The sequence below is a fragment of the Schistocerca serialis genome, chromosome 1 (genome assembly GCF_023864345.2).
Source record: "Schistocerca serialis cubense isolate TAMUIC-IGC-003099 chromosome 1, iqSchSeri2.2, whole genome shotgun sequence".
NCBI classification, from domain to species: domain Eukaryota; kingdom Metazoa; phylum Arthropoda; class Insecta; order Orthoptera; family Acrididae; genus Schistocerca; species Schistocerca serialis.
In genome coordinates, this window is record NC_064638.1 from 442737054 (window position 1) to 442881232 (window position 144179).

Below are 144179 nucleotides of genomic sequence, written 5' to 3' on the forward strand. Positions count from 1 at the left end.
TTGGTGATCCCTTGATGCCTCAGAACATGTCCTACCAACCGATCCCTTCTTCTGGTCAAGTTGTGCCACAAACTTCTCTTCTCCCCAATCCTATTCAATACTTCCTCATTAGTTATGTGATCTACCCATCTAATCTTCAGCATTCTTCTGTAGCACCACATTTCGAAAGCTTCTATTCTCTTCTTGTCCAAACTAATTATCGTCCATGTTTCACTTCCATACATGGCTACACTCCATACGAATACTTTCAGAAACGACTTACTCACACTTAAATCAATACTGGATGTTAACAAATTTCTCTTCTTCAGAAACGCTTTCCTTGCCATTGCCAGCCTACATTTTATATCCTCTCTACTTCGACCATCATCAGTTATTTTGCTCCCCAAATAGCAAAACTCCTTTACTACTTTAAGTGCCTCATTTCCTAATCTAATTCCCTCAGCATCACCCGACTTAATTAGACTACATTCCATTATCCTTGTTTTGCTTTTGTTGATGGTCATCTTATATCCTCCTTTCAAGACACTGTCCATTCCATTAAACTGCTCTTCCAAGTCCTTTGCTGTATCTGACAGAATTACAATGTCATTGGCGAACCTCAAAGTTTTTATTTCTTCTCCATGAATTTTAATACCTACTCCGAATTTTTCTTTTGTTTCCTTTACTGCTTGCTCAATATACAGATTGAACAACATCGGGGAGAGGCTACAACCCTGTCTTACTGCCTTCCCAACCACTACTTCCCTTTCATGCCCCTCGACTCTAATAACTGCCATCTGGTTTCTGTACAAATTGTAAATAGCCTTTCGCTCCCTGTATTTTACCCCTGCCACCTTCAGAATTTGAAAGAGAGTATTCCAGTCAACATTGTCAAAAGCTTTCTCTAAGTCTACAAATGCTAGAAACGTAGGTGTGCCTTTCCTTAATCTTTCTTCTAAGGTAAGTCGTAAGGTCAGTATTGCCTCACGTGTTCCAGTGTTTCTACGGAATCCAAACTGATCTTCCCCGAGGTTGGCTTAGAATGATACATATGCAAAATGCGAAGTTGACAGAAGATGGTGATTTAGAGTGTCACATCAAGCATTCCTGAGTGTGGGTACTATCGTCATCTTAGGGATAACTTGTGTGCTGTGGAGTGCCTCGGGTTCAGTTACCAGAGGAGGAACTAATTGATGGCATTCTGCTAGCGCCCTGAGGTCAGCTAAGGAGGTACCTGACCCACTAATTGCGTAGTCTAGATGCTGGGGTCCCGATTACAAGGCGAGAGTACGGGCATGCCAATCACGTGTTAGTGGACACCGTTGTTACAGCCTAAACCTCACAACACTAAGCTTAGATTGTACAAGTGGGGGGGAAGCGTGGCGTCACGCTCCCGAATAATCACGCACTGCTACATTGCCGAAAGTGTCGTTCGAGACGTTAAACAATGTCAAAAATATTTTTACGCGGGAGAGGGCTGATGCCAAAATCAACTTTTCGTTTTAATGTTATTCGCCAGTTCACCAAGGTCACCACAAGATTTTGCTCAGTAGTCAAGAAGTGTGACTTTCATTACACGTTCTTCTGAAGTTCATCTACAGTACGGATATTAAACGTGTGCACTTCAACGTGTAAACGCTGGATTTTCAAATGAGCCATGGTGTACTGATATTCTTTTAGTGAAGACAGACGTGAAATTTTCTCCCATCTGCAGAATGAGAATGTATAAGGATATTGTTAAAGAAATACATCCCATTTTCTCAAGCGGCTGTCGAATCGTACGCGTTATCTGTTTTCTTAATTAGGCAAATTGCATTTTTTAACGAAATATAAAATTACAAAAATTTTAAAAACTCCCTATATCTTTTTTTAATTTCAAAAATTTTCTACATAACTTCTCAGTCGCACTTACCAGAAACATAAGAGGAAAAGAGGGAAAATGCCCTTAACCTGATAAGTCACCAAATAGCCACCTGCTCTCATTGGCTGACGTTGGTTCTTGCCGGACATTTTCCGTAGGATATCAGAATTTAGAGGGCGCATAGTTCTTAGTGGCATTTGGCGTTATATGCTGGATAGGTACAGATTCGGGGCCAGATGATAGGGTGGTGTAAATTCGAAGTTCAGTTGTGCGGTAGTATAGATTAACGGTCCGATGCTAGTGCAATGATAATTTAAGCGTACTCGCTTTGGCGTCAAGCCGATCTGCCACAATGTGAATTTTAAAAAGACCAAGACAACGTCATATTTTACTTAAAGCCGTAGTCATGATACTTAGTTAATCTCTTTTCAGTTCTTCCGCGATTAAGGAGTAGATGCTTGTTACAGAGGATCTCATGTTACTACGTCTTACCTTACCATATTCACGTATTAATACCTGTACATGTCTGAAAAGCACCTCTCCCTATACCATGGATTAAGTTATTATTTCTACCACTTCGATTAAACCAATTCAGCCACTATACCTGGGACGTAACACCTCTTTTATGCTATGTTTTCCAGTACCTTGAAGGCCGATCAAGTGTTTATTACATGTAACTAAGAAAATTTAATGCCCTATGTGGCTTTGTTACACTACTGGCCAGTAAAATTGCTACACCAAGAAGAAATGCAGATGATAAACGGGTATTCATTGGACAAATATATTTTACTAGAACTGACATGTGATTACATTTTCATGCAATTTGGGTGCATAGATCCTGAGAAATCAGTACCCAGAACAACGACCTCTGGCCGTAATAACGGCCTTGATACGCCTGGGCATTGAGTCAAACAGAGCTTGGATGGCGTGTACAGGTACAGCTGCCCATGCAGCTTCAACACGATACTACAGTTCATCGGAGGGATGAATGAAGGGTAGAGCCACGGGTCGTAACACATCTGAAATGTCACAAAACACGGATGCGACCATTAATGCGAAAAAATGACGTTTCGCCATTCGTGCACCCACGTTCGTCGTTGATTACACCATCGCAGGCGCTCCTGTCTGTGATGCAGCGTCAAGGGTAACCGCAGCAATGGTCTCCGAGCTGATAGTCCATGCTGCTACAAACGTCGTCGAACTGTTCGTTCAGATGGTTGTTGTCTTACAAACGTCCCTATCTCTTGACTCACGGATCGAGACGTGGCTGCACGATCCGTTACAGTCATGCGGATAAGATGACTGTCATCTCGACTGTTAGTGATACGAGGCCGTTGGGATCCAGCACGGCGTTCCGTATTACCCTCCTGAACTCACCGATTCCATATTCTGCTAACAGTCATTGGATCTCGACCAACGCGAGCAGCAATGTCGCGATACGATAAACCGCAATCGCGATAGGTTACAATCCGACCTTTATCAAAGTCGGAAACATGATGGTACTCATTTCTCCTCCTTACACGAGGCATCACAACAACGTTTCACTAGGCAGCGCCGGTCAACTGCTGTTTGTGTATGAGAAATCGGTTGGAAACTTTCCTCATGTCAGCACATTGTAGGTGTCGCCACCGGCGTCAGCTCGTGTGAATGCTCTGAAAAGCTAATCAGTTGCATATCACAGTATCTTCTTCCTTTCGGTTAAAATTCGCGTCTGTAGCACGTCATCTTCGTGGCGTACCAATTTCAATGGCCAGTAGTGTACTTTCTCCTAATGAAATTACGCCACGATAGCTGAGTGGTCAGCGTTACTGATTGCAATCCTAAGGGCCCGGGTTGGATCCCCGGCTGGGTCGGAGATTTTCTCAACGCAGGGACAAGATGAGCTGTCTTCATCATCATTTCATCTCCATCCGGCGCGCAGGTCGCCCAATGTGGCGTCGAATGTAATAAGACCTGTACCAAAGTTTTTGTAGGACACATTTCACCGGCTCTCGCCCACATCAGAGTGTCCTTGACTGACTTCAGCTACTTACGGTCAGACCTTCCGACGACACGGATGCCCAGTAGGATAGACTATTATCGCCTCTACCAACAGCAGCATCGTATAAACACGGTCGCCCACAGACATTCTGAAGTTGCCTGGAACACCGTGTGGGGAGCGGTACACACGCCTTTTCTACCTACGACGGTGCTTTCATTGTGGTACGTGGTTGTGAATAGGAAGTTCGCTACTCGTCAGAGGCTACATTCCATTCATCTGTCGGACGACCCCTTGTGCCCGACGTGCTCAGTCGTTCACTCGGATGCACACCTTCCGACTTGTGCCGCGACCAGTTAAGCGCTGGCTACTGACGCAGCGCGTGCTGGCATTATTCTTGCGGTGATTGGCGGAGTGTATCTCCCCTTATATTGCGCCCCGGCGGCGTATACTTTCCATCAACTAGGACGAACGCCGTTAACTGGCTTTGATACATATTTTTCGATGCTCACACCCTACTGATGATGACACATGCAGCTTTCAGCCGCCACCCGAAGTACAGAACCCGTTTCGCAAATTATTTATGTTCATTACTTGCGGATCCTCCTGCTCACTGGGGCGTTCCGGGTATGAGACGCTGAAAGTAAAGAAGAATTCTAAAGCTTATAGATTCTCTAAGGACGGAATAGAGGGGAACCCCTCCCAAGAGACGAGAAGACGACTCGGACTCTCGGCTACGGCAGTTTTTATAATGAAACAAAAATAAATCCTTAACTACAATACAAAATAAAAATAAAAACAAAAAAATGAAAAATGTTCTAAAAATTAAATAAATGAAACAACATAGACTAACCCGCTACATCCTCTCCCTGAAAAGAAAAAAGAAAAGAAAAAAAAAATACCTGCCCCGCAAGGGACCTCCCGGCCAATGACGCCAAATGCTCATTACAATTTTTTTTTTCCCGTAATGAAAGATAGGCATTCAATTGGCTTTCCCAATCGTTATAGTTCTATTATACATAGTCCCCTCGTTAACATGTACATTTCAAACTGGGCATGAATAGATTTAGGCTGTAATAATTGCTTCGAGACGGAGAGACTTCTAGGATAGACCAGCATGCGGAGTTGCATCAGACCATTCTCTGAATTGGAGACCACGAGTACCGCTACATGACATATACAGCGTGCTGTGTACATCATATAAATTAAAACAGACGCAGGACATAACATTTAAAAGAAACAATTATGAATAAAACGTAAAATTACTAGTGTGAAGCATGATCTTAAATTCTAATGAAATTGACCAGTTGTGGAAAGCAAAATGTTTTAAGAGTCATAGGGAAATGTACACCTCCAACAAATATAAAATAATTTCAGAAGTTCCAGAGGAAAGGTGTGTCAAGATAATTGTGAAAGATACCCAGCAGAAGAGCAGGATATCTGGCGGGTAGAGGGACCCACTTCCGATGGTGTGAACCACGCTAGCAACCAGCTTTTCTGGACCTGACTCTGCGAGTAACGGCTAGGACACCAGATCCGCATCAGACGGCTCGGTTCATTACAGCGAGCTCCACGGTCGACGTAACGCAGAGCTAGTGAGCTGCAGCCAAAACAACAACGGTGCTGTGACGACTCCGCAAACCGAGAAATCTGTGAAAGCAGCAGGGACGGTTTCGGCTGTAACCGATGCTTTCGCTCCTCCGAACTCGCCGACGACAAAACGGGACAAATCGCGGCCGGCAACACGTGTCTGCGTATGTGTGTGGGCAGGCATGGGTGGGAGGATGGTCAGAGTGGCAAGGGGTGAGAGGTGGCATGCAGGGATGGCGGTGGTAGGAGGGGGGGGGGGGGGGTTAGCGTGGGGCACAGAGTTACGAGCGGCCCGGGGGCCTTCCGGCGATAAAGCACGGCCAGCGGCCGTGCCGTGCGTCAGACGCTCGTCCGACCACAGCCGTTACGGGCGAGCCGGGCCACTGCGACTGCAATACCACCCGAGCAACAACAACAACAAAAACAACAACGATGACAAGCACTTTGCCGGCTGCAGCAGATTAGTGGCGCCGCCGATTGACCGCCCAGTCCGATCGTCCGGTCTGCGGAACAAATGGGCGGGAAGGAATAAAACAGCGCATTTCGGAAAATCCCGTGTCTGCGGTGATCACGCGGAAGCAGACCACTATAGCCGCTTTTGCCGATACGCTTGATGATGGAAGCGGGGCTTCAGAAAAACTGAAAGATTTTCGTAGGATTTTTCAAATGGAGGACTTTTTCAGCAGACAGCCACGCACCGCTGCAGAGAGGTCCCAATGTCCATTTCGTTCAGGCTTACAAAGAAAGGTGTATGAAATGGGTAAGTAATTTTAAATTCAAATATATATTCGGACTGTAAGAGATGAACTGATAAATTTGATAATCAATCTCAGCCTCAAAAGTCATTTTCCAGCAAATTACGAAGCGACGAACGTCTTGCCAAGGTAAAGGACCATAGTATGAAAATTTTCAGTTTTCTAGAAGCCGATTCAGCAAAACATTCAGAAGAAAGTGGGCCTGTTGAAAGGGCAACTTGAGTCGTTGCGTCCGAACTTGGTACGCAGACATGGTTCCACGTAGGGATACGTTGTTTTTTCACGCGAGTGCCAGTTTGGCGTCTTCTCAGAATTATCGGTGTGGTTGCCCCCGTCTCCTCTCCCGACCCGTCGCGGGTGTAGCCCCGAATCTTCCCGCAGTCAGAAAAATGGTACCGAATCCTACCAAGCCTACAAGGGTCTGAAAAACGATGGGACCGAAACCTCCTGTTTGAAGCAGGTAGCAGTTCTAAACGGTATGAGTACTCCAAGCAGGCAAAGGGAAGCATATGAAGTTAAAGTAGAAGATGTAAAAACGTTTCGCGTGTATAGTGAGTATGTTTAAAAGTTTTATCTTTTATCTTATTGAGATAAAGTCCAGCCGGTACAGCACCAGCGACTAAATCCTGCTCAAGGTCACGCGCTAAGTGTGCATAAGTGAATCAATATTTTTTGTATAAAACATGGGAAAGGTAGGGGAAGGAGATAACGAACATGGCAGAGATAATTATATTATTGCCTACAATACAACATACAATGTGTCAGTTTGGGAGGATTCGGTCCTGTTACCTGCTCACCTACACGGTTTTGGGAGGGTTCTGGGCTGCGCCCCCCATCGCTGAAGGGACAGCGCTGCCTTTCAGTCTTGGAGTATAGAACTAGTTTTTTTTCCGTAGAAGCCACACTAACGTGAGGCCTCTGACACACGTTACACAGCCCCAGTGTGAAGCAGCTTCTGGACGCGATGCGCTACTAGTATACGGTTATATTTGAAGAAGACGTTCGCTAGGCTCGTGGTTACGGTGACGACACGCGCTCTTTTCGGATCAGCACAGTGGGCAGTCGACCGACTACCCTTCAGTGCATTTGTGGTAAGCAACACTCTACTGACTGAATTTATTTTTTGTAGTAGTATCTCGAGTATTTCGGCAGGAAGTTTAGAAGAACCCTCACTATTATTTCCTTACATAATTCATGTGTCCTTTTTCCGTGGAGAGCTTTCTTCTGCCTCCAGTATTCCAGAATTGCAGGTTCATGCCTGTTCCCATATTGTGAAGGCTGTATGGACTTTTCCCTCATTCTCAAGAGCAATATAGACAGTTTAATCCAATTGTAGCATCTCAGTTACTGCCGCAGCCGTTCCTCCACCCCTAAATAATTTAATCATCCCCAGCTGAATCATCTATTTTCGTTTTTGATCTCCGATGTTCATAGTTAAGCAACAATTTATCTGTAAACTGGCAGAAAGGACTGACGGAACAGGAGGTAACTATCTGACCAAGAGTACCCCATCTTTTTATTTGATCGATTTCGTTACGGAAAGTTATAGCCAACGACATAATTCCCTCAGAGGCTTCACAGGCCTGGATCTGCTTAGTCATATATCCCCTCAAGGAGAGTTGGACACTGTGAAGTCGTGCAACACTTTAGAAAGCTTACGGAAAACTAACAAGCGCTGTAGAGAAACAGTTGTAATATAGAGTACGCACAGTGACAAAGGCGTAGCAATAAGAAAAAGGTGACGTACTGTCTTTTTCTGTTGAAAATCCTCTACCAGTGGCGGCAGAATAAATTTTAGTACCCATCTCGTAAATTACATTCTTAATATGGTGATCAGTTTCGGTTTGGACAGGACGTTTAACACTAATCTCCTTCCTCCAGTTTCGGTTCCACTGAACCATCTTCATGTAAGTACAGGTAAGAAAAAAAGTAACCAAGGCTTTTCTAACTTACTATATACAGCCCTAAAATAAAGCCACTACCTTAGTGTGTCGACTACAAGAGTATTATAATCCTTGAATTTCTCTAAGGAAAATGCATGGTACGCCGTAGAAAGGAAATACCACCACACACGTGTATTTTTCTAGAAACAAATAAGAAAGTACGTCTGGCGTATAACACGACAAGGAAATGAATCAAGGCGTGTTGGACATACGACATTCTTTCTAACTTCTTGCTCAAATTAAGTGCAATGTTTGATAGTAGTACACATATATTACGAAGGAATGCCGGCTTTGCTTGTCGCTGATCTGCTTCTTATATTCTCCTTGCTCGGCCGCCATGCGTTATTATCCTACTAAGATAGCAGGATTCCTCCACTTCGCTTACTACGTAATTATTAGTTTCGCTGTTAATTCGTCGGTAATCTATTTTCTGTTACTCCTCATTTCCTTAATCTTCTTCAGTTTACCGTCAGTCCACTTTATGTACTCATGAGACTGCTCATTCCATTCAGTAGCTCTTGAAATTTTTCAGTGAGGATATCACTAACATCAGACAAAATTCCTCTAATCCTGAATTTCAGTTCCACTCCTAAATCTTCCCTTTATTTTCGTCATTGCTTTTTAGATTTGCCATTTGAGCACCTGAGGAGAGGGACTACATACCCGTATAACGCCCTTTTTAATCCGAACTCTTCTCTGTTGGATTTCTAGTCTTACTATTCTCTCTTAGTTCTTGCAAACACTCTATGTTGATTGTCTTTCTTTACAGCTTGTAACTTTTTTCTGCGGAATTCGAAGCTATTACACCATTTAAATAGTCGAACCCTCTTCCCCACGTCGATAAATTCCATTTCAGTGTCTCAATGTTTCTGAATGCTTGCCTCCATAATCAAACACAACGTCACAACAGCACCTCTGGTGCCTTTACATTCCCTAAAGCCAAACTGATCACTCCTAGCAGGATTTTTTCTGTCTAAAATATCTAGTACTGATGACCCAAAATCTAATTCATTTCATTCTTATTCAGCTGAATCTCTGTAGCAATGACAAAGCTTTGTAGGAGATGCCACAATATCACAAATCAGTTGTAGTTTGTTTCGTTCTGTAGGTATATCAGCAAGGGTTAAGACTGTGATGAAATATCATAACCAGCGTCTTAATGAAGTATTGTTACACTGAAACCACAATCAAGTCTTAGAAGTAAAAGCACATTTATTACGAACACGAACGTTCTGCTAGAACGGAACTGAACTCCTGGACGGAAGGTGCAGCTTTTTATACAAACATCGAATATTCCAGAATGCCGATATTTGTACAAATATTGAATATTCCAGAGTATGTAAACATTACAAACGAAAGATATTTCAAGAGCATCCAAAACCTATAAATACTATTTTACTAACGATCGCTGCTGCTCATGTTTGAACTGACGATGTGCAGCAAGCTTCCCAGAGGAGTTGACCACTACGCCACACTGCTTGCGCCATATGGCGCGGAAATTTCAGAGGATCCTCGAAAAGCCATACACCAGTTTCTCCTGCGCCTGGAAGGTCGGTTTACCATGTAACGACACAGTTACTTTACAACACGACGTGACCAAACTCGCAGGCAACTTATATTAACCACACGTGATGTTTTATTGCATTAACAGTCATCCAATAGCTGTGAAGCAAGAGCTGATACTCTCCATAGCGTACGGGATGGTTAGAATTAAAGTGCAGCTACTCACAGTGGTGTACTGTCGGCTGGAATTATTGGATAGCAGCGAAGCTTGGGCGATGTTCTAATACATTAGAGCCCAACCGATTTATGCCAGACAAAAATTTCTTCCAATTTTGGCTATCAGGTGCAAGCAAGATGTGTAGAAATAAATGAGTCGTGGGCAGAAAAGGTCAGACAAGGGAGAAAGGCTTAACGTTGATTTAATTAATTGTCGCTTAAACAATTTGTTCAACGTGACGAAACGTCGACGAGATGCTGTAAAGCGCCAGATTTGCTCCTGGCGGCCAAATTAGGAACTAATATTTTTCTGTCGTAAATTTGTTCTGTATAAGCGTATCTGCCAAGTTTCGCTGCGACACGCTGATTACACCCACAGTGGACCTGCGTGAGTAGCTGCGCGTTAATTGTAGCCCCCTGGTAATTCGTAATATTACTTCGTTTCTGACAAGAATTTGTGACAATACTGCAAGAATACAGTAATTTATTTTTGTGGTTATGTAAGACACAGCATGTATTGCTATTATGACTTGGTGAGGTTAGCGCCCTCAACAATATGGACTTTCCGGTGTTGTTCTAATGTTAACCCACGTAGAGGAGCTGAGAGGCCTGAAGGTACACAGACGAAAGCGGTGGAAGTATGAGATATGAGCGGCATGTTAAGTGATTACAACTAAGCCAGCCAATATTACAGAACCACGTTTATTGTACATACGTTCAACATGTAACTCACGTTGTTACAGTACAAAAAATCTAAAGTCATACGCCTTACACGTAGCACAGATCTGCAACAGAGTATCAGAGTTGCACCATTTTTAACCATAAACATAAAAAAGTGGGAGACCGCGTAAGGACAAATGGTTCAAATATCTCTGAGCACTATGGGACTTAACTTCTGAGGTCATCAGTCCCCTAGAACTTAGAACTACTTAAACCTAACTAACCTAAGGACATCACACACATCCATGGCCGAGGCAGGATTCGAACCTGCGACCGTAGCGGTCGCGCGGTTCCAGACTGTAGCGCCTAGAACCGCACGGCCACCTAGGCCGGCGCTTAAGGACAGCTGGTAACGCTGACTTCAGGTCATGTGCTTATTTTTGCCAGAAGAAACGAGTACAGACAGAACACGAAACGGTATCCTATTGTACACCAAATTTCTGCGAAGTGTCAACGTTGGTTTTTATAAACTCAACAAACCCTAGAAAAATTTTTACCCCAGAATGGCTCGATGTCCAGGGATTTCACCATTACAACATGTGGCCCTGATTATCCTCCAGGTATGCTTCATTAAAACTCAACTCCGTCCGAACATGCCATGAAGGCCCAATGGTACCGACCGGCCGCCGTGTCGTCCTCAGCCCACAGGTGTCACAGGATGCGTATACGGAGGGGAATGTGGTCAGCACATCGCTCTCCCAGCCGTACGTCAGTTTTCGAGATTGAAGCCGCTACCTCTTAATCAAGTAGCACCTCAGTTTGCCTCATACGGGTTGAGTGCACCTCATTTGCCAACAGCGCTCGGCAGACCCGATGATCATCCATTCAAGTGCTAGCCCCGCCCGACAGCGCTTAACTTCGGTGATCTGACGAGAACTGGTGTCACCACTGCGGCAACGCCGTTGGCGGTACGCTTCATTATCTGTCTAAAATGGTATATGTAAAGACGTAATTGAATAACGATTTAATTGTTACATGTTTGCAGTGAAACAGCAAAACGAATAAACTAAACAGATTCGTTGGAGATATCTGCTAAACTGCGGTGTGTGCGATGCCCAACCGACGAGCTACGAGTGATCCAAGACATAGTGTGCCCCTTTATCCCATACAACCATGGTTGGAAATAGCTCACCAAAGATTACTGACCCACAGTGCCACTCGCACACTAAAGAGGTTACGACATTCGAGCGACCAACGATATACTGATAAGCCAAAACATTGTGACCACTGCCCGTCGCGACATTGGATGCCACCTGGTGGCGTTGTGGGCACGTGACACGGTAACAAAAGTATGTAAGCAAGCATGCACCGACGGGGATCGCCATAGCGAATATATGGGCTGCATTTGGGGATATCCATTGAGATAATTGACTTTGACAATGGGCAGCTTATTATTACGCAGAGACTGTGCACGACTATCTCAAAAACGGCGAAGCTGTGGAAGGAAAGAGGTAGAAGGACAGCGAAACTACCACCAGGCGCTAAATGATTGGACGTCCACGACTATTCACAGAACGCGGGGGTTCGGAGACTTGTCTGACATGTGAACTAGGATAGTTCGTGATCTGTGGCATCTTTGCCGAAAGAGCTCAGTGCTGCTACACGCACAATCGTTCCACAGCATACCGTTCATCGTGCATTGTTGAACATGGAGCTCTGCAGTGGACCACCCCCCCTCCCCTCCACCCCACGTGTTAGCGAGCGAGGTGGCGCAGTGGACTAGCATTCGGGAGGACATCGGTTCAAATCCGCTTCCGGCCATCCTGGCTTAGGTTTTCCGTAATTTCCCTTAATCGCTTCAGGTAAATGCTTTGACAGGGCACGGCCGACTTCCTTCCCCATCCTTCCTCATTTCGATGGGACCGATTACCTAACTGTTTCGTCCCCTCTCCCCAACCAACCAACCCTACGTGTTCATATATTGACCTAATGACATTGTCAGTTACGATTGCAGTGGGCAGGGGACCTTCGGGATTTGACCGATGATCAGTGGAAACGTGCCGATTCTTTGGGTGAATCACGTTTTCGCTACTCTAGGTCAATGGTCGTCTCCACAAACGGCGTCATCGAGGCGAACGGTGGCTCTAAACGTGCAGCACGCTACGGGCGCAGGCTGGTGGGAACAGTATTATGGTATGGGAGACTTTCTGCAGCGCTTGTTTGGGACCTGGGGTAGTAACCGAAGACACGCTGACAGCTGCAAACCACCTGCATCACTTCATGCTTGATGTCTTCCCCGATGGCGAAGTCATATTTCAGAGGTACAACTGTCCGTGACTCGGAGCCGGGACCGTGCTACAGTGGTTTGAGGAGCATTATAGTGAACTCACGTTGATGTCTCGGCGACCAAATTCGCCAGATGTAAATCCTATGGGACCCATCTGGGTCGCTATCGGGTGCCACCACCGCATACACGAGTCAGCTGCCCGTGATTTACAAGAATTACATGACTTGTGCGTAGACATCTAATGTCACATACCTCCAGAAACCTACTAATAAACTGTCCGATTCCTGATACGCAGAATCAGTGGTGTATTTCCTTCCAAAGACAGACAAACAAGCTATTAGGCAGGTGGTCATAACGTTTTGGCTCATGCAGCTCACGAACACCGTGGTGGCGGGGTAGCGTTAGTGACTATAATTGAACCGTCGTAAGTCCGGTGTTCGAGCACAGCCCCTGCTTAAATTCCGAATAAAATTCATCAATAATGTTGTCCGAAAGATTCCGGTACAATGAGTGAAACTCGTTCTGCTAACAGCATTGTCGAAAAAGGTGGAGGACCGGGAAGAGGTTCACGAAACTCTTTTCTCCTTGGGCTGGGCAGCTGTCTTTAAAAAGCGAAAGACTCACAATCACCAGCGGCATGAGAATGCTGCAAACAATGTAGACCACTGGAGATGCACAATGAGTTTCCACAGACATAACATCTGTAACTAAAACCTATCACGATGGTCTCTCCATTTGCCAAAAGATTCCGGATTAGTAGGTAACCGCGAGAGGGTAACGTGGAATGTCAGGAGTCTGAATGTGGTAGGGGAACTAGAAAATCTGAAAAAGGAAATGTTAAAAAGGAGATGGCAAGTGAAGCGAAAAGAAAAGATAAGGATTTCTGGTCAGAAAAATATAGGGTAATATCAACAGCATCAGAAAACTGTGTAACAGGAGTAGAATTAGTCATGAACGGAAGGGTACGATACAGAGTGAGTTACTTTGAACAGTTCAGTGACAGGAATATTGCCATCAGAATCGACAGGAAACCGGTTTCAACAACAAGACCGCCGTCATGAGTTGAAGATGAAAAGCTAAATAAGGTATACAGTATAAGGAGATTGAAGGGGTAATTTAGTATGCAAAGGGAGGTGAATTTCTAATAACAGTGAGTGACTGGAGCGCTGTAATAGGGGAAGGGATACAAAGGAACAATGGAACACTGCGATATGAAAGGATATAGGTTCGACTGTAGGAATGAGACACGAGAGAGACAAAATGTTGTCTGCGAATAATTTCAGTCAGTAATAGCGAATAAAATGTTCAAAAATCACAAGTAGAGGAGGAATACAAGATGATGGCCTGGCGATCTGGGAATATTCCAGCTGAATTCAAAAAATTCAAATGGCTCTGAGCACTATGGGACTTAACATCTGACGTCATCAGTCCCCTAGAACTTAGAACTACTTTAACCTAACTGACCTAAGGACATCACACACGTCCATGCCCGAGGCAGGATTCTAACCTGCGACCGTAGCGGTCGCGCGGTTCCAGACTAAAGCACCTAGAACCGCTCGGCCACCCCGGCCGGCTCCGGCTGAATTACATTATGGTTAGACAGAGATCCCGTAATCACTTATTAGACGGTAACGCATACCCAGTCGTAGATACAGACTCGATTCACAGTGTTTAGTAAGTATGAAGAGTAAACTGAAGCTTGACAGAATCGTCAGAAAGAACCAATATAAAAGAAAGTGGAATACTGAGGTAATCAGGAATGATGGGGTACGGTTGAAGTTCTCTATGGCTGTAGATAATTCGATGACAAATTCGACAGGAATCAGTTCAGTTGAAGAGGAATGGATATTTCTAAAAATGACAATCACAGAAATCGAACAGGAGAACGCAATACAACCAAAATAACTACGAAAAAACCTTGGGTAGCGTAAGAAATAATTCATCTGATTGAAAAAACAAGAAAGTAGAAAATGTACGGGGAAATAAAGGAATATAGTAACATAAATCCATCAGGAGTGAAATAAATAGGAAGCACAGTGAAACGAAGACCCAATGGCTGCAAGGGAAATGTGAAGAAATCTAAAAAGAAATGCGGATCGAACGGATTGATGCAGCATGTAGAAAAGTGAATGTGTAAACAGTAAGAGTGCTAAGTAATTGCACTGTTAAGCGCAGGGGAGAGAACGGACAGGCAGAAAGAGTTTATTGAAACCGTCTACGAGGGGGAGGAAGCGTCGGATGTTCTGATAGGAAAAGTAATGGGAATAATACGCAAGACTATATTGGAATGAGAGTTTAACAGAGCTTTGGAAAACTATGACCTGACAAGACGGAAGGCGCAGATAACATTCCTCCGGAATTTCTAAAATCATTGGGTGAAAGCCGGCCGGGGTGGCCGAGCGATTCTAGGCGTGACCGCTACGGTCGCAGGTACGAATCCTGCCTCGGGCATGGATGTGTGTGATGTCCTTAGGTTAGTTAGGTTTAAGTAGTTCTAAGTTCTAGGGGACTGATGACCTCAGAAGTTAAGTTCCATAGTGTTCAGAGCCATTTGAACCATTGGGGGAAATGGCGACCAAATGGCTATTCATAAACGTTAGTAGAAATTATATGTCTGGAGACATACCATCAGACCTTCCGTAATATATCATCCACACGATCTCTAAATAGCAAGGGCAGATAAGTGCGAGAACTATCGTACAATCAGCCTAATTAGTCATGCATCCAAGTTGCTAATCAGAATAATATACAGAAGATTAGAGAAGAAAAATTTCTGTAACTGTTATTTGACTGTCAGTTTCACTTTAGGGAAAACAAAGGGACCAGAGAGGCAGTTCTTACATTGCGCTTGATAATAGAAGCTAAACTTAAGAAAAGTGAATACACATTCATAGGATTTATCGACATATAAAAACAGTTCGACAATGTAAAATGGTGCAAGACGTACGAAATTCTCATGAAAATTGGCGTCAGGTGTAGAGAAAGTCGGGTAACATAAAATATGTGGAAGAACTGAAAGGGGACAATAAGACTGGAAGACCAGATCGAAGCCAAGGATTAGGAAGAGTAAGATAAGGGCTCAGTCGCTCACTTCTGCATTAAGTCTATAAATCGTAAAGGCAAAGGTGGAAATGAAAGGAAGCTTCAGGAGTGCTATTAATATACTGGGTGAAAGAATATGAATTATCAGATCCGCTGATGACAGTGCTTTTCTAATCGAAGCCAGAAAGTATTACAAGACCCGTTACATTGAATGAACAACCTTTATGGAGACCATTATGAACTGTATGTGAACTGAAGAAAGACGAAATTAATCAGGAATGGCAGAAACGTGATTAGCGATAAATTTAACATCAAATTTGTGGACCACAAGATAGAAGATGTGAAGGGATTCCGTTACGCTGAAAATAAAATACGTCGCACCAAGGAAGGAGGGCATAAAAAGAAGACTAGAACAGGTAAACAGTACACCTATTGTCAAAATAAGTCTACTAGCATCAAATGTACGGCTTAATTTGAGGAAAACTTTTCTGAAAATATACATCTGGAGCACAGAATTTTGTGGGAGTGAATAGTGGACTGTGGGAAACCCGAGAAAGAAGAGAATCGAAGCGTTTTTGATGTAGAGCTATAGAAGGACGCTAGAAATAAAGTGGACTGGTAAGAAGTGAGAAGGTTGTCTGCAATGTCGGTGATGAGAGGAAATGTGAGACACACTGACTAGAAGAAGGAGCAGTCTAATAAGACATGTGTCAAGAGATAGAGAAATAGCCTCCATAGTGGGGGAGATGTCGAGCTTAAATATCTGTAGGGGAATGTAGAGATATCAACATATCCAACAAATAATAGAGGACGTTCGGTGCTATTGAAGAGGGCGGTACAGGAGAGGGATTCGCAACATGTTGGATCATACCAGTCAGAAGACAGCTGATAAAAAACAAACAAACAAAAAATCTATAAAGTGTTCTGTTAGCTGCTGCGAAACATGTATGTGGTTCTGTAAGTGTTCTAATATTTTCATTAAAAAGATTTCCTAAAGATTTGAAACGGTCAGCTGTCTCGAAAGTGAAAAAAAGGTAAATAAAAAGTAGCTTGAGAAACAACTGCTGTAGTTAAATGAGAGTAGTTATTACGAGTCATGAATACAACTGGTCTCAGAATGAAACCGTGAGCAAGACACAAGGTTATTCTTCCCATACAAGATGCTGTCTCATTTTAACAAAACGTAGGTCGCATCCCGCAGATGCAGATGAAGAAAAGACTGTGATGACTTAAAGTTAAATCAATAAAAGAAAATATGGAGGAAGATGATACCCGGTGACCAGACATGTGTTTGGAAACTGAGTGTGTGAGCCGGACGGGTGGCGCCGGGCGGCAGCTGGCTCAGCGCAGGGCCGCGGCCTGTGTGTACCAGAACGAGATATGTATCCAGGTAATCTGGCAGCGTATGAGAGCGAGCTGTGCGTGTGTGTTTTCCATCAGGCGGCCGTGATCCCCGCGTGAGCCGCCTTATCCCCGGCGCTCCAGGCCACACGACGACACCCCAGCGCGGGGCAAAGTGGATCGCCCGCCCACCAGATGCCAGCGCCGATGAAGCCCCACCACGGCGTGCCGGGAAATGGGAACGCGGCTCGTGTCAGCAGCGTTGCACCCGTTTTGTATCCATCTCTCCACCGGCAGTGAGGTTGCCCCGTACTGCAAGGGAGACAGTCCTCTCCAAGTAGACGGAGTCGATCGCTTCTACAGGGTGACCCAAAAGTCTGTTTACATTCCAAAATTCAATCCTTCACGGAATAATGTAGGTAGAGAGGTTAAATTTGACATTCACGCTTGAAATGGCGTGGGGCTTTACTGAAACCAGAGAAGGTGGACAAAATGACCAACAGATGGCCAACCGTATGATACAAAAGCAATAATAAGCATAACAATCGATTTGTATGAAAGAGATTGTTCTTTATAGCAGATGTTCTGTATGTTGGCCGTCATTCACCAAAAATACCTGTAATCGACTGACAATGTGGTGAACAGCACTGCACAGCATATCAGCAGGTATGATGAGAAATTGCTGTCGCATGTTGCCTTTTAGCATCGCTAATGAGGTCGGGCGATCGAAGTAGACTTGCAGGTAACGACAGAATCAATAATCACACGGATTGAGGTCTTGGGGACCTGGGAAGCCGAATGTGATGTGTGTGGTGACTTGGCAGACGATCGTCACCATATGATATCCTCAATCGATCTTTCACATGTGGAGTGTCATCTGCATAAAAGTCAAACTTTCCAGCAAGTGATTACAGATAGGCTAGGGATGACACGACTTCTTATTCAACAGATCATTTTATATACACGATTCTCATACGACCTCACTGACGTGTTGCTATCCTACTCCATCTGTCTCCTAGTTATTGCACCTTTATTTTGTTTTAATAAAGCCCGTGTTGTAGAAATATGCGTCACTTTGTACCTCTCTTTCAACATAATTTCGTGAATTAGTGCATTTTCAAATCTTAATGGAACTTCGGGTGACCCCATATATTTCATGAAGCCCACTTTGTCATTATGCACCATAACCTTCATATTATGTGCGGGTTACGAATGGTGACGTAAGGTCGCGGATCTACGCCGTACGCCTGATATGACCTCACAAAAATGACGTCGTAAAATTCCGCGTTATGGCCCTAGACGGGTCAATCGGGCACGACCGACCGCCGTGTCATCCTCTGCCAGTGGCTTTATTGGATGCGTTGTGGAGAGGTATGTGATCAGCATACAGATGTCCCGGTCGCTGTCGGATTTCTTGACCTTGGAACCACTACTAATCGGTCGAGTGGCTCCTCAGCTCCCGTAACGAGGCTGGGTGCGCCCTGTTCCGCTCCTCCCACCAAGATAAACATCTGACAAGTATCGGGTGACGAACCAGAGTCCCCCGCACAGCAGCCAGCCGCGTTGGCCACTCAGATACGTAGGAGAAGACAATGACAAGGTACCTATTGAAATTAATTTGGCGTGGCGTGATTCGGAAAGAAAAGAATGAGCCACCTGGCGCTGATTCGCTATTAACTGGCACATTAACCTCACCTGCCAATCTACGGTATCCGCGACCGCTGCGGCGTCGGGTTTTGCGCATCTAGCTAAGCTTTCGATACCTAAATGAAAAACTGTTGATTTAGGAAAATAGGGGAATCCTACAGACCAGCATAAAGACAGATATGGTATACAAATCAGATTTATCCATCAAACGAAAACTCTTGAAGTGAGAGGTAGCCTGTTACCTGCTACGGAAGATCGCTGCACTCAACATTAATAAAATAATCGGCCACGAAAATATCATCCTGTAGGCCAAGAAAAATAAATATCGCTGAGTGTGCTAGCAGAAACTCACGAAGAAAAAAAAATGGGTTTGAAATCTTATGGGACTTAACTGCAAAGGTCATCAGTCCCCAAGCTTACACACTACTTAACCTAAATTATCCTAAGGACGAACACACACACCCATGCCCGAGGGAGGACTCGAACCTCCGCCGGGACCAGCCCGACAGTCCATGACTGCAGCGCCTCAGACCGCTCGGAAACTCACGAAGAAACTTGAGAATTTGAAAAGGGAAATAATGAATAGCGATGGATCTGCGCTTCAAAAAAAGCCGAGAGAGGGGCAGTACGGCTAGTTTACAACAACAACATGGGAAAAATCGCTATGCCTGTCGATTGGGATGCAAACAGTTACATCGTTGGTAAAATTGCGACCGAAATTACAGCTAGCGTATTATTCAGAAACTACTACAGTGAACCGAACCGCTCGGATCATGGCTGCTTGCTATCAAGTAACGAAAGTGAGCACATAGACAGTGAAAATGGCAGGAATAAGCGCTCTGCTGCTGTTAAGAAGTGACACCAAGTTTGAATTCTACGAAATTGGCTGAGGAAGGCTACTCTTCGCACTTTTGTAGGTTCTCACGCCCCTCCACAGTAGGCGCCAGCCGGAGGAGAGAATTTACCGCAGGAAGCCTAAAAAGGGGTGGCGGTTACAATCTGTTTCGGCTAGTGACGGGCCGGACTCCCAAGTCAGGAGTTCAGAGGTTGAGGTTGCGCCAGTTTTGCAAAAGCGGACAAACCTTGTATCCTTGCCCGTCAGAGTAGCGGTGGCTTGAAATTTTAAGTAATGACCCGGAACCTCTGCAGAATTTCACCATCTCGTCCATACTTAACAATAATTTAATGTGTAGTGCTGACATTTTCTCTACCCCTTTCCTCTCGATAGTTTCCTATGCGGGCGGATTAGCAGTGGTCTCAGATTTAAGGGAAAAATCGATTTAATACCATTCATTCAGTAATTATTTTTATTGATTTTTGAATTAATAATTGGGTTAACCTACGACTGATGCCATTTGATCCGTAATTTTACAAGCACTCTATACATGTGACCGAAAATGTAAATTTAATTTAACTAACAACCCTCTCTTACTCCTGAGCTGTAGTCGCAGGTTCTCCATGACTTGTGCGTCAGAGGAAAGTCCCTGAGTTACTACGTCACAAGTCGCATTTTGGAACAAAGTAGCACTGCCTAAAGTCAGGAAGTGGTTGGTCTGACAGTAACAGTATACTATATGTCACTTCATTCGTAACTGGCTGTATGGTAGCAATACTGATGGCAACCATAGTGGTATTCAAACCAATGGGTTATTCATACATATATTTTTATTTTCGCAGGAAATGTACAGAATAAACCACCAATTAGTACAGGTTTCCTAATTATTCAACTTATAATATAATCTCAGACATCAAATGAATTATTGTGTGTGTACGTGCGTGCGTGTGTGTGTGTGTGTGTGTGTGTGTGTGTGTATATGTGTGTGTATCTTATGGGCGCCCGACGTCGAAAGTGAACTAGAGAAACCATATACAAATTCCAGAAACCATTTACAAATTTGAGGAATCATATACAAAATTTACGAATTTCTTCGCGATCTTAAAGACAACCCTGTAAGAGACTCAATCTTATCGCCATTGCAGACTCCTACAACAAAGATGTATATTGTTTCACTTCGAAGAGCACGTAGAATCTTTGCGCGCCCATGGAAAATGGAACGCTGTGGCCAAGAAATGAAGCTTCAATTTCTGAGGGAAGATATTAGCTAAAAAAGAGTTATCACTGACTAAGAGGATTTCCTATAAGAAGCTGGTCATTCTACTGAATTTTTACAACAATGGCGAGTATCTGCAGTATCTCACAAGGCAAAGGACGGCAGATGTCTTACATGACAAGACCTTATTCGAAGAGGACCACCATTCGACAGGGACAATTCAAAGAAGCTCTACACTTCAATACGGTGTTCGCCCACGCGTAGCCGTGATGACAGTTTCCACTCTGGCAGGCATACGTACAATCTGGTGCTGGAAGTTTTAATGGGGAATGGCAGCACATTCTTCAAAAAAAATGTTCAAATGGCTCTGAGCACTATGGGACTTAACTTCTGAGGTCATCAGTCCCCTAGAACTTAGAACTACTTAAACCTAACTAACCTAAGGACATCACACACATCCATGCCCGAGGCAGGATTCGAACCTGCGACCGAAGCGGTCGCGTGGTTCCAGACTGTAGCGCCTAGAACCGCTCGGCCACTCCGGCCGGCGCACATTCTTCACGAAGAGCTGCACTGAGGAGAGGTATCGATGTCGGTCGGTGAGGACTGGCGCGAAGTCGGCGTTTCAAAACTTCCCAAGCGTGTTCTATAGGATTCAGGTAGGGCACTGTGCAGGCCAGTCCATTACAGGGATGTTATTGTCGTGTAACCACTCCTCCACAGGCCGTGCATTATGAAAAGGTTCTCGATCGTGTTGAAAGATGCAATCGCCATCCACGAATTGCTCTTCAACAGTTAGAGGCAACAAGGTGCTTAAAACATCAGTGTAGGCCTGTGCTGCGATAGTATCATGCAAAACAACAAAGCCCCATGAAAAGGCCGACCACACCATGACACCATCACCTTCGAATTTTAGTGTTGGCACTACACACGCTGTCACATGACTTTCACTGGGCACTGACCATACCCACACCCTGTCATCGGATCGCCACATTGTGTACCGTGATTCGTCACTCCACACAACGTTTCCCCACTGTTCAATTGTAGAATGTTTACGCTCCTCCTACTAAGAGAGGCGTCGTTTGGCATTTACCGGCGTGATGTGTGGCTTATGAGCAGCCACTCGATCATGAAATACGAGTTTTCTCACCTCCCGCCTAACTGTCATAGTACTTGCAGTGGATCCTGAGGCAGTTTGGAATTCCTGTGTGGTGATCTGGAGAGGTGTCTGCCTATTACACATTACGATCCTCTTCAAATGTCGGCGGTCTCTGTCAGTCAACAGGCGAGGTCAAACTGTACGCTTTTGTGCTGTACGTGTCCCTTCACGTTTCCACTTCACTCTCACATCGGAAACAGTGGATCTAGCGATGTTTAGGAGTGTGGGAATCTCGCTACAGACGTATGAGACAAGTGACACCCAATCACCTGACCACGTTCCGCGGAACGCCCCATTCTGCTCAATCACGATGTCTAATGACTACTGAGGTCGCTGATATGGAATACCTGGTATTAGGTGGCAGCACGATGCACCTAATATAAAAAAAGTATGTTTTTGGAGGTGTCCGGACACTTTTGATCACACAGTGTGTCTAATTAGAAGTATCCGTACATCAGTATTTAATGCGGAATTGACCGCTAGATGTTACAGTATAAAAGAAGGCGTGGAGTGAGTATACAAGCAGTAACAGCAAAATGGGTGGTCAAGAACGCTCAACGACTTCGAACGCAGACTAGTCGTTACACATCTCCTAAGCAACATATCCGTCAGAGACCTTTCAACCCTTCTAAAGCTGCCGAAGTCGATTGTTGGTGTTGTGGTGTTGTAAATGTCAGGTGGAAACGCAACGGAACGACTGCAGCTAAACCAAGACCAGCCAGACCTCACGTCCTGACGGACAGGGCCGTCGAGCATTTCCGAAGGTGGTTGCAAACATTCGATTGAGATCAACGGAAAGATTTACTAATGAGTTGTAAAGTTGTACCAATAGCCCAGTTAGCAGAACGGTACCTCCTACTATGTGTAGTGCCAACAGTGAAGTGCTAAGGAGGTATTATTATGGTATTGCGGCGTTTATCATGGATAGGGCTTGAAAAGAAAACGCTGAATTACGAAGGATATGAAAACATTTTACAGAATTGTGTGCTCCGTACAGCAGAGGACCTGTTTGGGGACATTGACTGGATTGTTCGTGTCGGGGGCAGTTCAATATTTTCCTATGTACTATCTGTGAGGCAATGGTTTGCGTACATATCCATCCACCTGCGCAGAGTCCAGACCCGGGCCCACTGGAACACATTTGGAATGTGTAAGAACTTCGCTCCAGACCCAGCGTCTGACAGCAGTACTTTGTCTGGTTTCGTCGCTTGAGGAAAAATGGTCTGCCATTCCTCTACAGACACATTACTGTAAATAACCCCAGCAGGGTCCAAGCCGTCATAAAGGCGAAGAGTGCACACACACACACACACACACACACACACACACACACACATATACACACACCATATTAATGTCCACTAATAGGTGTCCAGAAACTTTTCATCAGGTAATGCATCTGGGACTCAGTTACGAAAAACACAAAGATGGAACACGCGTTTGTTGGTGACATCCGATACAGAAGGGACTGGGACAACTTTCATCTACATCTACATCCATACTCCGCAATCCACCTGACGGTGTGTGGCGGAGGGGGGGGGGGGGGTGCGATGGGGAGGTTCCCTTGTAAGTGTCTCCGTCTAGCTGAATATAAACATTTACAGTCAATGATCGGCCCCGTTGGAGCAGTGGACCTAGTCCATTCCATGTAAACACAGCCCACACCAGTATGGAGCGACGACCAGCTCGTAAAGTGTCTTGTCGACAACTTGGGTCCATGTCTTCATACGGTCTGCACCACACTCGATCCTTACTATCAGCTCTTACTCAACTGAGCGGTCCTCGGTTTTACAGTCGTCTAGGGTCGAACCGATATTGTGACGAGTCCAGAAGAGACACTGCAGGCGATGTCGTGCTGTTAGTAAAGGCACTCGCGTCGGTAATCAGCTGCCACAGTCCATTAACACAAAATTTCCCCGCACTATTCTAACAGATACGTTCGTCGTAGATCCCATGTTGACTTCTGCAGTTATTTCTCGCAGTGTTGCTTGTCTGTTAGCATTGACAACTCTCACTCAAACGTCGCTGCTCTTGGTCGTTAAATGGAGGTCGTCGGCATTACATTGTCCGTGGTGAGAGGAAATGCCTGTAATTTGGTATTCTCGTCATACTTTTGATACTGTGAACTTCAGAATGTTGAATTGCCTAAAGGTATACGAAACAGAATGTGCCACGCGTCTAGCTTCAGTTACCATTCCACATCCAAAGTCTGCTGATTCCTGTCGTGCGGCCATAATTACGCCGAAACCTTTTCCCATGAATCACCTGAGAACAAATGACGGTTACGACAGTCGACTGCCGTTTTATACCTTGAGTACGCGATATTACCGCCGACTTTAAATGTGTTTATCGCTATCCTGTGACTTCTGTCACCTCAGTATATTTCACACCACTTCATAATGAAGTATTTTATTCAGAATTAATGCAGTTGGCAGAATATTACTTTGCTATTCCAGGGCGTAATGTCAAAGTCCGAAGGATGTCTCCTACAAAAACTTCCAGCGGTCAAAGGACCGCAGTTAAGTGAAAACCTACACAACCACAAAAATTATTATGCTGTCTAATTTACAGTTATCGTGTCCACTGTTCCACGAAATGATTTACAAGAAAAATGCAGTTCTTGATAAAGTCCTTTCAAACGACAAATATTAGCATTAACTACATATTGTTATTTCTTTATAAATTTAAGTGAAATGGCCAAAGTTATTCAATACCTCTGTAATTTTCTGTCTCAGAATAATAGACAATTGGTTCTTTTTCCCTATTAAAGAAGATTTAATTTAAATTTAATAGAAAATTACCTTAGAAAGAATACGGAGTAACAACGAAAATTGAGCATTCAGTTGCTATCATAATTGTTAAATTATATGGCTCTTCAGTGACTTTTAGTTGAAGAAGTTCAAGTATGATTTCCCTACAAACCAATTGTAATTTCATTATTAGTAAACGACCAAAAGTACCCAAATGATTATTTCTGCTTGAAATAGGTAGTCCGGCTTTTAGGGCCAAATATCGGTGCATTGAAGTGAAAATTTTACAGGCAGAAGTGGTCAGGAACTTCTTTTAAGCAATGTAATATGTTTTCGAAACGATATGTCAAGAAAATATTTGAAAATATTGCAGCAAAGAAGCAGATATAGTTCCATTATTCATATTATTGTACCTTTCCATAAAAATGTATCCTCTTTTGAATTGTATCGTATTTCATGGGAAACTGCATTATTGTTGCTCATCTCTTAAATTACAGAGTTATTTCAGTTTTGATTACATGAGTATTTAAGCATGCATTGGGTCTGTATGTTAGTTTTAATTTCATTACAGAGCAGCAAATCTGGTTTTTGGTCTTCACCAGTAACATTGGCCATCACGTCAGCACAGGCGGTGTGCGTCGAACGTTTGTTGTGCCTTGTGTTGATAAATTTTTGGGACGAGAAGGGAAAGGGTAAGAGGACAAGAGACGATACAGGGAGTTGGAACAGCGTTTACAAGTTTGGGGAAGAGAACTAACAAGACAAACATTTAGTGTTCTTTATTATTGTTTAATTGTCCTGTTCTAAACAACTACATACATCTGAAAACTACGCTTCGGAAAAATCATTTGAACCAATGGTAAGCTTTCAACGAAATTTAGACTGAGCGAGGTCTCAACGAGATAAATAACAGAAACAACACGGTGACGATGTTTCTCTTTCGCAATGCTGGTCTTTTTTTCACAAAGTACGCTCGTTCGCCCACTGCTTGAATATTGCTCACCAGTGTGGGATCCGTACCAGATAGGGTTGATAGAAGGGATGGAGAAGATCCATCGGAGAGCAGCGCGCTTCGTTACAGGATCATTTAGTAATCGCGAAAGCGTTACGGAGATGATGGATAAACTCCAGTGGAAGACTTTGCAGGAGAGACGCTCAGTAGCTCGGTCGGGCTTTTGTTGAAGTTTCGAGAGGAGTCAAGCAGTATATTGCTCCCTCCTACGTATACCTCGCGAAGAGACCATGAAGATAAACTCAGAGAGATTAGAGCCCAGACAGAGGCATACCGACAATCTTTCTTTCCACGAACAATACGAGACTGGAATGCAAGGGAGAACCGATAGAGGTACTGAAAGCAAGGTAGAAGAATCTTTTTACCCATTCGCCAAGTGTACGAGTTAGGTGAGTCGACAACATACTCCTGTCATGTGACGGACATAACGTCACCAGTGTCGTATAGAATATATCAGACGTGTTTTCCTGTGGAGGAACCGGTTGACCTAAGACATTGCGATCAAATGTTTTCGGTTCCCATTGGAGAGGGACGTCCTTTCGTCTACTAATCGTGCGGTTTTGGGGTGCGGTCGCAAAACACAGACAATAAACTTATTATAGTGAACAGAGACGTCAATGAACGAACGGACAGATCAGAACTTTGCGAAAATAAAGAAAGTAAACTTTTTCACTCGAGGGAAGACTTGAACCAAGGACCTCTCGTTCCGCAGCTGCTCACGCAAACCACGGGACCACGGCGCTCCTGAGCTCACACTATCCTTGATGTTGCCTGTCTTGGGCATGGACTACTCACTTTGTATATTTTGCTTATTTTTTTCATAGTTCCACACTACTTCTTCCTGTTTTCTCGATTGATCTGTGTTCCGTTTTTCAAGGCATGTCCACTGTGCCAACTTATAACTAAATCTGTGGGGGGTGCGATGTGGAGGTTCCCTTGTTAGTAACCATTCAAGGACTTAATGTTCCACTGAGTCTATGCCTTGTCGAATAAATACATTACGTCCGGCAAAAGGAGGTTCGTCGTGATATTAGGAGGTATCCCAATATTTTTGTCTCTTCAGTGCATGATAGAAATAGAAAATGTTTCTCAGCATTTGTTCGACGTGTCTCTTGAGAGCAATAGAAAGCCACTAACCTTAATGGAAAACTACTCTTTGGATGGGACTAATCGTTATTTTCCGTATTTTGTGTTCCTGGGAAATGACAATGCTCGTCACAACGAACACTCGTTCCTATATAGCAGACATTTTGGAACCGAGTAGTTCTTCAACAACGAATCAGACAGGCATCATTTCAGCTACCACGTGACATCCGAGCTTCGCTGAATGGGACGTTGCACTTGTGAGTGGAAGACGGCCGCAGCAAGCAGTGTCCTGCATATTGAGTCGCATCCAGTATGAGAATGGACTAAAGATACGAGTAAAGGACAGCTTGGGCTGTGGCACAGTGGCTGTGCAGCTCTTCCTCGGGAAATCCCCGGGCTGCTGCTGCTGCAGCAGCGACCTCTAGCCCCCCCTCCCTCCCCCCCCCCCCCCCCCGACACCCCACGCCCCCCACTCCACCGCCGCAGCCGCTGGCTGTGGCCGGACTCGTTATCAGCGCGGCGGCCGCAGGCGACCGCAGCCGCAGTGGCCGGCGATTTGCATACGAGCCGAACATACGCAGCTGATACGCGCCCTCGGCAAATACTCGTTAGCCGTATTAGGCACACCGGCCGGCCCCACATCCACGGTACACAGCGCGCCGCCCGGTAAGCGAGGCAAGGGCCGCCGCCTGAAAGCATCCGGTGGCGCCGTGCTCGGCTCCCGTTCTTCTTTATTAGCCAAGATAGCACAGGAAACAGAGGAAAACAAAAGAGGAATCCGACTGATCAACAAGTCTGTTATTCGGTTACGGTTTGCCTGTTGATTCAGGTAGTTGTTCATCTGCATCTGTAAGATAGATACATTTTCTATGTTCCTTGATTTTAATGTTCAACGGACGGCAGTCATCAATCAAATTCAATCTTAAAAACAAATGTGATCACGTTTCTGAAAAATGTGTAGGGTGTTTAGAAAATGTATCCCAAACTATCTCATGTTCTTACAGGGTTAACTACAAGTTAAAATACAAGGGCCGTTCGGAAAGTAAGGTCCGATCGGCCGTGAAACGAAAACCACAGTAAAAATAAAGAATGTTTTACTTCGAACGGTTTGCTACACCTTCCAGCTACTTCTCTACATAGTCGCCTCTTCGAGGAAAACGTCTTTCGTAGCGCTTCACCAACTTTCCAATACTGTCGTCATAGAAGGCAGGCTACTGGGCATTCTGACAATTTTCTACGCTGGACTGCAGCATAAAATGTTGTCTTCATATCCAGGGTTCAAAAATGGTTCAAATAGCTCTGAGCTCTATGGGACTTAACTTCTGAGATCATCAGTCCCCTAGAACTTAGAACTACTTAAACCTAACTAACCTAAGGACATCACATACATCCATGCCCGAGGCAGGATTCAAACCTGCGACCGTAGCGGTCACGCGTTTCCAGACTGTAGCGCCTAGAACCGCTCGGCCACTCCGGCCGGCCTCAGGGTTCATGCGACCAAAGATGAACATCAGAGGGAGCCAAGTCCGTGTTGTATGATAGGTGATTAAACACTTCTCATCGATAACACTGCAAGGCGTCCTCATTGCCCCTGCAGTGTGCGGCAGAGAACTATTATGAAAAAGGACAGGTTGGCCGAGCGCTTCTAGGCGCTTAGGTCTGGAACAGCGTGATCGATATGGTCACAGGTTCGAATCCTGCTTGGGCATGCATGTGTGTGATGTCCTTAGGTTAGGTAGGTTTAAGTAGTTCTAAGTTCCAGGGGAGTGATAACCTCAGCTATTAAGTCCCGGCGGTGGTTCGAGGCCTCCCTCGGGCATGGGTGTGTGTATGTCCTTAGGATAATTTAGGTTAAGTAGTGTATAAGCTTAGGGACTGATGACCTTACCAGTTAAGTCCCATAAGATTTCACACACATGAACTTTTTTTTTTGTTTTTTGTTAAGTCTCATAGTAATCAGAGCCATTTGAACCATTTGAAGGAAAGGCAAGACAGGTACGTTATGATGGACTGCATTAAATCAGGTGAAACTTGATAGCGAGCGCATATAAGCACCTATATTTGGAGGGAGACACTATTGTTCGAGACGTCTTTAGGTGCTCACTATTTAGTCAGAATTGAAAAGAGCGACGTGACGCAATCGACTGGCATACTAGACACGCTGAGCAACGTATCGGTGCAAAGCTTCATCGGATGTTCACTCTCATTACCAATTCTCGACCTATCAGACCTTGTATTGTTGTATGGAACCGGGGACCTAGGAACGACGAAGAGGCTTCGTCCCGCAGTAGCCCTCAGTGGTTCACAACCCCACAACAGGCCATAGCAGTCCACCAACCTCACAGCCACCCTACACTGAACCCAGGGTTATTGTGCGGTTCGGCCCCCAGTGGCACATTCTGGGTTGTGTATCTTATGTATAAGGTAAGTTAAATGTAATTTGTAATATCAACGATTATTGCAATGTCTGTGTTAATACAGTGTCCGTATCTTACATTCCAACGTCCTTCAAATATGCATGCATATCTGAAGGAAGACATGGTTTTGATGTTTAAAGATGTTGTAAATATTACGAAATTTAATGCGTTTCAGCGTAAAAGAGAAAAATCGGAAATTTATGGTATAAATAAAGTTTGTAGGGCATCTCTTTTTTCGGCGAAAATTATTGCTACGTTACATAAACCCATTTATGGTTCTATGGATTCATAAATTGTGTTTATTAAAGTGTTCCTAATTGATGTTCGTTATTAAATTGTATTAATTTTCGTAAATAACAATTTTATTTATGTATTTTTCACAAGTAACGATTTCAGATTGTTTTCGAGTTTTTATTTTATGAATGATAACAAAAACAAAATAATTTCTAGAAATTCAAGAAAAGTGACACAACTGAAAGAATTATCTAAGAATTACCTAATAACACCTCACGTTCGACGAGAACGGAACTACACGTCCATATTACTGTTGTACAGACTAAAATTGAATTTTCTGACAAAATTGTTTACCTGAAATTTAAAGAACGCTTTTACTATTTCAGTATAAGTCTTATAGAACGTTTTATGTCGATTTTTTTCAATTACTGCGTTTTTTACTTGTGTCACTGCTGTTGCAGGGCTGCGATATAGTAATATAATCTCTTACCAAGCGGCAACACAAATTACACTAGTTGCAAGTGACTCGTATTAGAGCTCCTCTCTCTCAGGCGAGTCAGATATCGAAACGTGAAGACCAAATTGAAGGCTGGCGACAACAAACCGCTTAATGGATACATCTCAGAAAAGCAATAGCTGTCGCGTAACCATTTTTAACGTCAACTCTTCTAATGCAGAATATCGCAAACCTGCCTGCAACACAACAAAATCTTTAAATATAAGAGCAATACATAACAAATACACTAGACAGAACTAAGTCTCACATCATTACCAGAATTTATGTTGTCATTCTAAGCTTTGAAAACTGCAGTCAGTTCGACCAATACTTGAAGTGGCCAACATAATCATACCAAGATAAATAAATTATGCCTCACGGCATAAACAAGTTAAACCGCAGTTGAATATACGTAAATGATTCATCTGGTAAACTTCAATAAATTTACAGTAATCACAACGTGAAAATAACTTACGGAGTTGTTAGCTTCCTTAGCTAAAAGTCCGTGAATAATGACTTGACAGAAGTTAAGCTGTTCTCAAATAAAGATGCTTGCATTATAACACGAAGCATGACTAAGCGAGAAGTCACTCCTTCACGTTATTTGAACCTATCACAGTCGGAATGCGTTCGCAAAGTGTAAAAGGTTCGAGCAACGGCCCAGTTTACTGAGAACCAAGATGCCGCAATGTGACGGTACGCTATAGAGGCCAAAACCGTCGCTATCACAGGATAGTGATAAGTCGGATGCTTACCAATTGAAGCTCACAGATCCCTGCAGAAACATCGCAAGACTAAGAGCTCACAATTCAGTGCTTATATATGGCAGAGTAGTTGGTGTCTCGACTACAGAACTGCAGACTCTCTGCAGTATAAGCAACGGCTCTTACAAAGTGGCAGCAACAACGCCGGGGGTAAATAGAGGGTGGCAACTATCGAACTAGATGAAAAAAAACACGTAAATTAGTTACAAACTACGGCGTGCACACACTTTATTCAACATGTAAACGTCACTAGAGATATTCGGATGTAAGTTATGATGTGTTCGATATGCCAGCCATCCTTCTCGATATTGTGAAGCAGACGAATAGCGAAATTCTACATGACCAGCTGAAGTGCCGGATGCTGTTGATGAACTCTTGAAAGGCTGTTTTCAGCTCGGTAATGGCTTTGAGTTACTGCTATACACCATGTCTTTAATACACCCGCACAAAAAGAAGTCGCATGTGTTCAAATGCGGAGGATATGGCGGCCAATCGAGGCCCATTCCAGTGGCCCCTACGTACCCCAGAGCCAAAATGCAGCCCCAAAGCGCTCCTCCAGGACTCTCCTACTTCAATGAACTCGAACTCCGTCTTGCTTGAATCATGTCTTCTCGAAATTAGGGGCACTTTGGATAGTGAGGATGAAATCATCTTCACGAATTTATACAACCGACTCACACGTCGCTGCTCCCTGGCGAGACTTCGACAGAGGATCAAAGAGTACAAAGCGACAGAGAAAGGAATCGATAGTACCTTCACCACGCCTCAAATTTATCTCAAGATCTTCCTTTCAAATATTTTAAGTTGCTTTTCATCAAGTTTCATGCGTCCAGGTTTCAACGCCGTGTGTTAGCACTAGTATCATAAAGTCCTTGTACATCATAGCTTAAGTTTTCCTGGATAGCAGCTTAGACTTCGCATGTTATCTGGAGTCATGGCAGAACTTATAGGCTGACAGTATTCGTTTTTGGATTACAGAGCTGACATGTTACTACAGTTTGCCTCTGATCCAAGATAGGTGAACGTTACACCAAACCGTTACGAGCCAATTCTTATGCCGTAGTAGAAATGTAGAGCTAACAAACAAGGAAAGAAATGCCCTTCACAATTCTTAGTTTGCTCTATATTGACGGCAATTCCTTTTCGACTACAAAACCGTTATTGTTTGTTGTTAATGACAAGTTTGGTGAAGGAGCAGCGATTTCGAAAATGAAAAGTTCTTTAGCTCTTATTAAAATGGCGATTCCTGCTCAGACGCACACCTGTGACAGGCTGGATGACATTCCTGCAACTTCCAAAGTCATAATAGTCGCTCTATACAGTTTGGAGGGTACGAGATTTTCCCGATATTTTGTAGCAACAATTTGGAAATAAATAATTTCGTTGAGCGGAAATGAAATCTCGTACTAACGTTGAATATAAAAGAAAAAGCTTTATTAGTAGAATGATATGCATATTTGGTATACAAGATAATCCTTCAGAATATAAAGTTTTAATTGTTATGTAAGAAGATCTATTAGGAAACAAGTCCTATTTTGTGAATTCTATTACATGCACGAGGTATTCCGCCATGTCTGTAAAGTAATACCAGGGACCAGAAATTTATATCAATAGTGTACATATGTATGTAATGAAAAAAAGTTTGTTATTCGTTATCCAGAAGGTCTCCTGTAACAAGATACTTAGCGTGTAACATGTGTTGTACCCGGAAGCGCAGTAAAAAACCTAAAAAGACCGACCCATCCAAGGCTTGGTTTTTAGTAAAAAAAAAGTTATTCTACAGATAAGAAGAATATTTAGCAAGTCGGGGGTTCGCAGACTACTCCGATCTGAAGATCACAACGAGGTTACTTAAAATATAAACGAACCCTCGCACGGCACTCGGTATCATTTTCCACCGTGACCTTCTTTTACAGACCAAAGACAAGTAACATGCCAGTTTGAAGCGACGAGGTGTGTCCACCAGACACCAAGGAACGATAGGGTCGATATTGAAGCCTACCTCTTGGCCTTTGGAGGTGACTCGTTGAGTGAAAAGGCCAAAGTGTTGATGTATCGATGCAATGTGAAAGCGTTTCCCCTCCTATGTGGTGCTTCAGTTGCACGAGATTTGGGCATACGTTTTTACACTGCAACGCTAGCACATTTTATAAGGATTGTGGACGTCAGCTGCACAAGAACTTTCGTTGTTTCGCTGTGTCAAACTCTCCATCTGTGTCAGCTGCAGGGAGCACCATTCCCCTGTTTACGGACTGTACTGTCTGTCAGAGAGAAAAGAAAATCCAAGACTACAACACTCTTGATCTACTTATGTGTCAAGAGGCCATGGATAAACATTGATTGATCTGAGGAAGGGGACCAAACAGCTAGTTCGTCGGTCCCTTCATGAATAAATATGATCATTTTCTTCCTGTGGAATGATGTTGATGTTCACCACAGCTACAATGACATTATCCTTTCGCCGGCAGTGTCCCTACTTTTTCAGCTAGATTACCCAGTTCCACTGGTGGTTGGGGCCCTCTTACGATTTTCTCCACACCGACTTTGGACGCCTTGTCTCCCCATCCATCAGGGACGTTGACCCCCATTCGCAGGCAGAGAAGCAACACCATCCTCTGGCATCTCTCACCAAGGGGGATCCATCAGGATGCCGCCCTTCTAGGGTTCAGCTGATCTGCAGCTGGATACCAGCCAGTGGCTGAAGCAGTATCAGTCTACTGCTCATACGGCTTTGTGTTCCTGCTATGTCACTGAAATTAGGCCAGACAAACCCTTATGAACATGGAAATCATTTAAGGATAATAGAGAGGAAAACCAGACCTCCAAGATGAAATAGGTTGCAGTGGTGCCCATGCCACCAGACCCCACATTTTCCAGTTCTGTACCTGAATATTTTCTACTTCTGTAGCTGATCTAGCGTTCTTGGTGTCCCCTGTGGCACCAGATTCCTCCCACCCTCCTTCACGGAAACAGCCTGCTTCAGAGCTGCTGTTTATTGGTGCCTTATGCTTGCAACTGGTGGCAGCAGGCTACTCTGGGTACTGATAGCAAGATCCTCTAGTGGAGCTGTGAAACTATAGCGGTTATTTCCACCAATTGCCTGAGATACAATGTCTCTTATATGAGCCCGCATCTCGTGGTCGTGCGGTAGCGTTCTCGCTTCCCACGCCCGGGTTCCCGGGTTCGATTCCCGGCGGGGTCAGGGATTTTCTCTGCCTCGTGATGGCTGGGTGTTGTGTGATGTCCTTAGGTTAGTTAGGTTTAAGTAGTTCTAAGTTCTAGGGGACTGATGACCATAGATGTTAAGTCCCATAGTGCTCAGAGCCATTTGAACCATTCTCTTATATGCTTCCTCTGATTTCCACCACCGCCCTTCAGGAAACTTGGTTCTCGGCATTGCAAGTCCCTACTCACCTTTCTCTCCCATGGCTAACAGAACTATGTTATGAATCAAGCTCAGCTCTATGACGGTGTGTTTGGTGGTGTTTGTACACACCCTCTGGACTCTGTCTATAGTGAACACGTCTCTTCTGACATGACTTTGAAGACTGTGGCCTTTTATGTGAGGACATTTTGAGAGAAGACTAGTTACTCTTTCACTTATTTTTCGCATACGGAAAATTATTAAAGATTTCATTACAACCAGACGGACCTTGAGCGAGACTCTAGAAAGTTTATGGTCTGAGCAGATGTTGATGGAGCCTGGTAGGGTGCTAAAAGCATGAGGTATTTTTATTACTCTCAGCTTGTAGAAACAGCATGTTGGGAGTTGAAAGCAGTTGGCAGCAAGCCCGTTCCTTAGTAAATCTTGCCGAACAGGCCCACAGCCATACAGGGCAGGCAGGGAGGCCCTTTGTCGAGACAGGTCTCAAGCAGAACAATGCTGTGATACCTACCGCAGCATGAGCAGAAGGCCTGGGATGGGGCAACGGTCTAAAGGAACATGTCTACACAGTGGAGTAGTAAAGCGGGCATTGTGTGCAGAGCCACACATAATGAAAATTCACCTGTTTTTGTTTTTGCGATTAGTGCAAATAGGCCAGTCAACCTCTTCCATCGGCCAGCTCTATTGTATAAGAAAAATCCAGCATCTGAAAATGTTTGGAGATAGAATCTTTATTACACCTCATAGCTAGGACTAACAAGCTCCAAGGCACAGGCGATTTAGATAAATATCTTTATGATTGGATCTGTTTGCTTGTTGCTGTGGGAAATGACACGATTTCGGAGAAAATCGTCTCTTCCCCCTTTGTGAAAACTTGAAAAAGCCAGTAATTGGCGGTTTCCTTTTTGTCCAGAGATGCAGGTTTCTTAACTCTTGCCCGGCTTCGACATGAGTTTATGCTGGAGGAGAGATATGGCGCCTCTAGAACTATGTGATAGGCTCAAGATGGGGTGAAGGTAGTGTCATTTGTGCACTTTGTGGGAAAATGGATTTCTTTTCTGGTGACGTGCGAAGCACTTGGGTGTGAGACTTTGGTCTGGGAAGCACTTCTGGTCGAAGCTCTGGCATGTTTGGTTGGTGCTAGGGACCTGTCCTGAGACTGACTTCATTTGCAAGGAGTGTAGACTGGGGAGCCTGTGGTGAAGTCCTTACTGTACCGACAGTGTGACTTAAATTGTATCCGACTACTCATTTACCGAGGGCACACATATTCATCTTTGTTTTACCAGTCTTGAAATTTGATATCCTTGTGTGCTCTGTTGCATAAGTGAGCCAAATTGGTCCTTGGTACGACCAGCGAACGGGTGTGTCAGACACTGAAAACTACCACGATTTCAGAGCTCTGGTAGAAAGTAAATTGAGATCAGTCTGCGTGATCGCTAGACCGTGAGATTTTTGCATTTCTTTTGTGGCCGCGATCGATTCACAGGTGCCGTCTCCATGCCTCTCCTCCGCCGCACACATCTCGCCATCTGCAAGTTACATCGCCGCACGAAGCAAACAGAGTAACGTACTGCCACTCCGGCATTGTCAGGGAGTACAGATCTCAATGGCCACTTGCTCTCAGCGGCACCTATGTAGAGAAACTTCGGTAAATTTGATCAATCAAAGTCTGTTCAGCGTCAGATCAATTAAGATTTTTAGTGCCAGACTACTTTTGAGTAACGCCACTAGTTAAACCGTCTCTGCCATCCAGGATCCTTGTTCAATGTAGTCTTCAATCACCTGTTAATTGTTTATGGTATTCAATTAATAAATTTTAGCGTAATTCATAGCTGTTTTGAGAAAATAAATGTTGTTCGAACACTAAATTTAGCCAAACTTCTCAGTCATGTAGACAGTCCGCTCTAAGGTTAACTTTCAGTCTCTCGATTTCACCATCTATAATATACACCAACTCCTTACAGTGAAGTTTCTCAGAACACATCTGCACTGATTTCTCAGGTGCCCCCACCCTTCCTCATTTTGGGTTACTTTAATACCCACAACACTTTGCGGGGTGGAATTACTCCTACAGGCCACAGCTATCGGAACTCTGCTCGCAGAGCTCTATCGTCATCTCCTGAATGCTATTCCCACCACACAAACCTGTGTGGCACATGAATCGTAATCAGCCACTGCTCTTCTCATTAGCGACCCTGGTCTTGTCCCATACATCCACTGTAGAGTCGCTGATGATAAGGTGACACTGATAATTTTCTGGTCATTCTGTCCCTCCCTCAGCATCAGTGGTGTGGGCATACACCGAGATGGAGTCTCAAAAGGGATGCCATCTTCTTCGACTTGCATAAGGTATCATTACATCCTCAATTCTCTGTGTAAGTGAGGTCTCCAGGACCCATCCCCAATTTTTGTGTAGAACTTCTTTTCACATTGTACTTGCTTGGTTGAAGCTGGTGGTTCACACACTACCGTCCATGTATAAGTCCACAGGACTCTGTATTGAGTGTTCCCCCTTTTTTATGCTGTCAATGATTTAGCTACAGCTGTGGGGTCCATAGTGTCACCCTCCCTGTATAATGACAGTTTTTCCATTTACTGTAGCGCCTCCACTATGGGCACTGATGAACGTCAACTGCAGGGTGCCGCATAAAAGGTGTAGACCTGGGCTCTCACCTATGAATTCCAGTTCTCAGCCACCAAGAAATGTGTCGTGCACTTCTATCGCCATTGTACTGTCCATCCACAACCAGATCTCTACCTCGATGGTCAATTTCTGACTGTTGTGGAATCTTACCTATTTTGAACTGGTCATCGATCCCTGGTTGACATGCTGGTCACACTTTAATATTTTTTGCAGTGTCAGTAATTCTACATTGGGAGCAGACCAATCAAAACATTTCTGACTTTGCAAAGGTTTGATCCTGTCATGTCCTGATTGTGTGAGTACGGCATATGGTTCAGCATTACCTTCAACATTATAAATGATGGCCTTGACATACAATCGTAAGACCTGACTTGTGACAGGTTCTTTCGGACCAGGCCTGTGAACAGCCTACTGCAGGAGGTTGAGTTCCCTCTACTACAGATCAGGCGTCATCAGCTGCTACTGACCTTTGTGATACGTACTCTCTGACCCCTGAGAATGTGAACTGCTATGTCCCCTTTCCTAGTCGGGAAATACACAACAGCAGCCCACGACATGAGTCATAATCACAGTTCACATACAGTGTCTCTGCTCTGAAATCCAACTTCCAGGTCCGCAGCTCGTGGTCGTGCGATAGCGTTCTCGCTTCCCGCACCCGGGTTCCCGGGTTCGATTCCCGGCGAGGTCAGGCGTTTTCTCTGCCTCGTGATGACTGGGTTTTGTGTGATGTCCTTAGGTTAGTTAGGTTTAAGTAGTTCTAAGTTCTAGGTTACTGATGACCATAGATGTTAAGTCCCATAGTGCTCAGAGCCATTTGAATCATTTTGAACCAACTTCCAGCACTGTCACCTCTTGTCACAGGGCAGCAACTTAAGCCCCCAAGATATGCACCATGTCTTAAAATCTGTCTCAACCTATCCATGGACCAAGACACAATGCAGTCCCATAGTGTTTCGCCACCTGTTCGTAGTTGTCCTTGATGCTATGCACTGACAGCTCTACCATTGACCGACGGTTGGTTTTGTGTACTCACATGCAAGATGTAGTGAACTAGGCTCCCTTGCAGCTGAATGCACAATATTCATCACAGAATTAGTGGACATCACTGGTGCCGTCAGCCACGATCATTCCTGCTTCATTGACAGTGCCTCCCTTGTGAGGCTATCGAGTGGTAGTGCCTTTGATACCCATTTGTTGCGATTATCCAGGATCTTCTTTCTGACCGCCATCAAGCTAGATGTCCAGTCGTCTCTGTCTGAAACCAGGGTCACGTTGGGACCACAGAACACCAACACGCTGACTGGATGGCCAAGTTGGCTACCAGGATGCCAACCTTGGAAATATAGGTACACACAGATCTTTGGGCGACCCTCCATCGCCAACTGTAGGAGGCTAGAAGCCGTCATCAACCAGGTCGGGGCACAGCGTCTAAAGAAAGAAAACTTACACCGACATATGCCTACACGTGGATAGCTGCCACCACCCTGCTCAGACGAACGGCGTGCTAAAAACTCTTGTACACAGAGCTCGCGCCCTCTCTGACGAGGACAGTCTTCACAACAATTGGCCTATCTGATGTCCGTGTTTCTGAGGAACGGTTATTAGGAAAGGCAAATCCGGGATGCTCTACGTCCAACATTCGCAACACAACTGGCGGAAACTAATGAGGAACCTGAGGAAAACACGGCCATGGCATTCCTTCCGTTTTTTAGGGCCTTATCGGGAAAGTTGGACGCATTTTACTCAAATACAAAGTAAAAACCATCTTCTGCCTCCAACTAAAACCAGAGGACTACTTGGCAGTGTTAAGGACGACCTTGGTTTACGTAACTCAGGGGTTTACAGAATACTGTGCCAATGCGATAAGGAATACACAGGTCAGACAATTCGCACCATTGAAGACTGACGGCGTGAACACCAACGGCACACGGGATTGCAACAGACTAATAGGTCTGCAATCGCCGAGCATTGCCTGTCAGAACTTCAAGGCATGGATTATCACAAGACCTAGGTCGTAATACAGACTTAGAAATATTGGGACTATATTATCAAAGATTCTATAGAGACCATAGTATGAAAATTTGGACTGAATCGTGAAAACGGATATTCCATTAACCAAGCTCGGGAACCAGCCGTTATCCGGATTAAGGAGAAGATAGATATATCCCAGAATGTACTGACTACGAGGGCAGGGGGAGGAACTCCCGGTACGCCGCCGTCAAACCTTCCTGAGCGCGGACCTACGAGGGAACACCCAGACGCTGGGCGACAAGCAGGGCGTCGAACCCCGGCGTGGACGGCCGAGAGAGCCCCTGCTGCGCGGTCGGTGCAGGCAGCACCCGAGGGAAGGGGAATCTGATACATACCTCACGCCTGCCGCTCCTTAGCAGTACATCAGCGAACCTGATGATGGTAACAAGGTCGACTGCCAAAATATAGTGTCCTTTGCACACGCACACCAGCCTGTTCACCCCAGATTTATTTCGTCATGAAATACTCCTGGAGAAATTGAAGAACCACGATTCATATCTTATTCCTCAATTTGTGACTAACTCGTTACTGGACTGATTATCGCCTGCCGAAAGAGTTGCATTATTTCACTGTTGCATGTTACGACCAAAAGTAGGCAGCAAATCTCATCAGAGGTTCTTAGATCTAGCTTAGTTTCAAGTTACCGTGTATCTATAATCTTGCTAGAGATTTTTAGTTTTGGTAGTTAGATATGGATGATTTTGAAAGACAATGTACGTATGTCGATGATGCCGTATTTGCTAGAGAAAAAAATCTTATAAAGCAATCTAATTCTGCAACATCTGCAACTGATGTATTAGTAAGTGTTTATAGTGACGCTGGTGCTTTCTACAGACTCAGTGGTAAGGCACACGCGAAATGTATATTTTTGACGTATCACATCACACGTTTCTATTAATTACTTCTTTTAACTGTTGTCCGGCTACTTCAACAGCGGATAGCATAGTGTGTTTTCACATTTGTTCGTTGGTAACATACTTAGTAATTAACAGAGTCTCAATAAGTTACAATCGCTGCACTCGCAGGGAAGCGCAGCACATTCCTAACCGAGTGTGTCTTTTAGAAAAGAAGCTGTACGCGTGCAGATACGGATTATCATCCACATTATTACTAATCATAGCCTTCTAAATGTTCGGGGAACACCGTGTATACGTTAACTACTGCTGTTAACCTTGTTTGCCCGCAATGCGTACGGTCGTCTGTATGTTCGATTTACCACGCGTTGTCGGGAACGTACAGTTAATTACGGGCGCATTGAAACGTAATGGAAAGCAGAATTGATTGAGTAGCTGCGAATGAACCATTTTTAATAAAAAAAATGTTTATTGATGAAGCTGATTTACCCCAGTTTGAAAACAAATTTCTTTGGCATAAATATTTGCAAAGAAAGCATGCCGCACATATCGCTTATTTAACATCTCGTCGTTTAGGTCCGTACTGAGACTGGGTAAATGAGGTGGCACTGTGGAAAGACTCTGGAATCCTTTTCAGGAGAATGGCGGTTCAAATCTCCGACCGGCCATCCACAATTAGGTTTTCTTTATTTATCCTAAATGGCTCAAGGTAAATTCCTTTGAAAAGCACGCGGACGATTCCATTTCACATCCTTCCACAATCGGAAACTGTGCCTAGTCTCTAATGTCGTCGTCGTCGACATTAAACCTCAAATTACCTTTTCGTATTGGACCTACATTTAGTGCTCTTTTAGCCGTTTAAAGATGGCGAAAGAGAAAAAGGAACTTTTTCTCAGCTTTTACTGGCACCGCAGCATTAAAATAAATCTTCTGTCTCTTCATGAGGATTCTGTAGTTGTTTAATGTCCCTTCGATGGGCATTAGTTGTAGCTTATACAAATAGCCATTGCTGCATTCACCTGACGCGGCTTAGGAAAAAAGGAAGTCTAGATTTGTGAACGCCTGAAACACGGTCCAGTAGGAAAAAACCAGTGACTACCGAATTACTAAATGTATTCTATTTCGGTCCAATATCTCAGTTATTTACCCCAGTTAACGGTTTCTTTCGGAAACTGTACATCTTCAGATTATAGTACCTGCAAAGCAACCAGTCAGTCGCAGGTGCTGTGTACAGCGTCCGTGAGTAACAGAGTTCCACTTCACGAATAAGTACCTAATTTCTTTCAGTGACTCATGAACGCTGTACACAGCAACTGCTAAAGACTGGCTGCTCTGCAGGTACTATGAAATAAAGATTTTATCTTTAGATTATTTATATTCCATAGATCCCAGCCGGCGGGTGTGGCCGTGCGGTTCTAGGTACTTCAGTTTGGAACCGCGTGACCGCTACGGTCGCAGGTTCGAATCCTGCCTCGGGCATGGATGTGTGTGATGTCCTTAGGTTAGTTAGGTTTAAGTAGTTCTAAGTTCTCGGGGACTGATGACCACAGATGTTAAGTCCCATAGTGCTCAGAGCCATTTGAACCATAGATCCCATGGAGAATGGTCTCTGGGATGTGTCAAGAAAGCAAAATGTACATTTAATGTAATTTAAGAGCAAAACAGTGAAATTTATATTACTGTGGTACAGTCCTAATTCTGATAATACATTACCCTCAAATATTAAATTTGAGAATCTTTTTTTAAAAATATACTCTTCAGTGGAGTACAAGGATTTTTGCACCCGGAACATCCTTATTCAGTCTTAAGGACCATCCTACTATTTGCATGACATTTAATGTCGTAAACCTCTTGACGTATTTGTACAGATTGTTTTTGTCTTAGTGTTATATTCATTCATTTCACTGTTTTATGTAAAAATAAATATTGGTAAATACAAGGGACATTAATGAATGAGGTCTCGGCAGTATATTCTCGAATTAACATAAGATACAATTCTTGTAGCACGTTTCTTCTTTATGAAAATAATAGTCCTGTAACTTAAATTTCCCCAGAAAATTGTTCCATTACTGATTACTGAATGGAACTATGAAAATCAAAGTAGTTCATTTAATAGTAATATTGCCTACATCATTAGTGGTTCAAATGGTTCAAATGGCTCTGAGCACATTGGGACTTAACATCTGTGGTCATCAGTCCCCTAGAACTTAGAACTACTTAAACCTAACTAACCTAAGGACAGTACACACATCCATGCCCGAGGCAGGATTCGAACCTGCGACCGTAGCGGTCACGCGGTTCCAGACTGAAAAGCCTAGAACCGCACGGCCACACCGGCCGGCACATCATTAATCAAGCTTACTGCAAACATAGCTGAAAGAAGGCGCTGCAATAATTCTACGTAGCGGGCTTTCCAATTGATGTTGTGTTCTGTCTAAGTTCCCAAACACTTAACATTTTCTTCTTCTTGTATTGCATTGTTCGAGAAGCTTATTTTTCAGATTTGTGGAGTTTATGAGAATAACTGAAAAGAATGTCCTGAGTATCGTTAAAATTAGACGGTAATCGATTTGTCATCAGCCACCTACAGATGTTCTCGAATATTTCATTGCTGCTAGCTGCTACTAATTTTTATCCCTATACTTGTATTATCTGAAAAAAGTACAAAATTCGCATATTGTTGAACTGCAAGTTGGAGATCTTTTTGTATATCAGAAATAAGAGAACTCCTAATTGAAACGTGTTGTACGATGTATCTGATTGCTGAAAACTCTTAAGATCCTGTCGATGTGTGATTGATATGAAACTGGTACACACTACTTTGAGGATCTGAATGAAACGGTTAGTCTTAGTAGAAAAGAAAATGCCCCGTAAAGACATAAGACTGTAAGACTGCAATAGATGACATATCCATATCTGGGTAGCTGATAGTGGGGCGAGGGGCGGGGGGCGATTTGAACCCCCTCCTCCTGAAAATGAGCTGAAGTTTTCATTACTCTGCCACCTCAATCGGAGTCAGAGTATACATCAACAAAAAGGATACAATATAATGTGGCGAAGAAGAAACTATGGGTGTATTTTGCTGCCGTGTAATAATTTAGTCTCCGTAATGTGCTGCATATTAATTGGGGAGGAAGGGGGGGGGGGGTGAAGTAAGAACAGATATGTCACGGATAAATTAATTTGACAGGAATATCGCACTATTTTCTATTGATGATTGTTTAGCATATACTTACAAAAATTTTGAGTCAAGAGGTCAGTAGATAACCGTTTTGAAATTACTAGAGGAAATTAAAATAGTACAAGAAAAGCGGAAGGTTTTTATCGCACAGTCAAAGAATTTTTTTAGAAAGATCAGTAGAAAGGTTTTTTAAAGATACTGTGGCAAATACAAAAATTATAACAGGAAATGAACGACGCGTTTTAACATAGAGTTACAAAAACGTTTTAGTCAAAAGGTCAATAGATAACTTTTGAAAATCACTGACGAAACTTCAAAATAGGATAACAGAATTCGCAGAAGGCTATCAAAAGAACCAGTAGGCAGTCCAGTTTATGCAGCAATCACTATTTGCCAAGACCGCGCACAAGACGGCTCACTGCAGTAGAGAATAACACACTTACAAAATTTTTGTCGAAGTGCATCCGTAATAACAATTTAATAATAATTAAACTAACATACAAGAAAATTAAAAGAAAGCTCAAGGACTGATCAGCTGAAGGCTCTTAATAAGAAAGATGGCGCTGTCATTGAATTACAATTGTGCGAGGAACACTATTTTAAAAGAAGTATGTAGGCAAGACAATTTGATGAAATGCATGATTACTCAAACTTCGCAGAAGCCAACTTGAAGCGTTAAGAAATTATGTTATGAGTATAAGGAAGAAAACAGAAATACCAAATGACGTTCAAAATCCGGTCACTATAGATGGCTTCCGCTTATTGGTAACGATGCAGAATTTACAGTGAACTACCTGACTCCCAGGCAATAGCCTTTCACGAGCTTTTCCACTGTAGTAACATCAGATTAACTGGGGCTGAATGGCTGGCAAGCAGAGTCTTCAAAAGAACCCTAATTACAGGCCAGACAACAGTACCATAACAGATAAAACACACAATGAAACACAGGCTTAAAATATACACTGTTAAACATTATAGAATTAAGACGGCAGATCCGTGTAGGCACCTTCGACAACACAGGGAGTATAAGGTTCACAAATTGCTCTCCATGCAGTTTTTTCTCGGCGACGAGTAGTCTGGATTCGTTACAGAAGCTACCAACATTAAAAAGGCCAGACTGTCTTCCTTTCTGAGAGACAATTGCATGTAAACAGTGCCGCTTCAATGTTAACAACCCGTGTAGATGCAGGTGCGCCGCGTTTCCTCACGCACAATCGCCTGCTAAGCCGACTCCCCGTGCTGTGACTACCCAGCAGCAACATTATGACTCCAATCGGCTATTTTCTTCTTCTCGCCGGCTGAGCCGTTTAAATCGCCTCTCTCGGCCGGGCAGGGAAGTCATGGAATTGTCTGAGTAAAGATATGCGGACGTAATAACTATCGATACGCGCACTCTCACGGCTCTATTTTGTTAAGAAACGTACAATTAAAATTGTAGAGCAGCTACAACTCTCGTACAATTTTCCTTTATCAACATATTTTATTCGACAGGCACGAGTATCTTCAGAAATTTAGGAGCGAAGGGATATACATTAAATTATATCTGGTTGAGCGTAGTGCCGCCATCATACGCAACAAAAGTATTTTATGCATGACGCTCAACTAGGTGTTGTATTCCGTTTGGCTACTAAATTTCTGAAGGTACTACTCTCTATCGAGGGAAACTTGTCAATAAAGGAATGTTATAGGCGGTTTGTGGCTACTCCAAAATTTTAATTAGTAGCAGTCGCTTTTCTCTCTGTGATGCATGCACACATTAAAAATGTTACAGTTATTAACAGTTCGTCGCTGGAGAAAATATGACGTCAACCGTTTAGACTTAATTCCACATAGACCTGAATATAAGAAACAGTCGTGTAGTTACAAAATGGTTCGAACGTTAATGGGTGGTAAGAAAGTGCTGAATTTCCGTTCTCATAGCTGCTACAGATAACTACAGTCTATATCTCCTCGTCTTATGCCTGCAACGTGCACTGTTCTGAAAGGCCTTTGCCACGAAAGACTCGTCTTCATAATGAATTGTCGTCTGGAAAAATACATGCTCTCAGCGGAAGACGTATTCACAGAAGAGCAGGACTCCGATATAGAATTGCTTAGCAATATAAGATTTCTTTTGAAGCTACATTTGTTCTGAAAATTATTAAATTGCGAGCGCCGCGCACCAGTCGTTCCTCAAATACAACAGAAAGCTAAATAAGCTCCACGATGTTCTCAGAATAAGAGCTTCCTTTGTAAAGGAGACTGACTTCAAAGGTGGAAGACGAATGCCGTTGCTATTGTACAGCGTACTGCCTTGTACGACGACGTCGATTTATTCACGAGACAAACGGCGATATTTCACTCAGTTTCGTGGCGTCGGTCGTCGTATACGCCAATTTTCGAGCTATAAATAAATTCTCTGCAGGTAAATTACGCAGCCCAAAAAAAGGGAAATAGCTGCTACGACTAAAACCTGCTTATAGGCTTGCCTGATACTCTTGCAGTCGGCATACTAGGTCTGTAATGCCAAATGTCATAGGCTCATAGCAAGTCGCTGTTGCCAGTATCTGCATAACGCTGTAGTAACAGTAGTGAACGCAAAACTGAGCAGACATTTTGGAACCGTACTTTGTCAGCTTGTCTGGAAGGTCTGATAATGAAGACGAAACACGAAAATGTATGCATAACAGGCTGTGGTCTGTTCTTAGTACTGAAATGCTTGCTGAAAAATACCGAATTTTATCGCGTAAGAGCGAAAGAAAGCGCAGGGAAAGAGGGCATTCCTGACCATAAAGTATCGAACATGGGCCTCAATTTGAGGAACAAATTCTTGGAAATGTACTTTTGAAGTACAATGATCTATGGAAGTACATCACTGAGTGTGGGAAATTCCGGAAACAAGAGAATCAAAATGTTCGAGATTTGCGTCTATAGAAGGATGTTGGAAATTGGGTGGACTGATAAGAAATGAGGAGATTCTCTGCAGATTCGGTGAGAAGATGCACATCTGGAAAACGTTAACAAGAATAAGAAACAGGATGATAGAATATGGGTTACGACATCTAGGATCAGCTTTCGTGGAACTCTATGGAGCTGTACAGGGGAAAAACTGTCGGGGAGACAGAGACAGGAATACATCCAGAAAATTATGGAAGATTGTGGATAGAAATAAAAGCAACAATCCTGCTGACCAAAGGAAAGTACACCATTAAAGTCATTCCAGTTTAGGAGACTAAACCAACCAACCACAGTATTATTAAGTGCCCCCTTTGATGTATCTACGATATCATTGCAAATCTGACATGGGCATTGACAGATACTGTACGTAGATTTTTGACAAAATCTAGCGCAGTAGATAAATATCTCCGTTAACCTCAGTGTAACAAGGAAATCTAAGGTTCCCCGAAAACACAAAATTTTTAAGTATTGTTATTTTCTATCAGGTGATCATCTCAATGAAATTGGTTATTGTACTTGGTAAGCTTTAGAACAGGGGTGTCCAACCTTTTAGCCTACCTGGGCCACATTGTAAGAATACGAGTATTTTATAGCCGCACATTACACACTTAACACTAACATTAATCGTCGAGTAAAAAGAGAAAAAAATAGAATTAATTGGACATTTGACATATGTAAGTAATTACAAATCACAGAACTAATGTGACGTTTGACTTTGAATAAGGAAATTAATGTATCAATATCAGGTTCGATCGAAGCGGTTGCAATTCTCAGGATGTTCATTCAAGATTTTGGTACTGTTTTTAATCTATGTATGCTTTACTCTTGAAAATAACTATTCGCAAACGTACTTACTTCAAAACAAAGGTGACATATGTAACGTTTGACTATGCAGCAGGTATCTGTACCTCTGGGCAGGTATCATTTGTAAAAGTCCAACAAAGATATTTTATAATTTTTTTCTTTTGGCTGGATATCAGAATGCAACTGTGTGCATCCATCAGAAGCTCTTTTGGCAATGTGCTATGTTGTTTGTAAAGGGTCTCGCATAAATATAGAAGTTTAGTTTTTTTTTGGTAACTTCTGGAATCAGTTTTCAAATGTTTGCATCAAATCGAAAAAAACGGAACGTATTTCGTACCATTTATAGGCTCAGTTTATAATTTATCATAATTTGACATAAGTTGGATTTTATGGAATTTTTACTTAATCCTAAATGCCAAATGGAGAAAAACATTTACGGTTGGTTGATGTAGCAAAATATTTTTTTGAACTAGATGAATGCAAAGTTCCAGTGTTACAGATAGTGAAAAATATGAACTACCGACCAATGGAAACTTGTGATACGGTCTGAAATCTTACTGAAGCTTCTCAGGGTTGGTAGTACTAGCGCGACTCACCTCATCCTACGCTTTACGTAACATTCCGTGTTTTACTATTAAATATTTAAAAAGGATATTCTCACATATATTTACTATTGTAATGAACATCAGTATTATTTTTAACGTAGGAGATTGCAAAGAAAAACTAGAGGAGAGAATGGGCGTACGATTCGAACGGATGTGTGATGTGTGTTTACGTGTTCTATTTTATGCCGTGAAGCGACTGGGAAGCTATACGATTTTCGTGAAGCAGCGCTACGGCAGTGCTCTCTGAAACTGAAAGGATTGAAAGAGTTAGGAGTTAGGAAGGCGAGTTTTTTGAGAAATGTGGGAGCGACAGTTAGAGGAAGATGGGCCGAAATGCAATGTGCCGTTAATAGTTACAATTTATGTATTTCTGGTTGCTTATAATGACTTTATTTCTTCGGTCATATTATGTAGTCATATTCGGAATGGGAGAAAATTTTATCTGAATATACCATTCTAACTAGAGGTACAACTCAAGTAGAAAACTGTGGAGAGAAAAATAGCAAAAAGCGTTGTGCATCACTAGAAGGGAAGTGGTATGTTTTCTTGCCTGCAAGGAAGAATGTTCTTCAGACAGTATCATTAAATACATTGTTTATTATTTTGTAAAAGAATAGGCGACAGTGAGTACTTTTTGGTACAACTTACCTTTGAGTTGCAATAAATGGGATTCTATGACTGCTATGCCAACCGTCGTGAGTCATACGTACTTTTTTCCATAGCACGTGGAGGCTTACCTGGAACAAACGAATTCAGCAGTCAGTCATGAATTTCCGCGTGCTTTCATAAAAAACAGTTCAGGCAAGACATTCAGTATTTATGTGTACAGCCCTTAAGATGAGTTTTCGGAAACTTCTCTTAAATACGATTGTTCACACAGTGATTTAATGATTTACAAGCGTATGTTGATCTCTTCCAGATCCATCACTTAAAGTTGGTTCTTGTAAGGGATAGTGTGCTTCTGTCTTTAAGAATGTACCAGTTCAATTTTTTCAATGTCCCTGTAATGCCCTTTCATGGGTCAAAAAAACTTGTGACCATTTGTGCTGTTCTTTTTGGTATGTTCAATGTTCCCTGTTAGTCTTATACTGGTACAAATCACACATGACCAGTAATCTCGGCTGGATTGCACTAGTGGGTTGTCTGTTTCCAGCTGTGACTCACTGATATTGTAATCAGAGGATTTTCCTGGGTCACACCCAAGGTTATTCTTACAACTTTCGATGACTCTCCGTCCAGGAATACATATTGTCCGTCGTGCCAAGAAATCCGCTACTATATAAAAATTTCGATTGGTACCCCATATGACCGTACTTTCTGTATTTAATATAGGTGTAATGCTCAATCAAATGATTAGCGAAAGCCAATACTCCAGCTGACTGCCTTGATCCTTGACTACCGGGACATCATGTGAGAAAAGTGCTAGTTGGGTTGCACATGACAGATTTTTTTCGGAATCCGTGATGGTTGGCATTGAGGAGGTGCATGCGCGTTAACACAGGATACTCCAGATTCATCATGTATCTTGTTTAGTGAAGAAGCCATATTTACCAATCATGGCCAGGTAAGCTGCCGAAATATGCAAAAACGGTCTGCTGAAAATAACCGTTTGCTTCGTCAGGTGGAACGTCAGCGTTCATTAAGTGTGAACGAATGAAACGTGACAGTGCCAGTTTTTCACAGGCGGAACACTGAATACGCACAAGTATCGCAACCTCATAATAGGCGATCTTCCACAGATGTTAGAAGACGTTCTTCTGCAGACTAGGAGGAATCTCTGGCTGTCCAGCCAATAGTACATGAAATACTATAGCATGCCTTCACGAATCATTTCCAAATCGTTGGATTGGGCACAGAATACCTGTACCTTGGCCGGCTCGCTGTTCGGATTTGACGCCTATAGCCTTTTTTTTTTTTTTTTCTTTGTATGGGTAAAGGTGAAAGACGCTGTCTACAAGGACATACCAAATACACCCGATGATATGCAACGACATATTTCTGCAGCCTGCTCGAACATCTCCTCTGAAATGCTATAACGTGTGCAGCAGTCGTTCTATACCAGGCTGGAAACGTGTATTCCGTTAGGTCATTTTGAACACAACCAATGCTGGACAGTTGCTCATTGTTTAGAATTCATATACAAGAGTTGGGATACCTCGTAAACGATTTACATAGAGTCCTGCAGCTAACACCAGTGACATTCTAATTTGCTCTACCTGCAGGTCGTTAATGTCAACAGGCATCGTTCCAATTTAAAAAAAAAAGAGTGTGTTTGCACAAAAATTATACGTTCTAAGTATTATAACATTTTGTTGAGTCGCTAACAGTACGAGCTCCTGACTACCAATACATTCTGTGAGAACAGCATCTAATTTCTCTTCCTATTCCCGCAATATTTGCGGTGTGAGTTTTGGGTGATTCACTCTGTACAACAGCGAAACATAGCTAGCAAAAATTTTGAAAAGCTCTTGACTGTGTTATATCAAATTTTTATACGGTACTCTGATAAACATTTAGACGGATAAAGGCTATGTATTTTAGTATGTAGGGGAAACGTTGTTAACAAAAATTTCCAATATCTCTTGACTGATTTATTTCTAATTTTAACATGTTACTATAATAAAATAATATATAATATGGATATGATGTTAGCAAAAATCTCAAAAGGTTTTTGACCTCTTTACTTTAAAGTTTTACACAGTACTCTAATAAATACCCGGGCAAACATCAGCAGTATACTTTTATAAGCAACAATGTACAGGCTTTTCGTTAAATACAACTACGAGAAAAAAATCTGTGCTGTTCACTGAAAATTTCGTTTTCTTCCACGATGCGTTTTATTTACAATAGTGGGACATTTAAATCTCTATCCCGCTGTAATCGAAGGAAACAGTGAGAAGAACCTTCACATGCGATCGAACTTGTCCAATTTTTTTCGGTCGTGGCTCTTGAGGGAAGAGGGCAACGGGAGATGGAGAGAGAGAGAGTCAGAGAGAGAGAGAGAGAGAGAGAGAGAGAGAGAGAGAGAGAGAGAGAGAGAGAGAGAGGAGGAGGAGGAGGAGGGGAAGGCTGAGTGGGAGAGAATGAGGAGGTGATGGACAGTGACAGTCGGTAGTAGGAGACGAACAGATAGAGGGAAAGGAGGAAGAGATGGACAGAGAGAAAGAGGAGGAGAAGATGGACAGAAAGACAAGCGAGAAGGAAATGATGGCATATTCAATTCTCAAAAATTACTTGTATCACACTCAGTATCACAAGAATGATTTTCGTTCAGAACAGATTCAGCAAAGATGGAATCTTTCTTTTTGTATCTCCGATTGATTTCATGTTCAGTCAGTCTACTAATTATAGCCCTACCTAACTGACCTGTATATAATACGCTACACAAATTGTGGGAAATCCTATAAATTCCGCTCTGTTCTTGAGGGTGTAATGTTGTTCCTAGTTTTGAACAGAGCAGGGGTAAAAGTATTTCTAGTATAGAGAGATGGTGCATATTTCTGGAATTTTAGTTTTTTGACAACTACCTGTAAAGTCCTACTTACATATAGCACTGAGACTCATTTGTCGTCAGTTTAATTTAGCGTCTTTTCAGGAGGACATAGAACTGCTATTATCTTCTGTCTCTTCTTTCTATGAAGTATCGTACCAGTTAGAGTGAAATTATAACTATTGTTGAGAGCAATTTCGTTAAATATTATTCCATTTTCAGACACTGATTTGGTTTGTGGTACACACACGAGGCAGGTGCATCATGTCGAGGAAGACTGAGTGTTTTTCAGTTAACATGCACCTGGGAATTCGAAGGTGTTACCGTGTCTGTGGAAAGTACTTTCATGCAATTTTTTTTTTTTGTTTGCCGGTATCAGTAGTTAGTGAAATAACTTAGAAAGCACAGAGCTAGAAATGATAAGGTGCCACGCCACAAAAACATAACACTTCATTTAGAAAATGCATTTTTTTTAAATAAAAATGTCTGCAAGCCGTTGTTAGGAATTTCTTTTAACAAGCAAAATTAACATGCTCAGATAAATGCAAGAGATAACCAACAAAAATTTAATATTTGAATTTTAAGTTGCAATTACAAATTGTGAGATAAAGTAAACCTTGACCTCACTAACGTGGTTCCCCCCAATATATAAATCCAACATAGCACAATACGATTTCAGTTGCTAGTAAAACACACAAAATGATTTAAATTAACACATGTCCAAAAAATATACATTAAACTTCAAAAACGTTTGGGTAATGGTGTAGTTAACACCTGTTAAGACAGGAGATGAGCACAGTGAGAACAGGCAAGAAAAGACTGTTAAATAATGTGAGATGTAGACCAGAGAAATATTATTTGAGAGCTCATAAATAACCAAGTAAACCGCAAATATTAGCCAAAGGATAGATGGCAACCTACTTAGATCGATTTTAAACGCAGATTACTCAGCCTGTATGTATATAGAAGTATGTATAAATAAACTTTGAACCAGAACGTCCTCGAGGCTTCGCTTAAGACAACAATCAATGAAAATGATCTTGAGTATCAAAATCAATTGCATAAAAGCTCGACAAATAATCTTCATTAGCTTCAAGCCAAGCTAAAAGATGATAGACTGAAATAATAGTGAAATGACGAATTTTACTAAGAAGTTAGCCCAATTGGTAAACTCTATAAATAAAAACTCAGACCTTAAGCACATAAAAGTAGTAAAAAGAATTTTGTGATACAGTGGATAGCTCAGAATAGCAGCTCATATATCATACTCGTAAAGGAACTCACGAAATAAGTTTATATACCCCATGGCTGCCTTCCACCAAATCAGAACGACGTGCTTCATGGCCATCTTCCAATATCAACACTGACGTGCTCGGAGTAATATTCATTGCGTCTGCGTCCCACGTGAGTGCCAGAAATAGTCTTTGATCCTCCAGTTATAGGTGGGCGAGCCAACAGGGACCGCCACTAAACCGGCGCGGTAGAGTGTGAGTGTGCCTCCAGGCGGGAAGCGAAGCAGGCCGTTGCTTAGCTACTGGCAAAGAAGTTGTAACGCGCTTTAGATTTTACATATACACGGCACACGTGTCAGTAAGGTCTAAAAAGTCAAATGAGTCCCCTCCCAACATCATCGTAGACTTAAATTTACTGTGGCGTGAATTTAGATGTCTGAAAAATTTCTTTGTCTGGTGGTACGTGTCATCAATCACGATATCTTGTTGCTCTTGTGGTTTCACAAAACTGCTTGGTTCTTTGCCTTCTCAAAATTTCCTTCCATCTACCTTCGCGTATACTTTCATTCTCCATCTCAGACTCCTAGGTTTCTCTCGTTGGTTCCACGTTGTCCAGCCATTGTTTTCTTGATCTTTCTTTTAATCTCCATTCTGTCGGTTTCCACTGGAAGATCTTCTTTATAATTCTTGGGTCCTCTATACTTAGTAAATGCCCCAGGTAGACTATTGTTTTACTTTTAATTAGCCTTACAAGATCACCTCCTTGTATGAGACGAATACAACTCATAATCGCTCCTTGCTCTCCAGGTACCGTCATTTTTTGTACACCCCAATAAATTTTCAGTAGTGTTCATCACTCAAATATTCTGAGCTGTTTTTCCATCAGTGCTGGTTAGCGTCCATGCAACACATCCATATGTAACCATTGGCCTAATCATAATCTTACAGATAATCATTTTGAACTGTCGGTATACCAACACAGAAGTCATTAGCTTTCTAAAGGTAGGATAACACACAAAAAAGTATTTTATTTTAATGGTTATGAAATGTACTTTATTAGTAGTAGTCCCTACGTGTTCTACGCACCGAAAGTTAAAATTTTCTGCTGACTAGTTGTCCAATCTATTGTCTCGCATTCTATGTTCTCCATACATTAGTTTTTGATTCATTAATTTCCAGTCCCTATGCTGCGTGACTTCTTTGAGTTTCACCACTACTTTCCCACTACTTTCTCGAAGGAAATCCTTCGTCAACTGACAACTGCAAAATCAACAGCATATGCAGGCACCTCAGTGGTCCTTTTACCTATGTGCACAGATACTTGCAGTATCCAGATAATTGCTGCTAACATCAAATTGAAAAGCATTGTCGAAAGAGCGCCTCCTTGTCTGACTCCTTTATTGTCACTGGAATAGTCGGTTAACTCTCCATCTTCTCTCACATTGTCTTGGAATCTGCCAAAGTTGCCTTAATAACCGAGATATATTTGGATGATATCCCAAGAAGTTTTGTATCCTCTAACATCTCTTCCCTATTTAGGGAAGTAGGGAAGCCTGCTTGAAGTCCACGTAAATATTGGGGAGTTCTATATTATATCCGTATTCGTTTGCGTGTATTTGTCTCAGTACGAATATTAGGCTCACATTCGATCAACTAGGCCTAAAGCCGCACCGAGCGAGGTGGCGCAGTGGTTAGACACTGGACTCGCATTCGGAAGGACGACGGTTCAATCCCGCGTCCGGCCATCCTGATTTAGGTTTTCCGTGATTTCCCTAAATCAATCCAGGCAAATGCCGGGATGGTTCCTCTGAAAGGGCACGGCCGACTTCCTTCCCCATCCTTCCCTAATCCGATGAGGCCGATGACCACGCTGTCTGGTCTCCTTCCCCAAACCAACCAACCAACCAACCTAAAGCCGCTCTGATAAGCAAGCAGTACATCTTCCACATTTGGGATTGGTATATAACATTCCAGATAAAACCTCATACGCCACATTCAACAGGGTGATCCCTCTGTCAGCAAGCGTACTACACTGAATCACCGAAGAACCTGGTATAGGCATGCTTATTCAAATACAGAGATATATAAACAGGCAGAATACGGCGCTGCGGTCGGCAACGCTCATATAAGACAATAAGCGTCTGGCGCAGTTGTTAGATCGGTTACTACCGCTACATTGGCAGGTTATCAAGATTTACCTGAGTTTCACCGTGGTGTTGTAGTCGGGACACGAGCGATGGGACACAGTATCTCCGAGGTAGCGATGAAGTGGGGATTTTCCCGTACGACCATGTCACGAGTGTACTGTGCATGTAAGGAATCCTGTAAAACATCAAATCTCCGACATCGCTGTAGTCGGAAAAGATCCTGCAAGAACGGGATCAACCGCGACTGAAGAGAATCGTTCAATGTGAATCACGTGCAACGCTTCCGCCAATTGCTGCAGATTTCAATTCTGGACCATCAACAAGTGTCAGTCTGCGAACCATTCAACGAAACATAATCGATATGGACGTTCGGAGCCGAAGGCCCACTCGTGTAACCTTGATGACTGCACGACACAAAGCCTTGTGCCTCGCCTGCGTCCGTCAACACCGACATTGGACTGTTGATGACTGGAAACATGTTGCCTGATCGGACGAGTCTCGCTTCAAATAGTACAATTCTCAAGGCTGTCAATTCAACTAAGTACCTGGGTGTTAAAATTACGAACAACTTCAGTTGGAAAGACCACATAGATAATATTGTGGGGAAGGCGAGCCAAAGGTTGCGTTTCATTGGCAGGACACTTAGAAGATGCAACAAGTCCACTAAAGAGACAGCTTACACTACACTCGTTCGTCCTCTGTTAGAATATTGCTGCGCGGTGTGGGATCCTTACCAGGTGGGATTGACGGAGGACATCGAAAGGGTGTAAAAAAGGCAGCTCGTTTTGTATTATCACGTAATAGGGGAGAGAGTGTGGCTGATGTGATACGCGAATTGGGATGGAAGTCATTAAAGCAAAGACGTTTTTCGTCGCGGCGAGATCTATTTACGAAATTTCAGTCACCAACTTTCTCTTCCGAATGCGAAAATATTTTGTTGAGCCCAACCTATATAGGTATGAATGATCATCAAAATAAAATAAGAGAAACCAGAGCTCGAACAGAAAGGTTTTGGTGTTCGTTTTTCCCGCGCGCTGCTCGGGAGTGGAATGGTAGAGAGATAGTATGATTGTGGTTCGATGAACACTCTGCCAAGCACTTAAATGTGAATTGCAGTGTAGTCATGTAGATGTAGATGTAGAAATTGTATCGAGCGGATGGACGTGGGCGGATATAGAGACAGACTCATGAATCCATGGACCCTGCATGTCAGCAGGGGACTGTTCAAGCTGGTGGAGGCTCTTTAATGGTGTGGGACGTGTGCAGTTGGAGTGATATGGGGACCCTGATACGTCTAATACTACTCTGATTGGTGACATGTACGTAAGCATCCTGTCTGATCACCTGCATTCATTCATGTCCGCCGGCCGCTGCTCTATGCGCTTCAGTCCGGACCCGCGCTGCTGCTACGGTAGCAGGTTCGAATCCTGCCCCGGGCTTGGATGTTTGTGATGTCCTTAGGTTAGTTAGGTTTAAGTAGTTCTAAGTATAGTGGACTGATGACCTCAGATGTTAAGTCCGATAGTGCTTAGAGCCATTTGAACCATTCATGTCCATTGTGCATTCCGACGTCCTTGAGTAATTCAAACAGGACAACGCGACATGCGACACGTCCAGAATTACTACAGAGTGGATCCAGGAACACTCTTCTGAGCTTAAACACTTCCGCTGGCCAACAGACTCCCCAGACATGAACATTACTGAGCATATCTGGGATGCCTTGCAACGTGTTGTTCAGAAAAGATCTCCAACCCAGTGTATTCTTACGGATTTATGGAAAGCCCAGCAGGATGCATGGTGTCAATTCCGTCCAGCACACCTTCAGACATTAGTCTAGTCCATGCCACGTCGTGTTGCGACACTTCCGCGAGATCGCGGGGCCCCACACGATATTACGCATGTGTACCAATTTCTTTTGCTCTTCAGTTGTAAGTAGGCTGTTTATGTTTTCTTTATGTAAGTAGGCTGTTTAGCTTTTTTATTGGTAACGCCACCTCTGTATGAAAATCACTGGCTGTGCTGTGTGCAGTCCGTGGCAGCTTTGCATTGTTGTAATACTCGCCATTGTAGTGTTAGGCAGCTGGCTGTGAACAGCGCGTAGCGTTGCGCAGTTGGAGGTGAGCCGCCAGCAGTGGTGGATGTGGGGAGAGAGATGGCGAAGTTTTGTAATTTGTCATGAACTGCTATATTTATATATGATGATATCAAGGTAAATACATTGTTTGTTCTCTATTAATACCTTTCATTTGCTAACTATCCCTATCAGTAGTTAGTGCCTTCCATAGTTTGAATCTTTTATTTAGCTGGCAGTAGTGGCGCTTGCTGTATTGCAGTAGTGGGAGAAACGAAGATTATTGTGAGGTAAGTGATTTAGTGATATGTGAAAGGTATAGTTTAATGTTAGTCAGGGCCATTCTTTTGTAGGGATTTTTGAAAGTCAGATTGCGTTGCGCTAAAAATATTGTGTGTCAGTTTAAGCACAGTCTCATGTATAAATTTTTCTAAAGGGGACGTTTCATATGTCGACCCTTAGCCTAGGATACCTCACTGGAATCTTCTGATTTTTTCTTGTAGTTTGTGTAATTAGTGTAGATTTTGTTTATTGCTAGCGCGTAATTGTAGAGAAAATCTCCTTTGTAGTTGCAGTCTTTCATTGTTGTACAGTAAAACAGTTGTGGCATGCATATAGATTTGCACCAAGTATTTCGCAGCTGTAATTAACTAGATATTATTTTCAGTGTTATGTTAATGTGTTCTCTTATTTTTGCTCTTCAAATTGTGTTTTTCTGTGTTGTCGTGTGAAATACTGTGACAATAATGGCGTGTGAAAAACGTAATACTAGGCTCCAAAGTAAACTGAGAAATGACAGTGAAAATGAAAGTAGTGTGTTAGCGCCACCGAGTAATGAATTTACTTCTGTTCAAAGTAGTAATTTGGTAACTGTGCACAGGGAAATGGAGCGGGCGTCAAACAATGGCGTGGACAGTGAAACAATTAGTGAAGAGGGAAGCATTATCGATCGATCGGTCGGCAATAGCTCGCCTCAGGAACCTGAAATGACACGACACGATCTCGCAAATACTGTAGATTCAGGTTTTGGATCCTCACCGTTTTCTCAAATAAGTCAAGACACATTTTCTGCTTGTCAAAATGTGAATGTTTCCGGTGTAAATTCACTGCCGAAAAGCACTGAGGAACATGTTTCAGACACCAGTGCATTATTATTACAATTAATGCAACAAATGGGACAAAAGCTTGAAAAGTTAGACACAATGGAACAAAATCTTAAAAAGTTAGACTCATTGGAGCAAACTCTTGAACGAACACGTGAGGATTTAACTGCTGAGTTACATCACATTGAATCGAAATGTCAAAAAGTCTGTAATGACGTAAAAACACAAATTTGTGAGCATTTCCAACCTATTTTTTCGCGTCATGAAAATGCACTACAGAATCACGAAGCAGCCATAAAAGAACTGCAAACTATTGTTCATGAAAATCATGAGACCTTGCAAGCAAAATTTGACTCAGTTGCATCTACCGATACGGTTATGCAACTTGCAAAAACTCAGGAAAACTTAAAGGTCACAGTAGACACGATTGCAACACAAATGGACACTCTGAAACTTGGTCCAGAAAAACATAGAGAGGAAATGATTTCACTATCGGATAAAGTAGCCGAACTTTCGGATCAATTCACTAACTTATCTACAAAAGTAGATGATGATCTGAATGACACAACACCTGTAGCCTTCATGGACACTGAAGAGTATGAACAAATTAGAAAATTCAAACAAAATCAAAATCAAATCAATACACAGTACAAAAGAGAAATCCGGGAAGTACAAGATCAGCTGACACAGGTAATACAAGAATTACGTATTTCAGAGGACACTCGCGCCCCAATACGGGAAGAGGGACATACAAATACGGAACAGACACAAAATAACAACACAGGGCACTTCGGAAATTGTGAAAGAAGTTGGCAAGGTACGCCGAATTTTGAGATGGAACCGCCGAAACGACGTAACAATGACCGACATGCGACTTGCCGACATGATGATTTTGACTATAAGCTGTTCATTACTACACGTAAATTCAAAACATTTAAGAATTCTGGCAACGACATTCATCCACAAGCATGGCTCCATCAATTCTCTCATTGTTTTCCTCCCAACTGGTCGTTAGAACACAGATTAGAATTCATGTGTGGCTATTTAGAGAATGAACCAGCTGTAAGAATGCGATCGGTCATTCACGATTGCCACAGTGAAGGAGAATTTTACCATGCCTTCCTCTCAGCATATTGGTCTCAAGCTACACAAGACCGTGTAAAACATAACGTCATAATGATGAAACACTTCGAACAATCTGAATTTTCCAGTCTTGTGAAATATTTTGAAGACATGTTGCACAAGAATCAATACCTGTCAAACCCATACAGCCCCTCAGAACTCATCCGCATTTGCTTAATCAAAATGCCTAAACATTTACGACATATTATTTTAGCAGGACGTTGCAAAGACGACATTGAAGCTTTTCAGGGACTGTTACAAGAATTAGAAATTGACACTGACAATCGCGGAACGCGAAACCAGGAACACAACAATTACAGGTCACATCCGTCGCAAATCCGCGATGAAAGAAGTAATAACTGGACACGACAAGGCTATTCTCACAACACAAATCGTGACCAAAATAGACACCACCCGTATGACAACCGTTGGCAGAGCAGTAATAACTACAGGGAAAGATCACCTCTCCGTGGTAATGACTATCACAGAGACAATCAGAGAAACAGACAATATGGGAACCAAAATAAATATTATCAGGGGAGACAGAATAACTTTAGACGCAACGGTCCAGCGCGCAGTTTCGATTCAGGGAGAAATTCTCCACCACGTGACCGACAAGAAAGAAACTATGGCATCTACCGACATGACGACAGACGATATGATCGTAACGACAGACCTGAATTGCATCAGAACTGGCGGGATTTAAACAGGGCAGGGCCCTCTCGTCACGGTGAATTCGTAGAAGTTAGGTCTCCAAATCCCAATAACGACGCGCGCCAACAAAGAGACAATAGGCAATGACTCATACCGCAGGCAGCCACAAAACGCACGTATGAAACTAACGACGCAGCTGCCGTAGCTAGTAATTACGTAAAAATGGAAGACATTAGGGACATCTTACTCCAAGAACACGACGTAAAACATAACAACATTGCATATCCTGTGATTCACATTACAGTAAATGACGTAAAATTTAAGGCAGTACTTGACTCTGGCAGTCCCATTTCAGTAATCAGTGAAACAGCCTTTAGCAAATGCAACAAATCGAACGATTGCCCCACACTTCCGTTACGTAAGATTAAATTACAAGGTGCAATCTTTGGAAAAAGTGTAGATGTACGCCAACAAACCAATTTAGAATTCTTTTGTCAAAGCCACAGCTTCTCTATGAACTTTCTCATTGTTCCATTATTGTCGACGGAAATTATATTGGGAGTAGACTTTTTGAATGAATACAAAGCAATCTTAAACTTTCACGATGCTGAAATAGGTTTAGAGAAAGAAGGTAAGTCAATAGCTTTGAAATTTGAAGACTGGCTCTCAAACCATGACGAGGAAATTAATCGGCTTTACCTTCTGTTAGACAACAGTTCGGACTTTTCTACGGAACTAGACACTAACAATCACTCTGCAAGTACTGACAGGGATGATATCGACGGCGCATTTGACATTAATAAGTTAATTCAGGATAAAATTCAAGCAATTGAGAATTGTAATGACACTGATAGGCAGGACCTTTTTGAAATTTTACAAGCACATTCCACAGTTTTTACTCACAAAACAGGAACAATCAAGGGATTTCAATACCAATTTCGTGTTCGTGAGCATACTAAATTTTGTGTTAGACCATACGTAATTCCGGCGCATTATAGGGACCGTGTTAGAACAGAAATACAATCTATGCTTGACGAGGGCATTATTGAGCCTGCAGTAAGCTCATACAACAATCCATTACATGTTGTTGAAAAGAAAAATGGATCGATCAGACTTGTCTTAGATTCGAGACAAATCAATACTATCATTATTCCTGAAACAGACAGGCCGCAGACGATGGAAGAACTTCTTCAAAATTTTAATGGTGTAAAAGTGTTGTCTTCCATTGATCTCAGATCCAGCTTTTATCAGATCGAACTTCATCCAGAATGCAGAAAATACACAGCTTTCCTTTGTTTCGGCGTTTGTTATCAGTTTCGGAAACTTCCCTTTGGTTTGAACATTTCTTCAGCAGCATTTATTCGCGGGCTAAATTCCATATTACCTGAGTTCTTAAAACGTCACATCACCTTATATGTGGACGATATTCTAATAGCGGAAGCTTCATGGGAACAACATAATCGCATCCTCAACAGTCTGTTATGTATTTTTGCAGAATCTGGAATTACAGTTAACTTGGAAAAGTCTGAATTCGGTAGGTCAAAGGTGAGGTTTTTGGGACATATTATTTCTTCTGAAGGCATTCAGCCGGATCCTGAAAAGTTAGAAGCAATCAGAGCCATTCCAGTTCCATCCACAAAAAGACAAGTCCGCAGTTTTCTAGGTCTCGTAAATTTTTACCGTCGTTTTCTGAATATGCAAATTCTAGTTACACCAAAACTTTGTTCTCTCACTGGAAAAAATACTATTTGGAACTGGGACGAACAAGCACAGTTGGAATTCAATTCTTTGAAAGAATCGCTACTTAACGCGCCAATACTAGCACATCCAGATCTGTCACAAGATTTCTGCCTTAGCACGGATTCTTCTAAAGTCGGTCTTGGTGCCCATTTATTTCAAGAAGCCATAGAAAATGACACTACCGTTCAGAAAACCATTGCTTTTGCTAGCCGAGTGCTAACAAAATCTGAAAAAAATTATTCCGTTACTGAATTAGAAGCTTTAGCTATCGTTTGGGCATTTAACAAATTCCGTTTCTTTCTTTCTGGTAAGCACGTAAAAGTATACAGTGATCATCGTGCATTACAATTTCTTATGTCTTCAAAATTAAATCATGACAGGTTAAAACGTTGGGCATTGTTTCTGCAAGAATTCCGCTTCACAATAGTCTACATTCCCGGCAAGGAGAACATTGTTGCGGACGCACTGTCACGCGCACCGGCTGGGCTTGAGAAAAGTACCACAGAAGGCAACCTCGAGAAAAATTTCAGTATTCTTTACATTCAGAAAGTCGCCTTTGAAAACTTCATCACCACATCTTTAAAGGACATTGCTCATGAACAAGATAAAGATCCGATTTGGAAAGACATCAAGAGCAAATGGCATGAAAAGACACACACACAGATTCGGCATTATTACCTGGTTAGAAACAACATACTCTTCAAACGCTGCACTGTTGATGACAAGCCATGGGTACTTTGCATTCCAGACGATTTTGTTAATAAGCTCATTTGGTACATTCATTTCAGCTACGCACATTTTGGCCCACGAAAATGTTATCATATTCTTCGAACGACTTGTTATTTTAACAATATGGAAAAGCGAATTCGAAGAGTCTTGTCTATTTGTAAACTTTGTCAAAAGGCGAAACCATCTACTGTCTCACATCGTGCTCCGTTGTTTCCTATTATTCCTGCTAAATTAAAAGAATTTGCTGCTGTTGATCTCTTGGGACCGCTTGTCAGAACATCCAATGGATTTTCGTACGTTCTAGTCGCTGTTGAACTTACTTCAAAATTTGTTTCTTTCACTCCGTTACGTAAAGCCACTGGACGGTCTGTATCCAACGCCTTTGTTAAAAATTTCTTACGTGAAGTTGGACACGTTAGTAAAGTCATTTCAGATAACGGACCGCAATTCAGATCTGCTGTTTGGTCACGCATGCTTCGCAACCATAAAATCAAACCTGTTTTTATTTCATTGTACTCACCACATTGTAACCCGTCTGAACGGATTATGAAAGAAATCAATAAGCTTTGCAGACTTTATTGTCACAGAAAGCATCAGCATTGGGACAGATATTTACACTTATTTCAAAACGTGCTGAATGAAATGCCTCATGATTCCACTGCTTTACCACCTACTCTTGTACTGAAGAATGAAGAACCACCGAACAGAATCAGAGAGCTTGTACCTTTCCCGAATACACGTAAACTTCGACACAAAGACATAATTGATTTGGCTCTTAAAAATATAAAATCTGCGGGAGACAAAAGGAGAAAACTACACGGTAAATCAAATGCAAAGAAATTGTATATTGGTCAGAAAGTTCTCATTAAAGCTCATTCATTGTCACATAAGAAGAAACACTTGAGTCACAAATTCTTTCTAGTTTACAATGGACCTTACAGAATCCGACGTATACCACATGATAATTGCGTTGAAGTTGAAACTCTGCGTACTAGGAAGAGTAAAGGTTTACACCACATTTCACATGTAAAACCGTTTATTGAAAGATAATCTGCTTTTTAACTTAGTCTTTGTCATAAAATTTTTCGCTTCACATTACTAATATGCTTTGTCAGATTTAGAATCTGTTAACATGTAACAATGTTTGAAGTGAAATATCCAGTCAAGAGCCAAGAGAACTTATTTAAACAGAAATGACGAATGCATTGTTATAGTGAACAGACGTCACAGTGTTATTGTGTGTGTACATTCTTGCTTGTTTGTTGCACGATTACGTAACGACTATAAGGCTCACATACTTAGAACATTTACCAGTACTGCTAATGAGATTTTAATGCAACATTTTGGTTTATTTGAAAATACATTCTGAATTTAAAGTGCTTTCTGAGAGATACCAGATGACACAGAGGTTAGTTTATGTGACAGCTACACGATTTTTATCACGACGCTACTAATGAGTGACAATTTACAATGTTGCTTTTGCGGTGTATCTGTTTTATATCTGCACAGTTTTCTGAATTCTTCTGGAAAGAAAAACATGTTTTAGTAGTAACTTTTGTGGTATAGCAACAATGAGACAGCCTTTTTCGTGGCATAACAATACGTTACTGTACAGTACTTTCTTCATCACAACAATAAGCGTAATAACTAAGACATTTATACGCAAAGCATTTCACTTTTGTGTATTATGAGGTAAGTACATTGACTTCTGCAGAACTTAGCTTTCGGAGGACGATAACTACGACACTTCCACAGAGATTATGTTGCAACGAGACGCACATTTAGGGCTACAGGACACGCATTTGAGTGATTAATTTTGTACTTTAAAAATTTATTTTTTAAGATATTTGAAGTACAATGATACGAAGTTTTTCCATGATACATTTCATTCCATTGCTGTAATCTGTAACACCTGAGGGTACAATTACATTAATCCTCAGGGGGGTACACGCTTGCTTTGTGTACCATTTGTTTGGCAAGCACAAGGAGCCCTAGCTAATATGGTATTTGCTTATACAACTTTACACATCGGTACCATATTTCTCTAACACACAATTACACAGCTATCTGATTATTTGACAGAGAAACAAACATTCTTTTTACTATGTCAGTGACACATGTTTACGCAATTACACAGTTGGATAACTTCACACTTATGAAACTGTATTTTGTCTGTACTTTGTAAACTGTTCGTATTTTTCGGAACCATTGTGATACTATGAGAGCTTTGAATGATGTATTTGGTATGAGATCATGATTTTTAAAGTACGTTTGAGGCAGATGACACTTTTGACATGAGCAGAGAATTTTTTTAATTATTGGAGGAAGCTATGACGATTTTGAGATTTGACTGAGGTGTTATGATATTTTTTACGACGACGATGTGTATTATGCTGCTGAGGTATGTTTATGATTACTAAGCTGGTGCTATATAAGGAATTTGGTTATGCTATGTATTTATTATGATGAAATATTGAAGTGTCGTCTCAAGGTTGACGTGTCGACGAATATAAATATGTGTAATAAGGTAAGGAGTAATGAATAGTGATTAGGGACTCTGACTTATGGAAAAGGATGTTGGAAACCAAGAATCGTACTTTAGAATTATGAAATGTGTGTACATGTGTGAATCATGTGTGAATGTATCACAATGCCACAGAAAATTTTTTTGGACACTGTTATATTCATAGGATTTTGTTTCTACACATTTGCAAAGTAAATTCTCGACCTGTGAAATTTTGTATATATATGACTGTTACTGTAGCGGAAACTGCTGTCGTAAATATTTCCGTACGAAAGTTAAGTGACCACCTGCACATAATGCGTCGTGGGCACCCAGGTGTGTCAGACGCCTGGAGAACAAGCCATTAGTGTGAGTGCCTCGTCAGAAGCACAGGTAGAAAAAAAAAAGAAAGGGGAGGCCATTGTCCGCGCTACTGACATCTCCTTGTTGAAAGCATACTGTGGAGCTCGTAATTTATGATATTTACTGAAATGCCTAATGAAACGATGAGAAACATTTCACAGCTATTGCCTTGCTAGTTAAGAAAAATGCCATATGGCTTGCTTTATGTATTTATTTACACATTTTGTTTAATATCAAGTTTCTAGCTGCACTGCAGCATTGGTTAAAATAAAATTTTATAGATGTACTAATATAAATATTTTCTGTCTACAGATCGAGTATATAATAATTTTTTTCAAAAAAATGAGGGAGCACAAAGCGACATTTACCTTCACAGGAACTGCATTCATAATTTTCTTTTCAAGTACTTGGTAATTTCTTTTGTAGAATAAATTGTGATGCATCACTCTAATGTTAAGATGTGACATAGGTATTAGACATGGCCATTTTAGTGTAATATTTTTTCTGCTTGCGCTATGTCATGTTTAGGTATAAGTTGCTGCTGTTTGCCAGGCATAGTGTTATTGAATTTGACTTTTGCTAATTTATACTGTAGCTTGCTTTGCAATTTTCCATTTTTTCATTGCTGTTTATAATAATTGTTTTACGTGCTGCTGCATTGCCTCGTCCCTTAGTTTAGCATCTGAGCTCAGTAGATTTAAGTTAGCTTAAGAGGGGTAGACTATATAAGAAACTAACTATGATGAATTGGAAGAAATGCATTTAGACGCTATAAGAAAATGGTTTGGCCAAAAAAAAAGTATTTTAGGTAGGATTTTCTTGGAAATAAATGATGAGGTAAGATAATGGAAAATAAAAATGAGGTAAGAAATGTGTGAACATATAAACACAGAAAGCATGCTTAGTTAGAATTTTTTTGGTGGAAACAAAGGATGAAATAAGAGGAAAGATGTATGAAGTTTTGGGTTGGACTGCAGTACCAAATGTTACACTGAAAACGAACCCTGTCCTTTCCTATTCGTGTTATCCCACTATGTGTGTGTGTGTACCCTTGTGTATTTGTTTTCTTCCTGTCTCTGTGTAGTTTCATAGAATTTTTTCTTCTTTTAATATTAAGCTACATTCACTATGATGAGGAATACTGTTATCCTCGAATATAATTGGCATTAATAATATGTTATTTACTTTGTAAAGATGTTTAGACATTATTTACTCTGTTTTGTGTTAATGCTAATGTGTGAAGTTGATGTTTCAAAAGTTATTGTGATCTTTTATGTATGTACTCATGTCATAATTCCTGTAACACTGACGTATATGTCTATTTCTATTCTTCTGTAACGCCTGTTTTACTACAAATGTTATCTGTATTGTTATGTTCTTTAATGATGTATTTTGTACCTTTGTTATTGTATTCTTCTGTTATAAAATTGTAATTGTCACCAGTTCATGATATTATTAACTTGTAAGTTCCATTTCACTGCACACGTTTCTGTTGGTCATAGTATATGGACAATATGTGAGAAGTAGGGACTGATAGTGTTTGCACGTGTGTTGGTAATTCAGCAAGGGACTGGATAACAGCATTGCTGGTTCTAAGGACAATTAAAAGAAAAACTTTCTGAGTGCACAAGTGGTGGTTTATGGACTTGCTATATTCTCTGCAAGAATCTTCGATGGTGATTGTGCACCTGCACAGTCGCAACGGATGGCTGCTGGCCGTCTATACAAGGACTACAGTGGGTCTGCATCTATGATGACCTACCAACGCCATTATTTCTACAAGGACTGCAGTGGGTCTGCACCTCTGGTGGCCCACCAATACCATACTCTCTACCAGGACTACAGTGGGTCTGCTCTGTGGTGACCTACTTACCAATATTCTTCCAAACTACGACTGACTCTGCTGTGGGTTTGCTCTGTTGTGGCCCATTATCTGTCAGCATGTCAAGAGTCAGCACTGTCTTTCCGTTGGAAGGACAACGCTACTTCTTCAAGACTGAATGGAAATCCACTACTTCTGTGTGCATTTTCTTTTACTGCTCAGACTTTGAGAAAAACACTGTTATTCTACTGTTATGTACGATCAGGACTGTCTTTGTAGACTGTGAGAAAATTTTAGCTTTTGACCAACATTGTATCAATAAGTGTGTGCATTTGATATCTTTGTTATTGTAATTATGAAAAATTTTATCAAATCATTATTGGGCACTGCCCAAAAAAATTTGTAAAATTTTTCGTGGGGAGCATGGGGGCTATGTAAGTAGGCTGTTTATGTTTTCTTTATGTAAGTAGGCTGTTTAGCTTTTTTATTGGTAACGCCACCTCTGTATGAAAATCACTGGCTGTGCTGTGTGCAGTCCGTGGCAGCTTTGCATTGTTGTAATACTCGCCATTGTAGTGTTAGGCAGCTGGCTGTGAACAGCGCGTAGCGTTGCGCAGTTGGAGGTGAGCCGCCAGCAGTGGTGGATGTGGGGAGAGAGATGGCGAAGTTTTGTAATTTGTCATGAACTGCTATATTTATATATGATGATATCAAGGTAAATACATTGTTTGTTCTCTATTAATATCTTTCATTTGCTAACTATCCCTATCAGTAGTTAGTGCCTTCCATAGTTTGAATCTTTTATTTAGCTGGCAGTAGTGGCGCTTGCTGTATTGCAGTAGTGGGAGAAACGAAGATTATTGTGAGGTAAGTGATTTAGTGATATGTGAAAGGTATAGTTTAATGTTAGTCAGGGCCATTCTTTTGTAGGGATTTTTGAAAGTCAGATTGCGTTGCGCTAAAAATATTGTGTGTCAGTTTAAGCACAGTCTCATGTATAAATTTTTCTAAAGGGGACGTTTCACAGTGTATATGGTCCATATATCTGGTGCACTAGTGGATTTTAAATCTGAGAGGCACTTTGTCTTCCGATTAGTAAACAATAGTGACGTCGGTCATCAATAGCGCCACGTAGTGGTCGTTTGTAAAAACCCTGGTGACCAACACATGCTTACAAGCACCAGAAAACGGGCAGCAGTTGCAGGTGATGTAGTGCGCGCGTGTTTACGGCACGTGCGGCTGTTGTGTGCCGAGGCGATGAAACGCGGCGCCGTAATGAATTCCTCGGCGACCTGCACAGTGAATCATGCCTGGAGAAGGGTTGGGGAGGGGGGCGGACTGGGGGAGGGGGGCAGCGATGGACGACGGCTGCCGCTGCTGTGGCTGCGGCCGCTCCGATTACACCGCGCTGTCCGCCTGCTGCACCGCGGCCGCCCGGAGGCCCGCTTTGTCTTCCCTGCCCTCTGACAACGCGCGCACGTCCGCCAATTTATGGTCTCGCCCTCCCTCTGCCTCGCGGTGCAGCCGAGCCAGGAGTGGACGGATTCTGCCTCAGATTGCTCCAGGCATCCCTGCCCAGGCTGTCTGCTGACACTGAAAGCGGTCACCGCATACACTCTTTGACTTTTGAGTACCCAACACATTATGATACCGGTTTTAATGCTTTGGTTCAAATGACTCTGAGCACTATGGGACTTAACTACTGTGGTCATCAGTCCCCTAGAACGTAGAACTACCTAAACCTAACTAACCTAAGCGCCTAGAACCGCTCGGTCACAGCGGCCGGCTTTAATGCTTTGTAACATTCCATTTTCCATAGGGTGTCCCATGAGGAAAAGTCAGTATTCAGGGACATGATACGAACGATCATTCGAAGAAAAATGTCTAGTAAAGTGGGCTCGAAAGTGCACACACGACTTTCCCGACTTTCTGACGTTGTAGTATAGACCGAAAGAAGAAGAAAACAATAAACACGGGTTCCAAACTCTATACCAGACTTCATCTCCACTACTGTGAAACACATTCTTTCACTGAACCCTATTCATTGCACTTAAGGTATACATTTTGGAGCCCATGTTTACCAGACAGTTTCTTCTTGTTTCGGCCGACATTACCCACTACTAAAATATGGAAAGCAAAGAGCTTGCCGTAGAAGATACTTCTTTCACAGTATCGAAGATGAAGAAGTGTTCATAACTCTTAAGGTACTCATATTAGAGTCCAAGTTTACTGTACTTTTTTGCCGCCACGTACCTGAATTTTCGACCATTTCTCCTGGTACACCCCTGATTGAAATCTTTCCCGCAAGTGAACAATAGCACCATCCGACTACTCTCAACGGATATGTTGTGGTGAATCAATTTTCTCACAGCACAGCGTAATAATCAAAGAGAAATTAACATACACTAGAACAATATAAAGTGAACCCATAATCTTTACAAGTTGTTGAATATGAGTGCGTGCTGAAAACTAGCGCCTCCGAAATTTGAAATCTGTGAAAGCTTTTTAAGTAACATTCCACATCCTTATTCTTCACGTCTACATATTTCTTTATCAACATACTCGCCCAGCGATTAACACATTTCTCCCAATGAGAGACCAGATTGATGATACCGACTCTGTGGAATGTTTGACATTCTTGACGGAGGCACAACGTCACCTCTGCTTGCATCGCTTCATCACTATCAAAATGAAGTCTCCGAATGTGTTCTTTATGTTCTTTAAACAGATGAAAATAGGATGGGGTCAAGGCGGGACTCTGTGCAGACTAATCGATGACATCGAACCCAAGGTGTCACATTGTTGCAGATGCAGCGCTCTTGAGCCGTCAGCCATTGTAATGCTGCAGGAGAGGGTCCACAGCTCGTAGACGAACTCATCTCCAGTTATAAACTCGGTTACAACCCGCTGTTACTCATGCACAGACATAGTTACGTTACACATCGCTACGTTACGCGCTACCATTCTGAGCCCACTCGTGGCAGAGGCTTGCAGCTTGCGCCAATGAAGCGAGAAAGTCGACCGGCTTACATGCCTGACATGTAATACCTCACACCGATATTGAGAACAAAATAAAAAAATCGGAGGCGCTATTTCTCAACATTCCCTCGTGATTACTTTAGGTGAAGTGTAAATAAATTCCCAGGCTACCCTAGTTGTATGAAATATGAGCTGTTGTATTGTCGAGAAGATGGATACAAATCCTATGGATAACACATACGAATGTCCTTCAATGGGCCAATGACCGGGATGTTTCCAGGCATATCTTTGTCCTCGAAACTTACTGACTGGAGAAGAAGGGATGGGTCTCTCTTCGAGCTGAGCTTCGATGACCAGCGAAGACGTGTCTGGAGACGCCAGCTAGTGCTGGAAGGTATCCTGAGCGATACACCATATGGTGGGTTCTGGAATGTGTATGTATATTATTTGGCTTCATTACTACAAGCGAAGTAATGAAAGCATTTCAAAAGAGAAAAATAACACCATATGCACACAAATGCCTATAAAATTAATTGAACGAATGAATAATGACAAACGACTTGTCTACTCAGATGACGCAAGAGAAATTAGATAGATTCCAACGGAAACAGAATTTTAACAAGGAAATAGCATTGCTCACATGAAATACAATTGTAAAATACTGCACGTAAGTGAACATAGTTACGAAAATGCAGCGCGAGCGGGCAAACGTCTCATAAAATACCGGGACGATGTAGCTTCGGCGTGCCCATTTCAGTATCACAACACAAGTGGGTACCAAACGTTCTCAGTTGTGGAGAGATCCGGTGACCTTGCTGGCCAAGATAGGATTCGGCAAGCAAGAAAACAAGTAGTAGAAAGTCTCGCAGTGTGCGGGAGGGTGTTATCTTGCTGAAATATAACCCCACGATGGCTACGCATAAAGGGCAACAAAACTGGGCGTAGAATATCGTCGTCGTACCGCTGTGCAGTAAGGGTGCTGCAGATGCCAAACAAAGGGGTCCTGGTATGGAAAGAAATGTTACCCGAGACTATCACTGCTGGTTGTCGGGCAGTATGGCGGCCGAGAGTCAAGTTGGTGTCCCACCACTGACCGGGATGTTTCCAGGCATGTCTTCGTCCTCGAAACTTACTGACTGGAGAAGAAGGGATGGGTCTCTCTTCGAGCTGAGCTTCGATGACCAGCGAAGACGTGTCTGGAGACGCCAGCTAGTGCTGGAAGGTATCCTGAGCGATACACCATATGGTGGGTTCTGGAATGTGTATGTATATTATTTGGCTTCATTACTACAAGCGAAGTAATGAAAGCAAACTGTGAACCGCTTTTCAGTGATGAAGGGTGTCGTTTTGAAGTGTTCGTGGTTCACTGTATAGACCCTTATGACTGACTGTGTAATAATTGTGACTGAAAATTTCGTAGGTAAGTTAGCAGCACATGACTCTTCAGTAATTCAGATGTTCAGCTGACAACATATTCTGATGCAGTGCGCAATTATCAATAACAAATACTGTGTGATGTTTACACTGCATTTGATACCAATCTGTACTTTGCAGCACTACTTTTAGTAGTCCAGGTCTGAATGAATTTGCTTCCAAATGACCTGAAAGTCACGAAAATCATCATGGAACGAGACTTAAGAATTACACTTTATATGAGGGCGAAATGGTAAAAATGTCCTAAATAAGTGGTGCCCCGCAGGTTGCAAGAATTGAAAACTTTCTTCATATATATATATGCACACTTTAAAAACTATTGTAGCCGAACGGGTAGCATTGAAAAGGAGCAATATACATAATTCGAAAGAGTACACATTACACGTTTTTTTTTCTTCAACATAATTCGCTGCACATACATTCCATGTGGGAATTATGTGTGATCGTATGGACATCGACCCTATAATCGAACTCTAGTCACACATGGGCCAGCATGTGTTCCGAGACTGTGGCTGTTACTTGTTCAGTTCTCCTTTCCAATTCCACACCATCATCTGAAAGAGGAGGGACATAAACAAGGTCCTTTCCATAATTCCATAAAAAGAAATCACATGTGGTCATATCCGAGGACCTCGGAGGCCGTTGTAAGAGACAATGGTAATTTGCTCCACCACAAGCAATCCAATAATTGGGCAGCACTGTGTTCAGATATGCCTTAACAAAATGGCTCTGAGCACTATGGGACTTAACTTCTAAGGTCATCAGTCCCCTAGAACTTAGAACTACTTAAACCTAACTAACCTAAGGACATCACACACATCCATGCCCGAGGCAGGATTCGAACCTGCGACCGTAGCGGTCGCGCGGTTCCAGACTGTAGCGCCTAGAACCGCTCGGCCACTCCGGCAGGCCTATGCCTTAACATCACGGTGAAAATGTGGAAGTGCACCATATAACTGATGGACAAAGTTATCTGATTCTGTTTGCAAGTATGTTCTGGAACATCTCTAGGAAGGACCCACCAACAACAGTTTGTTCTTAAAAGAAGAGAGACTGATAAAGTTTGTTGCGATACATGGGACAAAGAACAATGACCTTCGGACAATCTCGCTCCCATTCTACAGTATTTCACGGTTATTCTGTTTTAAATCCTACTGTTGAGCCTGTTTACCTTTCCATTTACATGGCATGTTGCCTTTTCCGAAAAAATTTTCGAATTCACAAAACCATCATCATCGACCTGCAATGCACAGCAAAATTCGAATTGCTGAACTTTGTCTTTAGGATAAAACTTTTGCACTAATTGTAGTGTCTATAGTTTTGAGATTAACTCTTTACGCAGAACACGTTACACAGTCATTGTTGACATTTCTAAGTCAGGTGAAACTCATCATACAGATTTTGACAGACTGTGAAAGCTTCTCTCACCCGGTTATAGTCATTTGCATTCACACCTGCTCAACCACTTCTCGTGTTGTCACACAAACACTTTGTCAACGAACTTTAAATGCCTACTGTAGACGTCTTTTTGGTCGGTGCTGCTTTCCGTACTTCGTCCTAAATTTTCGTTGGACATCACTTGCACTCTTTGTTTCGTCAAATTCTAGCACACATGAAGCCTTCTGTGATCCCGAAAGCCTCATCTTGATTATGAAACCACCTAGCGACCATACATGAAACAACACCTCGCACTTGCAAAGAGAAAGAAAAACGTTACTAGTTTTTTCTTTCAAATTGTGTAATTGTTATATTGTGATACGGTTCATTCGGCTACAATAAAAGTTTTAAAATGTTTCCGGGCTTTTTAAACACGCTGTATGTACAGGGTGAACATCAATAAAACTGACCAACTGCAGGAACGGATTCATGACTGGAAACGGAATGGAAACTTCCTATGAACATGTGTCGGAAAATGCACCGTTGCCACGGTATGTGGCGCTGACGAATGAAACTTCATCTGACCGTGTGTTCTTTGTGTGTTTCAGGTTGTCTGATTGACGAAGAGTCCTGTAAGCAGCAGAATGTGTGCTACAACAACCTTTGGGGAATAGTTGAGGCGTCTCATCATCATCGGTTCAGCATCACTGCATGGGCAGGGACTCTTGGCGATCACCTATTTGGACTGGTTATTATTACACAACGCCTTGACCGAGGAACGTACCTACACTTCCTGCAAAATACTATGACTTGGTTGCGTCAGAATGTGCTTTTGGCACAAGAACATGTTATATGGTTTCTGCATGACGGAGTATCACGCCAATTCCACGCTGAAGTTCATGGACACCTCAGCAATACCTTCACCGGATTTTTACTTCTGGAGTCATCTGAAAAGCTTGTGTCTGCTGAACCAGTTTCTGATGTGCACATCCTCCAACAACGTGCTCACGACGTCTGCGACGCTATTTGGAGAAAGGCTGGAACGTGCGAAAAATTGCGGCAACCCACGATATTACTTGTGAATGAACGGGTGCATTGCATCCCAAAGAGGCCACTTTGAACATCTGTGGTGACGTGAATGCGATGCAGCTCTGTATTGTGCTCCGGGACGATCTTTTGTCGGTACACACACACACACACACACATATATATATATATATATATATATATATATATATATATATATATATATATATATATGAGAGTTACCCTAAAAGTAGTGCACCACGTTCTTTTTCATCAACACTTCTTTACTGAACATAATGTGAATTACACACGGGAAAGAATGGCGTTTTATCTACACACCCTATTTTTCCACGTAATTCCCATTTAGTTCCAAGGCCTCCCTCTAGTGCGAAACAATGGTATGTATGTCCTGTCGGTACCAATCCTTGTCCTGATGGCAGGCCCAGTGCTTCACTGTGTGAACCACCTCCTCACCGTCCTCAAAATGTCTTCCAGGAACGGCATCCTTTAAAGGCTCAGACAAGTGGAAGTCCGAGGAGACTAGGTCAGGCCTAACCGTGGATGCTCTCCTCGACCGCTGCAAAACGTGCAGTCAGGCCGAACTGCATTCTGAAGACCTCATCCTCCGTGCCCAGAGATTAACTGTACATCTGTCGACAGCTGATGCTCCATAGACTTTTCACAAGCGTTTGTGAATACTCCACGCAGTTTCTTTCTCTGCGGTAAGAAATTCAATGACGGCACGTTGCTTGTAAAATACATCACATATAACCGCCATTTTGAAATTGTCCTGCAGCTACGATATGTGCCGGATGTGATGGAAACTTGGCGCACTCACTCAGGAGACTTCAAAATATGATCAAATATGTGTGAATTCCTAAGGGACCTAACTGCTTAGATCATCGGTCTCTAGAGTTACACACTACTTAAGCTAACTTAAAATAACTTGCGCTAAGAACAACACACACACCCATGGTAAGGAGAGGACTCGAACCTCCGGCAGGAGGACAGCGTCGTCCGTGACATGATGCCTCAAACCTCACAGCCACTTCGCGAGGTGGTACACTTCAAATAATACATACGTATCGTTATACCATTCTCCCTCCGATTCTTCCACATCGCAGTAACTTTACTAATCTTTGATGTAGAAATTGCATTAATTCTACCAATTGTAATTATTTTCTAAGCTTCAGACATTATAATCCGAACAGCATCAACAATATTTTTTATTCTACTCCTATTTCGTATTCGTAGCATTCTTTTCGGCTGGGAAAGACAAAATGCAATGCATTACACTCTAGGAAACCCTCTATATTCACTATGTGATCAAAAGTAGCCGGACACCGCCGAAAACATACGTTTTTCGTATTAGGTGCATCGTGCTGCCACCTACTGCCACGTACTCCATATCAGCGACCTCAGTAGTCATTAGACATAGTGAGAGAGCAGAATAGGCCCCTCGCGCAATTCACGGACTTCGAACGTGGTCAGGCGATTTGGTGTCACTTGTGTCATACGTCTGTACGCGAGGCTTCCACACTCCTGAACATCCCTAGGTCCACCATTGTAGTATCGCGGAACAGTAAAGAGTTGGAAACGTGGAATATTGTCAAAGTTTCGTTGCCTATGCCGAGAGCCAGAGGCAGTAGGTTAGCCTAGAGGTAAGAGGATTGCACATGTATGGAATGTGTCGTCATGCAGGGGCAATGGCCTGGTTACACACAACAGGCGAGAGAGAGTTGCTTAGCACGCGGGTTTGTGTTAAACGGAGACTTTCGTAGAATGCAAGACAGAGGTATAGCGTCAGCTGTACTGCATTTCACAACTTCGCGTAAGTCTGCCGCAACACGTAACTCTGTCGCAAGAACACCTTAGGGGCGAGTACGACAGATCAATCAGCAGTGTAAGTGGAACGAATGCGTTCATTACAAACGAGCATGACGTCAGGACGTCGCTCGTGCTTCCTTTAAATACGCCAGCTTTGATAGCAACAAGGCACTCGCAGTTAAACTTGCAGGTACATGTGTACTGGGACGCTGCGTAGCGCTCAGCTCGGTGCTCGACATGTTAATCTTTATTAAGGAGATGTTGCAGTAAGGGCGGCCCATCCAGCAGCAGACGTGAGGCGGCAGTACCAGCTCTGGTCCTCTCTGCTGCCGCTATCAATCATCAACCCAGGATTAGCAGACATCGCGGCAGACTCGCTCGCCGCCAATCCTGACCACATCAGTGAGCCGTCGTCGAGATCGTGTGCGGCCTAGGCCCTGTGCATCCGCCGTCACAACCGGGTGAGCCGACGACGCTGGGGGACTGCAGCCCGTTCCGCCCGTCCACTGCGGACGAGCCACCAGGAGGAGCAGGGAAGAAGACGGAGTGGGATAGAGTACACTCCGCACTACGAGAACGCCTCTCGTGCCGACAGTGCCGGGACTCCAACCCGGAGCCTCCTGCTGTCCGCAGCCGAGCCGGCCGGCCAGCCAGGCGCCACCAGCCACGCGCGGCCGAAGTACGAAGTAAGGACATTCCTTCGCTACATCACAGCACGCGGCGCTGCGCTAGCAAGACTGTGCGGCCGGAGCTGGTGTCATCGCTATGAGTCAGCGAGGACTCGGGGAAGGTCGTTGATATGACCAAGCTTAGCCAGCCTGTGTTATGCGGGCCACATTGTAATCGGCAGGAATAAAGGTGTTATGAATTAATAATGATTCTTTGGCATTTCTGACGCATCCACAGTTATTTCCTAGCATCCTGACAACTGGAGAGGTCACTGCTCGACCATCCAGTCCACCACAGGCGACCCGGACCACCGGGGCGCCTACACCATTTCCGATGTGATAGTGAAGTGGAAACGTGAAAGGACACGTACAGCACAAAAGTGTACAGGCCCAACTGGTCAGTTGACTGACAAGAGACAGCCGACAATTGCAGAAGGTCATAATGCGTAATAGGCAGACATCTATCTAGACCATGACACAGGAATTCCAAACTGCATCAGGATCCACTACAAGTACTATGACAGTTAGGCAAGAGGTGATAAAACTCGGATTCCATGTTGAGCGGCTGCTCATAAGCCACACGTCACTCCGGTAAATGCCAAACGACGCCTCGCTTGGTGTAAGGAGCGTAAGCAATGGACGATTAAGCAGTGGAAAAACATTGTGTGGAGTGACGAATCATTGTACAAAATGTGGCGATCAGATGGCAGGGGGTGTGTATGGCGAATGCCCAGTGAACGTCATCTGTCAGTATGTGCAGTGGCAACAGTAAAATTCCGAGGCAGTTGTGTTATGGTGTGGTCGTCTTTTTCATGGAGGGGGTCTACACCCCTTACTGTTTTGCGTGGCACTATCACAGCATCTTCTAGCGTTCCCACTGTTGAAGAGCAATTCGGGGATAGCGACTGCACCTTTGCCGGCTGGTGTAGCCGAGCAGTTCTACGCGCTTCAGTCTGGAACCGCGCGACCGCTACGGTCGCAGATTCGAATTCTGCCTCCGGCATGGATGTGTGTGATGTCCTTAGGTTAGTTAGGTTTAAGTAGATCTAAGTTCTAGGGGATTGATGACCTCAGATGTTAAGTCCCATAGTGCTCAGAGCCATTTGAACCATGTCTTTTTTTTTTTTTTTTTTTTTTTTTTACTGCATCTTTAAACACGAACGAGCACCTGTTCATAGTTCACGTCCTGTGGTGGAGTGGTTACACGGCAGTAACATCCCTGTAATGGACTGGCCTGGACAGAGTCCTGACCTGAATCCTATGGAACACCTTTGGGATGTTTTGGAACGTCGACTTCGTGCCAGGCCTCACCGACCGACATCGATACCTTTCCTCAATGCAGCTCTCCGTGATGAATGGGCTGCCATTCCCAAGACACCTTGCAGCGCCTGATCGATCGTAAGTCTGCGAGAGTGAAAGCTGTCATCAAGACTAAGGGTGGCCAACAGCATATTGAATTCCAGCAGTACTGATGGAGGGTGCCACGAACTTGTAAGTCATTCTCAGCCAAGTGTCCGGATGCTTTTCATCGCATAGTATATATATATATATATATATATATATATATATATAATCTCTGTGTGTGTGCCCGCACGCCGCACTTTGGAGATAAAGGTAATCTTGTTGCCGGATTAGTGTCAGCGGCATGAACATCATTAGCAGCTTGTGCATTACAGAAGACAATTTGCCTTTCAAAATACATGTATCTCTAGTGTAAAGTGTTTCATATTACTTAATGTGACTGCTACATATGATTCCACGCGGTGTAGCTACGCTGTCCTAGGCTCCTTGCCATGGTTCGCTCGGGTCCCCACGTCGGAGGTCCGAGTCCTCCCTCGGGCATGGGTGTAAGTGTAGTCCTCAGCGTAAGTTTGATTAAGTAGTGTGTAGTCCTAGGGACCGATGACCTCAGAAGTTTGGTCCCATATGAACCTACCTAGCACTACTTTATGTTATAATTTAATTTGTCTATTGCATATCAACGAACGTTTATGTAAAATGACGAAATTAGCAATACGACCCAGCCGGATGACTTGTATGACGTGGGACCACATCACAGAGTTATGATTAAAAGTCAGAGAACAAAAAAGTTAGTTAGCTGAATATCATCACTTCCACATAAATTATGCGATTTAAGCAGCGCACGCCAGGCAAGTTCTCAGGGAGATTGCATATTACCTATTCCATATTTATGCGGACTTCGGAGTGAGATTCGTGGCAGTGGAGGGAACTACGAGGAGCTTGCCTCCCAGTTTGCCTGACTGCAGCACCAGTTCAGAGCGAGTTGCGGCCATCCGCCGGCCACCTGAATACAGTACCGTTACAGCGGGAGCCACACTTCCTGTGTGATCTTTTCCTACATTTTCCTGAACATTAACCCTTTACCAGTAAGATGTGTTCTCATCAGCTTAATATCTGACACATCCCGCATCGCAGGTCACTCAGGAATTTGGCAGTAGCTCGAACTAGCCTCCCTGTTGTGGTCCGCCTGGCACCGCAATCGGGCGGTCTTATAAGGTTCCAAAGATTTCTGCCATCCATCATCAGACTGCAATGATATCGTTTTGACAGTGGTGGGAGTCTTTAATCCAGGACAGTTCACCCAATTTACGGGAAATGTTTATAAATTGGACACACATTCTTCCTCGTGGATCAGTTTATCTATTACTGAAAACAATGTCAGAATCAGTACAGTAATTCCTAAGACTAGCCCAAACATACAGACAGAATCTATCTGGGGGACTTTAATTTATACAGGGTGAGTTACGTATGACGTAACACCCCATGTATCTCGTGAAACGTTACACTCATCGACACGCGGTTTCCGGCAAATGTTAGAGCGTCGAGGGGCATGTATGTTTCTGTTTGGACAATGTTTTTAGCTCTGGTATCAAGGGAGACATTGAAGCAAATACGTTTTTTCAATGGAGCGGTATATTTCTTATAACTGCACTCGATAGCCCTTGAGAAGGTCTTTACAGTGATACAGCGTTTGTTAATGTTGACGTTGAAACTTGTCGAAAAGATTTCAAGTATGTTTTGGAATGTGAGAGCATGGTGGCCGGAATCGGCATTAGCGTGTAAACAGCGCCAGTCGTAGCTGTCGAGCTACATTGAGTCAGAACGTCAACACATTTGCTTGTTTACTTGTCCGCACTGCAGGCCGCTCGCTTCTGTTTGAACATTCGTTCCGTGCAGACATGTACAAGAATGAGAAGAGCTTAGATATACTACTTTTCTATGGTGAATGTAAAACAAACGGGGTAACAACATTACATCGGTATAGGGCCCTACCTATCCGGATCACTAGTGTCCGGCGCGCCAGGCAATTGCACGAATTATCAAGACTCTACTGCGGGCAGGCTGCATGAACGTCAAAAAGAGGAGAAGGAAAAAGATTGCAACTGATAGAGAGCAGGAAATGCTGTTGTGGCTACGAAGCTAATGAATACGCACATTGGTACCAGTCATATTTCCAAGAAATGTGGAACCAGCCAGACGAGTGTCATTCGCAACTTGCATAGACAGAATTTCCATCCCTGTCATCTGTCACTACATCAGGCACTCGACGGCCGTGATTTCGAACGTCGTACAGAATTTTGTCGTTTTACCCTTAGCAACGGAGAGGCCACCCAAGGTTTTTCCAACGTGTACTCTTCACGAATGAAGCAACGTTTACTAGTCACGCTAATGTAAACTAGCATAACATGCACTATTGGACAGCTCAAAATCCACATTGATTCTGTCAGGAGCCGTGTAGCGTAAACGTGCAACATTATAGGAAACTATACAGTGGGACTTCACTTAATCTAAATGGACATTCGTATGCTCAATTTCTAAGGAGAATTCTGTCGGTTCTTCTAGAAGAGGTATGCAGTGTATGTGGCTGCAACCCGACGATTGTCCAGCTCACTAGTCCCTTGTTGCAACTAACTGAGAACTGTCCTGGAAGTTGGGCAGGACGAAATTCTGTTGTCAAATGGCCTGCGAGGCCCCCTATTTCATTCCTCTTGGTTTCTTTCTTTGGAGATCATTCAAAGATTCAGTTTATGACGAAGCCCCAGCTACGCCAGACAATACGTCTCGTCGAAGTGGATTCTCTGCTATGCCATCCACCGTAGTGACATTTGTTGATTGTTCTTTCGAACGGTGATTGCTGGTGTGCCTTTCAGCCCATGGTCAACAGTCTGAACACATTTTTTGAAATACAAAATTAGTGTTATGTGATTCAGGTGGTTGCCGAATCATTGTAAGTAAATTGTTTTTATTTCATTTGTGTGTGTACGAAACTGCACTACAATGTCAATAGAGTCCACAGCGTGTACTGAACGTAGCTGGTAACACTGTCATCACGCTCTTACGTTCAGCATGAAACGACTTTTCGTTAAGAAGAATATTTATTTTGCGATATACAGGTGGTCGTCAACGCATTTTTGATAAAATGCTTAGTTCAACGAATGCATTCCATTTGATATGCCGGCCGGTGTGGCGGAGCGGTTGTAGGTGCTCCAGTCTGGAACCGCGCGACCGCCACGGTCACATGTTCGAATCCTGCCTCGGGCATGGATGTGTGTGATGTCCTTAGGTTAGTTAGGTTTAAGTAGTTCTAAGTTCTACGGGACTGATGGCCTCAGATGTTAAGTCCCATAGTGCTCAGAGCCACTTGAACTTCAACCATATGATATGATTGAGAGTAGTGTAGGTAGACAGTTGTCAGACAGTATGTATTTTACCTCTTAGAAGCACACAGCTATGCACAAGAAAAGATAGGATGATCTTCCTTCTAACGTTTAGATGTTTAATAGAGTAGTTGCTTTTTGCAACGTAGAAGACCTCTTATTTTTGAAGAACGAACAATTGATTTCTCTGTTGCAGCCCACTTAAATCTGGGAGGATGCACAAATATGAAATAGTCTTCCTAAGCCCTTTGTAATGCGCTAGATTCTAGCCTGTAGACCTACGGAGCCTGGTCCGAGACCCCTTGATACTGAGGTGATTAAGACACCAGGTACCGTAGCAGCAGACTACTGTAAGAAAATTAAAATAAATATGCCTCGACTCAGAATCGATCCCTGCACGTCCTGAATGCCAACCAAAAACACTATCCACTGCACCAACCGCACAACACTGCCAGAATTGTTGACAGATGTAGTTACCGCACACGTGATTACCGTGTTGCCAGATTGCCAATCCTTAACGTCCATTTACTGCCCGAAATACGAGCGGGATGAAATTTTGTGACAGACATTTTTGTGTTGCCAGTATGTAAGTAATCGCGCTGCGAAGTCCGGGTGCGCGAATTTTTCGTCACCATGTATACAGGTTTAATGACGCAAGACCCATCTTATTTCGTGAATACTTACACATATCGAAGCGAGGTTTTCGACAAATGTTGAAGCGTTAAGGAACACGTATGTTCTTGTGTGGTTAATGTTTCCAAAACTGGTATCAACTGAGATACTGAAATAAGTGTAGCTGGCCGTTGTGGCCGTGCGGTTCTAGGCGCTTCAGTCCGGAACCGCGCGACTGCTACGGTCGCAGGTTCGAATCCTGCCTCAGGCGTGGATGTGTGTGATGTCCTTAGGTTAGTTAGGTTTAAGTAGTTCTAAGTTCTAGGGGACTGATGACCTCAGAAGTTAAGTCCCATAGTGCTCAGAGCCATTTGAACCATTTGAAATACGTGTGCGTTTTTTATTTTTTTATTTTTTTTTATTTTAATAGAACCGTACACTTTTTATAACCGCATTCGACAGCTCTTGAGAAGATATTTACAGTGATATGGTGTTTGCTAATGTTGTCGCTGATCCTTGTCGTAAAAGAATTCGAGAAATGAAGTAGAATGTGAGAGCAAGGTGGCCGGAAACGGCATTTGCATTGGAAACACTGCCAAGCAGGCTTCTCGTACCAGGCTGCGTAGCTGTACTAACATAGGCTATGGTCTAGCGAATTACAAAGGGCTTAGGAAAATTATTTCACATTTGTGTATCCTCCCAGATTTAGGTGAGTTGAAACAGGAATCGGTCTGAGAAGTCCGAGTGCATGAATTTTTCTTCATCCTGTATATAGGATGTCACATGGAAGTTGCGACAAACTTCGAGAGTTTGTAGAGGTTTTGTTGAGGAACGAAGACAGGAACCCACGTCCAGAAAAGTCATCCAACGAAACTACACGGCATCGCAGTTATAGGCACCGGTGCCTGCTACTACACCATTTCATCGGCAGCTAACGTGACTTTGTACGCTGACGAACCGTAGGCCAAACTTCTCGCACTGTTGTTTGCTATTCAGTGCTCGTTAGTGATTGCTACGATCTCCGGTGGAGGACATGGAGATAGCTGCTGCGTAGACAGCCCTTGTCTCCTATGAACGCGTTGCTCTGTTGCCTTGGTCCGTAGATGACAGTTCCATCTTGCAGTTAGTTTTTCCTCTGTATACCATAAAACACCGGAGATTTTAGTGGCTTCCAGTTTGAAGCTTCGCATTCCAGGGGATAAAGCCCCCCTATGCATCAGCTAGCCCTATCCTCTCCACTGGCCATCGCCGAGGCCAGTCGCATTAGTCGCGAGTACTTAACAATAAATAACATTGCGAGACGCTCTGTGTACGGTCCGTCAGCGAAGCCACGTTTCCTGCGAAATGGTTAGCCTAGGAGCAGGCGCCGCCCCTGTAACTTCGACGCTATGTAGTCCCATCGGACGACGTTCCTGGACGTGGGTTCATCACTATTTGTTCCTCAAGACACCCTCCAGAGTTCGTAGAATTTTCTCGCAACTTCACTGGGACTCCCTGGGTAGGTATAGTAGAGGTCAGATATAAGATAGATATTGAGATGGACTTTTGACGAAAGTTTTAAAAAATAAGTAAATAATAATTGCTGTAGCTTTGCAACTGGTAACATTATGTACCAGTATTGTGATGAGAATATAACGTCGTAGCAGTTGTGTTTCCCTGAGTCATCAATGTTTTCTTGTTATTTATGAAATTCAATCTCTCTAAAAGCAAACTTTAATCGACTATATAACCTATGCAAAACACCAATAGATCCTATCGCGCGCGCGCTTTTCACCATGCCTCGAAATGCCGATGCAGGGTAATTTTGTGTCGGCAAGCGTCCCTGTACAAACAGCTGAAAACTTCCGCCTGGCCCCACGCCGCGTCATTAAGAACAGTGCGCCCGTGCCGGCGCCTGCGCGCTACCCGTGAGGTGCGGTGAGGTGAGCCTGGGTCATTACGAGGCGGCTTGGCGCCCCCAGGCAATTCTGGCCGCGCCGGCGGCTGTGTGTGCGGCGTCGCGTGCCTCCGGCCATTCCGGCGCCGCCCCCGCCGCCCCCACTGCTCCCACTGGCGTAATGCAGGGCAGCCGTCATTACGGCCTGTAGGGAACGGCGATTGCGCCGTAGCTCACACCGGTGCCGAACGGCAAGCGCACGCAACTTCTGTACTGCGACCCCTCTGAAAGAGATCCTTGTCTCCCACTGATCGCTATCTTTTTGTAATACCGTGACGAGCTATTGTTGTTCCTAACCACATATTGGTTTTACGTCTACATCCGTGTTGAGCAAGCTCCGCGCGGTGCGTAGAGGCGCCAATTTATTTGTACCTTTACGCTACTGTCCAAGCCCTGATCCATCTAAGCTAGAGACCAGAGTCTTGTGCATCGAGTGAATTCAACAGCTTTTGACAAGCGTTTCGGTTCTTTCTGTGGGTTTGATGCCATCCTTCATCTCTTCCTATCTTGTGTTGATTCAAATGGGTCTAAGGACTATGGGACTTAACATCTGAAGTCATCAGTCCCCTAGACTTAGAAAAACTTAAACCTAACTTACCTAAGGACATGACACATACCCACGCCCGAGTCAGCATTCGAGCCTACGACTGTAGTAGCAGCACAGTTTCGGACTGAAACGCCTAGAACCGCTCGGTTCAAAAATAGTTAAAAAAATGGTTCAAATGGCTCTGAGCACTATGGGACTTAATATCTTTGGTCATCAGTCCCCTAGAACGTAGAACTACTTACACCTAACTAACCTAAGGACATCACACACATCCATGCCCGAGGCAGGATTCGAACCTGCAACCGTAGTAGCAGCGCGGTTTCGAACTGAAGCTCCTAGAACCGCTCGGCCACATCAGCCGGCAATCTTATGCTGATCTTCCCATATCTACACTATCTGATCAAAAGTATCTGGATAACTACACTACTGGCCATTAAAATTGCTACACCACGAAGATGACGTGATACAGACGCGAAATTAAATTGACAGGAAGAAGATGCCGTGATATGCAAATGATTAGCTTTTCAGAGCATTCACACAATGTTGGTGCCGGTGGCGACACCTACAACGTGTGCACATGAGGAAAGTTTCCACTTGATTTCTCATACACAAACAGCAGTTGACCGGCGTTGCCAGGTGAAACGTTGTTGTGATGCCTCGTGTAAGTAGGAGACATGCGTACCATCACGTTTCCAACTTTGATAAAGGTCGGATTGTAGCCTATCGCGATTGCGGTGTATCGTATCGCGACATTGCTGCTCGTGTTGGTCGAGATTCAATGACAGTTAGCAGAACATGGAATCGGTGGGTTCAGGAGGGTAATACGGAACGCTGTGATGGATCCCAACGGCCTCGTATCACTAGCAGTCGAGATGACTGGCATCTTATCCGCAAGGCGGTAACGGATCGTGCAGCCACGTCTCGATCCCTGAGTCAAGACAAGAACCATCTGCACGAACAGTTCGACGACTTTTGCAGCAGCATGGACTATCAACTCAGAGTCCATGGCTGCGGTTACCCTTGACGCTGCATCACAGACAGGAGCGCCTGCGATGGTGCACGAATGGCCAAACGTCATTTTTTTGGATGAATCCAGGTTCTGTTTACAGCATCATGATGGTCGCATCCGTGTTTGGCGAAATTGCGGTGAACGAACATTGGAAGCGTGTATTCGTCATCGCCATACTGGCGTATTACCTGGCGTGATGGTATGGGGTGCCTTTGGTTACAAGTCTCGGTCACCTCTTGTTCGCATTGACGGCACTTTGAACTGTAGACGTTACATTTCAGGTGTGTTACGACCCGTGGCTCTACCCTTCATTCGATCCCTGCGAAACCCTACATTTCAGCAGTATAATGCACGACCGCATGTTGCAGGTCCTGTACGGGCCTTTCTGGATACAGAAAGAGTTCGACTGCTGCCCTGGCCAGCACACTCTCCAGATCCCTCACCAACTGAAAACGTCTGGTCAATGGTGGCCGAGCAATTGGCTCGTCACAATACGCCAGTCACTACTCTTGATGAACTGTGGTATCGTGTTGAAGCTGCATGGGCAGATGTACCTGTACACGCCATCCAAGCTCTGTTTGACTCAATGCCCAGGTGTATCAAGGTCGTTATTACGGCCAGAGGTGGTTGTTCTGGGTATTGATTTCTCAGGATCTGTGCACCCAAATTGCGTGAAAATACAATCCCATGTCAGTTCTAGTATAATATATCTGTCCAATGATTACCCGTTTATCATCTGTATTTCTTCATGGTGTAGCAATTTTAATGGCCAGTAGTGTATTACGGGACATTAACGTGGGGTGTGTCAGCCCTCCCCTTTATAACGGCTTAACGTCAACTAGGGACATTTTCAACGACGTGTCTGAATGACTCTGGAGGAACAGCAGCCCATTCTTCTCCTGAGGCCTGAACCAGAGAACGTACTAATGTTGGATGCTGGAGCCTGGAGCGAAGTCGACGTTCTAGCTTATCCCAAAGGCTTTTCCATTGCCTTCAGGTCGTGATTCTATGCAGGTAAGCCAATTTCTGGAATGTTGAGGTACTCAGACCAATGTCTCGCAAATGCTGCCTCAAGGTACGGTGCATTATCATGCTGCTAGAAGTAGCCATCGCCTCACAATTGTTTCTCAGCAATACGTGGTGTATAATAACTTGTTGATAGAATACAGCAATCAGCCACAAACTGGTTTTACGTTACTTTATTTAAACAGTAACCTTACCGATCTCTAACTAACACGATTGATTCTCAGACGGCTGTCATGCTTTCGTCAAAACAAATGACGAACTGCTTGTCATGTGAGTTGCCGTAGGGTAAGCAGTAACTCACCGCTGCTGTAGCGCAGCTATCCCTGGTACGCAGTTGTAACTGTGAATTATTGTTTATCATGGGGCAACTCTTGGGTAAACCAATATCTCATTTGGTTTGGCGAAAACAAGAAATCTGTCCGAGGGTGAGATGCGTAAATTCGATACCGTTAACGGTTTTTTTTAATAAAGTAACCTAAAACTAATTTGTGGCTGGGTGCTGTATTCCACGAACAGTTTATTTCATGTAACAGCCCCCGTCTCCATACATACCTTTATTTGACAAAATTGCAGTATATAATACTGTAATCTTCCATATGTAATGTTTTCAAAATTTCAATGAGAGTACCGCACCCGAAGCACGAAAAACACCCCCATATCCTAACATTACCTCCTTCATGCTTCGCTGTTGACACTACACATGTTGGCGTGTACTGTGCTCCAGAAGTTCGACAAACCCAAACATTCCCATCGGATTGCCACACAGTGATTCATCACCCCTTTTCACTAGTTTCCAGTCGTCCAGTATCCTGTGGCGGCGTCCTTCACACCGCCTCATGCGTCGCTTAACTCTGACTTCAGAAATGTGTCACTTACGAGGATCCCATTGTAGCCCATTCTTTTTAATTCGGTACGCTCAGTAATCGTGGTAGATGAACTGCTGGTAACACTTTGGAATTCACGAGTGGTTATTTACACCCATTCTCAGCAGTACTAGACTGTCCCTGACCGTCAGGACATGAGGTATGCTTTGTCTTGGTTTAGATGTGTTTGTTCCTTCGCGTTACCACTTCGCTGTCACAATACCTATAGTCCAACTCGATGAAATGTATCAGAAGGATTTGTTACTCAAGTGATAGCCAGTGACCAGCCGAATATTCGAAGTCACCGAGCTATTCTGACCGACACGAGCTCCTGTTACTGCATCTCTACTGACAAGACAACACTCCGCGTCTCCTTTTCATGAAATATAGTGGTCAATTCAGATTACACAGGGGTGTCCAGAGACTTTTGGTTACGTATTGTACAGGGTGATTATAATTAAACTTTTAACACGCTGTGAAATAGCACCACTGGTCAGAATGACGTCACATTGCAACGGAATATTATCGGAGAGGAGGGAAAACGTAAGGCAGAGAAAAAATAGTGTGAAGATTCATCAATATATGGCGCTGTATGTGTCAGAATACGCAAATGAAAACACCTGTCATGCATACGACCCACTGAAGTTGGTATAATCACGCCGGGTACACGGCTTATCCTCCTTTCGCGTCTGCGACGTTCGCCATGACTGTCTCAATGCGGGATGATGACTGTGCACACGTCGCCCTGCATAAGTTGAGGATGATGCTGTAGTATACAGAGAAGTTGCAGCATTAGAAAATTGTAGGGAAATGCAGGAAGATCTGCAGCGGATAGGCACTTGGTGCAGGGAGTGGCAACTGTCCCTTAACATAGACAAATGTAATGTATTGCGAATACATAGAAAGAAGGATCCTTTATTGTATGATTGTATGATAGCGGAACAAACACTGGTAGCAGTTATTTCTGTAAAATATCTGGGAATATGTGTGCGGAACGATTTGAAGTGGAATGATCATATAAAATTAATTGTTGGTAAGGCGGGTACCAGGTTGAGATTCATTGGGAGAGTGCTTAGAAAATGTAGTCCATCAACAAAGGAGGTGGCTCACAAAACACTCGTTCGACCTATACTTGAGTATTGCTCATCAGTGCAGGATCCGTACCAGATCGGTTTGACGGAGGAGATAGAGAAGATCCAAAGAAGAGCGGCGCGTTTCGTCACAGGGTTAATTGGTAACCGTGATAGCGTTACGGAGATGTTTAATAAACTCAAGTGGCAGACTCTGCAAGAGAGGCGCTCTGCATCGCGGTGTAGATTGCTCGCCAGGTTTCGAGAGGGTGCGTTTCTGGATGAGGTATCGAATATATTGTTTCCGCCTACTTATACCTCCCGAGGAGATCACGAATGTAAAATCAGAGAGATTAGAGCGCGCACGGAGGCTTTCAGACAGTCGTTCTTCCCGCGAACCATACGCGACTGGAACAGGAAAGGGAGGTAATGACAGTGGCACGTAAAGTGCCCTCCGCCACACACCGTTTGGTGGCTTGCGGAGTATAAATGTAGATGTAGATGTAGACAGTGAAGGATTTGGAAAAAGGCGTTGGTCCGATGACTGAGGTGGATTTGGAGAACATGATTCGGAAATTCGACAAGGCGGGTTCTTTTAGTGTGCAACCTGGTAGAGGGAGGAAGCGAATTGACTCGACGTCAGTGTAAGCAGTGGTCACAGCAACGCAGGAGGAGACGAGTGGTGGTGTGCAAACGTGTAGTGTACAGAGAATTGCCCTAACTTTGGTCCTACGCGTGCGCATGGTGCGTAAAATGCTACGAAACATCCTTGCTTGCTATCCATTCAAAATTACCCATGTGCACGAGTTGCTTCCTGTTGACCTTCCAGCAAGAGAGACTTTTGCTTTAGAATTTCTTGCTCGCATGGAAGTGGACAATTCCTGGCCGCGGAAGATTCTGTGGACGTACGAAGCCCACTTCCATTTGACAGGATATGTAAATACACAGAACTGTCGAATATGGGCAACGGAAAATCCACTCATCAATCAGCCAGCATCACTTCATCCCGAAAAGGTCACTGTGTGAGGTTTACGGCATCATTTATCATAGGGCCGTACCGTCACTGGTAAGCGCAATGAGTGACTTTTTCGCAAACACGTCATTCCAGCTCTCCAACAGTGTGGATGGGCGAATGGGATCTTTTTATACAACATGGCGCACCTCCGAGCATTGCAAATCTAGTTAAGCAGCTGCTGAAGCGCCATTTCGGAAATGCTGGAATTATCACCCGCCATTTCCCTACAGCCTGGACGTTCCGATCACCTGATATTAATCCATGCGACCTCTGGCTGTGGGACTATCCGAAAGATGTTGTGTTCAGTGTTCCGACTGGAAACTTAACTGCATTGAAGGCACGGATTGCGCAACACATTTTGAGCGTGATCCCGGAAACACTTTGATCTGCTGTGGAACTTCCTGTTTCTCGATTTCAACTTGTTGCAGAAAACGGTGGAGAGCATATTGCACTTTATTTTGCGCCAGTCACACGGAAATTAATAATCCGATTTGATTTTGGTTGACGCTTTTTATGCGGTTGTTGGCCTCAGGACCACTGAGAACCGATTTTTCCCATCCGGTGTGATATGACCTTGCCGTGGTGGAGTGTGATATGAGCTTGCCGTGGTGGATGGGCTTACGTAACTAACAGCATCACACCTGTACACCCGTGCACACTGAGTATTACAGTTAGTTTAACGTCAAACGTACACATTAGGCATTGCTGTATGATTCATTTGTCATTTTTAGACGACCACTATCAAATTATGATGCTTACAGAGCCATCTATTGCTACGTTTTGTACTTTCTATTTTTCTTCTGCCATGAGTTTCCCCCCTTCTCCGAAAATATTCCGTTGCAGTTTGACGTCATTCTGGCCAGTGATGTTATTTCTACATAGGTTTGAAAATTTAACTTTCATTGTACTCATCCTGTACATGCCTGCTATGTACATTATTAGTCGTTTGTTTTATTTGCTGCAACGTTTGTCTTCCCCAACAACTTACCACCTCTACTGCTGTTTGTAGTACCAAACTGACGCTTCTTGAAATCCTCAGCTGTTCCATTAACTCATTCTTTCTACTGACATAGGTTTCCTAAAGACCTCTTTGCTTACTTAGTATACCTAGTAGCTCTTTCTTTGATGTGCTGTGGACTCGACTGATGTCTGAAGTACTGCTGGACGGAATTGGCAACATGAATTCTGCAGGGCAGTCCATAAATCCGTAAGAGTACGACGGGATGGAGAGCTCTTCTCAACAGCTCGTTGCAAGGGATCCCAAATATGCTGAATAATGTTCATGTCCGGGGAGTCTGGTGGTCAGTGCAAGTGTTCAAACACCGACGAGTATTCCTGTACCCACTCTGTAGCAATTGACGACGTGTGGGGTGTCGTGTTGTTCTCTGGAATAGCCAAAGTCTAATGGAAATGAATGAATGCAGGTGATCTGACAGGATGCTTACGTACGTGTCACCTGTCAGAGTCGTATCTAGACGTGTCCCATACACTCCAACTGCACGCACTCCACACGAATATAGAGCCCCCACTAACTTAGACAGTCCTCTGCTGACATGTAGGGTCCATGGATTCATGAAGTTGTCTCCATACCCGTACAGTCCATGCACTCGATACAATTTGAAACGAGACTTGTTCGACCAGGCAACATATTTCCGGTCATCAACAGTTCAATGTCGGGGTTGACGATCCCAGGCGAGGCGTAAACCTTTGTGTCGTGCGGTCGTCAAGGGTACATGAGTGGGCCTTAGGCTCCGAAAGCCCATATCGATGATGTTTGCTGAATGGTTCGCAAGCTGACACATGAAATCTGCAGCAAATTGCGGAGGTGTTGCGCTTCTATCAAGTTGAAAGACTTTCATCAGTCGTCGTTTGTCCCGTTCTTGCAGGATCTTTTCCGGTCGGAGCGATGTCGGTGATTTGATGTTTTACCGGATTCCTGATATTCACGGTACACTCGTGAAATGGTCGTACGGGAAAATCCCCATTTCATGCTGTGTCCCAGAGCTTGTGTGCCAACTACAACACCATGTTCAAATTCACTTAAATCTTGATAATCTGCCATTGTAGTGGCAGTAATCGATCTAAGAACCGCGCCAGACACTTGTTGTCGTATATAGGTATTTCCGGCACCAGCGCCTCATTCTGCCTGTTGACATATCTCAGTATTTGGATACGAATGTCTGTACCGTTGGTTATTTGACATTCAGTGAATAAATCATCAGTCCAGGCGCGTAATTCTGGTTTTGCTTTTCCTATCTCAATCAGTATCCCTCTGTGACGTGCGGTGACCAGAGATAGAAGTACAGGGTGGAGATTTTCGTGTGCCGCACCGATGGATTAATTCTGGATGCTATCGTTAGTCACCGGTTGTTCTCAGGCATAGAACTGGCTAATGGTCTGCAACGGTATGGCTATCTATCAAGTACTACACTCCTGTATAGCTGTTTGGTTATCTCTGCCATCGGTGCAGTATTACTCCTGTTCTGACATTGTCGCAAGAAACTGCAATCAGTTTAATATAACCATCGTACTAATATTTCTCCTCTTCATTTCGTGGGATTAGTCATAACTCAGAATCGCTGAGAGTTTGATAGCGTTGTTTGCAGATTGTTTCGATGAAGTGAATCGTTAATCTCGAGTGACTAGCTACAAAATAATGCGTTCAGTTCGCTACCTCAGTTATGTTTGTATCTCTATCACACTGAGAACATTTGCGCGACTCCATTAATTCATAAACCATTAAATTTGTGCCTAAGTCAACAATAATAGCATTTCCACTGGTTAACAGTTCATATTGTCTCTTCGTCTCCAGGTTTGAACTTTGACAGCGATTGGACACTCATGAACACTGGAACAGATAAACAGTACTACAGAACCAAAAGTATTTGATCGGCTTGAGGTTCTGGATGGTATGTCAGAACCCCGCTAGCTGCACTACAGGCTGTCACTGTCATGTTCACGTACATCCTGCAGAGGAAGTCTCGAGAAACAGTTCACTGTTTTGGTGTACTGTACAGTGCAGTAATAAGTTTGCAGCACAACTCTTTTGTATGCGTATACTTAATAATATAATACTACGCTGCATATTCGAACACTATTAAGCTGATCTGCGGGAGCAGTGACATAACGAAAGAACTGGTTCGAGAATACTTGAGCCACTAAATGACTGCAACGTACGTCTCGATATTCATCCATTCTCCGAGAAGGACCTGTAAGCACCTCTATCTGCCAGCTCACCAGAATATCAATACGGTTTAGGAATTCTGGCACTAGAGGAGTGCTACTACCTACTTTGAAACACGCAAAAGTGTGAATAAAATCTTCTTGGATGTTAGGTCACGTCATTATGATGTAAAAAACCTACTACAAAGCTTACGTTTAGTCTTCCTACGTCTAAACTACAGAGCAATTCTGAAGAGAACGAGTGCTGAGCCGGTCGAAATATTAGTTGCATAGTTTATTTGCTGCTTTGTAATGATGCGGCCTACGTGTAGTTACCTTGTGCCTTGTTTTTATTTGTCTAGTGGCTCCAGGTCTTCCGCCTGAAGTACTACCTCGAACCTACCCCACACTATTTTATTGTAAATGTGTCGTATTAATAATTATGTATTTGACGTAAACCGCCTTTTAGTAGATGTTTATTTTATCGGTCTATTTTCTGGTGTTCGACCATCATCGGCCGTATCGGTATGACGGAAGGCAAAACTTTCTTACAGCATGTTATTTATATATACGGTACTCGATGAGTATGTGATTTATCTACGTTAACGTAATTTGGCTTGCCTTACGTGTGCTATTTTCCAGCGTATGCCAAAGATGGTGTTTCATAGTAATCATACAATAATATTCATGTATATGCAATCAAAATAAGAATTTTTTTACGAGAATATGTGGTTGTCAGTGGCTATTACACACACAGATCTTTACTTGTTGCGTATCTCAGACTACATATATACTGTTACTTCTAATTAGTATAATCTCTCTTAACTGAACAAAGAAATACGTGGTATGCTGAAGAATACCAGTGAAATTATGAACGATCCTTTTTTTTCTGCAATACAAAGATCTGTTTCTTCAAACACTTTTCTTTGACCGGCCCCCGTCGTTAATCCCCAGAGCAGATTCGATTCGAAGCGCGCGCCCCTCCCTAAAAGCCGGAAAAAGCCTGCTAACGAGCGTAGCTATGCTAAATGAAACATAAGAAAATATTCTCACGTTGAAATGTTCGCTTTTACAAAGATATATGAAATGGCAAGTAAGATAGTGGGCCCAAATTTTTCACCTTAATACACTATATGGTCCAAAGTATCCGGAAACCTGGCTGAAATTTCATGGCGCCCTCCACCGGTAATGCTGTTATTCAGTATGGTGTTGGCCCACCCTTAGCCTTGATGACAGCTTCCACTCTCGCAGGCACACGTTCAATCAGGTGCTGGAAGGTTTCTTCGAAAATGGCAGCCCATTCTTCAAGGAGTGCTGCACTGAAGAGAGGTATCGATGTCGGTCGGTGAGGTCTGGCACGAAGTCTGCGTTCTAAAACATCCCAAAGGTATTATATAGGATACAGATCAGACTCTGTGCAGGCCAGTCCATTACAGGGATGTTATCGTCGTGTAACCATTACCCCATAGGCCGTATATTATGAACAAGTCGTCGATCGTGTTGAAAGATGCAATCGCCATCCCCGAATTGCTCTTCAACAGTGGGAAGCAAGAAGGTGCTTAAAACATCAATGTAGGCCTGTGGTGCGATAGTTCCATGTAAAACAACAATGGGTGCAAGCCCTCCTCCATGAAAAATATGGCCGGCCGGAGTGGTCGTGCGGTTCTAGGCGCTACAGTCTGGAACCGAGCGACCGCTACGGTCGCAGGTACGAATCCTGCCTCGGGCATGGATGTGTGTGATGTCCTTAGGTTAGTTAGGTTTAATTAGTTCCGAGTTCTAGGCGACTGATGACCTCAGAAGTTAAGTCGCGTAGTGCTCAGAGCCATGAAAAATACGACCACGCCATAAGACCACCGCTACCGAATATTACTGTTGGCACTATACACGCTAGCAGATGACGTTCACCGGGAGTTCGCCATACCCACACCATGCCATCGGATCGCCACATTGTGTACCGTGATTCTTCACTCCATACAACTTTTTTCCACTGTTCAATCGTCCAATGTTTACGCTCCTAACACCAAGCGAGGCATCGTTTGGTATTTACCGGCATGATGTGTGGCCTATGAGCAGCCGCTCGACCATGAAATAAGTTCTTGAGATCCACGGAGCGCCCCCTTCTGCCCTCTCACGATGTCTGATGACTGCTGAGGTCACTGATATGGAGTACCTGGCAGAAGGTGGCAGCACGGTGCACCAAATATGAAAAACGTATGTATTTTTAAGTGTCCGGTTACATTTGATCACATAGTGTATATTGGAAGTGCGTTAAGTCCTGAAAGGTTATGGAAAAAGCTACAAATAGGTATATGTATTCCATAATTTATTTTCCATTTCCAATCAAGTTACAATTAAACTGTTATAACACACTAAAGACAGTATTTGACAAGCGTCAACACAGCAAGAACAGAAATACAAAAAGGTGCTCGTAATTTCGTCTCCCATAAAAAGTTCTCGAAAATACAATTGCCCGCATCTCGTGGTCGTGCGGTAGCGTTCTCGCTTCCCACGCCCGGGTTCCCGGGTTCGATTCCCGGCGGGGTCAGAGATTTTCTCTGCCTCGTGATGGCTGGGTGTTGTGTGCTGTCCTTAGGTTAGTTAGGTTTAAGTAGTTCTAAGTTCTAGGGGACTGATGACCATAGATGTTAAGTCCCATAGTGCTCAGAGCCATTTTTAAAATACAATTAATATAAATGTATTTTTCCACTCCAGCATTGCCAGACACTTTCACTATTACAAATCGCTTCAAGGTCATGATTGAATAATGATTTCAAATTTCAGCCTTCTAAAGTTATGTTCCACATGACTTTGTATGTATGTGTAAATAAAGAGCATGTTTCCTGATAACAAACCAAGTATTTCGTGCAACGAATCTACTTCTCTCCGTTCCGCGCATCCGTGTGCGAAAAAAGGAATATCAAATAAAATCTATTTTTAATGAGAGCTCCAAACTACGTCCCTGGGACAAAAACAGGAACTGCACGGGGGACGAAATTACGAACATCCGCAGCTTTATTAAAATGGTCACTAAAGCAAAACAGGCGATTACAAAGCAGAAACTAAAACATATGATTGAAATACACCCCAGCAGCTCAATACTAATCAGTGATCACACTATAAACTGCATTCTGTTAATTAGATTGCTGCACTAAGCCACCTCAGCATAAAAAAACTGAATTCCCTGGTACGCAGAACCTACAGGTGCTGCACACAATAGACTCTTTCCAAAAAACGTATGACTGAACTCACGCATGCACGCCTAGCAAACGTTTGTTACCATCTGGGGAAACCGAAAATTCCTTAGGAGATGAAATTAGGGAGCGGGATGCTATAAAGACCCATAGCTTTACGTTTAACAGAAGACCTATTCAGGGAACTGAGAGCTACTCTACGGGAAAAATAAGGATTAATTTTTAAAATATTGTTCAGTATATTTGTTCCTGAATGATTGTATTTATAACATCCTTTTAGTAAGGTAGAATATTGTACCATGAAACACTTTTCAGACTTTCATCTCTAGCCATCTTCACAAAATAAATTTAATGTGTTTTCTGATTTTATTTTTAAATGATAGCCTTCGCTTTTAGTGGGCTGAACTGTTTCTGTGAAGTTACAAAAATTACTCCAAAGACGCACGGTTTTCCAAATGTGATAAAGTGTTCAAAGTATAAAACGGTTACCTATGTAGGAACTAACAAAATGCTCTTGTTATTGACAACTGTTGTTCATGAGAAAAGTATTGAATTTAATAGTCTGTCTGTTACATTATTACTTTACGACATTAATACTATTTTTTTTGTTTTTTGTTTTTTTGTTTCGGACTCTGTGACGGCAAGGGCTGATTCGAAAGCAAGTTCCTGATAACGAAACATGTTAACAGTCAAGAGATGTGTAGGTTGGTCATCAGACTCTTATTGGCGGCAATTAGGTAAGAGGACTCATCAAAGAAGTAAACGGCAAATGCATTGTTTTAACTTTGGGTTTATTGTGTCGGCCAAAGACTACATTTAAGACTTATAGTAACTGTTGCTGCCCTAGCTAGCTGTAGACACTGAACTAGAAATCAGTTGTGCAGAGCAGTGGTCCCGACCTCCGTACGTTATCATCGACGAATCATTGTTGTCGTGAACTTTCGCTCGCTCTTGTACAAGAAAAATTTTTCTGACGAATGTCTAGCCTAGATCTATGGCGACAGTTCAAACTTCCATAACAGACGAGGCTGGTTTGCACGGAGTTCGTGCAGCTGTCTCCTTCGAGCCCAGGGCTCAGGTGCCGTTGGGCTGCTAGCTCTCTTGTAGCGGCAGTGAATGGCAGGGTTTCCTTTGGGCGTTGAACGCAGTGTGGCGGCTTCCGGTCAGCCTGTGGTATTTGGAACCTATGCACCTTTTCCTGTCGCACTGCGGTGACTTGCTGCTGCATTGAAATCAATTAATAATTGCACATTCATAATCCTCTTACCTATAGTGGACCGCAACCGCGTTTTGCGACTCATTCACGCTACACCATCTCATCGCCTAATTACTCCATGAATTAAATGTTCCCGTTAATTGATGTAATAGTCATTCTCTCTTACCCAACACCCAAAAGCATTTTACGAAGGCTATTCATAAATTAACTTACGATTGGCTATTGAAATAAGAAAAAAGTAGATAACTTTTTTTAATATAATTTGTATTTATATTACTTTTCTATATAGTCGCGGCGCAAATTGAAATATCTGTCGTACCGTGACAGCAGTTGCTTCATGCCTTCATCAAACAATGGTGCCGTCTGGGGCTTCATTCAGTTGTTGACGGCATCCGTGAGATTATCGTCGGTTTTTAAAGCGCTGAGTAGCAAACCATACGTTCGTCTTGGGCAGGGGATGAAAGTCGCTTGTTGCCAAGTCTGGACTATGAGAAGAACACTGAGAAATCTCCCAGAAAAAGAAAGTGAGTTTTTCCTTCGTTTAATCCATAGTATTGTGTCGCGCATTGTCGTTTAGGGGCATGACACCTTCGGTCATTATTTGGCTCCGTTTGTTTTGCACTGACCTTTGGAGTTTCATGTCTCGCACTGGACCTATGATGTCACAATATTCTCACTCGTTAGTCCCACAAAATCTGGTGTCAAACTTCCTTTGCGATACCAAAACATGTAAATACGGCTTAGAGTTTTTGGTACCTACCGTGCACAAAACTTGCGATAACTTAAAGTTTCTGGGACAGTGTTGGAGATGTACGTCCTTGAGATGTGAGGCACATATTGAAAAGGATCGGAAATTGTAAAATGAGGTCTCATACGTACAAATTCATCAACATGTTGCACAAAGTTTATCATTCATGCGTCGTCCTGGACTGTTTTCGTCACACATACTTATGAACTCAGTTTTCAATTTTCTCCATCAATCCCTCAAAACACCACCATCTGTTATGCCATGCCGATACACGTGACACAATCGGCAATGAATCCCGGCAGCACTGATTCCTCCTGCTTGCGAGAACCGAATGACGGACCGTCCCTCGCAAATGCCAGCTGACGCAGTAACGCTCTGCAATTCAGTCGGTTGCTCCTTACTTAATGACAAACATGAGAGAGAGCCGACTGACGCAACGTGACCTTCAAAGTATTTGTTTTTCATCCATGCTAACGCCATGAAGCTATAGGCCTTTGTTAATTTTTAAAAACAGTCGGAGATTAATTTAAGAATAGCATTTGTGTTCAAATTAACATAAACCGACCAATTAGGTCAAAGAATAAGGGGCGATGAAAAAGTTTTCGGCTGAGGTCGTTGCTGTAGCGTATATGCAAAGTACCACGACTCTGATGCGGGTATACAAGCACCGACATATAGGCAAGGTAATAGTGGTGCATTCCAGCCTCTTCGACATATTTACGGACAACAAGCGATCTGATAAGGGGTCCTTTTTTACAGACTGAGGCACGGAACCCTGAATAAAGAAAGAAAAGAAAGGCAGTCATGAACGGAAGGAGATTGGTTCACATCCCCATCAGGAGACAAACACTTAACATTCCAGTAAACCAGAATGGTTTCTTCAGAATGAGCGGAATCTCTTCACTCCCCAGTCTGATTTTGTTGCTCCGCTGATGACTTCAGTGTCGACTGAAGGTTACCTCCTAATCTAGCTGCTGCCCATTTTTCCGCTGCACTTCAAATTTACGTTCGACGGAGAAATGGCGCTCTGGACTGAGCTAGCACTGCAGGCGGCTGCAGCCCGATGGCTAGGTCCGCTTTAAATTTCGCATTACGGCCGCTGCAGCTCGGCGCCTCGCGTCGCGCGCTCGCTGCATCTGCAGCTGGATAGCGTGCCCTGCCCCGCAGCTGTGTTGCGCCGCTCTCCGCTGTCCGCAGGCATGCTGATCACCCACTAGCGCGCTTCTGCCGTCTAATACCGTAGCAACTGCAGTTCTTTGCCTCGCAGTTGTATTATTCACAGCGGGGCATTATAACACACGTTTAAAAGGTTCTTCGAAATGATAACACAATGTAGGTTGAGAGCGTGGAACACCAAAAGCAAATTACAGTAGATTAAATTTATTTTTGGATGTGTTTGTGCAGGTAACATGTGTAAGTGATCTACATTGCAAAATTGTAGCTGAAGGTAAGCGCGAGACTAGTCATTGCTAATGTGAAATGCTGGTATAGTAATTACTGCCTGAATGTTAAACGCAAACCAGCATGCAATGTGCTGTATGGGGGTCGGATGTCAGTTTGTGCGATGAAGTGCGATGGTCGATCAATATAGGGACGCTTAAATATTGGTTGTAGATGATGCCGGAGTTGCCGTTCGATAATGTCCCGTACGCATTCGATTAGAGATACATATGGTGATCGAAAAGGCCACTTGTCGCCACACTGTAGAGTATGTTGGGTTACAACAGAAGCCTGTGGCCGAGCATTATACTGTTGGAAAACACCCCCTGGAATGCTGTTCATGAATAGCAGCACGAAGCACCAGCCTGCCGTTAAAATTGGCAGTCACGGTGCGTGAGTTAATCACGAGAGTGCTCCTGCTGTCATACGAAATCGCACCACAGACCATAACACGAGGTTCTAGGTCCAGTGTCTCTAGCACGCGGACTGGTTCGCTGCTGGCAGTAAACTAGCCTCCTTCTAACCAACACACGGCCATCACTGCAACGAGGCAGCACCACCGACCACCTTCCCTCAGAAAATAAAGTAGTCCACCCTGCTTGACGCAAAAAAAAAGAAAAAAGGAAATGTTCAAATGCGTGTGAAAATCTTATGGGGCCTAACTGCTACAGTCATCAGTCCTAAGCTTACTCACTACTTAACCTAAATTATCCTAAGGACAAACGCACACACCCAAGCCCGAGAGAGGACTCGAACATCCGCCGGGACTAGCCGCACAGTCCACGACTGCAGCGCCTAAGACCGCTCGGCTAATCCCGCGCGGCCTGCTGGACGCCACTAAGTCGAAGGTGGCGTTCGCCAGATTCCCCCAGGAAAATCCAGACCACTTTCCCAGACTGAAAAATAATATTTTATCATTATTTTTGCTCGAGACATGCGTCTCCTTTCATTACGGGGCATATAGGCCTTTTTTCTATTTTGTTTATTAAATGAGATAGCTCAATGTGGTTGTACTTACAGTTCAAAAATTCGCGATTTCGCGCCTCAGGCTGTTCGCACGGTAGACAGGGAGCTCCGAAAACCTCCTCCCTGTCGAGGGATAACGGGTGGGAGGAAATGCCACCACGTCCAGCAACAGCCGTTTGTAGAGAAACAACATGGAGTGCGACACACTGGCGCCTGCTACGAACCGAGATCGCCAGATTGGTGCCACCTCTAGCTTTCCTGTAGGCCACACTCACTTGTCGCTACCTCGTATCTTGACCATTCTGATAAATTTCTTTCGTGGCATCTGAGCTTCTTCTCTTGCCCGCCCATGCAACTTTTCTCACAACTTTTTTTTTTTTTTTTTTTTTTTTTCAGTGCCAAGAGCATTTCCAGTGCTTAGTACAACACTTTATAGTGAACTAAAGCAAGTGGTTGCTTTATGATAGTTCATTGGACAGTGAAGATCGGGTCCCTGCTACTAGGTTTCACAGAATCTGTAAGGCGAGAGTTAAGTCAAGTGTTAAGAAATTAATGTAATTCTACTGAAAAAGATGTTACAAAGTGCACTGAATATAATTCGAGCAGATACATCTGAACTGGAAGTAACATTAAAGTAGTGAAAAGTCTTGTTTCAAAAAAATTGAAGGATGTTTCTCTGTAACAGAAGACGCAGAAAGAGAAATTCCGTCTTGGTCACTTTCGTAATGGGATAACCAGTCTCGACCCTTTCCTGGTTATCCGCATTTAATTAACTATGAATTGCCGTGAAGAGCTGGTCGTTAGCTGGTAGCTTAAGTGAATCTTTGCCATCTGATGACCAACGCTCCGTGGTAATTCGTAATTAATGGATATTAGGATGACCAGAGAAAGGTTGAAAACGGTTATCCAGTAAAATAAATACGTGGCCTAGACGGATTTTGTATTTATAGTGAAAGTGGTAGCGGTATTCTGTAGAGATTAAGCCTTCAATTATGAAACAGGAGAGGTTTAGAGCATATACACGCGGAGAAAATGTCTCCAGGGAATGCGACACTCTCTCTCTAAACCAAGACCGCCAAGGGAGTGAGAGTGTGGCTGGTTTTGTTGACCTACATTTCTCTTTAGGCGTCGCAGGTGAACATATGCAGGTCAAGTACATGTCCTACATTTATAAACTTCCTATAAACTCGGATGTTCTTAAGATGTCCCTTGCCACAGAAGCCAGCGCTTGATTTTGAATTAACAATCAAGACTTTTTTGAGAATGAACTTTTCACTCTGCAGCGGAGTGTGCACTGATATGAAACTTCCTGGTAGATTAAAACTGTGTGCTGCACCGAGACTCGATCTAGGGACTGTTGTCTTTCGCGGGCAAGTGCTCTACCAACTTTTTATTTATTTATATAGATATCAATGTGCGAACAGTCATAGTTAATCAAGCCTGGAAAACTAAAACAGAATGAAGACACCATCGAAGATAGTAAACATAAATAACATGAAAATAAAGCTACCACTTCGTAGTTAGGATTCCCAGCAACTGCTCCCACTGATAAAGATAGTTCAATGTATGATCGTTTGCAGTTCGTTCTGACCTCATATACCACTGCCTGGAACGTTCCAACTACACGGTGGACTCTGAAGGGCACTCCATAGGTAGTTTGCGAAGCATTGTCGATATCTGGTATGCCTGGCAATAGCATGATATCTTTCTTGCAAATATAGCCAGAAGTCAAGTAAATTCTTGTGTACGTCACGATAGAGGTAATGGACCGCATGTCCACGTATCCAGGTGACGGAGTTGGTCCGAGTTTTGGGGTGAAATGTCTCATCCGGAAACAATAACGTGCGTGCAGATATATGGTCCGGCGTAACTCGCAAGAGATAAGCCAGCACCTGCCGCACTAGGTGCCAAACCGGCTACGCCTCTCCACAGCAGAGCCGGTGCTCGTCAGAATATGCTGTATTACAACCCACAGAATTGAGTGATTCTGCCATGTGGATATTGTAGAGACGTCCTTGGGTCACCAGCTTCCCACTAACGACTACGTACCATTGGGAAACAACATAGGAATCAAGCATGACATCGTGTACAGTCTTCCACACCACGCGCCACCGTACATCAGGATATTTTAGTTCGACCACATTTAGGGGGCGGCGTTGCAGCATGTCGTGATATAGGCGTCGAGTTGTGGCCATTCGTGGTGTCGTGAGCTCTACACTGGAATAACTTTGTTCTAAATTGAAACGTCCTATATAGAAGAGGGGCGCTGGGATGTCCTATAGCGGCACCGGCGGCTTAGCGAAGCAGGTCGTAGCGCCGTCAGAAGCAAACTCGTGAGGCGTGTAGGACAACGGCGCAGCAGACATAAATGTGAACTAACATAGTGGACAATGGCCCTGTCATGGACGTTAACTAGGCAGAGACCACCTTTTTCCTTGGGGAAGGTAAGATATACGTATCTGATCTTCAGTAACATACCACCGCTGACGAAATATCCCAGCGCTGCCACAATGCGACGCGCCAAGGGGTTCGGAATGGGTAGCGTTTGGGAGACATGCAGCATGCGGGACGCAAGGTAGACATTTGCATGATGCGCCCACTGAACGATGTTGAGAGATCGCAAGCGCTGATTTGCAGTTCCGGCCCGAATTCGTTTAAGAAGGCGTCCATAATTGAGCGCGCGTCGCATGTCGTTCATGAAATCTAAGCCCAAGCAGCGGTCAGTATCACTAAAGCGTAAGGGGGCAAAGTGTTCCAGTGGTAGCCCAAACCCGATGCTCAAGGCGACGGACTTGTCAACGTTGATTTTGCTACCAGAAGCTGCACCTTAGGTTGCAACCCAGTCCAAAGCCGCCGCCATATCGTCAGCTCCACGTATGACGATCATCAAATCATCCGCATATGCGGTACAGCGATAGATGGAGCCGCCAAACTGTATCCCAGTGAGCCTGTCTCGGAGACCACATAACAAAGGTTCTATGGCCAATGCAAACAACAATGTAGATAATGGACATCCCTGTCAAACTGATCGGCGGATCGGCATGGGTGCCGTCATTCTTCCATTAACAAGAACTCGAGAATTAGCACCATGCAGAAGGCGTGTCAACACTGTGATAAAGCGGTCGGTGTATTCCATGCGCCATGGAACGGCAATGAGGAAAGTGTGGCTCACACGGTCAATAACCTGGCTAAAGTCGATTGACGCCAGGGCTGCCGGCAAACGTCTCTGCTGTGTAAGGGAGATGGGATGTCTGTAACGATATAACGCAGTTCTGATTTTGTTGGGTCCCACCAAGGACGTCTGATCGCTGGACAGGACGTGCAGTAGTGTGCCGCGAATACGTTCTGATAGCAGCCTCGAAAAGATCTTGAAGTCGCTATTCAATAAAGTTAAGGGGCGATAATCACAGACATAATTCCATCACTTCGGCTTATGGATGGGTACAATCAGTCCTTCCAAGAACGGTGCAGGCAACAGTATACCCGGGGACATCAATTCCTGACAAATTTCAACCCAACACGGTACCAATAGTTGTTTAAAGGCTCGATAGAACTCTAATGGTGGTCCGTAGATTCCTGGTGATTCATGGGGAGCACCTTTACCAATGGCGTCGTGCACTTCCTCTTCTGTCACTTCTCCCAGTAAAGTCGATACCATGTCTGGTGCAGAAACGGTGTCTACCGTCGTCATTTCAGGGAGCACTACTGATAAAGCTGAGCGTAATGCCCATAGAAGGCTTCTGCTGTATCTGCTTCTTCTACCACGTGTCGACCGTCGTCCGTTATCATGTCGGTTACCAGCGCCCTACGGCGCCTCCTGCGCTCCAAGAGCATGTGGTGCGTAGATGGCCTTTCTCATTGTAGCATGTCTGGAGCACACGACCGTATAACGGCGCCCTGTAAATGATGGCATGCTAAGGAGACGAGCTGCGCTTTCGCGCGATTGACTATGATCTGCCTGTCAGGTCAGGTCTACATAGCATGACATTCCCGTAGGACGGTGTAATATAAGTTTTCCGTGCTCCTCCTCCACGCGGCCGCTTCCCGGCCGTAAGCCATGAAGGTGCGCCTAAGAGCGGGCTTTACACATTCAGTCCACCACCTGAGGATCGATCGGTAACGACCACGACGCTGTAAGGACACGTTCCACGGCTCTTCGATAGCCGGCTCGTCCAGATGAGCGACGTTCAGTTTCCAGGGGGGCCAGCTGCGCCACACACGTGCAGGTTGTAGGGCAATGGTGCAAATATAGGCCGTGTGGTCGTTGAATGCTGTCGGTCAGATCTCAGCTGCTCTCGTCACCGTCGAAAGGCTGCTTGTGACGTAAATACTGTCTAACCGACTTTACGAATGACTTGTATAATGGGCGTAACCAGGAACTGGGCCATGGATGTGGCACCACGTGTCGAGCAGGTGGAGGTCACGCACTAGCATTTCCAATTCCGCACACGGGACGTGATGTGGCTGCTGATCAGACGGAGATGAAGTACAGTTAAAATCTCCTCCGATCACCATATCGTCTATGCGGCCCATACAGAGAGTCGTAATATCTTCCGAAAAAAAGCGGGCCCGATCTCTTCGTCTTCCTGATCCTGAAGGGGCATATACATTGATGAGTCGTACATCGTTGACAGTTATGGCCATGGCTCTTGCATTCGTTAGGTACAGTACGTCCGTAGCCGCCAAGCCTTCCCGTAGCAGGACAGCCAAACCACAATCGGTAGAAGAGGCGTGGGAGATGTGGGCGGTATATCCGTAGAAGTCAGGGAAACTAGCGACACACAATTCCTGTAAGAGGGCCACGTCGATGTCCGCAGAATCGAGCATGCGTTGTAACATTGTCAGTTTGTGTGGTGACATTATCGCATTGATATTGATATTGATTGTGGCAAGGCCAAAGGTGTGCTGCCTAGCTTCTTCACCTAGGGTAGACGCCATGGCAATCAAAGCTAACCGCAAGAGATGCCGGACCCACGGAATCCGTTACAAATTATGAGTTTTTCACGCTAGGAGTGGCATCCCCAATGCCACCCCCTTCCCTGTCACCCGTGCCCTCTCCAGGAAGTTCCTCAACGTCGTTCGACAACTGTGTGTGCAACACGATGCTGTGTAGCTCATCGGCACCTAAATGTCTCTCACCCACGTCGTCTTTGGAAAAGGTGGACGGAGCACCACCCATCGACACGACCCGCTGCATCTGTGGTGCAAAAAGTAAGTGGGCACTCGTGGTATGGGCTAGCGAACCGTCTACACCACTTAGATCCTCAGCAGGCGCAGCATCCATTCCGTCTGACGTGATGTCACCTTCTTGACCGCCCGTGTGTAGGAGGTAATCGTCAGAAGTGGTCCACCGACGTCGCTTGCGTCGTCGAGGCGAACGTTGCTTTCGAACGTGGACATCCGTATCAGAATGTGGGAGGTAAACCAGCGTCATATCACCTTCCGCTAGGAGAGCCGCGGTCGGGACAATGTTCGCATTCACGTCCATCTCGTCCTGAATGTTATGTTGCGTCTGGATTCAGTGGGGCTGTTGCTGCTGTGTGGAGAGGGCGACATCTGGTTTGGCATCGGGGGTCCTCCCTCTTCCTCCCTTGGTCCTCCTGACGTCGATGGATGTACCCGATCGCCCGTTTCATCCTCATCTATGGTACGCATCGTCGTCTGAGCGTAAGTGAGGGCCAGGATTGTCGTTCCCGTCAGGGAAACGGGGTCTCCCACTGGTGTCTGCGTAATTCTACGTTGTAAGCAGCCGAACATAGCCTTCCTGCCCACATCCGGAACAGGTACGCGGTTGACCGTCGTACATTATGATTACACGACAGCCAACGACGTTCAAATAAGACGGCACATGTTTCTTGAACTCAAGTTTAATTTGGCGCACACCATTGTAGACCTTATACGTCGAAAAAATTTTCCACTTTTCTGCAACGTGGCTAATGACATTGCCATATGGTCGGAAGGCGTCCTTGACAACTTCCTCTGGGACCACGGGTGCTAAAGACTACACTGTTGAGCGCCCATAACACCATATCCATCCATCCATTTTTGACCACGAAGGGGAGCTCAAAAACCCTTACAGTCCTCAGGCCCATGCCTGCATGATCCACCGTCACTGCACTGATATGCCCGTCAGAATGTTTGAACCTGAGTGAGTTCGAGTATTTAGACACCACTGTTGCGCAGACCTCTGCACTGGTCATTTTAACATAAACCACGCTCGCCGTTATAGAAAAATGTATTCCGATGACAGTCGCCGGATCTAAACGTAGGCCGTCACGTATGAACTGTTCTATTTCATAGGCTCCAGGACGCGCGTGATCTGGTTGGAAGGTAATTCTGATCGTATCGTGGCGCCATGTGTGTGCCATAGTCGCACTTAACTTGGAACAAATACAACTCGCGCTGCGAGAAGGTAAACACAAGCAAGCGCTCACGATCGCGCACGGTGGGGCGCAGCGGACGTCCTCGCCCCACTGCAGCCGAAAGCAAACTGTACTGTGTGCTGGAGCGAGACTCGAACTCGGGACCATCGCCTTTCGCGGGCCAGTGCTCTATCAACTGAGCTACTCAAGCATGAATCACGCCCCGTCCTCACAGCTTTACTTCCGCCAGTACCCCGTCTCCTACCTTCCAAATTTCACAGAAGCTCTCTTGCAAAATTTGCAAGACAGTAGAGCACATGCCCACGAAGGGCAAAGGTCTTCATTTCGAGTCTCGGTCCGGCAGACAGTTTTAATCTGCCAGGAACTTTCGAGACTGTTTTGTATACAGCGTGACAGCTGAAACCGAAATAATGAATGAATCCACTCACGTTCATCGTGGTGACTTTTTTCGCACGAGTCATCGACAAATTCACAAAAAAATACGTTTTTGTTACACAGAAAGATTAATGCTACAGTGTACGCTGTAATCCACACAGACGCGTGACTGCACCTAACACCTACACTTGATCCACACAGTTTCGAGTCTATTTCGTGTTTCTTTAATTCAGCAACGCCCTGTCTTCTTTTCGAACAAGCAAACAGGAAGCCAGAGAGAAGCAACGCTTTCTTACAAAGTTACACTGAGAAAACGGTGGAATTATTCAAGAAGATATCTGGATGATGATGTACACATCAAAATGGAATACAGTTTTGTATTATTGTATTTAAGGACGAATGTAGCTTTCGCGTGATGTACGACTGACAAGCAACATAGCTCGCTGAAACTTGGACCATACGTAGAATGAACTGCTACAATACAGAAATCATGGTAACTTAAAGAAAAACGCCGTAAGACGAACAGGAATGAATGACACTTTTATTCAGAGGAAAAAATTTTTGCCGTAACCGCGATTTATAATGGTCGTCCGGAGTTTACAACCGGAGGGTCATAGTTCTTAATACGGTGTGTGACCATCACAGATGGCGATGTGTGTTCTTCAGAGTCTTCCCACGCTGCACACACAGTTTCTTAGGTAGTTCTTGTGCTAGGGCGCCTCATTACTCCACCAGCGCGGTTGACAACTGCTGGACGGCCGTTGGTGCAAGTGGGCGTGCCGAAATACGTCTCCACAAAGCAAACTACATTCGCCAAATATACTGTCGTCCAAAGATTTCCTCCACTTGCGCTTTTAGATGGAGTTGCGCATTGTCATCCATAAAAATGAAGTCAAGTCCGAACGCATCCCTGAATACATGCACGTGGCGAAGGAATATAGTGCCGCAATAGCATTGATCAGTGAGTGTAGTATGTTTAGAGGTTCGGAGATCAGTACGCCTATTTATCATTGCGTCTTCTAAATTCGGTGGCTAAAACGACCATGCTCGACAACTCTGGGCATACCCTCATATGGTGAGAGGCAGTAACAAATAAGCCTCCAAGCAGCATTATCCCACACGTTCATCTCATTGCGTACTACTTTCACTTAAGTTCTGTATTATACTGTGGGCAAAGGCCTTGCCGCAGTGGATACACCGGTTCCCGTCAGATTACCGAAGTTAATCGCTGTTGGGCGTGGCCGGCACTTGGATGGGTGACCATCCGGGCGGCCATGCGCTGTTGCCAGTTTTCAGGGTACACTCAGCCTTGTGATGCCAATTGAGGAGCTATTCGACCGAATAGTAGCGGCTCCGGTCACAGGAAACCACCATAACGACCGGGAGAACGGTCTGCTGACCACACACCCCTCTTATCCTCATTCTCAGCTGAGGATGACACGGCGGTCGAATGGTCCCGATGGGCCACTTGTGGCCTGAAGATGTAGTGATATACTGTAGCAGTTCTTAATGTGTATAGTCCAAGTTCCATCGAGCTACATTACTTCAACTATGGCACATTATACACTCCTGGAGATTGAAATAAGAACACCGTGAATTCATTGTCCCAGGAAGGGGAAACTTTATTGACACATTCCTGGGGTCAGATACATCACATGATCACACTGACAGAACCACAGGCACATAGACACAGGCAACAGAGCATGCACAATGTCGGCACTAGTACAGTGTATATCCACCTTTCGCAGCAATGCAGGCTGCTATTCTCCCATGGAGACGATCGTAGAGATACTGGACGTAGTCCTGTGGAACGGCTTGCCATGCCATTTCCACCTGGCGCCTCAGTTGGACCAGCGTTCGTGCTGGACGTGCAGACCGCGTGAGACGACGCTTCATCCAGTCCCAAACATGCTCAATGGGGGACAGATCCGGAGATCTTGCTGGCCAGGGTAGTTGACTTACACCTTCTAGAGCACGTTGGGTGGCACGGGATACATGCGGACGTGCATTGTCCTGTTGGAACAGCAAGTTCCCTTGCCGGTCTAGGAATGGTAGAACGATGGGTTCGATGACGGTTTGGATGTACCGTGCACTATTCAGTGTCCCCTCGACGATCACCAGTGGTGTACGGCCAGTGTAGGAGATCGCTCCCCACACCATGATGCCGGGTATTGGCCCTGTGTGCCTCGGTCGTATGCAGTCCTGATTGTGGCGCTCACCTGCACGGCGCCAAACACGCATACGACCATCATTGGCACCAAGGCAGAAGCGACTCTCATCGCTGAAGACGACACGTCTCCATTCGTCCCCCCATTCACGCCTGTCGCGACACCACTGGAGGCGGGCTGCACGATGCTGGGGCGTGAGCGGAAGACGGCCTAACGGTGTGCGGGACCGTAGCCTAGCTTCGTGGAGACGGTTGCGAATGGTCCTCGCCGATACCCCAGGAGCAACAGTGTCCCTAATTTGCTGGGAAGTGGCGGTGCGCTCCCCTACGGCACTGCGTAGGATCCTACGGTCTTGGCGTGCATCCGTGCGTCGCTGCGGTGCGGTCCCAGGTCGACGGGTACGTGCACCTTCCGCCGACCACTCGCGACAACGTCGATGTACTGTGGACACCTCAAGCCCCACGTGTTGAGCAATTCGGCGGTACGTCCACCCGGCCTCCCGCATGCCCACTATACGCTCTCGCTCAAAGTCCGTCAACTGCACATACGGTTCACGTCCACGCTGTCGCGGCATGCTACCAGTGTTAAAGACTGCGATGGAGCTCCGTATGCCACGGCAAACTGGCTGACACTGACGGCGGCGGTGCACAAATGCTGCGCAGCTAGCGCCATTCGACGGCCAACACCGCGGTTCCTGGTGTGTCCGCTGTGCCGTGCGTGTGATCATTGCTTGTACAGCCCTCTCGCAGTGTCCGGAGCAAGTATGGTGGGTCTGACACACCGGTGTCAATGTGTTCTTTTTTCCATTTCCAGGAGTGTAGTAAACTTATTTTCGTTCCTAAATTTTGTGCACGAGTCTCGTTTTTGTAACAATGAGGTAGTCTTTCAAAATATGTGTGTTAATAATTTATTATTAATTTTCGGTATCTTACAGTTTCTAGCTAACTGAAATTTATGGTCATGATACTCCCCTCGGGTATGCAGCCGGATAATGTAGTCACCTTGACACAATATTTCAGCGGACCAATTGGTCGCCGTCTTCAGGTGAGTATGCTGATGCACAATCTCACTGCAACCGAGTTTCGAACAGAACGGGTAGTTCCTTTGTACACCACGGTTGGCCCACGACGGGTGCCCGAGCAGCAGCTCTGTGATCCTCAAGCGCAAGTGAACCAATAGCTCACCGGTGGAAGAAATAAACTAAATTATATGTCGCAAGTAGAATTGCAATTAAAAGGTTCCGCTGCTCGGAATGAAGATCAATGTTTAATGCCAGAAAAATCGGATCCTACGTCTTACCTAAAGGGAAACCGTTCTGCCTATTAATAATATAAATGGAAATGTCGTGTGGCTAGGGCCTCCCGTCGGGTAGACCGTTCGCCTGTCTTTCGGTTTGACGCCACTTCGGCGACCTGCGCGTCGATGGGGATGAAATGATGATGATTAGGACAACACAACACCCAGTCCCTGAGCGGAGAAAATTTCCGACCCAGCCGGGAAAAGAACCCGGGCCCTTTGGATTGACAGTCTGTCACGCTGACCACTCAGCTACCGGGGCGGACATTAATAATATTATCAGATATTCGTTTTCAATAGATTCCCTGTAGTGGGAAGCAGGAGTTGCCATTTACGTCCCATTGTATAACATCTAATATCTCCCATTAAGACAGTGTTCTGCCACTGTGGATTTCTCCGCCTGGAGTAAACAAGTGTGATTAAGGTGTTTGCATATCGTTTCTGAGTAGCGCGCATAGTTTGGTCAATATAAGCTATCGCTCAACGACAATGTATTTTGTACACTTTGGTTTTCCTCAATCCCAAGTCATCCTGTCATCCTTCACCGACCCAAGATGGGTTCTAACCTCAGTCAGTGGCATAAATACACGTTTAAATTCCTGTCTTCTTAAAGCTCTTGAAAGTTTCGTGTATATACTCCTAGCAAAAGGTAAAAAATCAAGTTTTTTTCAAGCAAATTGATTACATTGACAAACAAGTATACCATTCACTACAGTTCGGATCACCGAGAAGACCATCACGTGATTCTTGTGAATATGTTTCTTTTTTAAACGTTATTCTGAGAGTCTATACTAGATCATTTCAAGAATTTTACGAAGGTTCACATCAAAAGGGTATTTATGGCACTGGCTAAGGTTAGAGCCCATCTGGGATTGGTAAAGTATGACTTGGGACTGAGGATACCACGTGTATACACAGGCTTATATTGGCCACACTACTGAATGAATTTCTTTTATTTCCACCACTGATCGCAACACTGTTGGTTCTTGGACTACCGGTTTCGGTCAGTGTTCGTCAATTACGGAATTGTGTAGTATGCAGTAAATCAAAAGTACAATAGATAAAATCTATAGTGGGCATGGCCAGTGTATAAGCCGTACCAGTAATAAAGTATAATAATTAAAAACAAGAATAAAGTTAAACTTAAAATTGTGAAAAAGAAGTGGTGAAGTGATAATATACCATTATTTATGATCAATCTGGCGAGCACCATTGTCACACTAGTTTCCTCCAGCCACAGACATCTTTAGTGGCAGAACACTGTCGTAATGACGGAGGTAAGATTTTTTATAATGAGAACCAAATGATCGCTCCTACAGCCCGCTAGTGGGGATGTATTCTAAAGGAATCTACTGAAATTCGATTCTCTAGTAATATTATTAATAGTGATATGTATTTTCTTTTAAGTAAGGCGTGGAATCCGAATTTATCCGATGATAAACAACAGTAGTCTTCATTCGGGCCATCGGAACCCTTTAATTATTGTTCTACTGGCTATATACCATTTAATCTATTTCTCCCACTGATGTGCTACTGGTTCACTTGCGCTTGAGAGTACCAGCATTGCTGCTCGCACACTCGCGGCAAGCCAGCTGTTTCGTACAAAGGAGCTATGGATTTGGTCGGAAACTCAGTCAGTTCTGGAGAGATCTATATCTATATCTACATCCATATCCCGCAAGCCACCTGACGGTGTGTGGCAGAGGGTACCTTGAGTACCTCTATCAGTTGTCCTTTTATTCCGGTCTCGTATTGTTCGTGGAAAGAAAGATTATCGGTATGCCTCTTTGTGGGCTCTACTCTCTCTGATTTTATCCTCATGGTCTCTTCGCGAGATATACGTAGGAGGGAACAATATACTGCTTGACTCCTTGGTGAAGGTATGTTCTCGAAACTTCAACAACAATCCGTACCGAGCTACTGAGCGTCTCTCCTGCAGAGTCTTCCACTGGAGTTTATCTATCATCTCCGTAACGCTTTCGCGATTACTGAATGATCCTGTAACGAAGCGCGCTGCTCTTCGTTGGATCTTCTCTATCTCTTCTATCAACCCTATCTGGTATGGATCCCATACCGGTGAGCAGTATTCAAGCAAAAGGCGAACAAGTGTACTGTTACCTACTTCCTTCGTTTTCGGACTGCATTTCCGTAGGATTCTTCCAATGAATCCCAGTCTGGAATCTGCTTTACCGACGATTAATTTTACATGGTCATTCCATTTTAAATCACTCCTAATGCGCCGGCCGGAGTGGCTGAGCGGTTCTAGGCGCTACAGTCTGGAACTGCGCGACCGCTACGGTCGCAGGTTCGATTCCTGCCTCGGGCATGGATGTGTGTGATGTCCTTAGTTTAGTTAGGTTTAAGTAATTCTAAGTTTTAGGGGACTGATGACCTCAGATGTTAAGTCCCATCGTGCTCAGAGCCATTTGAACCAACTTACTCCACTCCCTGCTGATTCCCTTGTTCTTGAAGCGTTGTTGTCCTACACAAGATGTCCACATATTGCCCTCTGATTTACAACTGTAATTAAAAAAGAGTGTGAGACACAGATACTTGTGGTATCATATAAAGTAATTCATAAGGTTTTATACAAAAAATTAACACACTTCTGCATGGGCTCTTTTCGCAATCCGCAAAATTTCTAGGCGCGACATGTAGTCCCAAGGACGTCTGGGGTGATGGAACCTATCGCATCCACAATCACTCTGCGAAATTCGTCAACGTCACAATTTCTTTTACGTAATCCTAGAAGAAGAAATCCGTAGCCCTTATTTCCAGAGGCCGAGGTGGCCAGCTCTTGGTTCACAAAGTCCTATCTTTCGCTGAAGAGCTGTTCGGTTCAGGAACTCACGCTTACGTAAATTTCAGTACGGTGCTGCACCATGCTTCTGGAAGATCACAATTTGGCCGATGAGGAAGAACATGAGGGACAGCAAATTGCGTAGGAATGTCCAGATAAACGGTTCCCATTACTGATTACTCGATGATGAAAAATGGTCTAACTAAGCTGTCGTTCAGCACAGCAAAGCAGACATTCACCTTTATCTCTGACATGTTCCCGGAAACTGAGGTTGTTTGTAACCCAGATGCGATTTTGTGCCCATTTACCTTCCTGCATGTCTGGAAGGTTGTTCCACCAGAGGAAACCTTTCATACATAATTGGGATTTATCCCAGTCCAATCCAAATTCCAACAGAAACTTCGTGGTGAAGCGAAAAGTAGTTTAGCTACAATGCTTGGACGATTTGAACTCTATAAGCGTGCAAGTGAAATCGTTATGCAGCACCTTGTGAAATTTTGGATAAGAGATGTTTGATCCTCATGACGCTCGTCGTACTGCCTTTGATGGGCTTTTTTGTAAGGTGTCTCCGATCTCCTCCATCATTTCATAAACTCTCGTTTTTTGCTATTGCCTGACCTGTTTATACCCCCAGTGGCTAGGAACTTGTCATACGTTACCTTCTTCTTACTCTGCTGGAGTACTACTGTGCGGTAGGGGATCCGTACCAGACTGCGATGACGGAGGACATCGAAAAAGAACGAAAAAGGATAGCTCGTTTTGTACTATCGCGAAATATGGGAGAGAGTGTCACGGATGTGGTACGTGAAAAGGGCGTTTTACTTTGCGGCATGATACCTGCCTCAGACTTTCTCCTCTGAATGCAAAAATATTTTGCTGACGGCTCTTCTGCATAGCGCGAAAGGAAGAGAAATCAGAGCTCCCACAGAGAGGTATTTGAGTCCATTTTTCCCATGTGTTGTTCGAGAGTGGATTGATAGAGAAATGGTGTGATAGTAGCCTGATGACTCCTCTGCGAGACACTCAAGTGTGAACTGTGATACTTCGAATGAAAGTAACATACCGCGCATATTTTGAAAGGTTTGTAGTAAAATTGTGGTCACTGGACAGTGTACGTTTGTTGTATTTTATAGCATACATTCCCGGATGCGAAATGTAACTAACATACCGAAATTATTTTTAACAGAGGAAAGAGAGTCATACCGCTTTTCATTCTCGAGAAAATACATGGGATGTACTGGAGGTTGTTACCGACGAGGTTCACAGATAAGCGGCAGCAGAGAGGAGCTTGTGGTTCTCTTTTTCGTATGCTACCGATACAAGCCGAAGTTGGAAATGAAAAACTTACTGAAATGAAAAGACACCGGGAGTTATCAGCTGATGATGCTGAATGGATGTTTCTTCAGTCTATACTCCCTGATTTCAGGACACTTGATGACAGGCGTAAATGGTATCTGAAAGCAGGACTGGTGTTACTTCTGAATAAGCAGCTACACGGAGGTGAGAAGGACACGTTGTAATTTTCCTTAACATCACGAGGCAAACCTATATTTGTAGCATATATAGATTTAGAGAAAGCTTTTGACAGTGTTGATTGGAATACTCTCAAATTCTGAAGGTAGCAGGGATCAAATACAGGGAGCGAAAGGCTATTTACAATGTGTACAGGAACCATATGGCAGTTATAAGAGTCGAGGGTTATGAAAGGGAAGCAGGGGTTGGGAAGAGAGTGAGACAGCGTTGTAGCCTATCCCCGCTTTTATTCAATCTATTTATTGAGCAAGCAGTAAAGGAAACAAAAGAAAAATTTGGAGTAGGAATTAAAATCCATGGAGAAGAAATAAAAACTTTGAGGTTTGCCGATGACATTGTAGTTCTGACAGAGACAGCAAAGGACTTGCAAGAGTAATTGAATGGAATGGACAGTATCTTGAAAGGAGGATACAAGATGAACAAAAACAAAAGCAAAACGAGGATAATGGAATTAAGTTGAATCAAATCAGGTGATGCTGAGGGAATTAGATTAGGAAATGAGACCCATAAAATAGTAGATGAGTTTTGCTATTTGGGGAACAAAATAACTGATGATGGTCGAAGAAGAGAGGATTTAATATGTAGACTAGCAATGGCAGGAAAAACGTTTCTGAAGATGAGAAATTTGTTAACATCGAGTATAGATTTAAGTGTCTGGAAGTCTTTTCTAATAGTATTTGTATCGAGTGTAGCCATATATATATGTGAAACATGGAGGGTAAATAGTCAGACAACAAGAGAATAGAAGCTTTCGAAATGTGGTGCTACAGAAGAATGATGATCACATGGGTAGATCCCGTAACTAATGAGGAGGTACTGAATAAATTTGGGGAAAAGAGGAATTTGTCGTGCAGTTGACTAGAAGGAGGGATCGATTGGTAGGACATGTCCTGAGGTATCAAGAGATCACCATTTTAGTATTGGAGTGAAGCGTGGGAGGTTAAAAATAGTAGAGGGAGTCCGAGAGATGAATACACTAAACAGGTTCAGAAGGATGTAGGGTGCAGTAGTTACTTGGAGATGAAGAAGCTTGCACAGGATAGAGTAGTATGGGGAGCTGCATCAAACCAGTCTCTGGACTGAAGACCACAACAACGACAACGACAACAACAACAACAACAACAACTGGGTGGTCTTACTAAAATTAATTTTTCATAGTGACGTGCTTAGCGCCACTCAAACAGTTGCACCAACTTGCCACTGTAGCGGCTAGTTTCTCAACAGGAGACTAACAAGTTGAAAAATTGTATCTTTCATTGGCAGAGTAGCTAATACAAGTTGATTCAAAAGAGGAAACTGTCTGGATTCATTCTGTAGAATTCGTGTGATTTGTGACTGTTGGGAGAGGTCACAAAAAACCAAAGTGAAATAATATTTTATAGCACTTTACATGTGCTCCAAATACTTCCTCTTCCTCTCCCGTTTATTGAGATTTAGTCCGTGATAGCCACAATAACTCCCTCTCAGAACAGCTCTTGATTTCAACTGAAACTGAAACGGAAACGTGATTCGTACTGTCTGACAACTTGCCGAATGACGAGTTGCATTGCGTATCTTATACATTATATCTCAAATTATCAGTCCTTTTCCTCAACACGCACAACTATTACAGGGATGAATGTAGTATCGTTAGAAATGTTTTTTGGACGTCTTGTGACATTGCACACTGAGTTTGCGCCATAACTTACTAGCTGGGAGAAGTTTCAACTTAAGAGAGACTTTTAGCCGTCGTAGGCAAAAGAGAACCATTGATGCCCACCTTCGTACTTATATTTTACGAAGCGAACTTATTAATCAAGAATAAGCGATTGCCTTTTCACATTATCTTATCATAAACACCATTTTAATAGTTTTTAAGCGCTTAATAACTTGATGATTTGTATACAGCATTGTCATAGATGATAACTGTGACCACTGTGGTATCCATTATCTCTGCCAGTCATACTTTTCTGAACGGATTTTGTTTCCCAAAAGGAAAACATACGTATCTGTCACTACCACCTCTAATCGTGATTCACTTATTGCTACTACAGCCTAACGCACCCACTGTTCCTGAAAACGTATATCCAGCTAAAGTTGTAGGTACTCCTGATCTCTGACCGTCGTACAAGCTAGGACAAACACGTCCGCTGCAAAACACATTTTTTGACACACGGAAATACGTATAAATTCTTGATTATTATTCCACGTCGTTCTGTCCGTTTTTAAAGATGTTTTCCCATCTTTACCACAACTAACCTTATGCCAAAGACTTCACTTATTCAAAATACTGTTATATTTAAAACTATGGAAGTGTAAAAATTTCGCATGGATCACCTGGTGGTATCACATATCGTTTCATCCCAGTCGGAATGGGAGTAGCGCAACGGTAAGCTTCGCGTCACGCCACCTTTATTGCAACGAGTCCTATAGCATATCGTATCGTCTCACTGCGAACCCGATCTTGATCGTCTTAACTTCTGGTTGATATATTTGTAATTCGCAACACGTCGGACTTCCATTAGCCAGCTATGGCAGATTTCTTTCAGCATGTATTGGTCTCTCTCTTGATCTGTAGTTATTTCCAGTAATTGTCTAATGTTGTTGTTGTGGTCTTCAGTGCTGAGACTGGTATGATGCAGCTCTCCATGCTACTCTATCCTGTGCAAGCTTCTTCATCTCCCAGTACCTACTGCAGCCTACATCCTTCTGAATCTGCTTAGTGTATTCATCTCTTGGTCTCCCTCTACGATTTTTACCCTCCACGCTCCCCTCAAATCCTAAATTGGTGATCCCCTGATGCCTCAGAACATGTCCTACCAACCGGTCACTTCTTCTTGTCAAGTTGTGCCACAAACTCCTCTTCTCCCCAATTCTATTCAATACCTCCTCATTAGTTATGTGATCTACCCATCTAATCTTCAGCATTCTTCTGTAGAACCACATTTCGAAAGCTTCTATTCTCTTCTTGTCAAAATCATTTATCGTCCACGTTTTACTTCCATACATGGCTACACTCCATTCAAATACTTTCAGAAACGACTTCCTAACACTTAAATCAATGCTCGATGTTAACAAATTTCTCTTCTTCAGAAACGCTTTCCTTACCATTGCCAGTCTACATTTTATATCCTCTCTACTTCGACCATCATCAGTTATTTTGCTCCACAAATAGCAAAACTCCTTTACTACTTTAAGTGTCTAATTTCCTAATCTAATTCCCTCAGCATCACCCGGCTTAATTCGACTACATTCCATTATCCTCGTTTTGCTTTTGTTGATGTTCATCTTACACCTTCCTTTCAAGACACTGTCCATTCCGTTCAACTGCTCTTCCAAGTCATTTGCTGTCTCTGACAGAATTACAATGTCATCAGTGAACCTCAAAGTTTTTATTTCTTCTCCATGGATTTTAATACCTACTCCGAACTTTTCTTTTGTTTCCTTTATTGCTTGCTCAATATACAGATTTAATAACATCGGGGATAGGCTACAACCCTGTCTCACTCCCTTCCCAACCACTGCTTCCCTTTCATGCCCCTCGACTCTTATAACCGCCATCTGGTTTCTGTACAAATTGTAAATAGCCTTTCGCTCCCTGTATTTTACCCCTGCCACGTTTGGAATTTGAAAGAGAGTATTCCAATCAACATTGTCAAAAGCTTTCTCTAAGTCTACAAATGCTAGAAACGTAGGTTTGCCTTTCCTTAATCCTTCTTCTAAGATAAGTCGTACAGTCAGTATAGCCTCACGTGTTCCAACATTTGTACGGAATCCAAACTGATCTTCCCCGAGGTCGGCTTCAATCAGTTTTTCCATTCGTCTGTAAAGAATTCGCGTTTGTATTTTGCAGCTGTGACTTATTAAACTGATAGTTCGGTAACTTTCACATATGTCAACACCTGCTTTCTTAGGGATTGAATTATTATACTCTTCTTGAAGTCTGAGGGTATTTCACCTGTCACATGCTTCTTGCTCACCAGATGGTAGCGTTTTGAATTGTCTAATACCTGAAGGAAAAGAAAAGGAACTGTTTGTTAAAAAAAAAAAAATTCTCAAAACGCTAGTTGAGTTGCCGTACATGATGGCGAAAACCGCAAGTGCCTATGTCTCATAGTTATTTTTTAATTGCATCTGGAAGTCAGGAAGGGCACTCTGTACTTTCAACACCAAGCATGCAGAAGGCATACGCGAGCGGAAGGAACGAATGTCGCGGCCGTGCTGGCGGTGTGTGGCGTGGTTGCAGCTCCGACGCCTAACAAGCAGGCCAGGGTGCGCGCGTGGCCCGTGAGCTGCCTTTAATAATTCCGCAGGCGTCGCGCCGGTGCCGGCACTGAGCCCTCCCTCAACCCTTCGCACTGCCTCTCCCCCACCCGCACCCCTCCCGCCGGTCCTCACAGCGCTATTCATTCCCCGGCGGCCACCTGAGACGCTCCGCAAGATACCGTCCCACCGCAGCGCGTCTACGGCGCGACCGTAATCCGGCCGCCGCCAGATATCTTTAACCGGATTTAATGAAGTCCTAGTGCCTCGCCTCATAACGCGGCGCACATTGTGTCCGTCTCCCATGCATATATCAGCAGTTAAGGCACGCAACAAGAGAAAGCGGAAAATTAAAAGAGCCTCTCGCGTGGGCTGCGTAGCGACCGCTGGTGATAGCGCGCAGCACCGCACTGCATCTCGCTGGCCACCTAGATGAGCGCGGCTGCTGGCTCACGTAATTCAGTGGAGCGATCTTTTCTGGTCCGCGGCCGTCAAACTAAACATCCGAGAGAGGAGAGTAATTTATGGTAAAGAAACACAGCAGACTTAGCTCGCGCCTCTGAAAGGAACGGTTTTGCGGCCAGGCGGAGAAAAGTTATTCACGCTCGGTTGCTGAAGAGCGCGCGACCACGTATAAGTAGCACAAGGGCCTATTCAGGAACTGTGGGCTATAACGCCGAGTAGAACATTCGTTAATGTGTATTCCTTTGGGCCGGAGATACGGCCGTACCAGTCGTGCTGGTGAGTTGAAGGCACTGGGTTTTATAATGAGATACTGAGTGATAGTGATGCAAGAAATTCTTCAACAGATAATATTCATGAGTTCTGGGGGTTCAAGATATACATAATAATACATTTCTTACAGTTACATGAAAGATTAACAAGAACATTACTATGAATAAGTCAAACACAATACTGAGTAGAGCGTGGTAATTCATTCAGGGCGGCGCGTAAGACTGCACAACTACATCTCAGTTCCAATAATCTAGCTACTCTGCTGGGGACGAAACCCCTCATGCGGCTCACTATTTGTTTCCGTAGATGATCTCTTGGTTCTAATTGCTGGGCCATACTGCAAAAACATACGCCTTTTTATATTGTGAAAATTAATTGCTGCTCTGGCAATAAAGGACTGAGAAAGTTTAACTTAATACCACCATGTACTACAACATATTGTAATTCTTGTGATAGATTAGTACATCGACGTTACTACAAAGTAATTTCGTGTGAAGACAAGATCTGCAGTCGCGTAGTACGGGGTAAAGTCACGCACTGCAAACAGGGTAGAGCTGCGCAGTGTGTAAACCACAGTGGAGGTCTCTCCAGAGTCACCTACATATGAATCACAACCAGGACGAAGTTGATTCATTTCGCTAAGTAACACAACTTCTGTCTCAGAAAGACAGAAGAAAGCAAGGAAATCAGAAATAGTACCTGGGTATCATATTAAAACAATTAGAATTGCAAATTAAGAGAACTAAAAAGAAGAAACCAAAGAGAAAACTCTTCGATTCTGATTAATCAAACAGAAAGAAAGCAAATGTACACACTTTTCACTGCGCAATTGTACTGAAAAATTCAATAATTCGCCAGCAGAAGACTGGATTTAATGTCGAAAGTGCGAGGAATACTAACATCAATACTGCTACTGTTACATAACATTCTGGACTCTTTATTTGTTGACTCTGTAAAATAGCACTTTCTCTGAGTGAAACACTTTCGTAGTATTTTATATTTTTTTCTTTGTATGTCACAAGTGCTTGAATTTATTGTACATTATAGCAAATTATACATTGTACACTTGTACTGTGTACCTTGTTTGTCACAATATACAGGGTGATTCAAAAAGAATACCACAACTTTAAAAATGTGTATTTAATGAAAGAAACATAATATAACCTTCTGTTATACATCATTACAAAAAGTATTTAAAAAGTTTTTTTTCACTCAAAAACAAGTTCAGAGATGTTCAATATGGCCCCCTCCAGACACTCGAGCAATATCAACCCGATACTCCAACTCGTTCCACACTCTCTGTAGCATATCTGGTGTAACAGTTTGGATAGCTGCTGTTATTTCTCCTTTCAAATCATCAATGGTGGCTGGGAGAGGTGGCCGAAACACCATATCCTTAACATACCCCCATAAGAAAAAATCGCAGGGGGTAAGATCAGGGCTTCTTGGAGGCCAGTGATGAAGTGCTCTGTCACGGGCTGCCTGGCGGCCGATCCATTCTCTGTAAACTGTTTATACCAACGTTTAATACACCACCTATCAGGAGGTTTAACACCATACTTCGTTCGAAATGCACGCTGAACAACTGTCGTCGATTCACTTCTGCCGTACTCAATAACACAAAAAGTTTTCTGTTGAGTGGTCGCCATCTTAGCATCAACTGACGCTGACGTCTAGTCAACAGCGCCTCAAGCGAACAAATGTACAACTAAATGAAACTTTATAGCTCTCTTAATTCGCCGACAGATAGTGCTTAGCTCTGCCTTTTGTCGTTGCAGAGTTTTAAATTCCTAAAGTTGTGGTATTCTTTTTGAATCACCCTGTACTTCTTACTGTTGAGTATATACTATGAACCGAGAAAGAAGCTTCATACCCAGAGTTAAGTGAGGAAGAAGCAATAATTGGAACATATGACTTTCTCATTTTAAAAACAATGTAAAAATTAAATTTAGCTTCTCTATAAATGTATTTCTTTCCAAATGCGCTTTACATTTTAACCCTTTCAGACTGTGTCTTAGAAATATTCTTCCTGAAAAGAAGCCTCAGTAACACATTTGTGAAATGTTTAGTCTCTTCGTCTTGCACAAGTGCCTCCACACGACGGGCATCTCCCTAAATATACCAACATGTGTATGAAGCAATGTGCAGCAACTTCTGACTGCCAGAAGACAGAAAAGTGGTTGGTTAAATGTGTTCCATTGTATAGCTGAGTGTTATTATTGTTCTTTCGTACAGAAATTATTGAAGGATCAGTCTATTTATCATAAGTCAATATTTCAATGTTGTTTATTTTTGTCCATAAAACGAAGCATTGTGAGCAAAGTATATTTTAAAAGTGGGTCCATATACTTGTATTAATCTTGCTTCTAAAATGATTTAAAAAATAAGCTAAGGAGATTACAGCAAAAATAAAAGAAATTCCTTAATCCAGAAATATATTAACTTTGAAATGGTTAAATCTCACATACACTTTTTGGCAACAGCTATATATCAGTCAAAATGTTAGAACGGCCAGTTGAAATATTATTGTAATTTGTAAGGTTTCCTTCAGTATATCACCAACTAACCCATAAGTGCCAGACTCCATCCACTTTACTCATAACGTAACGTTAAAGCAGGGATAGTAAAAAAAAGTACACGTCTTCCGTGTGGTTAAGGCAGCACCGAGATAATCAGTCACGGCTGCTGAACGACCATGACAGGGTAACAGGGGGAAACGGTTATGGTTCAAATGGCTCTGAGCACTATGGGACTTAACTGCTGTGGTCATCAGTCCCCTAGAACTTAGAACTACTTAAACCTAACTAACCTAAGGACATCACACACATCCATGCCCGAGGCAGGATTCGAACCTGCGACCGTAGCGGTCACGCGGTTCCAGACTGAAGCGCCTTTAACCGCACGGCCACACGGGCCGGCTGAAACGGTTATCACTAGGGGAGATCACATCGGTGAAAGCTCAGAATATAACAAATAAAGTTTCTTGAAGCATTTAAAAATTTAAACAGGACAACTTACCATACCTGTTCATGCGGCTATTATCGCAAAATACATTGTGTGACGAAACCAGTAAGGGCGCTCTACGTACAGGAAATTGTCAAGGCACTGAGCTTGTGATCAGTCACAAAACTGAACTCTGCGCGATTCCGTGGTCCATCGGTAAGAATTTAGTTGTAGTGCACAGGGATGCACTGAAAACGATTATCTAACTTTTTATTTGTATCGCAATAATGATTAATAAATGTGTAATGAAATGCACTTACCGCTTGCGTACGTAACTGGCAATACCAGGCCGCACAAATCAAAGGTAGAACTCCAGGTGATAAGTACATAATTATCATTGTACACATGCAAGAGCATATTTTGTATGTCTTTCAAGTTTCAAATGATCTGCCCTTCCTCAGCGCGTAATTAACGCCAGAAATACTAAGGCAAATCGCAAGACGAGTGTGGCTTCATTTAACGATGTTTTTCCTGATTGCTCTGCCGTAACATTTTGCACTTGTTTCAGATTATTTCTGAACCCAACTATAAAATGACCCATATAATCAGTGTCAGATTAATAAGGTTGATTGAACAATACACATGTGACGGACCACTGTAATTCAGAACGAGTCCTACATTATTACAATACTTACAAGCACACATGCAAGAATTATAACTTTATACTTCTAAGATTGTTTTCCGCTAAATGTGAATAAAATAACCCAACGAGTGTCACTAGCTGTAACTGAAGCTTTTTTATAAATACTTTGCTGCTCTAATGCTCTAAAAGCAAAGGCAGGAATGTTATGTTTAATGTCCCGTAAGCGACAATTATTAGACACAAAAATCATCGTTTGATAAAGAGAGGCAACAGGGAACCGGCCGTAATCATTTGCGCATTTGAGAATAGCCACCCTGGTATTTGTTGTATTCTATTTTGTAAAATTCAGGGAAACCTAAAACCAGAGGGCCAGATACAGATCGGAACGTTGTGTCAACTTCTGCGCCATTTCGTTCGGTGTATTTTACCAAGCAACCTACAGCTTGAAGAAAATACTCAGACTTTATTTATCCAGTTACACAGGAATTTAAACAACTAACAATCCTTACCACCTAACTGATTAATTAACTGTAGTTAAAACTAAAGAGAAGGAAACAATACGCCGCGCGCTAAACAGGAATACAAATTCATAAGAATAAACGGTGTCACACTCCAGGTATATACAGCATCGTTTACGCAGCAGTAGCTGCTTTATTCAGCCATAAATTACTTGTGTAAGGATATTAGACAGGTTTAGTTATTACAATTTAGAAATAATAAAAATAACTTAATTAATATATGCAGGCATTTTCATACTTACAGGTCTAGGTTGACAAGTGTGGGATAGGTAATCTGCTGCGGCCTTTATAGTAGGAAACATCTTGTCGTTTACCTGCAGTTATGTTAGGAAAACCAAGGAGCCGGCCGAAGTGGCCGTGCGGTTAAAGGCGCTGCAGTCTGGAATCGCAGGACCGCTACGGTCGCAGGTTCGAATCCTGCCTCGGGCATGGATGTTTGTGATGTCCTTAGGTTAGTTAGGTTTAACTAGTTCTAAGTTCTAGGGGACTAATGACCTCAGAAGTTGAGTCCCATAGTGCTCAGAGCCATTTGAACCATTTGAAAACCAAGGAACCTAAGGCATGATGGCCTGGGTAAGATTCGGGTCTCTTTCCTTATGAATACAGCGCCAGTCTGTTTAAAAGAACAATACAACATTCGGTTTATCTCCAGTAAACAATACTGTTTTGCAAAGAAATTATTTAATAACGTAAAAATATGGCAGTATAATAAGGGGAGATAGCACTTGAGAAAAACGGTGCATGTTGCTGTGAAACCAGCGCCACCATGTTAAATTCCTCAAAAGATTGGCAGACTACTGTTTACGATAGCTTCTTGTTCTTAATTTTCGTCGTGCGGGCGCAACAGTTGTTGAAATCAGTGAATGTTACACTGCATTCGTGAATAACACAGTGTCACGAAAGTATTTTCAAACAAATTTCTGGTCTTATATGCGTACTTGATTCAGCAATACGACGTTAATGTAACGTGATCTTCAGTTTCTAATAACAAGGGAGAGAAGTATGTGCTATGGAAAGGCTACTTTCGGAATTCAGCATTTTCCTTAAAACTGATGTTCGGTTTACGTCGTCTTACCGAAAATACTGAGCCCATATTTTGCTACGTTTTGTCGGCTCCAGTCTTACATTCATATGACGCTCACCCAGAGAACTTTTCGAGTTGGACTTGTGAGGTAACGGGCGAGTTGTGGCGCCGTGAAAATATTCTAAGTTATGAGTTGGCGTGGGTGCACGGGACGCTCGGCGGGCGCGGGCCGCTCAGGCCGACCACGTGGTGCCGGGCGTTGGCCGAAGCAGGAGGGGTCCGGTCTGAGTGCGTGGCTGGGAATTCCACGGTGACGCTGTGTCGATGAAAGAGACTTGTATGCCGAGAGTGCCAAAGATGGCGGACTTTGTGAAACCATCATGGCAGACGTTTCACAGTTTGTATAGAAATTAATAGTAGCCAGATGAATCATGATACCTCAAAAATAAACAAGTGCAATACTATTATTTGCACGACAATTCTGATGGTGCAATCAGACTTTCAATGCCTTTAATAGTTTAAAATTTAGTATCTGATGGTAAATTATACAACTAACGCCCAGCAACGAATTTCTAAAATATAAACGGTTCACCCGATTTCGTAGATCGATGTGTGTTTAGAAAGCTGTTAGTGTAAACCTAAATTGGTATGAATTACAGGCATGTAACTTGAATAGTAGATGAGTTATTGGAGGTCAAAGAGGCCGATTGCTATCGATCGTGTCAGGCCATAAGTACTCCACAGTTACACAAAAAACGGTAGCACCATGCTTCTAAATATATTTATTCATCTATGTCTTTGTTTATATCCGATATATGCTATTCATGAAGAAATTGGTCAGTTATTTACTGAGTTTTAGAAAGCACAGAGACGTTGGATTACTGGCCTACCTTTGCTATTCCTTTGATATATGTCTATTGAATTTGTGTATTGGAGCGTGTTTGTGGTCCAGCCGTAGGAATACTTATTTAATTTCAAGTTATTGAAATGTAAATCCAGTATTTCAAGAGTGTTTCATTATGTCTGTGAATGTGCATTGGTTTGGAGACAGGGCGGGAGCGCTCTAGCCAATCACAGAGATCGTTTCCAAAAAGGACGCGTGGAGAGACGTATGGAGTTGGTGGAGGAGCATCGTTTCCGGAGGGGCACAGGAGAGCCCCAGGAGAGGACAGGGGAGTGAGTGCTGGACGCGGAACCGCGGGAGAGACTTGGAGAGTGTGGAGCAGTTCGCATGTGGTAGCGGGAGATAGAAATATTTCTGAGTGCTGGGTTGTGTTCTTGTGTGATTTGCATTGCTTCTGCAGTGAAGAAGTAGTATGCGTTTAGAAACGAATATCTCGTGACCTGTGTTTTCGTTCATAACTAATTATGTGAAGTAGGAATCTGTTATTCAACTTATATTTTATTTAGTTGCTGGACCATTGACACTAGTAAGTGTTTTGCAGAAACATACCACATTCTCCAAAGTACTTCTACTATCGCAATCATCATTTAAAGTCGTTAAAATAGTACCTGCAGATTTTATTTAATTGCAATCTCTTATTTATAAATTTCTGCATCATATTCGCAATTGCTGAGTGACAGGAACCTTTGACCATTCGACTCATGTGTATATTCATATTGTATACTGTAGACTCAGCAGTATTTGGCTTGTAATGTGGCAACTACATATCGCAGCCCCTAGGCAACGAAACCAGCCAAAACTTTTACTATTTCAACTCTGCGTCTGTGGGTGCGTAGCTGAGGGCCACCAGACCATTTCATATTATTTCAAAGCCCGCACATTGATTGCAAATCCAAAGTCATGACAGAAAACTATTACCGTAAAAGTAAACAACACAACAAAAATTCATGCATATGAAGGAAAATATCACATACATAAATCCACTTACAAATGAAATATGATTCCTTTACACTTTACACTATAAACAGAACGATTAGTACACAGGTAAATGGTGAAAGCTGGAATTTTTGACCAAACCAGTTACTGCAGCAGCAAATGTTTGTTGCAACCAACACGGAGGACGTCGACTTCAAGAATGCGGCATCTTGACAATTCCCCTTCTTAAACCTCTACGTTTAAAAGGTTGTGGTACTGCGCTGCTCTTTAATTTCTCGCTCCTAGTCAGAGCACACATTATTTGTCTTGGAAGGAGGATTGTGGTAGGGAAGGTGAATGACTGACTTCAGTTTATTGGGAGAATTATAGGCAAGTGTCGTTCAGCTGTGAAGCAGACCGCATATAGGTCGTTGGCGCTATATATTCTTAAGTACTGCTTGGGTGTTTGAGGTCCACAACAGGTCGGACTGAAAGAAGACATCGAAGCAATTCAGAGGCGGGCTGTTACATTTGTTACCGGTAGGGTCGATCAGCATGCAGGTGTTACGGATATAATTCGGGAACTGAAGGAACGGTACTCAAAAAGTTAAGAGAACCGGCATTTTAAGCTGACTGCAGAACGATCCTACTGCTGCCAACATACGATTCGCGTAGGGAGCACGAAGGTAAGATACGGGAAATTAGGACTCATAAGGAGGTATTCAGACAGTCATTTTTCCCTCGCTCTATCTGAGAGTGGAACAGGAAAGGAAACCACTACTTGTGGTACCGGGTACCCTCCGACACGCAGTACCCTCCGACATGACCGTACGGTGGCTTGCGGTGTGTATATGTAGATATGTTGATGTAGAAAGATGCACAGGCTAACAGTGGCATCATCTGTTTCACCAATGAATCTTATTCGATTGCCTTTACTATGAACTACCTACACTGTTATGTTTAATCGTAGTCGGAGAACTCTTGAGCTGTACCTGCTGCCCTTGCGGCGAAAGAAAGCGCTTGGTAGTTAAGATGGATTTGGGGCTTGTCACAACTAGTTCGTGCTCCTGCCAAGACCGATCGCGTAATGCTATTTCGTACACGTCTATATGACAACACTCACTGTTGATAGAGTTCTAGCCGAATATGACTTTCAGACGTGACTCCAGCCTTTTGCAACTCGCACTTGAAAGCTGACAACAGCGGTGCCAGCTGTAAGAGCAATTCTTTCACTGTGCGGAGTATTGCACAGACTACAGTTGTTATCTTTGAGAACGTACTATGTTTTATTAAAAGATAGACACAAATTGTGCCCCGTTCAAGTAAATGTTCGTTAGCAAGTATTTAAATGATAATTCAAGATTTGCTTGATAATCAACACGCTTTAACGGATGTTCTACATAGAAAAATGAGATATAAATTCCTCTGAACACATGAGAAAGGTGAAACGTATTGGGATAGGTCACTTGCAAAAATCAGATACGCCCGTTTCCCAGTGGAACTTGTTGTGTACTGAGAAGGTACCGAGCTTCTTAAGAATTACTCTACACCAACTTTGCTTAACTTCTTAAAAACTGCATTTTCTTTTTTCTTGCTCGTGGAACAACACCACCAGGTCAGCAGACGTCTTAGACATACCAAAGGATTTGACCTGTTGACGGAATTTCAGAGGCGTCAAATTATATATGTGTGGGAAGCTGTGAGGTGAAAACTTCCTGTCAGATTAAGTATCCTTATTGACTCCGCTTTCCAGACACTACTACCGACCCATATTCGCAGCTGTTTTTGCGCCGGTATCTCTCCTACGCCAAAGCGCTACCAGCACTCCTGGACAAAATTATATTGTCGAGAAACGTCACAGCCTAGAATATCGTTTCCGGAATGAATCTTTCATTTGGCAGCGGAATTTTGAAGCTTGGAGAGATAAGCTAGAGGACTCAAGCTATGAGAGCGGCTTGGAAGCCGTACCTCGGTAACTCAATTGATAAGACCACGGCCTGCGAAAACTGAGATTGAAGGTTCGAGTCCAGGTTGGCACAGAATTTTAATCTGGCAAGAAGTTTCGTAGCAGTGCACATTCAGCTGTAGAGCGAAGAATTCCTTCTGGAAAGTGGATTGTTGTTTCGAAGAGTTTCCTAGCACACTCAAGGTATGACGTGGGACGGTTATGGTTTGAGCTACGTATTAATTCTGCAGCTGATAGTTCAATGAATAAAATCGTTACCGTCAACCTGTTTATGCTGGTGTGCGGCACAGACACTCTCAATTGCATTGTCACTCCAGACGAAAAAGCCATTGATAATCACCGGCGCAACGAATTACTACTATTCTCGTACACAAAAAAGCGTCTAGGAACTTCAGTAACTATTTCTTATAAGCTGCACTACTACAATGGATACTGCTCGTCTAGATTATGTTACGACTCTTAAGCGTGCACATCATAAATGGTACATTATTTCTCAAGTCAACATCCCCTTTTCTCAACACGTACTATTCGTGCAGTGATGGAAGAGTTGCCGTTAGAAAGGCTTTTTAAGCGACCTCTGACAGTGAATATCGATTTAGGGCTGAAACATACTATTCGTGGAAAACTTTAACATTAAACAGACTTAACTCTATAAGCGAAAGTACATCATACCCACCTTCGTACCTATAATTTACAAATCTAACTTACTACTCACAAATAAGAGAGCCCATTTTTATTTTATCTTATTACAAATATCATTTTAGTTGTCTTAAAGAACTTATTGACTAGATAATTTGTATACAGCATTGTCATAAATAGTAACTGTGGCCATTGCAGTAGTTCATTATCTCTGCCCGTCGTACAAGTTGACTTTTATAAACGAATATACTTAACGAAACGACAAACATATTGGCCACTATTGCCTTGATTTCGCAATTCGTTGCGAGCTGTCGGACAGAGCGGCCATACTATACAGCGGCGGTCAAGGAACGGCAGAGTGCACCCGCTGACGAATGAAAATATGTGATTATGGTACTGTTAAAAACCAGTCTTGTATTGTTGTGTCATATATAATGTCTCCTACTGCACGAACGTGCCGGGTCAGGCTTCAATGGTATTAATTTCGAATGAATTAAATCCATACATATCATAAGCATATATATATATATATATATATATATATATATATGTGTGTGTGTGTGTGTGTGTGTGTGTGTTGGTAGGTGTATTCGACATATACGCCAAAATCAACCAGACTTGGTACACAACAATCGCTGTGGCGGCAAAAACTAAACTACCTATCTGTCAATAGTTCAGGAAGTATGAAGTCATAGAAAAATGACATGCGTGAAAAATTGTGGTATCGTGAATGACGTTACTAAATGCACCCGCAATAAATTTCGCAGGCAGTATCTACATATGCCACTAAATGCACCAAGGTACCACAAACTGTTCAGGTGATGTGATGCTATAAACACTGAGAAGCGTGCCGCATTGTACATGATGTTTAAATTTATTACTTCTGTTTTACTAACTCTATTAGCTATAGATATTGCAACAGTATCCACATATGCCGCTGAATCAACCTAAAAATTATATGATCTTATGACACATAGATCGGGAGATATGACGTACAAGTTTGAGCCACGAGGAAAACTGCCGCATAATGCACGACTTTAAAATTTATTACTGAGCCATGGCTGTCTCATGTTATGTATTGGATTAAACCTTGATTGCTGTTCTGTGTTTAGTTTCCCGCGGTTATCGCGATTGTGCTGTTATCCTCTCTCTCCGCGAGTGGCAGCAGTGGTGTGTATCGATATTCGCACCTTGTACTATTTTTGGCCTTGCGCTTATAATTCTGGTTGTGCGGTGTGTGATGAGTTGCTCGGTTGGCGCAGAGCAGCGAGGAAATCTCCTCGGCGCGTAGTTTCGCTGAGGCCGCTGGTTGCGTCCGCGCACGCTCGGAGTGTGTGGTGTTGTTCCCATTGCTACGAGGTCCGTGGCTCACCGATCCTGGACACGAAAGTTGAGTTTTGACTTAATCTACCAGCAAGTCACGATTGTTCGCATTGTGTCGTTTGGATTTCGTTTTCGGCTGTTGGGACATTCCCGCGATCAACAACGTGTGTTTTCAAGTTGTCAATTTTTTTCCACGCTCAGGTGGAGTTTAACTGTACTTGGTTATTTTGAATTGAAGTCCACCAGCGGAATTTTGTGCCTTCTGGCCGTTAACGTTCCGATTACCTGCCCTGGCCGTTGACGTAAATTCAGGCAGTGTATTTTCCTCATCGTGTTTTCGCTGCCCAGCATGGTGTGTAGTTTGACAGCTCAATGTGTAATTGGTTGTGAGCGCCAATACCTTCTACATTGTTCCATTGAACCCCCTGTTATGTGTTGGTTGGGTGGAGCGGAAGTTATCTAGTCGGTGGGTCCGTTGACTAGCTGCCGGTTGGATTGTCGTCGGGTCGAGAATGGTTGGGCCGACTGTATGTCTCACCTGAGCGAGCGTTAGTGTTTGAATTCCACGCTGACCCTCGGAAACTTCTGAGCGCCGTTGGGTGTACTGCCTTTTATTATGTGTTTTTGTTGTTTGTATTTGTATGGTTTCTAGCAGATTTTTAAATTAGGGTTGTTTTACTCTTAAGGCGTGAGACTGTTTGAGCCTTCAGTCTAACTTAAAGAACTGTTTTAAGGTAAGGCCTGTGGCCTTTAAAATATTTATTTTGGTTTGAGTCTTAAGGGATGGGCCTTCAACGGATTTCTTTTTTTTTAAATTAAAGTTTTTTTGCTCTTAAGGTGTGAGATTGTTTGGGCCTTCAGCCTAATTGAAAAAACTGATTTAAAATAAGGCCTTCTGCCTTTTAAATTTCTGATTTTGGTTTGAGTCTTAAGTCATTGGCTTTCAGCCGATTTTAAATTAAAGTGGTCTTGCCCTTAAGGAATGAGATTGTATGGCGCATTCAGCCGGTAATTAAGTTCCAAAAATGAACGCTGTGTTTTTTTTATTTTCTTGGATCTTGTAGTGTTTGGTCAAATAAATAAAGTTGTATGTTCGAGTGTAACTGACAGCCGCTTATTTTGGCCCCTTTCCACAATTTAAACTGTCTGTCCTAAGGGTTTAGCAGGGCGTCTCAATTACTTCCTAGCTACTAAATCAATTCGTAACACATTTCATTAACAGTATGCACATATGCTACTGAATGTACTCGGACAAATATATCACTGTACAACACATAGTTTTAGAGATAGGATGCCATAACCACGAAGATAACTGAAAAAATGCCGCCTCATGCATGACGTTTTAAGACCCTTATTCCTTACTACTAAGACACTCCTAAAGTGAATCAACTTAAGGAAATCCTTTACAGCTGGCAGCGTTTTTTACGACTTCCAACTACGAAGCAAAAACGGCTGTAGGTGAAAACGATAGCCGTCTGTAGATCTATGAAGAGGCGTTGCCACAGAGATGTATACGAAACTGTGTTTTAGACACGCGAGGCAGTTGCGTCCAGCGTACGGAAACTGCACAGTACCATGTTCCTAAATTTGGGTATTGTAATTATAAATCTGTATATTATGCGTGTTTCTACCTATTTGAGAATTTCACAGGTGTGCTCGCAATTAAATGGAAATGAAATTTTTTCGATACTTCACTATAAACACAGTTCATATTTTGCTTTCGTTCCTAACAGGAAATTGACAAAATTAGCACCAGGGAAACGCTGAATTTGTCCTAGTAGTAATATATAATCAGGGAATCAGTGGCTAAATATCTGTATAAGAAGAAGAACAATGTTAGTCACTGATTTACAGCATTTATCGACTTTTGATTAGTAGTTGGATTCTGCTTAAGTGTGTCTGCCAATGTGTTGGCTGATTTGAAGATTAACATTCGTGAGTTACGTTCTTAGAGTGCAAGAAAATTATTTACGTGAAAGTTACAGTTCATTTATTCTTAGGAAGAGGTATCGGTTCCGTGAATGTGGAAATTTTTGAGTAACTGTCATCCCACAAGACTTCCTGCAAACATGACGTCTTTGGGACGTCACACGCAGTATCGACAATCTATGCGGCAAGCGCCATATTTATTTTGGCGTATTTAGCTATTTTGTATTCTAACTTCCAGTATGCTGTTTCAGGGTAACAGCGCTTTGAAATGTTCCATAAACACGTCACCCGTTAGACTGAATGTCACTTAATATTGGCCGGCCGGCGTGGCCGAGCGGTTCTAGACGCTACAGACTGGAACCGCACGACCGCTACGGTCGCAGGTTCGAATCCTGCCTCGGACATGGATGTGTGATGTCCTTCGTTTAGTTAGGTTTAATTAGTTCTAAGTTCTAGGGGACTGATGCCTCAGAAGTTAAGTCCCAAAGCGCTTAGAGCCATTTGAACCATTTTTGAACTTCATAATGCATCAACGATATGAGCCTTCAAGACGTACTATGATCAGCGAGACATGAGACAAATACCGTATGATAAAGCCACACCTTTTCTTTTTTGTTTTTTTAAAAAATAACGTAGTCGAAGGACTCAGGTTCGCATTCCACTACATGATAATATTTTTCTTCATCTTAGCGTTGTTAACACATTCTGGGACTTTATTATGAATGTAATGCAAGTATGTTGTGCAATATTCGATGTTATTTAACATATTCATCTGATTACACAACGAAAGACGAAAGAAACATTTGGCTCTTTATTTCCGAATATGTGGCGATTTCGAAGTGTGGTTAAGCGGGAACCTAATGCGGCAGCTTGCACTTCTGCGAGTGAAATGATGATCAATAACATTCGCATCCTCCTATGTCACAAATATTCCTCAGGTAAAACTCTTTTCGCAAGTCTTCCTACAAGAAAATGTCGTTTCCGCCCATAACGACATGTATGAGCGGTTACCCATAGGAGGAAGGCTCGCATAGAACGATCACGAAAGTCGATAACAGTTCTACGGCTGTCGGCATTGGGTGTGACGTCATAGTGACGTCACGTTTTCAGAAAGTATTGTGAAATGAGGGGGGGGGGGGGTTGGGGTTGTTTGTGGAAGGAGACCAGACAGCGAGGTCATAGGTCTCATCGGATTAGGGAAGGATGGAGAAGGAAGTCGGCCGTGCCCTTTCAAAGGAACTATCCTGGCATTTGCCTGGAGCGATTTTTGTGAAATCTGTGTTGTCTGCAATTTTTTGTAGTCGCTTTAGTTCAAAACTCTCCCTACCCTGAGCACAAATTCCGATACCTGGAAAGAATATCCAGGGCTAGTTAAATGAGATAGTTAACAAATTACTAAGGCATGTATATTTTAAGAGGCTTTGTGTAGTGTGTACTTGGAGCGATGGCTAGGTGCATTCAAGTTCGAATGGGCTGTTGATGAACCTAAGGACTCCTCCTAAATCAGGCTCCATCAACAGGAGGTATGCCACACACTCGAGGCTGGCTCCCTGTTCCTTACACCTCTCTGCAAGAATACGTTAAAGTTTGCAGAGTGAATTTTTCACGCTATGATGCAGTGTGCACTTCTTTGAAATGTCCTGACGGAATTAAAACCGTTTGCAGACAAGCTCCCGAACGAGGTCGGTTACTCTCTACGGAAATGCAATTACGAACTGTGTTATCGAGGCAAGACTGATGACCCGAGTTTTCCACTCTCGTAATACTTCTTTCCTGCTGTCCTTTGTTGCTGCTTCAACGAGGTGTATATGAAATTTTCACAGAAATCTGGAACACGAGAGATCTTCAGGTACAGCTGACGCTATGGATGCCGCACAACAGTCGTTACTGCGCAAATCAGCCAGTAAGTGCATTTTCCGCATGAAACAAGAGTCATGGTTTTGAGTCCCGGCCTGGTACACAAATATGAAATAGAACGAAGTGTAATATTCCCGGCATTAGAGCCATAAGATTCCCTCCCAATATTTGGCTGAAATTACAGCTGATGCGGCTTGACGTAAGAGACTAGCAGAGAGAAATACAGTAAATTGTGAGAAATTACGCCAGTTTAGTAGAAGATCTTGAATGGATGCCGGCACAGAAGGCAAAGCGCCAAATTTGTCAGATTCATTTATTAATATTTGATGAAATGTAATTCAGGTTTTATTTTATGTCAAGCTCAATAGCGAAGTTCAGTTCACTTATGTCACATTCAATTTTTGTAACAATTTTCTATAACATTGGAATAACGATATTCAGACGAAGCACTTCGCGCTTCTTCGGCTACCGCCAAAAGCGGGTTCCGAAACAAAGTGATTCGAGCTGTTTAGTCAGTCTGATGAGAGGGGCTGAACGGTATGTTTCCCATTAATGGCAGCTCAATTCCAATCTTTGATGCGGCCCACATAGTAATGCATTCAAATAATGCGACTCTGCGTGCAAGAAAAAGAAGACTAGGGTAGCAATGGATATATTTTGTGAACATGTACTCTACACGAAATGTAATAGGACTTTGATTGATTCTAATATGAGATTTAAAACGTGTAACTTTGTAATCAAGCATAAGAAAAACAACTTATTAGCAGTTTTTAGCTTTATCTGCTCCATGTGGTATCACTGAAAAATATTGGTATCCCTAGTTTCGAACTTATCAGGTCATTCAGTAGAACTGAAAACGTTAGCCACTTCACTAGTTATTTTAAATCCTCTCTCCGAGGGCAAAGAACTCGCGACCAGAGCTCTACATCTGGACTGGGGCAACGTTATGTACGTGAGATATCGTGTCTGTGTTCTACATTAAAGTGGCAGAATACGACTAAGCCTCCCGCATGTTCTGCTTTTCCAACACAAATGGAGGTAGTTAAATGTCATTCGTGGTAACGCAGAGGAGGATAAAAGAAGAAAGAAATAATGTGGGACTGAGTGTAATTTGGAAACAGTTATCGCCACATTCAGTAGTAAACTCAGTTTTGACTTGACGAGAAATAGATAAAGTTCGTAACTTTAAAAAAAAAATTACATCCATATGCTTTTTATCATTCCGCAGCCCTTCCCTCCCCCCACCAATTTTTTCCTCAGTTTAGTTCCACTGCTCCACTGCGGACAACAGCGCTGCAGTAGAGGAATATAGCTTAAACACAATACTCGTACAAGGTGGCATTCCCAACTTCTTTCGACGTTTTCTGAGATACGTAGAACAATTTCTGACGTCTCAGTTAGATTGACACGTGACTACCATTGTTTGTCCCAACTCTTCATTGTATCGTATAGTGTCAGTGGAGAGATGAGGAGGTCATCTGTCAGTATTTTGCACTGCTTGACAGCTGCAAAGGGACAGAAGCATTTTTCAAATGGCTTTGAGCACTATGGGACTTAACATCTGTGGTCATCAGTCCCCTAGAACTTAGAACTACTTAAACCTAACTAACCTAAGGACATCACACACATCCATGCTCGAGGCAGGATTCGAACCTGCGAACGTAGTAGTCGCGCGGTTCCGGACTGAGCGCCTAGAACCTCTAGACCACCGCGGCCGGCAGAAGCATTGTTACACAGGAATAATCACAGGTAGTGATGGACAACATGAAACACAGTACGTACATACACAGTAGAGGTAAATCGGTATATTTAAAACGACAAGTGGTAGATATTTCACCACATGGAAAAAAGGATAACAGACGTTCATAACGTTCGTGTTCGACACAGGTCAGACTCCCAGCAGAAATGTGGATATCGAACTCTCGGCAAGGAATATGCTGTCCTCGGACACCAATGCAAGTTTTTCACCTGTTTGTCAAACTGTTCCAAAACTGTTGTGGAATTCTCATGGGGGAGGGGGGGTGTTGTCACACTTATCTCTCAAGGGGTTTATCGGTTCTTGCACGGTTCGAAGCGGCGGTGTTCGTTCAGAAACACGTCTGCCCATGCGTGGCACATAGGGTTTAGGTCCGGCGAGTATTCAGATCATTCCATAAGTTCAGTATCTTAACTTACCAGTGTGTCCGCTACCTCAGCGGTCCACTGTGGGATGAGATTTTCGTGCATAAGCACAAAGTCTGGACCTAAACAGAAGGGCAAGATATAGAATAACCTCCCTGCAATACCAATGGGCTGTAATGGCAACTCGCACAAAGATATGCAGTGTGTTCGGCCATTGTGCATAATGCCCACCAACAGCGTAACGCCTAGGTCGTACCGATGACTTTCATGAACATTCTGTGGTGTGTAACGTGTTTTTCTCTCTCTTAACACTAATTGCTGGCCACAATCAGTTGCCATAGTGATGCGGGACTCGTCGGAGAACATTACTCTGGACCACTGTTGCCGACGCCAGCCAACATGTTCCCTACACCAACGTACTCTTTTTTGACGATGGCGTCAATGAAGTAGAATGCATTTAACCGGGTTCCGATCATACAAACCAGCCTTATTTAATCACCGCGAAAGGATTCTGGTAGAGACACGTGTGCAGGTGGCGGCTGCAAGATTTGCGGCCGTCTGCCTAGGAGTGGATGTCTGTTCCTTTTCGCCACTAGTGAAATATATCATCCTCCTACTGTGTGGTGATCCTTCTACGACCACCAGCATGCCTTCGCATTGCATTTTCGCATTCAGCGACCTTCTCAAATCGCGAGATGACACTTTTGGAAACACTTGTTACTGTGTCCACAGTACTGGCACATTGACCTGCTTCGAGGCGCCCACGATCATAAGCACCCAAATGAAAGAGACATGTTGTCGTACCACATGGTATGTCGAACTGATGGGTTCCAAGACAACGTTCGGTAGATACCCAGCTGCATGAACTAATAATGCATACAAAGCACGCGTGCGCACGATTCGCTGCAATTAAGACGTCCCACCCTCTAAATTTCTTTCTACTGTTTTTGGTGGTGTGTTCCGTGGCAATTGTCGGCTGTTCCGTAGCAATTGTCAATTGCTTCTTAGCTAGCGTAATTGTTTTCAGCAATTGTCAATTAGCGTATTTGTAGGTCACGCAGACCGAAGGAGCTCAGCAGAAAGAAACGAACAGGCAGTGGTAGTCCGCCTCTTCTCGTTATTGGTTTTGTGTAGTTTCACCTATACCTCTTACAGCTGCTGCCTGATGAAGAGATTTAATTTTTTTAATAATGAAGTTAACAAAAAAAAACATTTCGATTCAAGCTAAATTAAGACATTATAAAACTGTCATTAGACCAGAATGCCTGTATGCATCGGAGTGCCTAACTCTTAACAAAAAGGGAAAATAGAAAACATGGAAAAGAAAGAAAGGAAAATTTTGAGAAAAATATTAGGACCGAGAAAGATTGGAGAAGAGTACAAGCTAAAGAGTAATAAGGAAATATACAAAACTATTGAGAAAGTGAGTGAGGCAATGCGTAAACGCAGACTAACGTTTTATGGTCACCTGTCGAGGATGGATGGAAACAGACTAACAAGAAAAGTGTTTGAACATAGTAACAGGAACGAAAAAACCAACAATAAATGGATACAGATGGTGAAAAAGGATTTGGCCTATTTTAATGTCACCCGTGAGTCAATCAGGGACAGGGAAAAGTTTAGACAAATAGTGAACGAAATTAAGTGTTTTCCAGAAGAAACGAAACTAAAGAATAATAACAGGAAATGGTCGGAAGAGCGGAGGAGGAACCACTCGAAAATGATGAGGAAATATTGGGAAGAGAGAAAAAAAGATCAAAAAGCCGGGCAAGTGAATTGTTGAACGTGGTCCAAAGATGGCCGAAATCGAAAGAAGAAGAAGAAGAAGAAGAAGTTATTTGCTTCTCTATATGGGGAGTATTAACGAAACAAGAAATGGAAAGATCACTGAAATTAACTGTCAAAGATAAACAGACGACAGTAGGTTCTTTAATAAAGCTCGGGATAATTCTTCTGCAATACTCATCATTTAACTGATGTGGCTATGCTTATTCCAAAAGCGAAGATATTGCGCAAATAAAAAGCTCTTGCAGCTGTTGCACGACATGTTTGCCGAGGAGGAGAGAAACAACTTGCGAAAAATTGAATGAGTGATTCCCAAAAGCTGCAAACATTGATTGAGCGTTTTGGAAATTGAACTAAAGCGCAAAAGAAACTGGTATAGACATGACTATTCAAATACAGAGACATGTAAACAGGCTGAATGCGGTGCTGTGGTCGGCAACGCCTATAGAAGACAACAAGTGTCTGGCGCAGGTCGGTTACTGCTGCTACAATGGCAGGTTCCCAAGATTTAAGTGAGGTTCAGCGTGATGTTATAGTCGGCGCACGACCGATCTGACACAGCATCTCCGAATTAGAGATGAAGAGGGGATTTTCCCGTACGATCATTTCACGAGTGTACCGTGAATATCAGAAAACCGGTAAAACATCAAATCTCCGACATCACTGCGACCGGAAAAAGATGCTGTGAGAACGGGACCAACGATGACCGAAGAGAATTAATCAACGTCAGAGAAGTGCAGTCCTGCCGCAAATTGCTTCAGATTTAAATGCTGGGCCATCAGAAAGTGTCAGCGTGCGAACCATTCAACGATATGTCATCGAAATGGGGTTTCGGAGACGAAGGTCCACTCGTGTACCCTTGATGACTGCACGACACAAAGCTTTACGCTTCGCTTGGACCCGTCAAAATCGACATTGGACTGTTGATGACTAGAAACCTGTTGGCTGGTTGGACGTGTCTCGTTCGAAATTGTGTCGACTGGCTGGACGTGTACGGGTATGGAGACAACCTCAAGAATCCAAGGACAGCGCATTTAAGCAGTGGACTGTTCAAGCTGATGGAGGTTCTGTAAGGGTGTGGGGCGTGTACAGTTTGAGTGATAAGGGACCCCTGATATGTCTAGATACGACTCTGACTGGTGACACGTACGTAAGCATCATGTCTGATCATCTGCACTCAGTCACGTCCATTGTGCATTCCGACGGACTTGGGCAATTCCAGCAGTACAATGCGACACCCCACACGTCCAGAATTGCCAGGAACACTCTTCTGAGTTTAAACACTTCCGCCGGCCACCAAACTCCCAGACATGAACATTATTGAGCATATCTGGGATGCCTTGCAACGTGCTATTCAGAAAAGATCTCCTCGTACGCTTACAGATTCATGGACAGCCCTGCAGGGTTAATGGTGTCATTTCCATCCAGCACTGCTTCAGATGTTAGTCGAGTCCATGCTACGTCGTGCTGCGTGCTCGCGGGGGCCCTACACGATATTAAGCAGGTGTACCAGTTTCTTTGGCTCTTCAGTATAGTTTAAGAAAGTAAGATAAGCTACAGATTGATGCGCTCAATGAAAAACGGAGAGGTGCGTTGTGTAATGGTAAACCATGCACACGGCACCATGACGATCCTGGTACTGACAACCGTAACATCGGTGTCGAGAGTGTTACCCTGCGTTAGAAGAGCTGTGTCGGGCCGCGCCGCACAGTACATTTAGACACTTTGCACCCGGCTCGACTCAGGTTCCATGCCGATTGCAGCATTTCACGGGACAGCCATCGCAGCATGTTGGGGTCGTACCGCACGCCTTGCCACATCTGCCCAGAATAGCGCCGACATACGGAGGTAAAATAACGGCCACTGCGGACAGCAGCTGGTCTTTCACTCCTGTTTAGGAGCAGCCGCTGTCGCCACTAGTACCGCCGTGACTTCCGTTTATGTGTCAGGTGTAACGGACAATGTGCGCACACTGCTTTAATTCCACTTCGCAGTTGGTAAACCGGCGGAAACGACTAAAAGCTGGACCTTTTTTTTAAAACAAGGCTAAGGGACAATAGGGGTTGTTTCAAACTCATGCTTACAACTGGACTCAGGAAAAATATCTAATGGTGTCATAACGCAATGCTAATATGCTATTTCCGAAGCAACATTGCATCATACCTGAACAACACAAGCACTGCAATATCATATTTATGGGTCGACACTGGGCAAGCGATTCCCAATTAAAACGTCTAACTTGTACGAGATTATACAGAATGGATGCACGAGAGAAGCTTATAGACAGATCGTTCACGACATACGGACGCTTGCGTCTGGCCGTATGTCGTGCTCAGATAGCCTAATGGGAAGGCGATCGCTCCCGGTAAGCAGCAAACCCGGGTTCGAGTTCCGGCCCTGAACACAGTTTCATTGTTGTCATTCAATTGCACAGCTGGTGTCGTCTTTATTAGCAACCGTGGACACATGTCACGCATTTCATAGCTTCTGTAGTCACCGCAGTGTTTATTCCTTCTAATATAATTGTATGTCCGAAGCAACCTTGCGTCGTCCTTGTGAACAAAACATTTCGGCTTTGTCTCTTAAATAGAAATTTATAAATTAATCATTTCAACTAAAGTATGTCATTACGTTCTCCATAATCCCTAATTATTAAATAGACAGTGTCAGTACGCTGATGTGTGTGTAAAATGAATTAGCTCAAGTTTCCCCTTAATGCTTACGAAATTACTAATATTCGAGCAGCTAATACTCATATTTCTTTTCTTTTATACATAACCTCGGAAGGAAGTGTCTTTGTATCGCGTATCTTCTTGGAGAGGTAAAGAAGCGACTGAGTCTAATACGCTGTCCACACACAAGATGGAAACACTACGCCATACATCTGTTATTTTAAACACAAATTTTCAAAGTCAATTCCTTAAATGTCTCTTGAGGCGATAAAAGTTAAAACATGATGTGATTAGATACGGAGCCTTTAAGAACAACAGCATTCAGAAAATAAATTTAGTACTGTCGATCTCTCTGATGCCGTGTTTCTTCCTCTTTCCTTTTTCGTAGTGACAAGCCCTTGTTTTACGTTTATGTTCATTTAGTTCTATACCACTGTACCTCAGATACCATCTGCATTATGTTCGAAAGCCTATCGTTTTTAGACGTCCGTGTGGCTATGGTGTTGAGAACCTGTAGTATACGTAATTAGTCAGGTGACATATGGAACACATTCTGTCCAATTGGAAAACTTGCATGAAGACTAATGCGTCTGTCTTACAGAGGTTCGCTGATGATACCCACTAGTACTGCATAAGAAACGTGAGGAATTGAAATGCAAGCAAAGAATTGTTTTGTGTACCCTTGACCAATAAATTGTACAGCTGTTAAGTAACCATCGGCAATCAGATGAATGGCGATCTTTGAAAGATAGTCCGTGACTAGCTACCCGAATTAGTCGATTACCCAATTCTGCCGGATCTTCCAGTGAAGGCGAGCTCATTGTAGCAGTCATGAAGTACAAACAGATAAGCTTTTACTGACGATCATCCTGTGACCTCTAGCTAAATTTTGCTTTTACAGAGGCTGACATCGCTGAGCAGTCGTGGCGGCCATCTCTAACTAAAATATTCGGAACGACCGAATATAACTGGTAGATCATTGCAAAACAGTAAACTCCGTAAAAATTAATTAGAAACATTCCACGGAATGAGTATAGTTTGGGTAACATGCAACAGGATAATTAACGACGCTACAAGAGCCTTTTTCTCCAGACTGACAATAAGACGCTGTTCTCAGAGTACAAGTTCTTTTTCCAACATTATTAGAACTAAGTTTACTTACCAAGGCAATACTGTCAAAGATCATTTTATCATGTAGGACTGCCAAAATGCAGCTTTATAGACTGAAGAAAATTTCTTAAGAACCTGGAATTAGAAATACTGAATTTTCTAAATATATTCTAAACCGTTACAGAAGATCCTGCGGAACATTATTCTTGACTCCCTGTTGACAGTAGTTTCACTAGAGACAAAAAGTACTAGCAAAATAAACAGTAAACGAATGGCCAGTAGCATTGATGAACGATAAGTTCTAACAACTACCTGGAGAAATTTGTGCAAGCAAAGTGGAATCTAATTTCCTATGGAAAAACCACATTTGAACTTTTAGTCTCTAGAAATTAATTCTCTCTATTTATCAATTTGCTGTTTCTCTAGGACATGAATTTTCCTGAAGCACTTTTTAAAAAAGAAATTTTTGCCCCACGTCACATGAACTTTACTGAGGTTCAGATAACGCTATTCAGAACTGGCGTTTCATGAGTGCTTTCTTAATGCATTGAATAAACATAGAATTTATGAGTTCTAAGGAAATTAATCACATTGTAGGAAGGCTTCCGTTTTTCACTTTATGAGCGTGGAAGCGTCTGACAAGCCCGACCAATGGGGTTCGTCTGTCCAAGAACTGAGTACTCGGTCTGGTTTTGTAATATCTCCTTCTTTGTACAGTACTCTTATCAGTTCATTTATTACACTGTACCTTTATAGGAAACCTTATCCAAACGCACTTGTGAAACCAAACATTCTAGTAATCTTTTCGCTCTTATTACTCAAGGCTTCACCTGACAATATTTGCCTGACTAGCGATAAAAATTTAATTTTCTCGCTATCGACAAGCATAAGCGTTTGGCCCACAGTTTCCTGAAAGTTAGCAAAATATCAAGACTTTCCACTGCCCTTATATACAGTCGCTGAAAATGATACCCGGCTACCTATACGTCTGCCGCGACTACATATTTCCGTAAATGACAGTGATGACAAAGCATCAAGTTTAATGCCGCCCATACAAGAGCAGTCTGGAAGAACGTCGAGAATTTCAGACGGTCTGTGAACAGTACTTACAACTTTCGTCAGCTAAAGCATAACATTTTCTTTTACGCTTTTATGGTTTATAGTAGACAGGTAAGCAATATAATATTCTGAAAAGTATTTTTAACTTTGAAACGTATATGAATCCATAAAGCTGTGTTGTTATTACTAATTGCGGAACATATCACATCCGAATGTTTGTATTTTTAATTACTTATGATGCAGTTACAAAACATTAATTAGTGATAATTGACATTTCTCGAATATTTATCTCACTATATGACATGTATCTTTAAACCACACGACAGTGCTTGAGACGCATGATCCATTGAGATGTTGCGAGGCCACTGCTTCACTTTTTGCTTGGAATAATATAATTTTCCAGTAAGTTACCTCAATAAGCACCTTAAAACTGCAACAGATCCAATAGTGCCGTAGTGCTCGCCGTTTGACAGCTGCCCATGACACATCTGGCCATTTGCAAGTAGTCCACCTCTCTGCCTGTTATAAAAATAAACTTAGTTGGAAAGTTCTGCCAGAAACTCCAATTTATACTACTGTAAGTTTTACATTGTTGTGTGGTTTCATAACAGTAAGAGAATAAACCTCAGAACATGGCTGAAGTCACCTTCGAAACAGTTGTTTCCACCAATACAGACGCCCTTTGAGAAATCTGTGATGCTGCTTGCAGCAACAATAAGTCTATTTCGCAGAGCACACTGGTTTTACAGTTTTCTTATTTAATGAAGGACATTTTAATTCATATCCGCAGGGTAATACTTCTTTGGCTACTTTCCCGCTATAACCTTCGATACTGACGGATTCCGCAAATCATTTCTCTTCATTCTGACCTACATTACCACTTTACAAAATTTTCAGTTGATTTTTATGAGTTTTCTTTACTTTTGAGATGTACTTACGTCATGAGCATGCATAAGTACAGTTTCGCTGTGAATGCAGAACTTTTCTGTGAGGAGCCTATTGCACAGTACTATATTATTCCAAAATTACGTCTAAAAGAACAGTACCAAGATGTTAACAAGTCATAAGCTTTTCACGATGAATAAATAAATTAACCAATTCTCATTATCCCGCCTTATCTTCCGTTTGTCTTTATTGTGCTGGTCTAATAATAATGTCCTTATATTTCGATACTTAATGAATGTGGATATTTCTTATAACACATTCTTAACAGCTTTGCTGTGGAAAAACCTGATAAGATGATGCTCCATCTGATCCATGATTATTAAAAGTTACTTCTGAAGCACATCATAACTTTAAGCCAAATCTTCAAATTGCAAACGTGTTTGTTCCGTTAATAGACCGTAACAAGTGACCAGTATGCAGAAGAGGAGAAATAGCCTTAGGTTTTTCCACAGTGTGCACTTGACGTGGCACTCCCTTCTGGAATTCAGTTACGCTAGGATCTTCCGATGAATGTCTCGCTGCTACGGTGATAAATGGACAGCGAGACAGTTAGTTAGCGGAGATAGAGCAGAGCACCTCTCACGCAAATTAGAAGCGTCACTAGTAGGCCCATCAGAGTAATGGTTTAGCTGCCTACTATATGAAGGATGCGGATACGAATACAATAAAACCTTTTTCACAGCACTTTCCGCATCTCCGTTTTATGGCAATGACTGAGTAACGTCCCTCCTTGTAGGTAGATAATCTCCAGATGCAATTATTTTTTCACATTTGTTAATGTGTGACTAATGCCGTCGACAGGAACGCGACGCGGTTGTGCTGTTACTAATATCATAGTGGTAACACGCACTACAGTCGTCAAGGCACATGATTTTTTCGAATAACATTTCATTTTCGGTGTATAAAGCAGTTACCAAGAACAAAACAAATCTAAAATCGATAATTTTTTCACTCTCCAGTAACAACAACTAAGTTCATTTATCCGGTTTCTCTCTCGTCCTCACACTCGGTATAACGGATGTAAACAACATCATCGTTCAATGAGAGTTTCCTGTGTCATCTCATAAAACATACTCAGCAGCATACTTGCTTTGTGGTACAAGAGTTCTATCTTTGGATGGAAGCCTACCAACTTTTCAGCTCCACGGACACGTGCTAATTTATTTTTAATTGTCAGATTTCCTACTGTGAATCTCTAATGTACATATTTGTTACTGTCAGTGCTGTAGGGTTTCAGTATGTCTAGGAGCGTGGAGGAATACCTTTCACCTTTATTTACTATTAGAAACCATATCTAGAAACAGTGTGA

At 43.2% G+C, this 144179-nt stretch overlaps 1 pseudogene; it reads left to right on the forward strand.

Moving 5' to 3' along the window:
• Positions 1 to 106913: 106913 nt before the first annotated feature.
• LOC126427421 (5S ribosomal RNA) lies at positions 106914 to 107031 on the forward strand (annotated as a pseudogene).
• The last annotated feature ends 37148 nt before the right edge of the window (positions 107032 to 144179 follow it).